Source organism: Nymphalis io, chromosome 13, assembly GCF_905147045.1.
Source record: "Nymphalis io chromosome 13, ilAglIoxx1.1, whole genome shotgun sequence".
Lineage (NCBI taxonomy): Eukaryota > Metazoa > Arthropoda > Insecta > Lepidoptera > Nymphalidae > Nymphalis > Nymphalis io.
In genome coordinates, this window is record NC_065900.1 from 8,022,705 (window position 1) to 8,166,883 (window position 144,179).

The 144,179-nt window shown below is 31.4% G+C and overlaps 10 protein-coding genes across 21 annotated transcripts; 6 read left to right on the forward strand and 4 right to left on the reverse strand.

Annotated features, from left to right (window-relative positions):
- Window positions 1-2,433: 2,433 nt before the first annotated feature.
- On the reverse strand, window positions 2,434-4,010 carry LOC126772909 (protein N-lysine methyltransferase METTL21D-like). The gene is made up of 3 exons (XM_050493508.1): window positions 3,455-4,010; window positions 3,186-3,381; window positions 2,434-2,984 (listed from the first exon to the last, which is right to left on the reverse strand). The coding sequence occupies exons 1-3, from the start codon at window positions 3,709-3,711 to the stop codon at window positions 2,754-2,756; spliced, it is 684 nt and encodes a 227-aa protein (XP_050349465.1). The 5' UTR covers window positions 3,712-4,010; the 3' UTR covers window positions 2,434-2,753.
- Window positions 4,011-4,850: 840 nt separating this feature from the next.
- Window positions 4,851-7,881, forward strand: LOC126772934 (ATPase H(+)-transporting accessory protein 2). The gene is made up of 8 exons (XM_050493543.1): window positions 4,851-4,958; window positions 5,036-5,166; window positions 5,321-5,419; window positions 5,520-5,663; window positions 5,782-5,925; window positions 6,149-6,278; window positions 6,625-6,758; window positions 7,480-7,881. Exons 1-8 carry the CDS (start codon window positions 4,877-4,879, stop codon window positions 7,645-7,647), a joined length of 1,032 nt encoding a protein of 343 aa, XP_050349500.1. The 5' UTR covers window positions 4,851-4,876; the 3' UTR covers window positions 7,648-7,881.
- A 3,054-nt stretch (window positions 7,882-10,935) lies between these two features.
- Window positions 10,936-14,540, forward strand: LOC126772938 (TAF5-like RNA polymerase II p300/CBP-associated factor-associated factor 65 kDa subunit 5L). 2 transcript variants are annotated; one of them, XM_050493547.1, is made up of 12 exons: window positions 10,936-11,135; window positions 11,215-11,369; window positions 11,463-11,837; window positions 11,927-12,071; window positions 12,140-12,215; window positions 12,298-12,436; window positions 12,650-12,832; window positions 13,192-13,344; window positions 13,413-13,560; window positions 13,740-13,908; window positions 14,058-14,289; window positions 14,398-14,540. In XM_050493547.1, exons 1-12 carry the CDS (start codon window positions 11,067-11,069, stop codon window positions 14,507-14,509), a joined length of 1,956 nt encoding a protein of 651 aa, XP_050349504.1. In that variant the 5' UTR covers window positions 10,936-11,066; the 3' UTR covers window positions 14,510-14,540. The 2 variants fall into 2 exon arrangements, with proteins under 2 accessions (XP_050349504.1, XP_050349505.1); XM_050493548.1 differs by having other exon boundaries at window positions 10,940-11,012.
- A 467-nt stretch (window positions 14,541-15,007) lies between these two features.
- On the reverse strand, window positions 15,008-16,572 carry LOC126772902 (DNA polymerase delta subunit 3-like). The gene has a single exon (XM_050493501.1). The coding sequence runs from the start codon at window positions 16,452-16,454 to the stop codon at window positions 15,135-15,137; it is 1,320 nt and encodes a 439-aa protein (XP_050349458.1). The 5' UTR covers window positions 16,455-16,572; the 3' UTR covers window positions 15,008-15,134.
- A 300-nt stretch (window positions 16,573-16,872) lies between these two features.
- Window positions 16,873-21,217, forward strand: LOC126772931 (LIM and senescent cell antigen-like-containing domain protein 2). Of its 6 annotated transcripts, none has more exons than XM_050493533.1 (9): window positions 16,873-17,067; window positions 17,144-17,245; window positions 17,856-17,969; window positions 18,499-18,611; window positions 19,060-19,252; window positions 19,830-19,971; window positions 20,229-20,345; window positions 20,459-20,600; window positions 20,892-21,217. In XM_050493533.1, the coding sequence occupies exons 2-9, from the start codon at window positions 17,238-17,240 to the stop codon at window positions 21,080-21,082; spliced, it is 1,020 nt and encodes a 339-aa protein (XP_050349490.1). In that variant the 5' UTR covers window positions 16,873-17,067; window positions 17,144-17,237; the 3' UTR covers window positions 21,083-21,217. The 6 variants fall into 6 exon arrangements, with proteins under 6 accessions (XP_050349490.1, XP_050349491.1, XP_050349492.1 ...); XM_050493534.1 differs by having other exon boundaries at window positions 17,159-17,245; XM_050493535.1 differs by having other exon boundaries at window positions 17,191-17,245.
- A 1,338-nt stretch (window positions 21,218-22,555) lies between these two features.
- Window positions 22,556-26,127, forward strand: LOC126772917 (isatin hydrolase-like). The gene is made up of 5 exons (XM_050493519.1): window positions 22,556-22,822; window positions 24,964-25,085; window positions 25,321-25,515; window positions 25,688-25,864; window positions 25,938-26,127. The coding sequence occupies exons 1-5, from the start codon at window positions 22,617-22,619 to the stop codon at window positions 26,042-26,044; spliced, it is 807 nt and encodes a 268-aa protein (XP_050349476.1). The 5' UTR covers window positions 22,556-22,616; the 3' UTR covers window positions 26,045-26,127.
- Window positions 26,128-26,129: 2 nt separating this feature from the next.
- Window positions 26,130-37,763, reverse strand: LOC126772916 (RING finger protein 17). 2 transcript variants are annotated; one of them, XM_050493518.1, is made up of 23 exons: window positions 37,716-37,763; window positions 37,390-37,488; window positions 37,025-37,266; window positions 36,809-36,887; window positions 36,598-36,729; window positions 36,364-36,518; window positions 36,210-36,290; window positions 35,615-35,881; window positions 35,455-35,543; window positions 34,652-34,818; window positions 34,171-34,332; window positions 33,602-33,673; window positions 32,336-32,488; window positions 31,645-31,789; window positions 31,030-31,164; window positions 30,207-30,369; window positions 29,997-30,125; window positions 29,817-29,913; window positions 29,231-29,418; window positions 28,926-29,149; window positions 28,063-28,834; window positions 27,666-27,937; window positions 26,130-27,598 (listed from the first exon to the last, which is right to left on the reverse strand). In XM_050493518.1, the coding sequence occupies exons 2-23, from the start codon at window positions 37,445-37,447 to the stop codon at window positions 26,272-26,274; spliced, it is 5,109 nt and encodes a 1,702-aa protein (XP_050349475.1). In that variant the 5' UTR covers window positions 37,448-37,488; window positions 37,716-37,763; the 3' UTR covers window positions 26,130-26,271. The 2 variants fall into 2 exon arrangements, with proteins under 2 accessions (XP_050349475.1, XP_050349474.1); XM_050493517.1 differs by having other exon boundaries at window positions 37,390-37,539; window positions 37,716-37,734.
- Window positions 37,764-38,376: 613 nt separating this feature from the next.
- LOC126772646 (uncharacterized) lies at window positions 38,377-60,370 on the forward strand. 2 transcript variants are annotated; one of them, XM_050493048.1, is made up of 4 exons: window positions 38,377-38,596; window positions 43,595-43,768; window positions 55,728-55,838; window positions 58,049-60,370. In XM_050493048.1, exons 1-4 carry the CDS (start codon window positions 38,521-38,523, stop codon window positions 58,276-58,278), a joined length of 591 nt encoding a protein of 196 aa, XP_050349005.1. In that variant the 5' UTR covers window positions 38,377-38,520; the 3' UTR covers window positions 58,279-60,370. The 2 variants fall into 2 exon arrangements, with proteins under 2 accessions (XP_050349005.1, XP_050349007.1); XM_050493050.1 differs by lacking the exon at window positions 38,377-38,596 and adding an exon at window positions 42,902-43,170.
- Window positions 60,371-65,108: 4,738 nt separating this feature from the next.
- Window positions 65,109-84,925, forward strand: LOC126772640 (uncharacterized). Its single transcript, XM_050493033.1, has 5 exons — window positions 65,109-65,261; window positions 81,247-82,716; window positions 82,793-82,977; window positions 83,071-83,285; window positions 83,647-84,925. The coding sequence occupies exons 1-5, from the start codon at window positions 65,234-65,236 to the stop codon at window positions 83,876-83,878; spliced, it is 2,130 nt and encodes a 709-aa protein (XP_050348990.1). The 5' UTR covers window positions 65,109-65,233; the 3' UTR covers window positions 83,879-84,925.
- Window positions 84,926-84,934: 9 nt separating this feature from the next.
- Window positions 84,935-101,958, reverse strand: LOC126772642 (sex determination protein fruitless). Of its 4 annotated transcripts, none has more exons than XM_050493037.1 (8): window positions 101,811-101,958; window positions 100,824-100,975; window positions 98,686-98,823; window positions 98,500-98,601; window positions 95,047-95,274; window positions 94,631-94,852; window positions 94,211-94,325; window positions 84,935-86,446 (listed from the first exon to the last, which is right to left on the reverse strand). In XM_050493037.1, exons 2-8 carry the CDS (start codon window positions 100,947-100,949, stop codon window positions 86,208-86,210), a joined length of 1,170 nt encoding a protein of 389 aa, XP_050348994.1. In that variant the 5' UTR covers window positions 100,950-100,975; window positions 101,811-101,958; the 3' UTR covers window positions 84,935-86,207. The 4 variants fall into 4 exon arrangements, with proteins under 4 accessions (XP_050348994.1, XP_050348992.1, XP_050348993.1 ...); XM_050493035.1 differs by lacking the exon at window positions 84,935-86,446 and adding an exon at window positions 86,468-90,416; XM_050493036.1 differs by lacking the exons at window positions 84,935-86,446; window positions 101,811-101,958 and adding exons at window positions 86,468-90,416; window positions 101,465-101,714.
- Between the last annotated feature and the right edge of the window lie 42,221 nt (window positions 101,959-144,179).

Consider the following 144,179-nt stretch of genomic DNA (forward strand, 5'->3'; position numbering starts at 1 on the left):
GGCAATAATCACACTCGACAGGAAGAAACCGCGGCTGACTGACACTGCCAGGGATTGCCACGCAGCAGACTCCGTTAGGGTGTGGTGCGCTGTATCCAGAGGTGCGTTGAGGTTGAGACCCTTTTTCTTTTCCGCAACAATTCCCATAAGATATCATACGATACCATGTCAAAAGCCCTAGAAAGATCTGAAAAGCAAGAATAGACAGGTGTTCGTCTTTTAGTATAATATTGCACGGTATCCTTGAGGCTGAGAATTGCAGTATCAAAGCCAAGATGATTACGAAACCCGATTTGTGCATCATATAGCTGTAGTAAAGTATCCAGTCGCATGTCCAACAGGCTATCCAGTATCTTTGCGATGATGGTAGCCAAGGAGATAATTGCATTGGTTAGTAACGTTGCCTGTTTTGTTTTTAATAATAGCCATGATTATTGTCCGCATGATATCACTGGGAAGGTACAAGTGACACATGCATAATGAAAAAAACATAGTGAGCACTTTGGGTAAATGACGACCGGCATGTTGCAAGTGCTTAATGCTAAGACCGTCGTGACCCGGTGACTTTCCTCTAGTCACTTTCTTAATTATGTTTGTGACTTGTCTGGTAGAAAATAGAATCAAATCAGTATCACGACATCATCCGTCATCGAGCACCCGCAATGGTGAGCCTAGTGGAGACCTGGATTTAAAATGATCAGCGAATATGTTAGCGATGTTATCAGGCCGATCAGTGTTCCCAACACTCACAGGAAGTAGTAACAGCCTGTGAATATCCCACTGCTGAGAAGGATTGGAGCTTATTCCACCACGCTGCTCCAATGCGGCTTGGCACATGTGGCAGGATTTCAGTGAAATCAGAAACATGCAGGTTTCCTCGCGATGTTTTCCTTCACCGTATAACACGAGATGAATTATAATCACAAATTAAGAACATGAAAATTCAGTGGTGCTTGCCCTGGGTTTGAAGCCACGATCATCGGTTAAGATTCACGCGTTCATACTACTGGGCCATCTCGGCTTTTTTACAGGAAGGCCAGGCCTAAAATCAAAAATTTCTGCAAGTGTTTGGCATTACGATGTGAGGCCAAAATATCATGCTTAATATGCTCTTGGTGAATCTGACACAACTTAAGTTTACTTTTAGACACTTTTCGTGTAAGGCACATGTCGTTTTAGATCTCACCAGAAGTTGGCTTCTTGTGCCACAACCATGTCTGATACTTAAGCCTGGCCTGCGCGTGAGCATCAAGTAAATGCCTATTCCTCTCCACAACACGGCCAACAGGTGTATTTTTCCGTGTCTCAACTTGACTCTGTTCAGCGGCCTCTGATAAAATATTAACAATGTTGGTATACAAATCATCAAGAATTCGCCTATGTTCATAATGATTACAATGCCTATTACTGCATAGACCAAGTTCCTGTCAGAATTCAATTAGTCTTAATTTACTATTACGCATATTATAGTACTTATTTATTTTTTCACTGTTCCTTGTCTAGGGTAACCCAGATAACTTTATTATGTGATGTTTTATGAACTTTGCACTTAGGATTAATTTCATCTAGACTGCACTCTACAAAAAGCGGAAGGTGATCAGACCAGAATACATCGCTTACTATACCAATATTAGTAACCGTTAGACAAGCGGATTGCCTTACTAAAGGCCACATAGAGAAAATCATGTGACTTGACATTCACCCTCAAAAAAAACACCTGTCTCTCTCTATTTCTTAAAAGATGAGAAGATCTCAAGATCATGCAAAATATACTAAACATTAGATACTTAAATTGCGAAGTATATACTGGATTATATTTGTATTGTATTTTATTATTCTCAACTAACTCTAATGTTTTCGGGTTCACCCAGCAATAGCTATATTGAGATACTTGAACGTTTTCAGACCAAATACTTAATATTTTTACAACAACAACACTGTAACAAATATTTTTACAGCGACTTAAAATTGAAAACAGTAAAAGAAGAAGAAATAGAATATAGTAAAATATATCAGCAACAAATAACGAAACACGGAAAAAACTGTCTCTAAAATGCACTAGAGATGGAACTCTATAATATAAATGACCGAAAAGACTGTTGCCTAACCTACTCTGCTGGCGACTGTACTCGCCGAAAGGCCGATCAGAGCACTTTAAAAGAAACTCGATGCTTATTGATTTTGATAGATTGCCCTGTTGCAAGCGAAAAAAAAGTGGACGGGCATGCACACAGCCCCACCGATTAATATTAGTATGGTTTTGTAGTAAATATTTTTAAATTTATAGATTGTTTTGAATAAACAAATGACATTATAGTGTTTAATTTTTCATGTTACATATAATATTTGTTATTATAAAGTAGCATTGGTTAAATAATACAATATTTTTCAATTAAGCAAACTACATATATTATTTTAATCACTTGTGACTGCTGACTACATTTAGCATATAGCCAAGCCATTGTAGTCTTGTAGATAAGTTCACAGTTCATAAATATAGACAAGTAATTATTTAGTATTAGCTTTATCAATGCCCACACTTGTCGGGCATAATCGTATCAGACAACTGCCTTTTGTAAATATACTTTTAAAAATATTTAATTAGTTTACATAACAAAAGCAAGTCTATCATAGTAGTATATTTTTTTTAGGTTTAGGATTAAATTTAGGAAATAGTTCATATTCTTGTTTTTCTTTTGTACATCTTTTGTGCTCATTCAGATAGGTTACCAAAAATCATAACTGTATAAATATCATTTTTTTATAATTTTTAATAAAAGTATATCTGAACTTCTGTAATTAATGTGTTGCTGTTCTTCTGGTATTTTTTCAATATAGAAAAACTCAGTAAGCTTCTCATAAAATAGATTCCATAGCTTCTTTTGAATATCTGAATCTCTGAGTTCCTGAGTTAAATATATTGTTGGTTTCTTTTTTATCGTGTTATTTAAGCATTGTAAGGTTTCTATAAGAGGGTCGATTGCCTGAAAAGTGTTCAAATATAGTATATGTGTCCTAGATGTGTCAATACTACATGTTAATTCTACAAGCCAATAGCAAATCCAAATTAATAATAGTTAATAAAAAAATAATAATCAAAGCATTCATATTAATATATTATTAAAAAATCTATACAAAACACTACTTTACAAGCAATTGACTAAACAGTTCAATGTTATTATTACATCTTCATAATAAACACAATCAGCTAAAACAATCATGTCAAATTCTTGTTTATGAATTTCGGAATTTTTGTCACCCCACACTAAAGACTCGGCTATTGCATATCCTCCCATACTAACAATTTTCTGTTTATTTTCTGATATATTCAAACGGAGTAAAGGTAGAGCTTCAGGTAAGTCTGTAAGTGTTACTTGAGCCCTAAAAATATAATATTTTGAGACTGAAACATATAAACTTTACATGTTATAAAAAAATAATAAATATTGCTGACCCTAATGTTGCAGCTGTAAGCCCAACTACTCCCAATCCAGACCCCAATTCTAATACCTTTATACCACTCAAAAAGTCAGCTTTATGCTGACACATAGTTTCAAGGTATTTTGCAAGGACAAGGGAAGCATCCCATACAACGCAATTAACGTCACCTTCTAACTTTTGAAATATTTTTAAAGTCTTTAAGCATACTTCTATATCAATTTCTCTCGGAAATAAATCATTTAGTTGAAAACAAGAGGTTCTGTGAGACATTACAGTTTTTCTTTTACGTGAATTTATAAGACCAAATATGTTTTAAAATTATTTTACAACTAATGAGGTGGACAAATTTACGATTTTTAAGTATATTTTAAGTAAACAAAATTCTTTGTTATATATGTCAGTCAGTTGTTATTATTTGATCATTAGATTTTTAAAGAACACGAATGATTCACTTAAAATTATAATACTCTTGATTTTCTTGTTAAATCTAAAGTAAATACACTTAAAACTTGAAAAATAAATGTTTTTCTTATAAATCAAAATGTATTTGATTTAAGACATTAATCCATAATGTGTGATTCTTCACTCAAGCAAACCTGTCAAGCAAATATCACAGAGTTCTAAAATCTTGTAAATTGTAGTAGAGACAAATCACAGAAAGCTTGCAAACATCGTTGTCTCTTGTAGTGTCTATAATTCCAAGTCACTTAAGACCGAATTTAAATATATAATATGGTCAAGTTGAAAGTCTTTTACTTCTCCCGTATAGATAATTCTACAAACTCAAGCAAAAATAATATATTTAATAATTAAGAATTACTGACATAAATATCAAGTATTATTAATACTAATATTTGATATTTATGTTACTAATTTTAATAGTAAAACAAATATAAGTAGGTATTAAATTATTATTAGTTCATCATCATCATCATCATCATATCAGCCGAAAGACGTCCACTGCTAGACAAATATGATTATTAGTTAATAATAATAATTATTAGTAATAGCTTATTTTAAAGAAAAGTGTTTGAAAATCGTATGTACAAGTTTCTGCTCGTTCTGGCTTTACCTACATGTGACGGTAGAGAGGGAGTCGGGTGTTAGTACCCTTTTCCTGTATCCTTAACAATGCATGCAAAACTTTATGATGAATTTCGGTTAACTAGTTAAGACGTGAAAGCGTAACAAATATATAAACAAACTTATTTGACAGTGATAGAAAAAAATGTATAATAATTAATAAAATGTTCATTTTTTTACCTTTATACATTCATAATTAAACAACAAATTAAATATTCTTTACATTAATATTTCAACAAATGTAATAGAATTAAATTACGTTATAGAAATAAACCTCATTAATCTATGATAAGTCTATGATAATATAGACCAAGTAATCAATATAGATTTTTAATGGCAAGACTTTAATCATATGACAGTCAGCCATAAGTTTTCGAACAAAATGGGTGTAACAATGGCTCTATTTTGGATTACCCTGGTAATATCAATAATTGGTAAGTATTTTTTACACCACAATAATTTATATTAGATTTGCAAATTATTAAAAACGTTTGATTTAACTTTTCTATAGGATCTAATGCTGGGGGCGAATTTAGTGTTCTGCATAGCCCGCAATCCTTGAAGTTTGCAGGTTCAAGTAAAACCTTTGAAAGCCTACTGAAGGAAGTATTCTCTGCTTCTCTGGGGCTGTCCGTAGAAGAGGTAAAATAAATATATTTTTAATTTGGTAAAATACGAATAAATTGTTAAATGTGAATTTGTTTGAATGTGAATTTAAATCAATTTAAATTATATCATATCATCTAATGTCTAATTAGAAATTAGTATAATTGTAATATTGATTTGCTCTTAACAGAATTCGGAATGGAATGGACTTTCAATAGTAGATCCTTTCAACACTCCTGAAGCCGTTGTTGAAGTTTACATAGATGGCGTGTCCTCATTGGGAGAAAATGTAAGATTGTTCAAATAAGTTATTCATAAAATGATTTTTATCATGAAGCAATTTTCTATTTAATATAATTTTTACGATCGTTTTTTTTTTTAAATTATAGGCTGGCCTTAAAGGTAAAAATTTTCCTCTGATTGTTGATGAATATGAACCAGACACTTATGATGCTATTGAGCACAGGATTAACCAGAGGTTTACAAATGGTGGCAACAAACTGGTCAAAATCAAATTATCTGAGGCAGATGATGTAAGTAAAGTTTAATGCTCTGGTGCATTCTATATAGAGTATAAAATTATACATTTAGCATTCCATCTTTAAACTGAAAATATGTTTTATAACATAGTTTTCTATTTATTAATTTCAGCTATTATCAGCCTCAAAAATTTTTGGAGAAATCACACCCCAAAAAGTATCAAAACAAACATTGCAGCATTTGAAATATGACAGAAATGAGGAAGATTATCAATTTCTTTATGAACTAGAAGTTTTGAAAGCTTTAACAGTAAAGGTATGTAGTATGCTAAGTAGTAGTTCTTACTTTAGTTTGCTTATAATAAACCTTTTTTATTAACAACTATTATGAATCTTTAATTTTTTTTATTATTTGTATATTATATAATATAATGTCATTGTAAAACTTTGTGTGACGTGTCAATGCTCTATCACTTTTCAAATGTCTACAATAATTGTTACAAAAATGATGTCACTATTTATTTCTATCTTATCTTTAGATCAGATCTGGAGCAATTTCAGCAGACAACATTCTTGATTTCTACAACATAAGGTTCCGTTCTTTACACCCATTGTCCGATTTACATGGTCCTAATTCTCTACAAACTAAAGAAGCGAAAAAACTATTAGGTGAGTCTTACAACATTAAGAGAAAATATTTAAATGTGATAAGTTCTTAATATATACAAAGTTTTATTGCAGAAAAATTATAAACAATTGTTTAATTAATACCAAATAAGTGAGTGCCTCATCAAACAAATGAACACATTTTTTAAACAGCCTATTAGTGTTATATACTCATTTTTATATGTTATTAAGAAAAGTCTATAACCTAAAATCTTTATTTAATCTTTATAACTATACTTGTAAAAGTACTTATATATTTTTATTCAATTACATATGGAACATTTAAATCAGCAAAAAATAACTAGCTTACATAATTGAGTTATAACAGTGAGACTGTCTTCATACACAGGAAAAGCATTGCAGGAGCTGAGTGATGCATTTGTAAAGGCCTATGAAGGATCTGTTCTAGTGACAGCTGTTACTACTGATGTGGCACACACAAGATCTATTAGAGCTGCACCTGAATTCAGAATAGAGGCACAGGTAATTTACTACAATATTTAGATAGATTATAAATATCTCTATGAACATTATTAAATAGCTGAATTTAAACAATATTTTTATTGAATATAACATTTATTACTTATGTTATAGAATGAGAAGAAACTTCTCAGGGACAGCAATAAAACAGTTAGTTTAAAAATTACTTGCAAGATGGAGTATTATTTTTTGTCGTTGTAAACTGTAGATAGTGATTTAGTGGTTATTACATGTATATGGGAAAATCCATTTGTATAAAGACATTTAAGGGTCCGTTCACACAGACCGGCTCGGAGAGGAGAGCAGATTTTTATCACGTTGGAAACAGTGTTTTGAGTGATTGTAGTAAAGTTTATTTTTGCATTTGCACCTTTTTTGTCATTAAAAATGCCTGAACGCGCTTCGTGTGAAGTAATAAAAGGAGCCGACCGGCTCCGCTTGCGTGCTCTTTCTCGCTCGCACCCGCTTTCAGATCTCTTCCAGCCGGTCGATGTGAAATAGTTGGCGGCTCCGCTCCGGCCAATTCCAAGCGTATACGACCCGGTCTGTGTGAAAAGAAAAAAGCAGGCCGATGCTCTCCGAGCCGGTCTGTGTGAACGGACCCTAAAGCTAGCTATGAAAACTTGTTGTAGACTTATTAATACTATTTATTTAGATTAATTAATGAAATAAAAGTATGTTTTATATGTAGGTACTAATATTAAACAATAATTGTAAATTTCAGGATAACTACACAGCTGATTATGCTGCTATTTTCAATATTATGTTGTGGTTCGGAGTGGTGTTTACATTTACACTGGTCGCTATTGTCTATGCTATTATGGACATGGACCCTGGCAGAGATTCCATCATTTACCGCATGACAAGCACTAGAATGAAGAAAGACAACTAAATTATATATCTTTCTATAGTGAAGCCATGTGTTTTCTCTTTGTAGTACCAATATTAAACATTTGAATATGTAAAGGAGTCAAATTTCTTATGCATATTCTGTGGACCTACACCCATTATTGATTAAACGAGATAACCTTAGGTTAAAACTCGGTAACTTATTGTATGAATAAGTGTAATATAGTGTTATGTGAGTTGTAATTTTATGTTCTTGAAATAAAGGTATGTGAAATAATTGTTTTATTGATCATGAATTATTTCGCAATATAAAACAATAATATTTTTTTTGTAAATATAGTATCATAAACCCACAGTTGAAAGACACATTACCTGAATTTGTATGCATTTATCCACAACATTTAAAGTGCAAGGCACTTATATAAAGTAAATAAATAGTCCATTTTTAATTTGAATAGGCTTAGAGGCCACTCCTAACTAAGTTAGAGTTTTCGACTCTGGATTGGATTAGTATTTTTTGTACAAACAAAAGTAAAACTCAATTAAGAAAACATTCTATTCATCGCATTTTTCTGCTAATGAAATTAATAAAACAGGCACAGTAATTTTTTATTTACAAAATACACTTAATACCTAAATTCTATCCAATCAAGTTTAGATTGAAAACAAGGTATGACGATTGCCAGCATAAGAGTGATGCGTGCATCAGAATGACTACTAAGTGATAGATCAGCATACTACCCTACCAGCATTTAATAGGTATACCTACCTATTAAATGAATATAATAACATGTGTGAAAAAATTATGATTATATCATGTAAATGTTTTTTTATAAGCAAATGAATTTGGGCGCTCTCGTATAATTTCTGCTCCGTCAGAGTTTTGACTGTGACGTCACATCGCCGGTTGGTTATTGCGGGCGACATTTTTGCGATACGTGCATTGATAATTTTGTATTTATTTTAACCTTCTTTGTGATTTGACGGCCAAATATGTTACTTTACTAATAATAATATTAGAACGATTATTAATTTATTATTTTATGTTAAAATAAGAGCAGTATTTTCAAGTAGACCTGCACATAATCTACCAAAAATCGATCTTATGATTGCGGATTCTTTCACAAATCACTCGAAATATATTAGTGAACTTATTATTATTGTTTATTTTAATATTTTGTTAATGCAGTTGATCATAACTCTAATCGGCAATAAGTCCGTATTCTTCATTTATTTATATTAGATACTAGTGCTTTCCGCTTTCGATAGAAGATAATATCGATATAGATTACAATTTAATTTTACGTACACAGTTCGGGGCGCGATAGTTACGATATAGAGCCACGGTATATTATTGTAAATTTTCCTCTAATGAAAGTGCAAATAAAATTAACAATCTCGAAGGTGAAGGATGCAAACATACTATGTCATTGGTAGCGCTCATAGCGATGTGAGGCGCCTACTTTTAATGAAATAATCTGTTACTGGAAGAAACCTTTTTTATGTAAAAGGGGGGCAAACAAGCAGAAGGCTTTCCTGATGGGAAGTGATTACCACTGTCTAAGGACAGCAACACCGGAGTTCTTGCAGGTACGTTGTCGGCCTTAAAGGAATGAGTAGGCTTAGGCTTTTCTTGAAGGTTTCTGAGTCATAACGGTTCGGAAAAGTCGCCGGGTAATATGGTTCCGTGGAAATGGCAGGAAATGCTTTAAAAATAGCGCTGTAGTAGTGGATTTCCAGACATCGAGATGGTATGGATGGAATTTAGAATATAGACGCGATGTCCGGTGATTCAGCGCATGGGATTAATCTAGACTAAGTAGTTCCTCAGAGCATCCTCCGTAAAAGATGTGATAGAAGATGCAGAGTGATAATGACATGACATCTCTCCCGCCCAGAGATGCGAGCAGTACTCCATATGGGGCTGAGTTTCCGCCTTTTAGAATTTTAGGCGAGGAGCTGACATGAAGTACTGGCTTACTTTGTTGAGCACACAAAGCTTTTAGAGACTAATGTGGCTTCACCTTCCAATAGACCGCCGAACTTAACGTCCAGATACAGGATTTGGTAGCGAGGCGGTATTCTCAAAATAAGGGGATGGTCATTTTAGAAGTCATCGCGCTAACTTGTTTCGGTTTGGGGTTGAGTTTTACCAAGCATGGTTGGCTCCAATCTCAGGCTTTGGTTAATAAAAACCTGTTATTTCAGACATAAGTTTATACTCATCGACGTGTTCCCGACAAATATTAGCGCGGACAGTATATAAGGCGTCTACAGTGCTGTCGTCTGCCAACATTGAATGATGCTAATTTGCACATGTTATTAAAATACAGAAGAAGCAGAGTAGGTGGCAGCTCTACGTTTAATTATATACTGTAACATGGCGATTCAAAAGTCCCCTTATAAGCCTATGAAAATGACATTTGTATCAAATGTACTATATTAGACTACGTATTTGATTTTCAAAGTAACCTAGTATGGTAAAAATCAATTTCAATGGGTCACAGTCATTAACTTATATCATTGACGATGCGGCGTTGTTTACAAATAATCTTCAAGATTAACAATAAACCTAAGATTAACATTAAAATGTATTTTTCATCGATACAAACTCTTATGACAACACTATCGGTATTCAACGTATCAAGGCCATATTGCGAACATTAATGATGTTTATATTAAACGAATGCCGATAACTAGTCTGTAAAATTAAATGTTTGATCCTAAAACTAAAAACTTATAAATACGACAAATTTCACTACTAAGGTTGAGTACCTTATTAAAATACTCATCACGAAAATATCTGCTTGTTTTTGTTGATAATATATATAGAAAAAGTATTTTTACTAAGTTCTATTTGTTAAATTAGTATGCTATGGTATTGTATATATATATATATAACATACATATACATATATATATGAAAGTGTTTTTTTATACTAACCAAAATAAAAATAAAATCAAGAATAACGCGAAAATTTAGGCGAAATTGTATGGACGAACGAGCAACGTTGGGCGATGTGACGTCACGCGTTGATCGGTCGCTCCGGAAAAGAATTTAAGAACTCGTAACTTTAAAAATTTGTAAAAAATTCATTTATGCAGATATCGTAAAAAATCTTTTGCCAGTATTTTTTATATTTTAAATATGATCTTTTGAGATAATAAAAAAATAAGCTCATCTTCCTAATTGCTTTACTCATTGCTTATAAATCTATTGTAGTTTTAGCCTAAAAAAGTAAAAAAATATTTAAAATATATATACCTATTGTCAACTATTTGACAGTTAACACATTCTTGAAAGTTGACAGATGACATTATTGAGTTTTATTATTTTATGTAGTAAAAAATTGTCACAATATCCAAAGTCGTTAATTATCCCAATATCATGATTGCGTCGATGCGAAAGTAATAACGGAATTTTTGTAATTGAATTTGCAATATTTTTATTTATTTTAATCAATGAAAAGGACTCGAAATGATGCAGTTAAAGCTGCTGTTACTTCCTACTTAGAACGACGGAATTACCCCGTAAATAAAACGATAATAAACCATGACCATATTAATATTTAAAATGTGGTTTAACTTCCTAAATTTGTTATTGTTTCAGGACATCGATTTTTTTAATAACACTAATTCTTCAAGTCGTAGTGCCGAGGAAATGGCTGTAGCGACTATCGTACAAAGTGAAGCGAGTAGAGCAAACTCTATTTTGTTTTCATGCATAAACAACGACCCTGGACATTATGATGTTCAATACACAAGGTGATATTAGTCAGGATAAATTTTAATAGAATAGTATGTAGCATTTTATGTTATGTGCTTTTTATTTCTAACCGTAATTCTTTCTTTTTATAGGCTTGTTAATTTCATTAAAGGTATTAAAACCGAAAATGTGAAAAATGAATTACTTGGTCTATTGACCCCATTGTTATGTCATCTATATCTAGAAATGTTGCGGGGTGGACATGGAGGAGCTGCACAAATGTTCCTAAAAAGGCATTCTGCTTCATTACCACAAAAAGATTTATCTTATCATCAGCCTATTGATGGAAATCTACCCTCAGCACTTTACCGTCCTAATAGCTTGGAGCAGTTATTTAATTCATTACAAAATGGTACTATAGATAATGAAACTCCAGAAAAAGATTATATGAACCAGCTACTGGACGATATTGGTACAGTGTATACATTACAAGAAGTAGAATCTCGTCCGTCTATTGCAGCTTTTAGGTATTTTATTTATTTATATTGATAAGAACACTGACAGTATTTTATGTACTTTAAATGGAGGTAATTAAATTTTATTTGTTTCTGAACAGGTCTTGTAAATATGACATTTACTTATCACAGGATGCACTAAATATGTTGAAAACATATTTAGCCAAACATGGACATGTTTTATTGATACAAGTTTTTCAGACTTGGTTTCACATAGATATAAATAATGAAAATAGAAAAAACCCTGTAAGTTATTATTGCTTATCTTGCAATAATAAAATGTTGACATCACTTATTTTTGTTTTTTATTTTAGGAGGACGATGAAGAACAGACTGATGACGAAAGAAATGTCAATTCTGTAAATTGTGTTGAAAAAGGGAACGATAATGGTAACCTGATTTATCTTTTAAATTTTTTTTAATATTAATAATTATAGGTAAGCTTAAATACACTTCAATTTAATATCTCCAGATATATTTTCAAAATGTAATGGCCATGCAGAATACCAATCTGTGGATAAAGAATTAAGAGAACTGCAGGATGCAATCAAAGGTGTTAGAGAAAATATGGCACCGCTTAAATTGTACAAAATAGCTGCTCCAGATACACAGTAAGGAATATTATATATTAATTAAGTTAATGTATAACTTTACAAAAAAACTTCAAACAAACACATGTGTCCTTTGTCGGATATCCTCAACTCTTAGAACTGTATATCAAACAAATAATCATAAAAAAATATAATCTCTAACTAAAGAAATTGATACAATAAAGACTAACAAATCTCTGGTGTGTATGTATTAATCATGTTTTTTTTATATAGTCTAGTGTGTGCAAAAACTGACCAATACTGTAATGTATTATGTGGAGGATTTGATAATTCGGAATTAAGATTGTGGGATCTTGGTCAAAATAATATTAAGAGAAAGATCAACAGAAACATATCAGAAATTGAATTGGCTTGCTGCATTCCACCTGAACCAGAAACGCCTTTGGATACTACATTGTATGTAACAAGATTTATATAATAATTTAAAAGTAAAAAGGAAAGTAACAGCATATAAATGTCCCTCTGCTGGGCTAAGACCTCCTCTCCCTTAGAAGAGAAGGATTGAAGCTTATTCCACCACAATGCTCCAATGCTGTTTTGTGCATGACGTAAATGTGGTGGACTTTCATCAGACACAGGCATAATACAATTCCATATCAGCATAATATAATTACTAATATTAATTAGGTGTAATAAGATATAAATTTATAAGAAGATTGTACTCTATTAAAATACTAACTAAATGGAATGGATCATGCATTTTAAGCTATATTTCCTTTATTTATAGTATTGTTTTATTGCAACTTTTATTTCAGTCAAATTGGAACAGGATTACCATTAAGAGGGCATTCTGGTCCAGTACAAGCAGTTAGTATACTTTCTAGAGAAGAGTTAGTACTTTCAGCCTCACATGATAATACAATGAGGGCATGGAGATTGTCAGACTATTCATGTGCATCCATATATAGGTAGATTTGTTTTGATTTTAATTTTTTTTTACTTTGAAATAATGTATTAACTGTTTGTGATATTTTAGAGGTCATAATTATCCGATATGGTGCATGGATGTGTCAAAAAATGGATTATTTATAGTAACCGGATCTCATGACAGAACAGCGAAATTATGGTCTTTGGATAGGACATTTCCTATTCGAGTATTTGTGGGACACATGTCTGATGTGACGGTAAATTTATAATTATTACATTTCATGTTTCAAAACCTTTTCAATAAAGTTAAATGTATCATATAGCTAATATCAGTTAGCTAATTGCATCAGTTCGTAAAAAGCCAAATAACTCTCACAATGGGATATAATTCTTTCTTACGCGCACGAATTGGACCATCCATATGTATATATTACAGTGCGTCAAGTTCCACCCGAACGAGGCGTACATGGCGACGGGCGGCGCCGACCGCAGCGTGCGGTTGTGGAGCGTATGCGACGCGCGACTCGTGCGCGTTCTGTGCGGACATCGGGCCGTTGTGCGCGCGCTCGCCTTTTCGCCCGCCGGCACACATCTCGCCAGCGCTGGTAACGTTTGCATTAACACCCAAATTAAGTTCTAGCAAAAAAACTATATTTCTATAATTATTTATACGTACTAATTTCACGGTGTTTAGAAATCTTAATTTCATAGCTCGTATTTTATAAAGTTAATAAAATATCTTGCTATTTTTCAGGTGATGATAAAAAGATAAAAATATGGGATTTAGCTGCATGTACATGTGTACATGAATACAGGGGACACCATGGAAAAGTAACCGCATTAGATTGGTCTGCTGTTGGAAAACCTAGCTTGTCCAACAGAATTTGTACAGACCCCAATGATACCAATGCTGATTATTCCATATTATGTTCTGCTGGCATGGACGGAATAGTCAAAGTTGTGTGGGATACAAATACTAAAAATAAGTAAGTTATGAATGTACATAATATTGAAAACATAATAAAAATATAAATAAAATATTGAATACATTAACAATTGAATTACGAATTTAAAAAATTTTATTTTAATTACAGGCAAGTATCAGGCCAAGATATTTCGAACTCTACATATAATACTAAATGCTCATATTTAGTTGATGTACAAGTGCACCCAGACTGGATGGTAGCAATAGGAACTAAAAGATGATGTATTGATAAATAAATGATCTTTTAACATATTGTTTTTTTTTATTTTATATATATATATATGGAGTAATCGCACAACATTAGTGTTCATGATTGAAAATAAATTAGTATTTGAAAACATGTACCATTTCATGGGTAACATTGAGACACCATAATATTTAAAAAATTAGTCAAATATATCTTTGTTCAGGATTATACTGACCATGTGAATAATCTTTACACCTATACATAGTACTCAAGAATTAATAATAAAATTTGAAGAATTTACTGTTACTAGCCTCAAAGTGTCATGTTTTACTTCATGTGCATAATGCCTGACATTAATTTTTATATGATCACTTATCTGCTTAGTTTTATAATTTTTTCTCAATTGAAGTTTGCCATATATATTGCCATACCTAACAAATCAGACAATTTACACATAAATAAGCTTGGTTTTTTATTATAGACAAACTCTATTTGCTTATGATTTCAAATTTATTTAAAATCTTAAGGAGATACAGGTAATTAATAAGTCATTATAAAATATTTATTTTTCAATATTATTAAGAGAAAATAACAAAATACTCTCAATTTGACAATAGTATACCATAACAATTTCATGATTAAATTAAACTATATAACTTCTACTTTTTCTTGAAAAACTGTGCAAGTGTAGCTTGTTTCCCTTTTTGTGGAGGGGATATTTTCTTCTTAGTTACACCATTTTTCTTCTCTTTCGGTGATAATTCTTTCTTCTCTACTTTCACTTCTTTTAAATTCTGTTTGACATTTTTATCATCCTCATTTTCTGAATAACTTTCATAAATCTCTTCTTTTACGGTGTTCATGTACCCATCCTCGTCAATATAAGTCTTATCCACCACTTTTCTTCTTTTCTTAGGATTAACAATGCCTGATGTTATTTTTATACTGTTAGCAGATGGTGTTGCAGGAATCTCATCATCAGATTCACTTTTAATTTCTTCTTTGACTGCAACGGGGTTGGTCTCCTCATCACTGTCACTATCTGAAACATGCAATACTCTTTTCCTTTTCTTACCATTAGCTGTAGATTTCTTGATTTGAGTAAGAACTTTATTTTTCTTTTCAGATACAGGTTCCTCTTTAACTGATCTTTCTGTCTCATCTTTATGATGATCATCATCTATTTCCATTTTTAGTTTTTGATCTTCAACTTGAATATTTTCTTTTACTATTACTGTCTTTAGTGCGTGTTCAGGTTCTTTAATAGGTTTCTTATTAAGATTGGTATTAGATTTATTGAAAAATCCAGCTATTCCTTTTTGAGTTTTATGGCCATTAATTTTACAATTTTGTTTGTTTTTAATGTTGTCGGTTGGAGAAACCACTTCTGATTTAACTTTAGATTTCAAATTTTCACTGACACTTGAAGCTATCTTATCATCTGATTGACTATTTTTTACCAAATTTTTAGATTCTGTTTTGATTTTCTTTTGAGGAGCTGATTCTATATCGCCAATAGATACTGCATTACTTTTCAAGCCCCCAACTTCATCTGAAGTCATTTTAATGCACTTGCTGTTCTTAATTAAGCCCTCACATAGGTTTAGGTCATCAAATTTATTCAATATTACATAAGCAGCATGGTCAGTGCGTGGAGAACCTTTGCTTACACTATATACATGTTCATAAAATACAGTCTTAAATGATGTTTTTAGGATTTTTAAATCAGCCTCGGTACATACGGTAGTCCGCGCTTTTCTATCATCTGTTATACCTGACACAATATAATTTACGTTAAGCTTGATATTCGGACATTGTTCAGGAATTTTTCTAACAAAAAGGTGTAACAATCTTTTACTGTTATTTATATGAATGCAAAGATCTTTACTCAGTGAAACGTATGAGACGATTTTTTCTTCATCTAGTATCATATCTTTTACCGAATTTAAATTAGTTTCTAAAGATTCTTCTGAATCCATTATTAACGAATGGAAGTTTGTACTTCGGTCCCTTAAAATACTTATTCTTTACTTTTTAACAATTTAACGGCTAGTCGGCTATTACTTTAAGAGATTTTGCTTTAAGCGCACTTTTTAACATGACAAATGACACTGACAAAACAACGGACTAGATTTAGAAAAGACAACATTCGTAAGCGTCCTGTACGGAGTAGTCAGTGAGCCAATGAGTTGATACACTGAATCAAAGTAAAAGTACTATTATTTATAGTTAATTCAGCATTAGCATTTTGATGCCATATTTCTGGATTATTAATAAAAGCGGTAATTAGTAAGCTATAAAGTTGTAAGCACATTATTAAATATTGTCAATTGTTATTAACAATATTTAATTTTTCCTCTGGCAACACTACCCACAACTTATAAGTCTTACGAACGACTCACGCAAAGACTCACGTACAAATCGCAACTCGGAAGATGTCTTCATTTGTACAAGATTAAAACCAAACAAACATAATTATATATTGTTTTTAACCAATTGAAGTAATACAGAAGCATATTACTATTTATTTTTCTGTGTAAGATTGGTTTTAATATCATCCGTGTGAAGTATTAAATAGAATTAACGTTACAAGTGAGTGAAACTTTTTCATAAGGCGAGTCTATTTTTATTGCCATTACATCATTTAGACCTTTAAAAGTGATCTCAGTTGTTTTATTTGCAGTAATTTTCACTTGATCTATTCTTTATCGACAGCAAAGAAAGAAGCACTATTAGTATTTTTTTCAAATTTGAAGGGAAAAATGCCCGGGTAAGAATTAAAACGGGAGTGGTCCTATTTAATGGACTGTTTGCTTCCTACACACGCTTACCTCATTTATAAGACCACATTGCCTCATTACTTAAAACTGGTATTAACTATGATTCATGGATGTCAAACGTTATACCTAATTTATAATGTGTTAACCCTTCAATATAATTTAATACTCTTACTGTAAATGTATCATAAACACATTATAATATACTACTTAATTCATATAAGGTAATTCAAAAGGATGTCATTATTAATCCAGCCGTTAATTATTTTGTTATTGACTTATAACATAAACACTGCAAATACTAATAACTTTATAAAAAATCATAGCAATAAATATCTATCTGTTTTCATCACTGTTGTATGTAAATAATACAGCAAGATAAATATTTTTGGTAATGTTTATTATTCATAATTAATAAAGTATGTCTGTCAACTGCAATAAAAAAAAATTTATCTGACTAATACTTAGAATTTTATTAATCATTCCTGAAAATATATTTCCTCATTTAAATTAATGTAATCTTTATCCTGTGCCACTAATATAGTTATCACTCAATAACATGGTTACTATATGTTATTAATTTGAATTATTCTTATATTTCAGAATTGCAAATATGTCTTTAGATAACATGTTTTGCACCCGCTGTGGGGATGGTTTTGAACCAAATGAGAAAATTGTTAACTCCAATGGTGAACTTTGGCATACAGGTTGTTTTGTGTAAGTAAATATAAATTATTAAGCCATGAGTTACATTGCTGTAAAAAAGACTTTAATTATAAGCACAGACTAAGCTCATTTTAATCAGTGGTTTGTCTGAATTTGAATCTGCAATGTTAGCTTACCATTTACATGTTCGATCCACTGGGGCATCTTGACTTGTACAATATATGCTGTATTTTTTATTTATTTAGAAACTAAATATCTATTAAATTAATTATATTGTTAAACATATAATTTGTTTGTTATCAAACTTACTTTTATTAATGCACTATATTTTACATGTAGTAAGAATGATAAAATTGGAGGGTAAGTCAAAGGATTTTTTTAAATTAGTTTGTACCTTTGAGTGTCGTGTGCAGGTGCTATGTACCCAATGACCTTTTTTTATTTATAAAAAACATTGTGATTGACTGAGTAGTTACTATGTGAAAGTGTATCTAATCAAAAAATAGACTAACTCACTTTCGCATTTATAATATTTGTCAGCATTTTATTCCTATGATTGATTAAAAACTAACAATTGCAGATGCGCGCAATGTTTCCGTGTGTTTCCGGAAGGCGTGTTTTACGAATTTGAAGGACGAAAATATTGCGAACGAGACTTTCAAGTACTATTTGCTCCTTGTTGTGGAAAATGTCGTAAGTACTTACAATTTTGTACTTGGTTTTTATAATTATAATTATGTTGGTAACATATTTATTAAATTTAAGGGGCATTTGCTACCGTCGTTGTCTTAGGCCTATGGTTCGCTGTCTGAGAATACATAACTATATGAAAATTAAATTGTATGATGTATAAAAATTACATTAATATAAAAAACAAGGGAAGTCTGTAAATGATAAAATTATCACAATCAGTGTCATTAGATACTGATGCTTGATTTTGAATTTTTAAATATTGATATGTGAGTTCACAGAACACAACTACTAAAAAAAAGACCACACCATTTGCCATCCCTTTTTGCTGCTAGGCCCAGGCCTTCTTGGCCTTTAGAGTAATCTGCCCCTGATAGAAACTTGTTATGGTGTCCTATTACCTTTTAGTTTTATAGTCAGAACTTAATTTTAATTGTTAATTTTTTTTAAGGTGAATTTGTGATTGGTCGTGTGATTAAGGCTATGAACTCAAACTGGCACCCAGCTTGTTTCCGATGTGAAGAGTGCAACATCGAGCTGGCAGATGCTGGTTTCATAAAGCATGCCGGCCGTGCTCTCTGCCATGCTTGTAATGCTCGTATCAAGGCAGATGGCTTGCAAAATTATATATGCCATAAGTGCCAGTAAGTATACGTTTTTTACTTTATATTACTATAAATATATTAAGTGCAATGTAAGTTGGCTGTACCATAGTCAGTCACTGGTTACATTGTACATAAATAGTCAATACTAACATTATTATTGTTATTATCAATTATGGTTATTTTATTTCTTTTAATACAGTGATTGTTATGATGTGCATTAAGAATGTTATTTAATTGCTTACTGAAACTTAAATTTAGACTTACAAATTTCATATATTTTATGTACAGTTAAACTAAAAATATTTCTATTTCATGTAGAGAGCCTGGTTTCCGAACCATTAGTGCAAATTTGAAGTGACACATGACTATTGACTATTGGTTTATGACTTTACATGAGCGTTTTTCTCATAGAGCCAACTTCAGTTCCTCAACATCGTTTGCTCATATCAATTTTAATCTTCTATTGATAAAAATTTTTGTTAATTCTATAAATATTACTTAATATTACTTAATATTACTTACTTAAGTTACAATGTACTGTACTGTTCAAATTAAAATACTTTAATATACTCTATTTATTTGTAAGTATATTTGATCTGTTATGTTACATTCTTAGCGGCGTAATTGACGGGGAGCCTCTGCGGTACCGCGGTGAGGTGTATCACGGCTATCATTTCTCTTGCGCCACTTGTGGCGTGGAACTCGACCACACCGCACGCGAGGTTAAAAACAGACCTGGATATGCTGCGAATGATGTCGTGAGTCTTTGGTTTGATTGATTTATAATTTTAAAACAAGCATGTACAATTTTCCATGTAACAATGAACCACTTGCTACAATTAGTATAATTTTAATAGCAATTATTTCTGTTTTTAATGTAAACAAGATGCTCCAGCTATGTAAATGAGTGACTGGTGTAGTATTTCTTGAGTAGTCTATAACTATTGAAATAAATATTTCGTTTATTCTAGAACAAAGTATGATTTGAATAACATATTTTTTTTTACTATTTCAGAATAATCTCTTCTGCCTTCGTTGCCATGATAAAATGGGTATCCCTATATGTGGAGCTTGTCGTCGTCCTATAGAAGAGAGAATTGTTACTGCTTTGGGCAAACATTGGCATGTTGAGGTAAACATATCAACATGTGCTTAATGCCTACTTACTTTACCTCATTATTGTAGTGTTCTGTATGGTTGTACTTTTATTAAAACTAAACTAACTAAACTTAATACTTTTTTTAGCATTTCGTGTGCGCCAAATGTGAAAAGCCATTTCATGGCCATCGACACTATGAGAAGAAAGGTTTGGCATATTGTGAACAACATTATCATCAGTTGTTTGGCAATCTTTGCTATGTATGCAACCAAGTTATCGCTGGTGATGGTATGTATATACAAGTTATCAAATATAATGATTTTATTTATATAATTATATGAAACAGAAGCTGAAAAGACTAGGAACTAGAAGATTCATTTGTTAGACATGGGTTGGACAATCAGGATATGTGTCACAGCTAAATAATTGAGTGTATCATATGTATATACGATACTTACTCTATTTGCTCGCGCTAACTTTAGTCATTGTCAGTTGTCACGGTTGAACAAACCGCAGGTGATACCTATAATTAATTATTTTTTTGCTTTTTATTCTCTAACATGCATATTGGTTTTGTAGTATTCACGGCTTTGAACAAGGCCTGGTGCGTGCACCACTTTGCATGTGCCGTGTGCGACACTGCGCTGAGCACGCGTAGCAAGTTCTATGAGTACGATGAGCGCCCAGCTTGCCGCCGCTGTTACGAGCGCCTGCCCGCCGAGCTGCGGCGCCGTTTGCGTCGCGCGCATCACTACACGCTGCGGCGGTGAGCGCACCCATCGCCGCCGACACTACCACCGCCAGCACGAAAACTTAGCGTTATGTCAGTGTTTAATCCAATGGAAATTCGGAACGAGTATTGTTCACCGGATGCCAAATAATAAAAACGCCACTTCACTGCCTTATCTATTTATATTTTTTAAGATATTTCCATTACTAGACCATTTATTTTTTTTCTATTGTATAACTAAGAACTGACATTATTAAAAAGATATAATAGTAATATATTTGATAGAAATTTATATATACTAAATAATTATTATAGATTCATTTTATTTTTATCTAAGCATTATAATATTATTATAAAATAGTTATATACAGTGTAACTTACTAATACTGGAAGTTATACAGTGTAACTTAATAATACTGGTGGTAGGGCTACTGGTGGTAGGGCTTTGTGCAAGCCCGTCTGGGTAGGTACCACCACCCACTCATCAGATATTCTACCGCAAAACAGCAATACTTTATATTGTTGTGTTCCGGTTTGAAGGGTGAGACATAAAATCTTAGTTCCCAAGGTTGGTGGCGCATTGGCTATAAGCAATGGTTGACATTTCTTACAATGCCAATGTCTAAGGGCGTTTGGTGACCACTTACCATCAGGTGGCCCATATGCTCGTCAACCTTCCTATTCTATAAAAAAAGAAAAAATAATAGTAATATGTTATTACCTTATTGAATTATATTTTATTTTTCCATCATTGAAAAAACTCATAAATTAAGTTATAAAAAATGGTAACAAATCAGGTTATATATATTTTATTTATGTTTGGATTTAATGGTCATGACAATATAAATCGCGAAAATTTTAAAGGAGAAATTTAATTTAATACAAACATTCACTAATCGTATCGTCAAATTCTATTCTGTAAAAAATATTATGCTGCTTAATTTCAAAGCAGACTGAAAAGTGTATAAGAATATATATAAAATAGTGTTTCTTGCTTAACTAAAAGTGCCTTATTTATACAAGTGATCTGATTGTTTAAAAAAAATGTATTTTGCCAGCTGCCATATAAAGTTTATTTAATTTAAAGTGTAATTAGACTATTAATATTAAGAAATAAGGTTATTATTTTAACAATTTTAATAACAAATCTAATATAAACAGTGGTGCTTTAATAAATAATTAAGAAAACTAACTGGTGTATTATTTAATTCCAATGATTATTATTACAATTTCTTCACTTGTGTCATATAAAAAATCTGTTTTTTTTTTTTAAGAATTTTGCAAGTTCAACAAGTTTTCATTGCTTTTTTTCTATTATTTAAAATTTATAATTTACATATAATAAAATTTAAAATTTATTTTAATTATACATAAATTGTATGATTAAAATATTTTTTATATATGGCTCAAAACTTTGTGAATATTATTTCTGTCAAAGTTATAAATATTACTCATCCCGATTTATTGAGATATGGCGGAGATGTTAGTACGCTCGTTAGTAAAAAACATTGCGTTTACAAAATTACAAACGGTGATTATATTATTATACTGTTTCTACACCAGTCTTAGGCAATATGGCTTACTTTACTGTCGTGTTTGTCTGTTTGAGTGGGTACTTTTTCGCAACGGTTTTCGCTAATACAAATAATATTTTATTTAACGGAGATTATGAATTTATTGATTTAACTTACCCTTTTGATAAAAATACAATATATTGGCCAGATTCGAAAAGTTTTGAATTTACAAAAAAACTGGGCTCATTTCAAAGTGATGGTAGTTGGTAAGTGTTTTGGATATTTATTTTTATAATTTTTACATGATTGCTTAGTTTGTATACCTACAACGACTTATAATATTAGTATTATTTTAGTTTAAGCTAGTCTTAAAATTAACGTGTATATATGTAATCAGGTTGTAATAGGAATAACGTCAATCATTTTATGTCAGTTGAAGTTAAGAAAAACTAAGTCAGATTCATAACGAAATAATATACTCAACATTTGCTTACAAATATAAACAGATAAAATATTTATATTGGTTAGATACCTACGCATTGTTCAACATAATTGTTATCGTTAGAGTGAGGTCGAGTTCGAGACCACTGCTACTCAAATGATTATCTTTTATGTATATATAATGTTTAGTTTTCATTGCCCAAGATAATTAGGTAGTCGAATTTCTTGATATCTTAAACAAAGACGGGCAAAAACTATTTCACGTCAATTATGCATAATTATCCTCAAAATGAACGAATTAATGATAATGGACGGAGCAACTATGTATATTTGATTTTTTATTAAACAATTGTAAGAAATTATTATTTTCAAACGGATTTTTTTTATTTTACGTTTTTAAAATAATTTTAAGATACATTTAATACTTTTGATTTATAAAAAATTAATATACAAACGTACGACATTTGCCAAGAATGCAAAATACTTTGGAAATAATCATTTTCGGCACATACATGCGTCTATTAGACTACTAGATTACGTAATTTCTATGGTTGTTCTATTAATTCTGAGAAAATATGACAAAACATCTTCAATCAATACTGTTCTAATTACACAATCCCATACAAAAGTTCTCTCTCGTCAATTGTGTTTAAGTAAGTCTAGTTAAAATAAAAGTATAGTAATGTAAATACAACATTAAACGCAATTAATAAAGTCCAAATCTAGACCAAGGTTCGCCACTTAAATAAGGAATGAATGGAGTCGAACTGCACAATATTTTTTGTCTATACCTTCGATCACTCGATTAAAGATCAAGAATAAAGAAAAATGTTGTTCACATTATTTTCACACATATTGCTGACTATGAATCATAGAAGAAAAGTTTAACAACACTAACAAATTCAGTTCATTATAATCCTTAACACTCAAACATAAAGTTTGATTACGATGGCAAAATATTTATTTTTAATTATATTTAAGTCCTTAGTTTTGTCATCAGAGATAGGTTAAAAGAAATAAATTAAAAATGTCTTGAAAATTAAGTCATTTTTATATATCTTAAAAAAATACTTATTCTAAAATGAAACTTAAAATCTTAGAAATCCGATTAAAACATTATATTGACAATTTCGTGCTTATTATATATTTCGTTTTGTTGGCGGTAATTATTTTAAATCGATTTGAAAAAGTTTAGTAAGACTAAAATATATATATATTTCTACTTCTCTTTCTTTTGCGACAATATATACCCATTCTGCATAGCAAAATGGGTCGCTAGGAAATCTACAAACAAAAATAACATAGTCAAATATATAAAAACATACTAACATAAAAAATATATTTAAACAAAAATAATAATACTACTCCATGCATTTCATGTTCAAGAACAGTTGGCGTCTGTTGGTGTAAACATTGGTCCACAATCATAATATTTGCTAATTGATTCATATTTACTATTTATTTCTGTTTTTATTTTGTGAAAAACACTTAGTGATATTAACTTACCGAAAGAAAGATATTCCTTCCAAAATCTTGATGTTGCGGTGGTTATTTACACAATTTTTAAGCGCTTACCGGTAGTCTAGTACATTAGTGATCGAAGCAAAAGATTATAAAACTGTTATTTACTTTTTTATCAATTAGTACAGTAACAACCTGTGAATGCAGTGAAAAACTACTGCTGGGCTAAGGTCTCCTCTCCCTTTTTGAGAAGGTATGGAACTTATTCCACACATGGCAGAATTTCAGTGAAATTAGACACATGCAGGTTTCCTCACGATGTTTTCCTTCACCGTATAGTATGAGATTAATTATAATCACAAACTAAGCACATGAAAATTCAGTGGTGCTTGCCGGGGTTCAAACCCACGATCATCGGTTGAGATTCACGCTTTCTTACCACTAGGCCATCTCGGCTATAATCAATTAGTATGCACTATTTAAATATATTATTATTTGTTACAAGGTATGCATCTAACGACTTTGGAGCAGGCGAGCATGGCGGCACACATATTGATGCACCGTATCATTTCAAAGTAAATGGCAAATATGTCGGAGATATATCTTTGGACAAGTTAATAGTACCACGTTTGTATTTTTTCTTTTTATTTACTAATTGAAAGATGGAGTTGTTGAACTAAGCCGAATTGACGATAAAATATTTTTTAAAATACTTTTAATGCATACTTAATCAGTGATTGCTTAGCACGATTAGATATTTGCTTATCATAATGTATTTCTAAGTGTTTTTATATATTTAGAAATAATAATTAAGCGTTTAAACTTTAGTTTCAATCTATAACTTATTTTTAAATATTTTCAGTTATAATATTAGATGTAAGTTCAAAGGTAAATAACGACTCTAACTTTGTACTGTATAAGCATCATTTGGACTTTATGCTGAACGATAATTTTGGAAAGCCCTGTTTTTTAATATTTAAATTTGGATGGAGCAAGTTTGCTGGTGACAGAACAAAATATTTAGGAGTTACTAAAAACAATACATTAAATTTTCCAGGTAAGTTTACTACTTTATAATCAAATTTCTAAAAAAAGAACTCCTATTCTTTTATAACATATGTATCTGTCTATACATATATATTTACAGTCAGTCATTAGTGCTTCGAGTCACACCAGTGCTTTAAATTGGTAATTTCCTGAACATACAATTAAGGTCTGTAATTTTTTAGGATTAAGCGAGGAAGTGGCGGCATGGATTACATCATCGTACAAAAACGTTGTAGGAATTGGCGTGGACACTGCTTCTGTCGATCCTGGTTCAAGTACTGATGTACCAGTACATAAAATAACTGCTGAAGCTGGCTTGTTTAACGTCGAAAATGTGAAACTAGACCGACCAGTGCCCGGTACGATATTAAATAATAGTAAACTCACTTCATAGATCACGTGTAATAATTTAAACAATATTTTTGTTTGCAGAATACGGTTGTACAGCACTGATTTTGCCAATGAAGATTGCTTTGGGTAGTGGAGCGCCATTGCGTTTAGTGGCTATTTGCCCAAAACAAACTCCTCTTAATTTTTAGCTTAAAGAAATTCAAATTAAGCAATAATATACATTTTGTAAACTATTTTATTCTCAATATTTAATAAAATTTTATCAATTAAAGTTATTCTTAATCATAAATACAATTTTAATTTTTTTAAGAACTTTTATTTAGAAATAGCACTAAAAGTAATAATATGAAAAATAAAACTAACTTCTGTCATTAAATGTAGGATTAAAGATTCGTTTTTAAGAGAAAAAAATAACCTAATCGCATTTTAAATACACATTTTCTTGAATGAGTTTTTTATATACTAACTGTCCATTATCGTTTCTTAATTCAACAGTCGGTATTACGTCTGTTGTGTCAATCAATGTTGCTTTAAATGGTCCCTTTTCCATGAATGTATCTATTAAATATTCATAGAGTATTTTATTTTCTAAATCAGGATTAATTCTTACGCCATGTAAGGTAACAGTTATTGTTGCAGGCGGTAACTTTGTGTATTTTTTGCTAATTTCTCTCACATCTGCTAATGAAATAATTTCTATGTTACCATAATCAACATATTTGACTTTTATACGATTTTTAGCTTCGCTATATTGCAGGATTATTGCTCTATACCATTGACCATCATCAGGAAATAAGGCCAAGCAAGCTTTATTTTCAAAGATACCGTTTAGTGCAGTCATTTTACTACTTTCACTTTGCAATTCTTTGAACATTTCATCGTAAGCCTTGGTAGTTTCGTCATCGTGAATCACGCTCAACTCTAATTTGTTTATTTCATTAAGCACTGTAATATTGCATGTAAACTCAGTTTGCTTGTACGGTAAATAAGACATAAAATTTCTATTTATAAATTGTTTACCATCTTCGGCCATAATACTATTCCAATCTTTCCCTTCTATAGTATTTAGGTTAGCAGAAGTTTGCGAATCGGTGGACTGAGTCTCTAAATCTTCATATTCAACAATATTATCGGGCCCGGAATCAGTTTCGATACTTGTTTCTAACTTTTTACTTTCTTTCGCTGGTGGCGCAAACTTACGAACAACCGCTTTAGAACCGTCCGTATATACCGCCATCTCGAAGTCAACGAGATGATCATTGATCCACAGTTTGTCATACTTTAGCTCTATAGGAATAAGATCACCTATTGGTTCCCCACTGACTTTAACATAGCATTGCTTCTCGACAATTGATTTGTGTATATAATCTAAAGATTGTCTATCCCACCAATTTCCAGCAGGTCGAATACGATTTAGGACACATTTGTGGGCCTGTATGGGAATTTGGTGTAAAACTACGCTTTTCCTTAAGTTTTTAAAACTACAGACTTCTTCGTTGCCGTAGTCAACGTAATGTATTAGACAACTAGAAGCTTCGTCGTTTACTTCTAAGACTCTACCTCTGTAAAAGCGATTGTCTAAAAAGAATAGAGCGATACATGGTTCGCCAACGGTCCATTTAACATATTTCGCCTTGGGATCTGGATTATTGAAACGAACATCGAGTGCTTTACGTATCAAATCCAATGTATCCTGCTGTGCGATATCGTGTAAGTAGATTATACCGTCGTTGTCGATGTATCTGAGAATAAAAAAAATACATAAGTATATTAATTAATAATCTCTAAAATGTAACGAAATCAACTTACGTTGGCATAGCTGTGATTTCATTACTGGGTAACGGTTCAGGAGGTAGCCAGTCTGATATAAAAACAGTGTTTGAATTGTGGTTATCTGCTTCCGTGTTCAGTGCATCGTCGTCGATGGGAGTAGATGAGTTACTGTCTGACTCAGGATTAATTTGAAGAGGTTTCAAAGGCATTGGTTCTATTTGAAGCCAATCATGCACAGACCCCGTAATATTTAGAAAGGATAGCATGTCATCTGCAGTATTTTTGGAAGTTTTATCGCTGTCACTAAGCTGTAGAATAAAAAAAACATATTCCATCAAAAAATATATAATTGTACTTATACAAATAATAATAACTATTAACGTAATTAGTTAGTACAAATAATAATTATTAAAGTAATTAGTTAATGACTAACCTCTTGACTCTTATCTGGTATTCCTAGTCCTTGGTCGATGATCTTTTTATTTAAGCATCTCCACTCAGAAGTATTAGCCTCGAGTGCACCACCTTGGATCGTATGATAGACCCATAATTCCACTGGCATACTTTTGCCTTTAAATTTCCCAAGTTTCGTGATGAAAACTCTTTTGTAAGCTTCGAGTAGTTCTTTTAAATATTCTTTGGTGAGAGACGGCCACTCCTCTCCTACGGCGGGCACGACTCCGCAAAGATGGCACATCACTGCAGCGTCACCTATTGAGGCAAATTCTTGAGGAATTTCTCTTAAACTAGAGATTGGCACAGTTTCGACGTAAGCAAAGTCGGAATAGAACACTTTCGCATTTGCATCAACTATTTCCAGGATGGCTGCGCGACGCCAGGTTTGCGACTGACTGCATACTGTACAACATCTGTCTTCGATCTTCCAATCTCTTTTTTCTTGGGTTTTCTTTTTAGTGTAGTATTTTTGTATATTATCAAATAGCTCAGTGAATATTTTCTGCTGGTGGACGAGCGACACGTAAATAAGAGAAGGTGATTGGTAATTCAATATTTTTACTTCCAATCTTAACGGCCCCTTGTCTTTCGCATCGAGATCCTCCTCGTTTGGTTTCGTCGGTTGTATTTTTAATGTCGTACCGGTATCCTTCTTTATAAGTTCGGGCTTAAGTTTCGGCTCGTCTAATGGACATTTGTTCGTAAAGACTAATTCATCAGTTTCTGTGTTTTTGTTAAACTTATATAATCTGTAAAAATTTAAAATGTGTAAGTATATTCGTACAATATCAGGCATGTAGTATGTTCTAAATTTATTTACACATATATGAGATAAATTACCCAAAAGTGACAGCAAATTTATTTTTAATCATCTGCGTGTTAATGCAAACGATATTTTCTTCATCCGATTTATCATAAAGAGTCACTCCAAGCGAACTTCTGTTTCGACTCTCCTCTACGTGTAGGTCCAAGAGGCGGTCCTCAAATTTTTGCAACAGCGCCACAGAGGCCGGGCTCCACTTCTTATTGAGGGGCGTCACCCCGGCCAGGTGACACTCGGTGGCCTGGAGACGAGAGAGTCGAATATAATATCAACTACGAACCACGTCGGTTAGCGTTACGAGCGAGAGGGGCGAGACACGCACGAGCGCGCGCAGCACGGTGAACTTGGGCAGGATGCGGCGCAGCGCGGTCCAGTGCAGCAGCACCGTGGCGCCCACGTCGGGCAGCAGCGCACGCACGCGCACGCGGCCCGGCAGCTCGCGCACCACTGCGCGCGCCCACGCGCCGCCGCGCACGCCGCACTGCTCCACGTGCGCCACGCACACCATGTCTGCGGCACCACATCGATCGTGAGGGTGACAGTTATGTCATCGGTTTTTCGAACCGCGACCACGAAATCTTTAAGCAAATGGGGAATATATATGGGAAATTATTAAAAAAATTATTATCTCTATTTAATTTATTATATAAAATAATTTATTATATAGATTTTTGTAAAATTTTACAGATTTACTTTTATTGCTCTTTTTAATCTGCGACCTGCGTCAATTTATACCCAGAGCAACCAAATTTAATCACATTGTATTGTCCAATGTTTTTTTGAGAGGTTAATTATTATTATATATTTGCGTTTCGTTTGTATTATTTCACAACATTATTGTAAAAATCTCAGATACTGACCATGAGCGCACTTTTCTATATTATAATATAATATTAATATACCCTTACCCTTTTCAGGTAAGTAAATACTGCCGGTGTTCACACTCAAACTATACTCTTCTTCCAAATCTTCACACAACTTTTCGAAAACGCTCTGAAGATGACGCTAAAATACAAAAATTAAACAATGTAAACGTTTAATAGAATTAAGTTCAAAAAAGAAAAACGAATATAAAAATATTATCTCACCTTCCTAACGAAGAAATTATCCGGGCTTACTACGTGTGTTATGTAAACTTCTTCGACGGCATTATTTTGGAAATTTTTGTTGTTTATAAATATTTTCGGTTTTTCGGTGATTCCCTTGATTTTGGGATACTGGAAAGGAATAAATCATCACATTTTAAAATATTCTGTCTCATGTCATTTAATAAATCAGCGAAGCAATCGAGTGCTCACGGGTAGCTTGTCGGGCAGGCGCGCGCGGCCGTGGAAGGCGAGCGCGTGCGCCAGACTCACGCCGTGCTCGAACGTGCTCACGTCCGCCTGCACGCGCGCCGCGCCGCCCGCCGCGCCGCCCGCCGCCGCCAGCACGCGCCGCACGTGCAGCACCGCCTGCTTGCTGCGGGGTATCTCCGTATCAATACCCACAGTATTGATAAAGACTTAGTGGATAAAAATATTTGAATGATAATAATTTTGCAATGATATATCAGCACAATAACTTGGTACATTATAATGATACGCTGTACTCTCATTAATGAAATACCCTGAAAATAATCGATTTAGTTTCTTAAGTAGCAACAACAAAAAGCAAAGTAACAAATCCATAAATGTTTTACTGTAGGTTAAACTTATTTTACTATTTGCAATTGCACAATAATAATAACGATTGAAATCTCTATATTAATTTTTTTTATCTCATTTTAATGGAATAACTGAAAGCCGATACTTTGCAATTATCTTACTTAGTCCTATTTATATCTATAATTCTTATACAATATACAGACTTCAGGGGGTGAATATCACGGGACGCTAACATTATCATAAGCTCATTTCCTTGATATTTTCTGATTATTGTTATCATATTTAATCTTATTATTTAGCTCGTCTTTTTGTTCTTAATATTTGAATTGTCACTAAGCATTTTTTTCATTTTGAATATAGAATTACCATAATCATACCTGATAGTACTGATTCAGTCTAAGATAGAACAATGTGCTTGCCCAAAAGACGCCGATACAATCTGTAATGTTTAGGAAACAAATGACATTGAACTTACTTGTCAATAATGTTCTGTATGAAGAAAGAGTCATCACTGGTCCAAGACCCGTTGATAGGCTCACAATTGGCGAGAGAACAGCACACAGCAAACGGCGGCGGAAACGCGATTCGAGCAGGCGGTATCAGACGCAACCTTTAAAAATACAGTATGTTTAAAGATAAAAAAGGTAATGCTGTAATGAATATTTATAATCGATTTAAATTCCATTCATTAGAAGAATAAGGACAAACAACTCTGATCTTCAATTGACATGCAATCATAGGAGATCTGGAATTATTAACGGTATTTACTATGAATTCGGAAGAACAAATTACAGTGTTATAAAGTTCATTACATATATTATATTGTTCTAAAGCAGGGCTATTAATTTAAATATAAATCTATGGTTTATTTATATCTACTCCTTCTGAAATATACAGTAATAACTTATATAATAATAATAAATTAATTAAATATTAAATTGTCAAGACACTCAAATATTAAAATCACACATAAAAAAAAATTCTAATTAATTATTTTTTCACCAAAAATATTCAATTTACAATGATGTTTAATATATCAATTACTTAATTTTTATTTATTTTGGAGACTATTAGTTAATCGAGAACTCACTTGTCAATTGAAACGACTTCAGTGCAACCGAAATCTATGCAGAATACGTGAAAGATGGGTTTGTTGACATCTCGTCTGTCGATGCTCATTACCCGACATCTCTGCCATAAGTTATCTGCTTTATTGAACACCAGATAAAATTTGCCTGTACGAAAAAAAAAATCAGCGGTTTTTTACTTTAATTTAAAATTAGATATTTGGAATTAAAAAAAAACAAATAACTTTTCTAATTAATTTTTCAACGGTTATATGATGTAGGTTGTCATGTAAGACAAAAGACATTTTAAAACTTGCAATAATTGGCGTAGAGTTAGGTTAACTATTATAATAGAAATAAAATATCAAAATTTCCATACGGCTGTTAAAAAAACATTATAGTGTCATTGAAAGAAACTATTGCTTCAAAGGGTTTCAATTTTAGAAAATGTGGTTTTTAGAAATTAAAGTATATGAAAGATTTTATTATTTATTTCCTGATCTACAATTTTTATGAGTGTTATCATAAAAATACGTCTACGAAAAAGAAGCAAAAATCAAATACCTTTGACCTTGTATATTTTTTGCTTGGTGGGGATATTTGATATTTCATTTGTAATAGCATATCTAAGACCTACATACATTTTCAGCTCTACGCGAATGATGGTTACTAAAATGTTAATTTCGACAGGAGCAGCAGAGCAGCCGCGGCTACCTTCAGCGACGTGCGCGAGCGAGGGCTGCGGCAGCGACACGGCGTTGCGGAACTCGCGCAGCAGCTCCTCCACGCGGCCCTGCAGGCTGGCGCGCTGCACGAACAGCTGGTGCGGGTCCACGATGTGCGACACGTAGATCAGCTCCTGCGAGCCTGACGGACGTTTGCGATTTTTTTTATAGAATAGGAAGGCGGAGGAGCATATGGGCCACCTGATGGTAAGTAGTCACCAATGCCCATAGACATTGGCATTGTAAGAAATGTTAAACATCGCTTACATCACCAATGTTTAGCAGTTGTGTGGCTGCTAATTATGAGGTCGAATCCGTGGGTTTCTATCAAGAAACCCGCAGTACAGGCCCCGACTTGGGAGCAAGCTAGTGCTTCGGAAAAACGTAGAAACGTAGAGACGGTTTACCGGTTCATCAGATCAATCTATTTAAGATTGGCAGACTTGTGCTCTATAATGTCTCTTGCGCACTTAGCTACTCTCCGTTGCGTATAGACGCTGTGCCCAAAATCGCGCATGTGGACATCAATTATACATAACAAAAATCCGTGCTTATTGCACTATATTAGATATCGGTAGACTTACGTTCCATGAAATTGATTTCGACGTGTTATTCATTTCACTTGTGGAGGCTGACTACTTTTAAAAATAGGTATAAAAGCTATATTTATGAATTAGGTGACATTTCTTTTTTGTAATGTCTAACTGACAAAAGAAACTAATAAACCAATATATATTAAAACTTATATCAGAAGATATGCATCGCGTTTCGGAGATTTTAGTATTTAATAATATATTACCAATATTTTTGTTGCTGTAGTTGCAGTTGCACTTCGCAGTTTAACCCGCTTTTAATTGAGACTATTGATAGGAATGCGTGAATGTGATCAGCGACATACAAACCTCATTTAAATTGGCTGATCGCTTTTAAAAGCCAGTCATTGAAGTATTAGTAAAACAACATAACAAGATTCGTATTAGTATTCTTATTTATTTATTATTCTAGTAGTAACTAAATTATAATTAAAAATAATTTATCATTGCCGTTATCCACTTCTGTTATTGTCAACCATTATTTTCCTATGTTATATTTAACGATCATTACATAGAGTTAATTTAAATGTTGGATATTTTCAATTGATGTCTGTTTCATTGTATTTTGTATTTTGGTTTAAGAATTTTTTTATCCTAGTGTCTAAATCCTTTTGGAAAAATTTGGTTAATTTATATTTTAAATACAAAAGGAGTTTATTTACCTTCTAAAAATGGCTGCATGAGTTGACTGTCAGTATATGCAGTAGCAGCATCCACTTTTGACTTTTGATCATCTAAAAGAAATGCTTTATAACATTCATAAATCTGAATTTTAAATTCCATAAATAATATCTAGCGTCAAATGTTAACATTAAGCATTATATAATCACTGGTTTTATACGTGACATTGGCAGAATATTTTACGCTCAAGTAGCGTAGATACACGCCAGAAAAGGGAGAAAAGAAGAATCAGGTTCTAATTATACACAAGTATTTAGCAGATAGTTTGTGGATAATAAAACCTATCTATGTCATCAGAAAAATTATTATGATCAGAAGAATCACTAAAAATTCACATTATTTTAGCACATCATACATTACAGCAAGGAGTAAGTAAGGAAAAATTTTGAAATCAATTAAAAATATACAAGGTAAAATAATTACAAAATAAGAATGTGTCCTCGAGCCTTGTAAGTTTACTTAGCAACCTCGGAGAGATGTTTCATTCTAACTGAAATATACAATCGCAAGGTTGCAATAATTAAATAATATATTTAAATAATAAACTCACAGGACTGGTAACTCTTGTATGACGTGTCACTTTTAATTGAATTCAAGGAGGTGCTGGAACCACTTTTGCTGCGGTATGTTGGTACTTTCGTGAGAAATGTTGCTGTTTTTGAGTTATCTTTGTCAGTTTTCGGTTGAGTTTGATTAGGAAGCTGTCTTACATCTGGAATCAAGTATTGATGTATTATATTCTTACTGCATACTTATGATATCTAAATATATTGTAATTATATAAAACGGGTCCCTACAAATAGATACAATTCTTATTATAATATAAAAATATTTTTAAAACTTTAAAAATTTGAGTCCATATATTATATTTACTTCATTTAAATTATTTAATTATTAGTTTCTTGATAAATACAGTGAAATATAACATTCAAGTTTGAGTCTATGAAAACAAGGTAAGTATGTAAGTTAGTTATTTTTTAGTCAAAATTCAACAAATCATTTTCACATTTATAATAATGTTTTTTTTTTACCTCTAGTAATCTTCGGTGGATAAACTATTGACACTGGGGCTACCGGTATTACTTCATTATTCTCATTCAACATTTCACTTGTAAGAAGTTCATATTTTGATGTCTCTTTTCCTTCTAACTGTATGTAGTTCTCTATTGATGATAATATTTCTTCATTGAAAGTTAAACTATGAAAAAAATGTTAAATTTGCTTTACATATAGTTTTATTCGAGAATTACTATTTTAAAAATCTCTCTCTTTATCTATCTTACTCCAACATTGGAAAACCTCTAGTATTACTGGCAATTAACATCTAGCTTGTATATACCAGTAAAAAGTGATTTTTATGATTGTGTAAAAACTCAACTGCAGAACTAAAAAGTGGATAACAATTTTTTTAATTAAGTTAATAGGAATGAACCGAGCGATATAATTTATAACTGTATTTTTTGTTATATGGTGGGCACATTTTGTACAAAATTTTTATAAATTATATATCAAAACTTTTCTCAAACCATAAAAAGGGATTGATAATCTACAAGTTCCTGAGAGCAGTGCAAATATACAGAATTCAGAAAAACGTCAAATTACGATTTTGACATATTAATAATATTCTTTATAAGTTATTAATTTCTTCCAAATTGCTTTTTCCAAAAATACAAAGACTATCATATGATATAATTTTTACAGTGAAGCAGCTTGCCATAACAATAAAGTTGTATTAAATAAATAAATTAAAAAAAACATATTTCCTATGTGGTATAGGAAATATGTTTTTTTTTCAATACTTAACCAATATTGTATGATTTTGAAGGTATCTTACTTTAAGGTTCTTTCAGAATCACTTCTGTGTAAATACCAAGGTATTTTGGTAATCTGTCTAGCTTCTTCTAAGATAGCAGGCATGTTTATCTAAAAAGAATTATAATAGTTAATAAGTATATTTATTTGTAAAGTGTAATAAATATATATTTATAGTTTACCTCTTTCAATTTTTTTGGATCCAAAGAATTTATAGTATTTAATGTATTATTTGTTTTTTTAAGGGCATCAGAAATAACATGTTTGGCCTTTATCAGAGAATCTTGCTCACTGAATTTTAACTGTAGCACTTTATTTATAGTTTCGTATTTTTTATTTTGCATAATTAAAGTGAGTTTTGAGAAATGCTGCTCAATATTACTTATTGTTGTTGTGTATTCAGTTGAATTACTTTCATCATTTAGTTTTGTCAGTAAATGTCCAATGTCCTAAAAAATGTTAAATTTTTCATAAAAACCATATATTAAATGTTTCACTTTATAATAAGGTTATTTATTTATTAATGAGTGAGGTTCAAACCTAGATAAGTACCACTGAATGTTTAGATGCTGAATGATAGAAGTCAATGTAAAAAATAGTATGGAAAGTCTCAAGTGTCAAAAAAATATCATACTGAGTAATGTGGTGGATTATTCCACCATTTTGATTCAAGACTTCTCCTTAAAGTCCAGCAATGTAGAGGAAATATTTTTGATAAGTATAAAATAATAGAAATAAGGGTTGGATATGAGTTATTTTCAATAAAGATTTACTTACAACAGCAGTTCTACTTAGTCTTCTTAAAACTTCATCCACTTTAGGGGTAATATTAGTTAACTCAGTCAGAAACTCTTCATTCTGTAATAAAACCATATGTTAAGGTTGATTTTCTAAGTTATTATTAAGATCTGATTTGAATCAATACTCGTACCACTTCTTGTATGGGTACAACATCATGGTTTTTACATGACTTTTTACCTCCCACCATGAAACAGTCCATACAAATAGCTTTCATACAATTTTTACAGTAATAGTCAAGTTGTTTCTCCTGATGTAACATACAATTATTTTTCTGTATATTTCCTTCTAAAATAAAATAATTAATTTGTTTTTATCATATAATCATTACATATATTTGACATACAACTCTCATATTTATGCCTACCTATGTTACGAAGAATATGGTTTCTGAAAATTACAAAGTTCTTATGACTTTTATTAAAGCAATTGTCACAAACTATGATTCCACATTGTTTACACATTTTATGTGTTGGTGCACGACACTCCACACACTCTCCTAAAATAAAATATAGAAATAGAATGTTGTCTTCATATTGATTTTATTATTAAATCTGCCCAAAATATGAAATAGGTACCTTGAGCTGAATTGTTATTTTGTAGAATACCTTTGGTATCTATGTAATATTCATCAGTATTGACTTTTTTTTTTCTTTCCTGTTGCATATAATGTTCATATATAATACACAATTATTTAATGAATAAATTGTATTAAACAGAAAATGCAATTATTTTAGTTTAAACGCAAGACTTATAATGTTTCATAGAAAAAACTAAGATGCCATGTTCATCACCTCGATAGTTTCCAATGTTAACTCGCCAACCATAAATATATTGACAGGAAATAAGTTATACAAAGAAATCTTGTTCTTCATTAATAGAGCCAAATCATTAGTATCCACTTGCATATCCTGGTGGCATACTTTACATTCAATAGGCTCTGCAAATTTCACTATGTTACTAACACAGTTTTCACACATTGTGTGCCCACATGATAGAAATAATGGTATATTAGACTTGGTGTTTGATCCCAAAGCTGAAATCGAAAACATATCTTTGTCACCAAATTTGTTTCATTTTCAATAGTGTTAAGATCTTTGAAACGGATTTTTTGATTGTCACCCAAGCAACAGTAAAAAAGGGTCTAAGGAATGCTTACCTTTTAAAAAATAGCACTGATTACAACTCGGACAGAATTTTTTTATTTTTGTGTCCATCGTAACTTTTGTTTATTGATATGGCAAAGTTATGTGAAGAGCTGTACGTATAAAATAATATTAAATAATTTACAATGTCAGCATAGTTTACTCTGTAGAAAATAAACAAAATGATAAAGTTTAAGTCATTTTAAAAATTATAATCTTGGAAATATTTTTCAATAATGATGTTGAAATGTCAATATTTAGTAATTCAAACACAATAGCGGATATATCCCGACAAAAATAGCTATAATAGTGATATTTCTATGCAAAGACTCATAATTACTCAATCAAAACAATTGAAAAACGTTTGCAGTTTGGAATTTGGATTCCGTGAGTGTCGGCTGTCGAGCCAGTGATGCCAGCTCCTACAGAATGTTTTCCCTAGGATCAACTACGAATTCCCCTAAATATCGATTAAGAACCCCTAAATTTTTTGTTGTACACTCGGTTTGAGAAGTGAATACAAATTAAAAATACATTCAAATAGTATTAATTAGCTGTTGTATTTATAATCTAAGTGATGACAACAATGAAATTAAAGGATTTTTATTTTTCATTTAGTGACCAGAAATCGAATCCTGGGCCTCATACGTATTGTACAAGCATGCTGACTATTTAGCTATTATTTCAATCTCAATATAGTTTTTTGATATTTCAGTTATAGCCACGCTTCGAGTTTATATTTGTTTTAGTTTGTTGGTTGGGCTCGATGCTTAATATAAATTGTATAGTCATGCGCTTTTTTAAGGAAAAAAAAATCTTTAATAATAAATAAATGTACCCCCTAAAAACCCTCTAGACATCGTAGACAGATAAACTAATAAACGATTTACACTTGACACAAAAGAAAGAGAACGAAAATTACGTTACAAATGGTTCAGACAGAGATAGAATTATCAAATCTTTTGTCCCTTATCGCGTAATCAGTTTTATCAAGGTCGGCTACTCAAGTAGCGAGACAAACTTGACAGTTGGTGCACTCATTGTGTTCATTGTTCAATTTTTGCTTATTTTTATGTTAGAAAACGATTCTTATCCAGTGAAAAGACCTTTAATCAAGAAACAATCGTTATATCAAGTCGAAGGTTATGCAATGGTGCATTGTCGTATTATTTCATGTTAAAGCGATCGCAAGAAGAAAATTGCTGGCGTGTGTTTTCCCGCGTAAGTATGACGGTTTTGTCTCTAAATATAGTTTCTCAGTGATGTTTGTTTATGCCATAGCATGACGGAACCTTATATCGCATTAAAATCATGAAGATAATAGGATTTTCAAGATTTTATCATTTATTTTACCTATAATTATTTATCATGTAAGTGCTGCTACCGTCAGCTAAAAAAATGTCCTGATTTTGATAAAAAATTTCGACTCGTCGACAATGTAAACAAATAAATACGGAGTTCAATAATAGCCTTGCTTCGTTATATATACAATTGTTGTTTTAATTTATTCTTTCTCCTATTCATATTTTCCAAATGACAACATCATTTAACATTCTCCTTGAATTTATAATATTATTACATTTCGAGTCGAGAGGTTAACATAGATATATATGTGTTAGCTTGATAAAATAATCATACTGTAATTTCAAATAACTATTGAGCATTTTGTAAAGAATAGCCGTGCCCATTAAAATAAGTCTGCATTATGAAAAGAATTTAATAAGTTATAATTTATATTATTGTCTTATTTACTACAAAACGCGATTTTTGCTTGTTTATTTTTTATATTGTATATTTAAATATTTCGTACTTTTATTATTTAGTAGCTCTGTTTTGACTACCGGTTCCGAAAAATATTATATTATGATTAGTCAGTTGAGAACTAGCAAGAAGCTCGCATTGTTTGTTTTTTTAAAAAGAGGAACGGTAATTTTTGAGTTATGAAACAAATTGTATTATCACTGTGGATAATATTGAGTTATATTAAAATAATAAAACTGTTAAGACGGAGAAGAATGTTTGAATTTTAATACCTTCGAATTTAAGAATGTTTACATATGTAGCAACCATTCTTTATTAATAATTTAATTGAGTGTTTTAGATTTCAACATGAGAAAAATACTAATCCATTACCATATATAGATGCTGAAGTACTGTTGATAACGGAAACAAAAATAAACAATGCAACAGTTTTTGGGTGTAGTTAGAAAACTAAAAAATTTACGCGATAAGGGACCAAAGATTTGATAAATCTATCTCTGAAACATTTATAACGTAATTTTCGTTCTCTTTCTTGTGTAAGTGAGGGAAATTGTCATTGCGACTATTAGTTTCTCTGTCTACGATTTGGATTTTGGTATGTAATGTAGTATCGATTATCGATTTTTGTTGTTGAATAAAAATGTTCTTTGTTTTGTTGGCGGTTTTTATTATGAATCTCCTTTATTATTATTAAAAAAAAAAAACAAAATGCCACTTTGTTTTGCTTAAATACAATTTTGAATGTTTTCGTATCAAATAATAGCGTAAGAATAAGTTATTCTCTTGTTTGTCATCTCAATCATGTCAGTGTGGAGCTGAATAAATATTTAGACACATAGTTTTTTATGATTAAGATTTTATAATAGTTATAAATTCTTTTTTTTAAGATTTTATAATAGTTATAATTTTTTTTAAAGATTTTATAATAGTTATAAATTCTCTTGGATCTTTTGTTCTTGTACAAAATAGTCAGAAATAAAATCGACTGCCCTCGAATTCTTAAGGGAATAAATTTCAATGTGCCTAGGAAAGCATGTCCACCTTATCCAATAAATGTATTAAACCATCATCATTTACTTTCGACCATCTAAAACTAAACTAGGACAAAATGCACCTCTTGTAAGATTGGGTAAAACTTATAATAAATACTTAATGTCATTTGACATATTTGAGGACTCCATTAATTAATACAAAAAAAATCTGGAGTCATTATTAGAATCTTAATTACAAAAAAAAACATGTGTTGAAGGATGTTAGCTTAAGAAATTAATGAAAAAAATTATTTAAAGTTATTATAACTTAAATTTAGAAATTTTTACTATTTATTGTTTTCTGTTGAAATTATTTTGTTATATGTTATTAATGTGATAAATGAAATTAGTGCACTCGTTAATAATAATATTTATAGCTTTATTTTCAATGTCATTAATTATTATTATTTATTTATTTTTAAATCTTTTTTTATAGAAATGTGGTTAGCAATTTTTAGTGTTTTAGTATTATAAAAATATTGTTTATGTTATAATATGTTATAAGTAATACAAAAAAAAAGAATATTGTATCTTAAAATGCATGTTGTGGCTGTCTTGAAAAGTCGCCAATTTTATATTAAGTTTTAATGTGTTTTTATTATATAAGCCGAGATGGCCCAGTGGTAAGAATGCGTGAATCTTAACCGATGGACGTGGGTTCAAACCCGGGCAAGCACCTCTGAATTTACATGTGCTTAATTTCTGATTATAATTCATCTCGTGCTTTTCGGTGAAGGAAAACATCGTGAGGAAACCTGCATGTGTCTAATTTCATCGAAATTCTGCCACATGTGTATTCCACCAACCCGCACTGGATCAGCGTGGTGGAATAAGCTCCAAACCTTCTCCTCAAAAAAAAAGGGAGAGGAGGCCTTAGCTCAGCAGTGGGACATTTACAGGCTGTTACTGAGTGTTTTTATTATTACATGTGTAAGTGTAATGACTGCTGATGGTCCTTAATAAAATAAATAAAATATAACATCAGAATAAAATAGAAGAAAGGATTATACGAATACTCGTCATCAGGCGAAAGTTTTCTGTCGAAAGACGCCGAATAATATATTATATTTATCATAGTAAAACTTGTGAATATTTATTTGGTTGCTGTATGTACAGTGTTATGTATTTTAATAAACTTAATTCATGTATTTCATTTAAGGCAAAAATATTTAATATAAATCTGTAATATTAATATTAATATGTAATATTAAATAAAAATATTTAATATTTTATATAAATCTGGTTATTACATAATTAAGTTATTTGCTCGTGTAATAAAAGTACTTTTTTTAAATCGCTTGCACAAAGATATTGCGTGCATAAAAATATGAAATAAAGCTTCGTGAAATGCTTTTTTAGATTTAAAATTACAGTGCACGAAATTATAAATAAAAAATTACATTGTGGTTGCACTGGAATGCTTTTATTTAGAATGATTATGAGGAATCAATATTAAGAGCATAGATTTTGAGACAATTAGAAAGCAGTAATGCCAATTACTTACTCGTTGTTTGGAATATAGGTACTTAATTAATTAATAAATGAAATAACAATTATTGATAACATAGTGACCACATATTTGACAGAAGGCCGCAAAGAGTATATAATCATTATGATACGGTATGCTGGCTGTACGAGTAGTATACGAATACCAATAAATGTATGTTTATTAAGTACATAACCAAGATTAGAGACTTAGTGAGATAATAATTACATTCATACCGATTTCTTCTACTGTGCAACACTACTACCATATTACATTCGATTTGTTTACGGCTTTTTTTTAAGATAGATAGATATTTACGAGTTTAATAAATTTATTTGTAATTTACAAACCGAAAAAAAAAAAAAAAAGATGGAAAATTAATTATTAAACGACATTACCGTAATAGGCCAACAGTATATGGTCGTCGGCCGCCAAGCGTTGGGTAAATATCGGGTACGATATATAGGGTATTGTTCACTCCTAATACAAGCTTGTATTAACGGGAGGTGAAATTCTTTATCAACTTTAATAGCGTGTGTCGTGTGTGTATGTGTATAGGTAAGTATATTTTATTCTCCATACTTATATTTTTTTGTTTTAATGAATAAGAAATTCCTATTTGTTGTAACATAATATAATGTACATAGTCGGTTAAAGTAGTAGGTAGGGAGTATTTTTGTATAAAAAAACAGTTGATTTCATGAACCTTTACCATTGTTTTATTTAATTAAAATGAGAAAACATCTTATCTATAAATCTTTTATTCCCAAAATTAAAAAGATTATATAGTTGTATTAATAATGTATTATCTAACAACATGTTTTTAATTTAAATAAATAGAAGGAACCACACACAAATATATCAGCAGTATGTATATATAACAAAAAGTGAATACAAGCAAGCGCTTTCATTAAACTTTAATTCACCTAATGCATTTTTGAGCACCTCTCAATAGAAATACCGCCAACAAAAGGAAAGATTCAAGTAGGCAAATTAGTAAATATTTCATCTCATAACGGTATTATTTTGTAACACACATCAAGTACAGACACTTGTACTGATTGGTAAGTATTCAACAAATATTTTTAAGTATTTGCGCATTCTCTAAATAGGAAGATGTCAAACTTTAACACTGAAATAACTTGCTTTTAACACCTAATCTATGAAGTTTAGAGGTCAATTAAATTGTGCTTTTGGTTAGATGTTTCAATGGTAAATACGTGTTGGATGAACATTGCGCGCTTGGCTGTCCCCGAAAGAGCACGCGAGTATCGGTCTCTTGTGTAATCGAAGCCAAGAACGAGTAGTAGCGCGCTTTACCGGATCCACTTTTATGAACATCGTCAATGAGTCATTTGTACCAGTACGGTTCATCTTAAGTTTTGTTGTGATGTAGTGGACTTTCAGTATGTCATAGTGATCTTCGTCATTTATAATCAAATATATTATCAAGATGAATACAAAAAATATTTTTCGTTGTTTAACTTTAGTGTTTTTTTCATTACTTACAGTCGTGGGTGAGATACTTTTTTATAAGAAGCATTTATTTCTTTTGCTTATCATAAAAACTAAAATTGGAAAGAACTTTTAACTAAGAACATGACTTATATTTAACGAATATTTTTTTCATATAAAAAAAAAGACAATTGATAATAAGCAATGATATTACATCACTTTCTACGGGAAATGTACATTTTACTTAATGAGATGTTCGCGATCATTTACTCGTTGCAATCTTCGCATTAATTAATTATACCTGCGTACATCTCACTTCCTATTGAAGTTATCTATGAGAAATGAGATGTTTTTATAGTGCTTAAATTTCTTAATATTTACGAGTTTGTTTACGTACTAGTCTTATATGACTGAGTTTTTTTAATTATTGCGTATAATATATTATGTATAGGATTATACGTATATAACATAAAAAAATGTAAACAGGGGGTGCAAGAGATGGTACAAGAGTAAAGCGCTTGCGCGCCGACAGTACAGCGGTTCGTGAGCCAGCTCAAGCGCTGGACGCACCAGATCCGGAGTCGAATACTGCGCCCGCGCCTACAGCCTTTATTAATCCTTCAGTAAAGGAATATCTTGAATTGGGAATGGCAATACCTGGTAAGATTACTTTCGGACAATAATTAAGATTTAGCTAAACACTAAAAAATTAAATACTTGCACAAACATTTTCCAAACAAAATTGCTTTGAAAAAATATTTTATATTAAAGATTTCGACAAATGTTAGCTCATGTGGATATGGTGGATATAAAGTATCCTTTGAAAACATTTCAAGTGATTTTGCAGGATACATGCAAACTATTTCCTTTTGAAAATGATTTCAATATGAATATTATTAACTTTTTTGCCGTTCATTTTAACATAGTTTCAGATTATGGGCTACATTAAAATGGCCATATAAATTATATTAAATAAAAGATGGTCTTAAATTTTTTGAGTATTTTCAATTAAGTAAAACGCATGTTGTGTTACTAAGCTTATAAAAGTTTGTGCAAGTGATTCTTACTTTAGCATTTAAAACAAAGCATATCAGATAAAAGTATATATGATAGTGTGTATTGGATTGTAAATCTAAAAATATTATAAAAAAATGGAAATATATTATAAAAAAAAATCTAAATAGTTTTAAAAGGTATAAAATATAGTTTTCTATCTATAAATCTAGTTATCTATTAATATATATTAAAAAATATAAAATGAGTGAATGAGACACTGAGTGAAAACTTTAATTTACGAGTTAAGAAATTTAACTTATTTACCAACTAGACTACAGAAACTTTTTTTCGTTTAACGTTTGCCCTTCTCGCCTGTTAAAGGGCCCTTGAACTTGATTATAGGTAGGTACCTGTTGATGCAAGTAAAAATATATCTTGAATCAAGTGTCAGCAAGGTCGACTGGAATACGTTTTGTTTTTCTTCTCATATCAGTATTTCTCGAAAAATTTACATAAATATATCTTCGTATAACCTGGTATATAACACAGAATGAAATGAAAAAAATATGATATAGTTATTTAATTTTAAAATGTTACTGTTAAAATTGTAGCGAACATACATACAATATAAGTCTACAATTTAAAAATTTACAATAACACGTAAAAACAATGTATATAGTGTGAATTATATTAGTGTAAATATAGCTTTATTCCATAAATATTTAAATTATAAAGCATAAAGCTTTATTACTTTTATTTTTCCGCAATAAATATAAAGAACGTTTTGTTCGGTGATGAAAATAAAATTTTGTTAATTAGCGACAATCCAGTTTCGTTAATTATTTATTACTAATTTATATGCGTGTTTGCTTCCTTAATATAATTTTATTTGTAGAATATATCATCATTATTATAGGAAATATATATAATCCTTTATATGTTGACTTTAATTGAATAGTATTGTTCTGTATGTTATGTCTTATATACTTTCGTAAAATAAGTTTCCACTATATATTAATAACCTTTTTGAACAAAAGTAAATACAATTATTATTTATTTAAAAAAAAACAGACGAGTAAATAGGTCACTTGAAAGTAAGTGGTCACCATCAATCATCCTCTAGCACTGCAATAATTAAAAAATACTCTACGTCGCCGACGGTGTAAGGTATTATGTATATTTTGCCTGTAGTTAAACTGGCCCATGCTTTCTTCAAACCAGCAATACAAAGTATTCATGTTTAGCGATTGTCTCGCTAGCTATTAAATTATCTTGAACTCAGGTGGACTTAGACAAAATTTTATTACTAATATATAACTTTTACAAGTCTGATAATTTTATTAAATTATTCCTACAAAAGCGAACCGATTATGTAGTGAATAGATGATGATATAATGAGAAGATCGGCGTGAATTCGTCTATTTAATCGATTACATCATCTCACAGTATGATCTGATCCGATTCCCCGTGAGAAAAAAATGATCTACCTTATAGACTGTACTGCTAAAATTAACACCGCTTATAACACACAGTTGATAACTTCAATTTATCGTTAGATATGCGTAAAATTGGTTACTTTTAAGGAAAATAATAATACGTGGAAATTATTGTATTGGCCATCTACACAAACACACACCCACACACACTCATACACACACATAAACACACACTGTATAAAGATTTTTTTTGTTTCTTTCGACTTTGCTTTTGGTTTGAACAGCCTCTATTAATTATAATTAATCTTGCTCTAATTTTCTGCCAATTCTGTATTTATAAGAAAAGTACCTACGTATTTACAAGCGAAACGTTGAAGCTAAACCAGTTATGTCATAAAATACTCATTGACCTTAACATATAAAGAACATCTTCGTTATTTGCTAAGTTCTCATGACTGAGTCATTTTGCTCTTTATATAGAGTTAATCATTTTAGTAACAATTAGACGTCCACGACTATATATTCCAGTAATATAACAGAGTGTACAAAAAAATCATATTATTCTATAAAATCGAAAGAAAGGTCAGGCAGGTTGTGAAACTGAATCATCGCTCATAGAAATATATAGGTTTTTCTCTTATTTTGATCCCTTATATAGATAAGAACTGTAATAGTACAGTCCGTAAATGGCCTTGAAGATGATTTTCTTTATCATAGAATAAGGGTCTGTTCTTATTCAAGCCACACAACTTTTTTTTTTTTTATAGAATAGTAAGGCGGACGAGCATATGGGACACCTGATGGTAAATGGTCACCAAACGCCCTTAGACAATGGTATTGTAAGAAATGTTAACCATCGCTTACAAGCCAATGCGCCACCAACCTTGGGAACTAAGATGTTATATCCCTTGTGCCTGTAATTACACTGGCTCACTCACCCTTCAAACCGGAACACAACAATAACAAGTACTGCTGTTTTGCGGTAAAATATCTGATGAGTGGGTGGTACCTACTCAGACGAGCTTGCACAAAGCCGTACCATCACTAGTCCTCACTACGCTTTTGACATGATTTAAGTCATGATACCTGGTCCAAATTTAAATCCACTACGTTCGATTAGGATTCGTGTGATCTTACCGCTCTGATATAGTATATCCAAGTACGTAATTGAATTACATTATTAAGCTTATGTCACTCGTATCAACTTTAATTTAGATCAAGCATAAGTGTGTTTTGCTGACATATAATTAATGCATAAATATACAAATATTTCTGCAAATACATTTAAGTAGCATATTATATGTATTGACCTCAATAACCAATTTAATATTTTATAAACAGGTGTCATAAATTATACAGTAACAGCCTGTTAATGTCCCACTGCTGGGCTAAGGCCTCCTCTCCTTTTTGAGGAGAAGGTCATAAATTATGGTATTTATATTTTTTTACTTAATTACTCGTACGTTAGTACGTTACTTATTGGAAACTATTACTACGTTAATGGATTGGTTATGGAATATCTCCCACGGTAATGAAATATCGTAACCTTTATCGCAAAGTTTAAGTTGAGCATATATATTATACTGTATTTAAGAACAAAACACACCTACGGTTCGTTACTACGGTAACGTGCAGTGTGCAGCCTTGCTCTGTCGAGGCTTTGAGTTAAGCTCTTAATTGTGCTAACAATCGTCCATTATGAACGAAATCATTGTGCTCTTTTGGGAACACCATTGTATCTAGTTGTGCAATCTATTATGTTATTAAAAATAGATCAGAGAATATTTATGATATTATACACGCATCACGTATTTTACATAACCTTTATATTATTAATTTAAGTTTTTTTAAATGTTACAAAAATAAATGTTATAATGGCCTTTAATTATACACTTTCCTGTCTAATTGCAATTCACGCCTTCACAACAGACCGGTGATTTGTTTGTCCTGTTAACTCGAATGCTAAACGTTAGTGATACAATAACTTTATCAGTTAAAAATAATTTTTAATATAATTGAGGATTTGATTTAGAAAAAACTAATGGTTCATGACCTATCAATTATTTAGTCAAACGAACTATGATTTGAAATACTTCCGGTATGATATGATGTGATGCTAAATATGTTAGACGTTACTGTTTATTAAAAAATTACAAAACCTTTTTGCCGTTTAATAACAATAAATAAAATTAGTATTAGGTACTTTTAAAATATGTTTACAAATATTATAGGTAAGTAGTATTATTCTATATAGTAGTAGTAGTAGTAGTAGTAGTAGTAGTAATAGTAGTTTACAAATATTATATGTAAGTAGTATTATTCTGTGCTTAATAACAGCAACAAATAAAGCATAAAAAGGTCGTAATAAGTATATTTCATAAGCATTTCAAGTTCATTACAACATTAACGCTGTTTTAAAATGAGTGTTGGAAATGCATCGTGCGCTCTGCTGGTACCTGTAGCTATTTGCGTGTCAAACAGTAGAATGCGATTAAGAAATTGCTGGCTAGTAGTTTATTGGCAATGTTCACAATATGTTAGGGGCGATTATGTGGGTCGTCTATTTGTTAAGTATGATTTGATTGTTGAAAAATGATAATTTGATTCATCGAAGCGTTACTCTACGTGTAGATAGGGTTACAAAACAATTGGGAATTTGTTAACGAATCGGCTTATTACTGCAAATAGAAACTGACAAAACTTTAATTTTTGCTTATTAATGAATACTCCTACATTAAATGAAGTAGAAATTTGATTGATATTCGCAATACAAAATTAAAAATACAAGTAATATAAAAATATTATTTAATAAAAATAACGATCTAATTTCGGCGTGCTCTATCTGAACCGGAGTTGAGATGACAAGACTCGACAAGAGTTACTCAGATAATGCTCTTTTAAGCAAATTGCCCTGACATTCTCGATGAGCTTGAGGTCGGTGCGAAGGCATTCATGCGTAGTCTATCCTGAGTGATTATCGCCTAACGAGTGAAGTAGATTGATACATAATATTATTTCAATTTTACTTCATCATGTATTTTTAATTTAAAACAGTGCCTGTGACATTTTGTTATATAATTTTTTAGTTGACTAGCTATCCAACTCGGCTACGCATACATAATACGTTTACATTGAAGGACAAACAAACACAAATTATTATTTTTTGGGCTAGGGACCTTCATGGGCGTACGCATTAGTAAGAGTTCACCAAATTGTAGTCACAAGTCGATGAATGGTTTTTGTGTAGATTTTATTTTTCCATATAATTTAATTGATGTGTGAAAATAAATATTATTTTTTACATATTTCTAAATTTAGTTCCGTTTGCGGTTGAAATTTTTGGACCTTGGTCTGCTTGACTTGCAGTAATAATTCAAAAAAACTTCTAAATGAAATGACACCCATTCGTATTGCTTCCTGCCTGCCCTAACCGGAAAATCGGCATTGCAATTCAAAGGGGAAATGCTGTTTTCACACAAATTTGCATTCTTGTCACCATTCGACGCTAACAAATTTAGCACATAGCTCTTATTAACCTTTATCTGTATATTAATATCTTATTATTTCATGAAAATAATTCTTATGTAAAGGTTATATATGCTGTTGTTTTTCATATTAAAGTCATTTGTCATGTATGCTTTCTTATTACTTGCTGTGCGATATGTTGGCATTGCGATTTTTCTTGACACTATTTTTATTATTCTCGAATAAAGCTGTCTACCTTGCTGTTCATTGACATTTAACGAGTGTGGCATAATTATTTTCTTTGCTCACTTAACGTTGGGCGTGAAAACAATGGTGATTAAAGTTTAGTTAGTTTGCACTCAATGATATTTCTCGTTTAATGAAGAATGTAACAGTCTGTAAATATAGCACTGCTGAGCTGAGACCTCTACTCCTTGTGAAGGTTTATATTTATACGAATAGAAATAAACAGAATTTTATACAAATCTGTTCTTGTGTACTTTTCGGTGTCGGTGTCTTTATATTTTTTGATTACGCTAACAGGTACAAAATAATTATGTTGAACGTGACATCAGACGTTCATAATTATATGTGTACCGATGTGGGTGAAAACTATTCGCTCCTCGCCTTCTTCTTTTCTTTTGCAGAAATGTTAATAAAGTTTGGACCAATATTTGTTGCTATAATGATTTACTATAAATCATTTTCTATATTACTACACACTATAAGTCATTTAAATTCAATCTATATTTGGTTGATAAAAATAAATCAATTAAAATTGTTAATCTATGCACTTTCTTGGCGAGACAAAATTAAGTAAGAAATAAAAGCATACATTTTCACTTTCATAACAACTTGAGCTATAAAAAGATTTGTTTTAAGTGATAACGCTCTTTCTAAAGGTCTCTAGCGGTCAATTTAGTAATATATTTTAGCGTCTCTAGTACTCCAGTACTGACTAGTATTACTTGCTCAACCAACGTTACGTTTAATAAACAAATGTCGTAGTAAGTAAATCAGTAAAGAAGATGTATTAAACGTATACTACACCATGTGTATAAATATTTATGTGTACATTAGATAGTTCCACACGTTTTACTGTACGGAATTACGCCATAACGTTTATAAACACAAATTGCGTAATTGTAAGTTAACAAGTATTAATAAAGACAATAATAATATAATCTATCTATTTTATCTTAGTAAAAATCTATTGATTTATAAAAACTAAAGCTGTTTCATCGATAAGTATACGAAATCTTTACAAATATAGCGCTTAAGATATACATTTGCTCATTTGAAATCCAGTCAAACTGGCTTTTAGCATTGAAGATGTTTCATACTCGCTAGTGCTATTATTAATTTTAAACTTTTATGTATTTGGTTTTGAAATATATACGTACAAATAAATTTCACATACAGTAAGATGAGTAATTATATTTTGAGGATGACATTGACCTAATATTAGTTTAAAAATTGATAAAATTACTAGATTAGGCAATTGATAGGAAATAAGTAGGTATGTACTACTTTATGAATAAACATATAAATACGTACTAGGTTTTTGTTTCTTCCATTTGTGAGTTTATGGTATATTATTATACTCCTCTGTTTTTTTTAAATAATCTCACAATTCCTCGGTGTCAACCAATTGTTATCATCATATGCTAGTTTAACCCGATTATATATTTTACATTTACTTATTGTAAGTTGACTGTAAGAATAATTTTGTTTAGTAAATTTGCATGATATGAATCTGCGGAGCTTAAGCGTTTGTATCCACTGACAAACTATCTTCCTCGTCGGCGTTTTTAACTTAAGGGGAATCTAGGATTCAAATCGGTATCGATTTATTTACTTTATTACCCAAATTATATGCATATATAAATGTAAGAGTTAAACATTAAGGAGTTAATCACTTAAAATAATAAATTGTGAATAGCAACACATAAGAAAATTTAAAATCCATGGACAAGGGCCACACTGTATGGAGCCGCTATTAAAGATGAAATTGCCACATTATTATATAATATATTCGAATTATTTTAATCGAACGTAATTTAGAGAACTTAGAATATTATTTTGCGTAATGCTTGGCAGTTTGTGTACCAAATGAATTATTTTGCAATAGCGTTCGTATGTATACATGACAAGGTTAGAAGCTGATACTACAGACTAGGTACGGCTTTATCTACACAATGTATTTTTATATCTTTTCTTTTTCTAATTATAAAATATTCTTATTGTTTAAGAAATAGTTGTTTATTACTGAACATTGTTAAGAATTAACATGTCCTTTAATTTTTAACAAATTTATAATCCATTAACTTGATTGAAAAAAATAATATGTATTTTTTAATTTGAGGAAAATGAACTCTAATGTTAAGTAAAGATTAGATCATAATACTCTACGTATTTTGTTAAGCCTGATAGAAATTAAGTATAAAAATATAGTTATACGTAATACGATGTGCAATAAAGATAGTAATACTCAGATTTAAATATATGTTTGTTGAATGTAGTGTCCTTTATTTAGGCTTTGTGCATACCTACCTACCAATCGGGTAGGTAGGTACAACTCATTCATAAAATAGTATAGCAATATGTTATGTTCCGATTTAAATGGCGGTAAACCAGTGTAAGTACCGGCACAACATCACAAGGTTAGTCACGCATTGGGATTTGCCAGTCGGTCTATCTATTTTAAATACAAAAATCAGGTGTTTAAATTGTGATACATCTTAAAAGAAACTTCATTTCAATGTCAATGTTAATAAAAGGTATACATTATCATGTCAACATTTTTGACGCCTCGTCTCAAATTATTACATAAACGTAGTGGGCCTGACCTTGTGTTTGTCAGTACTCGTTATCCAAATATGATAATGTTTTGTTAGGTTATTTCATTTATTATATTCCCGCTCCAATGAATGAATCGGTATTTTGTTACACAGATGTAATTGATTTATATAAGAAAATTATTTTATTATGAACCAAGATTGCCAGACGATATAATCGAAGATTGCTAGTTCAAATCCGGCGACCACCAGAGTTTTCATGTGTATGCTCGCGATTGTAATTCATTACTTGCTTCATTGAAAGAACCTTCGTTTGTCGTGGAATAAGCTTAAAACTCGAATTAGAAGACATTTACTGGCTTTTCATTAGGTATAATTAACTAAATTCAAATAAAAACTAATTATTATCATTGCTTATAGTTAACCTGTTTAACATCCGCATAAAAATACAATACAGTTTATTTTATTAATTTTATATACAAAACACATTTAAATAAAATGACAAATAAATAGATAATTAAAATAATAATTCAGCAAGTTTCACACTTGTCCTACTATATATTACTTTACATGTTTACAGAAGAAGTAATAATGTAATTGCTTAAAAATATAGTTATTAATATATCTATCTAAATCTATTACTCCCAGACATAATAAAAAAATTAATAATATCCAGTGCTATCTTTATTATAACAGAATATAAAAAAAAAACATTTCGGTTCTTTTCTACATAAAGAAACACAAATTAAGGTTAGATTTGTTAGATTATATTTAGATACCTAAGGTTGATTTTGATTATAGAATATACAATAATATTTGAGTTATACTTTGATCGATTTGTCTGAATTTACTGGAAAATCAATAAATTACTTTGTGCTTGTACGTGTGGATTGATTGATATATTTATTTTCGATATAAAAAAATCAAAAACTCTAGATACAATTTCCAACCAAACTACAAACCAATTCAAAATGTTATATAAACTAAATGTAATAAAATATGGGTCCTATGTTATTTACATTTTTTAAAAAGTTTAAAAATGTAAATATCATAAAAATTTAGTTCCTCATTAGTAGTTAAATTGTCTTTATTTTATGGCTGTTTTATTCAAAACAGTTTCTACGTAACTCGTTGGAAAGAACAGACAGATAGATGACTCTAACATATAAAATTGGAAATATTCATAGACAGATTGAGACAACGACATTTAGGACATTTACCATCATAAAATTACAATACTCAATACATATTTCGAAAATGTTAATACGTTACAAAGGTATAGGTGGCAATAATTCGTTCAAAATCACTTAATAATCTTGAATTTGTAACGAAAAAATAATTATGGAAGTATTTAAAGTTTTATTTTATAATTTGACATTTATAAAAGTTAAGCACAGGATGTGTAAATTTTTTTAAATGTGTTCCTAATAGCAGCTCTTTTTGTGTTTTGTAGATCATTTATATTATGTAACGAATATAGAAGATAATTAAAGCGATATGTATAATTTATAAAACATTATAATTGGTAAAATTCCGTTATTATTAGGAAATATCAACTGATTTTAATATTTAATTTTCGATCAGAAGTAGTTACGTCGCCTTTAACAGTTTTATATAAAATAAAAGAGTAATTACATATATTGAATCTATTGACCTTTAATTTTTCGTCTAGAAATATATACTTGTTTATGTTATTTACGATGTTATATAAACATGCTGTTATCTAACATTTGTAATAATATGTCATACACATCGATATAATATACGAATATGAAAAAAGCATTTTGTACGCAAACTTAGGAACTAGTATTCCCACAAGCTTACTAATGATCAAACAAGCGACCTAGCGAGCTGTGTGAACAACTATTAGTTATTGTGCAAGTAATCCTTGTAATTGTATTTTGACTATTGCATAAGATCAAATAAATTAATTTCTCTTAAAACAAGTTCATAATTTCAATGAATTAAAAAAAATAAAAACAAATTGAATCAAATTTATGGAGATATCATTGTTTTTTTAATTTAATATAGGTAGACTGGCAAATGAGCTACCTGATGGTAAGTGGTCACCACGACCTATAAACATTGGTTCTGTCGGAAATATTATCCACAATTTTCACCGTCACGCATTGACGTCCAACCATCAACCTTGGTAACTTAATAATTATGTCCTTTGTGCCTGTAGTTAATCTCACTCACTCTTCAAACCGGAACACAACAATACTAAGTATTGCTGTTATATGGTGGTAGAATTTATGACAAGCGAGTGGTACCAATTTGGTTGGACGGACATGGCTTGAAAAAAAGCAGCGAGTAAAAATTTTAAGTTTTTTTTTTAAATATTACCCTGTTATATATGAGGTACTTGTATTTTGTGCGCTAGTCTCATTTAATCATAAGTCTGCAAGGGTCAAAGGTGAAATAGCTGCAGGCTTGTCATGAATCTAAATACTTGTGGAGACAACTAAAGTTTTTCGATCGTGATTCGATCGAACGAAATGAATTAAGTTTTTAATATATGGAGATTTTATGTCTCAATCCTATCTTCATATCCTTCTTGTTTAATGAATGATGATTTTTACACATTCCGTGTCATTTGGTATTAATATAAACCGAAAAATTGTTATAATTTAAATTCAAATTTATTCAAGTTTTGACTATAAACAAGGTTTAATCATATTTTATCTATTTAATAAAAATATTTATCATCGATTCTGAATGAAGATTCTTCCGAAAGAAAAATGGCAAGGATCTTAGTTGTTTTTTTACCTATCAAATTACATATATTATGAATTTAAGTTGCACATTTACGGACAATTCAAAAACATTAGAATTATATACATAGTTACTAAAAATATGTTGTTACATCGAAGCATATGTTATATTAAAAATATTCAATACTATATCAAGTTGATATAATTAAATATTTTTGGTAAAATCAATCAAAGTTAATTTTCAAGTACTTTTTTCCCTTCTTACCTATCTACAAAAAGCAAAACTACTACTGTGTCCAGTAATTTGATTTGATTGTTGTAACAAATGATCGGGTAGGTAATAATAAAACCTACACATTATAAGTACGTACGTAAGGCCCATTAAATATTGTGACAGATAAAAATATCGGAAGCTTAACGTGTTTGAGGCGACATTATAATGAAAACCAATAGTAATCGATTAGATCGGTGAAAGTGGTTCTGTGGCAAACTTTCCTTAATGTTGAGATAACTACCGCAAGCTGTTATGCAGACGTTCGTCTCCGGGGATACGGTCATCTGAAGTAGACTTAAAAGTGTTTATTTAAAACTACATGTTATAAATGTAATGAATTGTATATTCGATTTATTTTAAAAATATACTATATCTTAAACTTTTGGTTATCCATGCTCAAATATGGTTAGGATTTCGTTATGTCAAATATTTCTATGTCATTACCTAAAATGAAATACACAACACTATTTGTCTTATAACAAATATTGTCGTGTACCTATTTTTACGAAGGCTATGTTAAGATAAATATTTTTTTTATTTAGAGGTCAAACAATTTTAGAATATATGCTAATTTTCTTTTAACGTTAACTAGTAGCGTTACTTCCGATTATATTACCGCAACGTTAAAGAAGGCACTATGTTTTATTTCAAAATTATTGTTATTGAAACAACGTTTTTTTTAATTGTTTAATAATTCTGCTAAATATTAATAATAAAATAATAATTTGATTATGTGTGTATTTGATATATTCAAGTACAATTAAAAATACAATACATAAATATTATGTGCCTCATATGGTTAATAAATTGCTATTATTATAATTATCATACATTATAAAGTATCTCTGCAATAATATATACATTTATAAAGTTTAATAATGTCACTTACCTGAATTAATTGCTATATAGCTTTAATGTGAGTTATGTGTATTCCAGGTAAACCAGGGACAGATTATCCTGTACTAGGGGCCGTTCCTTACACCAACTTCTATTGTGATGACCAAGCCTATCCAGGTTTCTTTGCAGATATGGAAACACGTTGTCAAGGTATGTAATCAGTTTTTTATTTTTTGGTTACTGAATTATTCTCCGTGTTAAAAAGTATGTAAATTATTAAATGATTGAAAACGAATATTAAAGCAGAACCAACGATATATAATTTAAATATATAAATTAGATTTCATAGTTAAATTAGGATGCGCGCCGTTCCTTACCAGTTTGATTTTGTATACATTTTTTATTTTATGAAATAGGTAAGCGGACTAGCAAACTGGCTACATGGTAAATGGTAAGTGGGCACCACCGCCGTTGTTACCAACCGAATTAAATGTAGGAAAATAGTGTTGTTTTCTTAATTTTTAAACAAACCAAGTGACAGTTCACATCTTGTTTCGAGATGTAGATATATATCCATAAACAATTACACAATAAGAAAGAGTTTAAATTAAAAGTTTCGTCAAAAAAATTCTTCCTTCAATTGTTACTAGTCTTCCGAAACTCGTATTTTAATTTTTTATAATATACAAAAACTAAATCTAATGAGTCTGCGATCAAATGATAAATCGTTTCGGGTCAGAACATTAAAAATATATTACAGATTATCCTTGACATATAAATACTACAGAAACAAATGTTTCTTAATAAAAATAATAAAGGATGTGTATCTATCTACCTACTTCGAGCGGTCATCACGGATGTGTTTCAAGTGTATAATTATAATGTACATAATTAAATAAATTTAAAATAAAAATATTTTTTTCTCGACACTGATAACATCATAAGCGCTAACACCGTTTTCTTAAATCTGTATATGTACTCGTAATAAATAAATGAAAGTTTCTTTCTTTGTGTATTATGCGTATCAATATCATGCGATTGAGTTAAAACTTTTTACATCTGTTATTGTTGACAATTGTGTGAAGGTCCTGGCATTGTACCATGAACATACAAATGGTGGCCGAGTTGTATCGAATAATTGCTTACAAAAAGATTAAGAGTCACAAAGCGAGCATGCGCAAAATATATATACGTGCATATCTGGTGATTTAGAATCGTATCTATAAATGGTCATTACTTGGTGTTAAACAGGGCTTTGTGTAGCCCCGTCTGAAAAGTTACCATCATAATATATTCTAGCGCCAAACAGCAATACTTAGAATTGTTTTGTTTCGGTTTGAATGGTGAATGAGTCAATGTAACCACAGGCTCAAGGGACTTAACATCTTAGTTTTCAAGGTCGGTGGCGCATTCAGGATGTAGAGGATGATTAATAGTCCTTACAGTGACAATGTCTGTGGGCGCGGTTGCCCATTTATTAGCAGATGGCCAACTGCCAGTCTATCCTATTTTAAAATATAAAAAAGTGAATACTCTTTTCACTTGTAAATTGATTTAATTTGTAAACGTGGGTCGTGTACCATTGTTTAATGAACTTTTTGTGACCTTGTATCTTTTGAGATGATTAGGATATGTGATGACCTTATAAGCTAAGGTCACGTAATTATTATAAAGAATCATGCGGAAGTATAACGATCGTAAATTGCTAGTTCGATACCGTGAGATCCTTTTAGACCATAAAGTTTAACAAGTAATGGTCACACAGTATGATGTAGTAATTTATTGGGTCATTTGCAACATTCTTTTATACGACAAATAAGCAACAGCAATATTTATGTGCGTTTTAATTGAATAACGTCCATCTTCTTTTAGGAAATCGTAAATGGGTACACATCGTTGCAATAATTACGTCACTTACATACATTTGTCACATTCTCAGATTTTATAAAATTTCCTTACGCTAGCGATTAGTTTATTAAATGCTTAATATTTATAAATAAATATTCTTTAGTTAATTAATAATAGGTGTAGTTTTTTGTCTACGTGTAAAGTTAAGAGAAACATAGAAAAAGAAATTACCCGATTCGTTTGTCATTGAAATATAATAGTAAAAATGGGTATTTGGAAACTTCAACATACCTAATTTTCGTGTTTTAGTATTAAAGAAAATTGAAGTTTAAAAACTCACGGTTCTATTTATAAACATTACTTAGAGCCTGATTAGATAAACAATGCTGTGTCTTATTCTTTCGAATATCAAATTAATAATGACAGAAAGAGCGAAGTCAGTGTTTAAAAACAGAAGCTGCTAAGCAATGTTTATAAGTAAGGCCGTTTATTTCATAGCTTCTGATTTTAATAAACAAATGTAAACATGTTTTTAATTTTTTGTGTAAAGCGTTTATATTTTTCTATTTCAGCATGGCATTACTGTGACATAGACGGTCGCCAAGCATCATTCCTTTGCCCGAATGGTACAGTCTTCTCTCAAGGAGTCGCGTCCTGTGACTGGTGGTTCAACGTGAGATGTTCACTATCGCCTGCGCTGTATCCCCTCAATGCGAGGCTGTACCGACGGAGGAAGAAGCAATCACGACCCAAACCGCATAGGGTCATAGACAAGAAGCTCATTGATGAAATATTTCTTTAAAAATAACGATATAGAACTCAGTAAAATAGATAGAATCGTTTAAGTAATTTCATTTTTCCATTTTATTAAAGCTCCATTCAGTTTTTTTATAAATTATTATATTATAAATGCTGAAGTCATTCTGTCTGTCCGTTTCTTACCTTAACACGAGAAAATTACTGAACCGATCGTCGTAAAATGACAAAGCGATACCCTAGAAATTGGGTAAGGCCATATTAATATATTTGCTGCAAAGTCGCAGATACCGGTTGGCTGACTGATTTAGATTTTTTGCTCTGTTACACGGTTTTCGAAAAACTTTCGGCACTTATGCCAGTCAAGTGATTTTTCAATGAGCAAAAAGTTATCCGTCATTAATTCATAGTCGCTTTATTTCGCGGAAACCAACCTTTTTACTAAGCACAATGATTTTTTTGTGACTGTAACTGTCTTTCTTAAGTTTGTTGTATTTCTCTTTTAAGTTGTTATTGATATTTTACTATCGGAGACAACATGGTAACCAATATCAATTACTCAATACCGAATAAATATGACAACAGACTTTAATTGTCACGTAACTTTTTCAGTACTTAAATGAGAATTATGAACAAACGATGTCATTTACATTTAATTTAGAATAGAAACAAAAACAATAGTATATAAGTATAATACGAAATGAGCATTTAAATAAATCAGTTCTAACGATTCTACATCGAGAATACAACTATGTCGACAACGAATATTAGTGTATTTTAGCTAATTTCTACAAATCTGATTTATTTTTTGTACATTATACAGTTTGTTGTGAAATAAATACATTCTCATTTACTTTAGACATATTAGAATATCGAAGTGTAAATACATTTTCTATTAAAATGACTATAAGATTCATTGAGTTTTAACCCTCCTTACTAAATTAATATACAATAGATACTGAAATATTAGGACTATTCGGTGTGCCAAAAATGTTAATATTTTAGAAATCGTATGACGGAAAAACTATCCAAACCTCATTTTTTTTCACTATTGTCGGAAATTATTTTGTAATAATTTTTCCTATGTACAGTTGGCTACAGATAATTGTGGTCATCCACACATGGCCAAATATAATAAATATAAAAAAATTCTCAAAAGGGGATTTCATTTGGAAAAGATTTTCATAATGCAGGTTTAATTAAAATTTTGAAAATAATATTGTTCTAGTCGGAGTCAAAGCCATTGAATTTAACAAAAAATCAACCTGCCCATTGGTAATGCATTATTTTTGTTTAATGTATTTGTAATTTCATAAAATAACTGTTTATCAAATATAAAAATTATATTGTAATTATAATTTTTGTAAAAATGGTACTTTCGTATCTTTCATTTCTTTGTAGATCGCAAAATAAATTACCTGATATTTATATTATAGTTTTTTGAATCAGAATACAAAAATAACAGTAACAGTAGCAAAGATAAACATATAGTTTAATCTACTAGTATATATAAAAAATAATGTCATCTCTTCAAATACAAGACATAGAGAGTTGGAGGAGACCCTCGTTTTATAATGTAATTAAAAAAAAAAACACGAAATATTCATTTAAAAGGTGACGAGGGCCCTCTTCTTGGATGTTTGATGCCATTACGTTTTTAATTGATGGATACGCTCAACAAAAAAGACAAAAACGGTTTGTTATAGAGTGCTTGCGTGAAATAATGTAAGTTGTGTAACCTACCAAGTCACCAACCGATTTCATTAAATGGCCTTGGCCTTTCGAGCGATTTAGATACACGTGGAAAGAAAAATTTGTACCATTTACCTATTTCAAAATTGATCGTCGCAGGTACCGTCTTTAAAGGCGCTTCTATTTTTAATAACCTTATAACATACAAAAACTATCGGTTACATTTAACCAAATGAAATAGCATAACTGTCTAAATGAAAAGTGTTACGAAAATATAGATAGTGTCATTAAGGTACGCCATGTTTCCCGTATTTTCACTTTATTTAATCTTTCTAATTATCTACAGACATATGCCTTTCGTGTATCTTTCCAGTATTTGATCGAGTTTGGTAATTTAATCTACTTGCATGTTTTTATGTCCAGGCAGCATACAATCAAAATTTTAGGTTTACACTTTTTGTTTGTGTCTTCTTTGTTGTAATTTTTTTGTTGAAATTTTCACTGATGTACTTCCTTCGTGCATTCAGATATTGTATTATTAATTTATATAATAAAATAAAACCGTAATTAATGAACTACTTAAAAAAATATGACATGATAGGTTTTAAATATAGATTAATGAAAAAATATTTTGCTCATATATATATTCAACAATTATTGATTGGAAATTATAATTAAGGAAATTATAATTTCCATTCAATATTTGTTGAATACCCATATACTTTTCAATAAAGTCGGATGTACATGTATGATGATACATGTATTTTTTTAATAAGTTATTTAAACAATTAAAATAAATACAAAGATAAAAAAAATATTACCACATCTACGACATCCTCTTCAAGTCCCTCATCTTATAAATGTTGAATGTTTGTTGTCGTTTGTATTTAGCCCATTTTGTACATTTTTATGTAAATATATTAAATTCAACAAACTCGAGCTGTAAATAGTTTAAGTGAGTGTCATGTTTTATTACATACGACTTCGCCCCGACTTCGTGCGGGTAAAATAAGAAATTTATCCCGTGCATTTTTTAATTAATAAGGTACAAACATTCGCCAAACGATGTATTCATCCGTACAGTTAAGTGCTAAGTGACAGCCTCGTTGGTCTAGTGGCTAGATAAGGCTGTAGAACCCGAGGTTCTGGGTTCAAATCCCAGGGCCAATAAAAAGTTATTGGGGTTTCCTGTCCAATTTTCTCAGTAGCAGCCCGGATTCTGGAAGTTGGAAAGGTGTACATTCCCGTACCTCGGAAAGCACGAAAAGCCTTTGGGCCTAAACTCTTTCTGGTAGTGTCGGATTGCCGCCCCATCCAATTATGAGAGTTAGAGAATAGAGACTGCGCTTGTATTTGCGAGCATACTTCTGCACTATAATATGTCCTGCGCAGTTGATCTGTCTTGAGATTAGCTGCCTTGGGCGAAATCGGTCCGGAGGACATTATTATTATTAAAGTATCTATCTAGTACTAAGTGCATCGCTTTGTGTTTTACTATCTATTTATAATTAGAATTTTGAATATGTATGTTGATGCTGGTTTGCATACACATAGATTAATACATTTAAACATACGAATATGAATAGGTGTACTTTAGTGTTAATTAGAAGTTACAATCGGGTTTACTTTATTTATTAAAATTATATTAGAAATATGACAAATCGATTCTTATTTTAGTGTCTTAAGTTTAAAGCTTGATAAATAAACTTCTATAGACATGCTCGCAAGTGTCTTCGCGACGCTCCTTAAATCATCTGTCAAAGATGCAGAGATATATTTGATAAATAAATTATATTAAAATAGATGAAACTTAAAGATCAGCAGATATAGTATTAAAGTAAAGAATATAAAAGTTTTTTAATTATATATATTATTACTTATAACAGTTTTAGGATTACATCCTGCTTAATGAATTCGCATCAAGAACTTTTTGTCACAAATAAACATCCATCTATATCCTATATTATCTTATATAACGTAAAATATACTTAGCAGCTTATAGTCGTAGTAAAAAAGTTTTTAGAAAACGTTGTTAACTCTCGTACCTCGTAACTCGTTATGTCGTAAAGGTTTTCTGTTGATCGAATAAGTAGTTTTTACGTAAACAACGAATAAATAATATTAGTATATTTTAACAGCATCGCACATGTTTTTAATTCTAAGTTGAAGATTCCCGATTGTCCACTAAGGTAATGTTGAACGTGTGGCCCACCATGTCCATGACGTAAGGTATTATGTCACACATGTTAGTATACAAGAAACAATACATTACATCATTACTTGGATACGGAATAAATTTAGGTCAGTAGGTGTTAATTCCCCAAACGTAACTGCACTTGGCACCTACTTTGTCCAACATCATAATACTGTTTTGCTTTGACTGGTTCTTTTGTAATGTCCATGCAGTTATTACCAATCAAAAAAGAAAGGGTAGGATATTATTACTTTTAATCGTTATTAAATAATAGGAGTTGAAATAGGAATGCTTTAAACAATTTAATTTAAAAAGTTCTTATATCATTGAAACGTCATTTTTTACTTCATATGTATTCGGATTTCAAATTAGTATTACAAGAGCCTTTTGTAACAGCATTTTTTTTATTTGTTAGCTGTAATTGTTCCGTCTTGGTGTGCTATAAAGAGTATTAATATAATTTATATAATTAATAGTTTTTAAATTTTTTAAATTCTTTGAATTGATCAAGAAAATTGCATGTACCTGTATCATTATCAACGTTGATTGATGACTAATAATAAATAAATTAAGAGGAACGTACGCATATATAATTTTATAATCGAATTATTATAAACTGTCTAGTTTCGAAGAATTTTTCTTTTATTAAAAATGAATAATTAAATCGAACAAAATTTTGTTATATTATATTAAATACTTTGTAGGTTTAGGTTGAAATTATAACCTCGGTTGTAATTTAATTATATTAGTTTTAAATTTTTGGTTTATCTTTTTATTGTTAAGGTTACCTATTCCTTAGTTGTAGTTTAATAAAGTTTACATGAAATTGTTTTGTTTTATCCTTATTTATAGTTTAATAAGATTAGAAATGTTGTAATTTTTTTCAATGGTTTCTTTTAAGTACATTTTTTATAAGGTTATCTTTTATTTTTAAGTTTAAGTTATAGATTAAATTAGTACAGTTACGTATTCCTTAGTTGTAGGGTTTATTAAAGTTTGCATTAAAATTTTAGTTTTAATCTTATTTGTATAATTAAATAAAAAGGGTTGTAATTTTTTTCTATTACACGCTGCTTGCTTCACTCATGGGCAACTATCGATATCTAAAGATATCGTTATCATAGCAAATGGAAATATTACACCTAATATTGCTTATAAGGAGACATTACAATAACTCAGTGTTTCGATATATCCTTAATTACTAGAATAATAATAATAATCGTACTCTACTAATATTATAAATACGAACGGTTATCTGGTTTATGAATATTTGTTACTTCTTCACGCCTTATGTGATAAGCGATATTTAATTTATATTTAATTCATTATGAACATACTGAATACTTGCACAAAGCCCTACTGGTGGTAGGGCTTTGTGCAAGCTCGTCTGGGTAGGTACCACCCACTCATCAGATATTCTACCGCAAAACAGCAATACTTGATATTGTTGTGTTCCGGTTTGAAGGGTGAGTGAGCCAGTGTAATTACAGGCACAAGGGACATAAAATCTTAGTTCCCAAGGTTGGTGGCGCATTGGATATGTAAGCGATGGTTGACATTTCTTACAATGCCAATGTCTAAGAGCGTTGGTGACCACTTACCATCAGGTGGCCCATATGCTCGTCCGCCTTCCTATTCTATATAAAAAAAAAACATATTTTGATTTGCGGGCGAAGCGTTTTGAGTTTTTAATAAGATAATATACAACTATAGTACAATGGAATTTATAAAAAACAGAAGTCACAAATCACACATTAATGACCAAATATACTAGTAGACGATATTCATAACGATATTTTTTTTATAATAACTCGTGGCTTTCTTTCTCTATAGATAATTTTTAAACAAGTGTCATATATTCAAAAAAAAAAAAAAATAGTTTCAAAAAAAAAAAAATCATTCAATTAAAGATATCTTTACTTTATTCTTTTATTTTTTGGTTCGATATAACAATGACAATTCATAATCGTGTAGTGTCTGGTATTGTCCTCTAAAGTTAATTTAAGTGTGGGAAAGAGGCACGCTCGTATGAATTAACGCTGTTATTGTACACATGGTCACATATGTTCATGTAAAATACACACACACACACACTACACATTACTTTATGTTACACATTTTCGACTGCTCAATATTAACATAATATTTTTCGTCCTGTATTACAATGCGTGATTTTAAATATTTAGTTTTTCTTTTAATGCTTACGAGATAAAACTATTCGCTAAAGGGCTTTTGAAGTATTTAAGCATAGAAACAACAATAACAACTAAAATATTTAAATAAAGCTGCTAAGAAATATAGTCCTCCACCTAACAATAATGTGAAAGTTCCGTGACTTTCTTCTTTATAATATTAGTCTGATAACTATAATAATGATCTCCAGACCGAATGATCAGGAAGCATTATAATGCATTTCAATATTCGAAATGTCAAGAGGCGATGCTATGATGATCCGACACGAAAAGTGATAATTATGGCGCATGATATATTAACGACTTTACGTGCTTTCAACTTTCTAACTGATAATTTCTTACAGGAAAAACACCGGGTCGCGCTTTTTTTTCACACACACAAAGACCCTGAATTTGTATCCCAGGTCGAGGCTTTTGTATCCCAGGTCGAGGCTTTTGTATCCCAGGTCGAGGCTTTTGTATCCCAGGTCGAGACAAAAGCCTCGACCTGGGATACAAATTCAGGGTCTTTGGATATTATCTGCATAAGGACCGAAGAGTCAGTCACATTAGTATGATAATATGATAGTGACCTACAATATCAATATAATCATTTTTTTTATTTATTTGCTTCGTAGAAGAAAATAAGATTAAGTTTTGTATGCATAGAATTTTATTTTATTACTGAAGTATGTTTAAAGCTGTCAAAGTGAGAAAAAACTTAATGTTCAAGAGCTAGAGGGCATACTCGTACAAATGTGCCGCGTTAAAGTGTTGAATCATTTAAAGTCATTTCTTACGCGAAGCGCGCCACCCGTACGTGAGTTCGTCGCCTTTCGTGTTACGATTTCTTGTTACTTTATTTTCGTAAATAATAAACACGTTCCGAATTAACAGTTTTTGAAAATTTATAGAACATTGAATGTTGGATACAACTTTTTACTATGGAACTCTGGATCCTAATATTATGCGGTAAGTACGGTTTTTTTTTTAATTTAGCTTATTTGGCGTAGGAAAAAAAGGGCTTCACGTTTTGAAATAAAAAAAGAATAATAAAAAAATATATTCAATAAAAATACTTTACCATAATATATAAATACTTTAGAACCAATTATTTTAAAATATAATGTGCAATTTTTCTTCGCTATGACTTTCCACTTCTTGACCTTAGAGCAAAATAAAAAGGCATTTCGAATTAAAACATTCTCAATGCCAATGTTTGCAGTCAAAATAGTTTAAACAAAACAAAGAAAATTATACTATAAGATATGAATAATTTTAAATGTTATTTTTCTGTTATACATTACATTTTAATAATGTACTGATACTTCCGAAGACTAACCTTAGTTACCTTGTAACAATTGTGTTTTTTTTTTTATTATCGCAAAAAAGGTTTTAATTTTTATTGATGTTTTTGTAACGATAGTGATCGATTTCGTAGGCGACTAGAATTTATATAATTAATAAATAGTCATAAGATTTTTCGCTAAACATTTCTTATTTATTTCATGCAATTTTAATTTTAATATTTATGATTAATAAAACAAAAACAACACTATTTCTCACTAACAACATTTCTTAGATAACTTGAAATAAAAATACATATTAAGCATGCAGTACCTATTAACTTTATAAATTCCTCTCTAAACGCAATCAAGTGCTTAAACATGTTATATTACCTTGGTATTTTTAACCCAACTATATTGCTCGTTTATTTATCGTGTTTTTAATATGAGAAATTGAACAGACTTTGCATTTAAACAATAAATGTAACTACAGTTTCGCTCCGAGCGCGTTGAAGTCTATCACACGTGTATCGTTTTAATCGTTAAAACTTATAAATAACTCGACCATTAAATCAATAAATATATATTAACACATATTAAGTATATCTGTGTATTTGTTACATCGACGCAAATTAAATAATTATATTATACAATAACAATCTAGCGATGGATTCCTTTGTTAGTCTCGTCTGTAACGCACCTGACCGGTTATCTTAGGATAAATATTTAAAAATGATTCTCATGTAACATGAGTTACCGAAGATGTTACGTTTGGGCTGGTTAATTATTGCGTTATCTAATTTGTTGAGTTTGTAATTTATTATCAGTGATTATGGCTTATGAAACTCATTTTATTAGAGATATTAAGACGTAATACGCGCTTCATCGCTCACACAAAATATTGACGTAGGTGATGGTTTATGCGAATAAGCAGAATTACATATAACAATTAGTTCATGTAATAATTATTTTTCAATAAAAATTAAAATCAATAATTTTTTTGTCATTTCATGCTTATGTAAATTGGTGGCTGTTTATTTAAAGACATAGTCACTTCCTTTTAGAGCGTAAACAAAAAAAAGTTTTAAATTATACAATGTTTTGGTAGGATTGAACTTGCGACATTGAGTAGCAACGTGGATCTATTATACCGTTGAGGCTTAGACACACATATCATATTACTTTTACATTTTGCAACTCAAATCTGGATATGAAGATAATATTTCATCATACAGCTGTTTCTTCATCCACATATCGATGTTCTCTTATTTTACAAAAATCGTAACAATCTGTGCTCAATGTTAATAATATTATAAAACTATTAATAAAATTAATTAAAAGCAAGGACTTTATATCTTTATAAAATTACTTGTTAATTGTTTTTACAATTAAACATATTAATCTTTAATAAAAAAAAAATAGTATAATAAGGAAATCGTTATAAAGCTAAAAATAATATGCGATTTTAACAATTTTAAATGTCTTCGAGTCTATCCTGTTACTACTAGCAAGTGGGGCAGTATGAATCACAGCACTCGGTTATTGTTAAATCGCTATAATGACAACCCAGACAATACTATGTATTAGGTCGCGTTTATAATTATTCTGATTATGCACGACCTTATAGTTTATTTATGACTCATTAATCAACAAATTACATCTCAGACATTTTACATCAAGATTCAGTTCTTATAGATATGATAAATTACAGCAAAGATAAAATGATCATTAAAACACATATGTTTTAGTTTAGTAGTTGTTCGTGAATATCCCACAGCCAGTCATAAGCTTCCACTCCTATTATGAATATATCTAAAGTATATCCACCACGCTAGTCAACTTTTAATCACACGATTTTTTTGTTTGCATAAGATTTAGTTTTTAGATATATTTTTTTTCATGTAAAGGTTAAATGGGAATGTTATCGTATTAGTTGTGCAGTGCGCTTTCACTGCCCATCTTCCGCCGTCCGTCACTTCTTTATGACCCCGACGACCCATTGATGATCATCGCTTATAGTGAGTGAAATTGAAAATTAATAACTTCGAACATTGAACCGGGATGTTGATTGTATGTTCCGAAGAAACAACTTCGCCTTGATACGGATAATGGAAAAAAAATTAAGCCCCTGCTATAGACAAAATTATTAAAATGAAAGTATAGACTTGATGGCCTTGATTTTATGCGTTTTTTTAAAGATCGATAATTTTAAAGCATTGTGGGTAAACAAGCCAGTACCTATACCGTTGAAACAAAAACATTTTTGTGAATTTAAAATAGTTGAAAACAATAAAAAAATAGTAGAATATAAGATTCTTATTTCATTGTTCTTTTCATCGATATAACAATTATAAGAAGTATAACTCATACAATGTAAATAAAAATAAATCTCATCTCCCACAATAATTAGCAAGTTTTTAAGCTAAGATATTTCTTAACTTTATAAACATTTAAAGAATAACGGACGAACGAACGAGCGATGTTATACATATTGATATTCTCATAAAATAAAATATCGACTTAAATAAATAAGATGATATCTCCTTGCTTTGATGTCGGACAGTAAAAGAAAGTTTAACGTTATAGAATTTTTATTGCGCTCCAACGGCGCCAGCGCATTTGTATTTTCAATCTCCTCTCGCGATACAATTTAAATGTCTATAATTTTGCGTATTCACAATAACTTCCGCGTCTCGCTTTAACGGTTTTGGGTTATGCAATCGTCTCATAGGCTGGGATTGTTATTTTGATTCTCTATTGTTAAATATAAAACAAAGAAATTGTTGTGTAATATATCCAAGCATTTAAGAAAGGTTGTAATAACCATTTAAAGAGAAAATCTAAATATTTACCATTATTTAAATTTCATAGCATTTTCTCTGATTATTTTTACCAACATGGAGTCGGGTAAAATATGTACTATTTCTTAATTAATTACAACATAGTACGACCACGGCGTTATTGGAATACACTTTACAAGTAGTCAATTGCTTCAGCTGTGCCTTTCAACACACCCTTTTACTAGTTAATATTAACAATACGAAAAAAATATATGAGGTATATTTTACATGAAACATTAGGAATTTACAAACAAATATACATGCAATCTTTACTATAAGTAGAGCTTCAATCACTTGAAATTGACTACAATCATCATCGACCATTGAACCTTGTTTCCCTAACGACTGCACCTAAAGGTGGTAAAAGTATGTCGTGTTAACATAGTTTTATACTTAAATCAGTATAACATACAGATTTTTTTATTATTTTACTAATTACATTTCCATTGACACAAGGAAGAGAACTTAAGGTCGCCTACATATAATTTTATTGCAACAAGCTATTTACATTTAATATGTATTTAATTTTCTCATTTAATAATCTTCATATTTTCTTGCTGACTTAAACTATTTTTTCCAAAAACGATAAATGAAAGTTGAATTTCTTTAAGTTATTTCTTTCTGTTAGGTCATTTAAAACATATTTTTGTTAGAACGAATCAGCACACCTACTGTTAGAGAGAATGATTAGTCATATCAGATTAAAAGGAAACAGAATTCTAATTTGTACAAATCCAGGTTGCACTTACATATTTGCTTTAGGCACTTTATTTGGCATATTTCACAACATCCCGTGTTCTAAACCTGATTCGTTAGTCATTTATATATTTTGAAATAATAAATAAAACATTATTTGCCGTAAGGTTTTGTTTATACAGTAGTATATCACAGTAAGGGTATAACTTACCTATTTACGGGTGTTAGTACAAGTTTTATAATTTATACGATCGAAGCTAACATGTGTGTCAAGTGAAGTGACATACTATATAGCAAGATTAAACATATTAATTTCATTTTTATAAAGGGTAATATGTGCGAATCACGCAAGAAAGACACTTAGTCTAAAATAATGTGACTAAAGTATCAACGCGCATGAGTTATTATGGTATAACAGATCTATAACATAATATACTTAAATAAAAATAATTCGTATCCAATATTGTATTTAATAATACTTATATCGAATGAGATTAAAAAAAATATATTTGGTACTTATGTTTTAAGGTATAAATATCAATTTAAAGATCTAATTAATGAAATATGAGACATTTATGGACATACCTTCTCTGACAAGCCAAGTTTGGACATTCTAATTCATATGCAGCCTGCAAAATGAAAATGAATGTGACCTCGGCTACTTTACTGCATACATATGTATGAGATTTTGATTCGCTCTCTTAATGGCAGTTTGGTATTAAAACGGTCGTGAGTAAACCCTGAAAGCCGTTAGATAATGTTGAGTGTTCGCCTTAAATATTAGAAATTTGACTGCCTTGTTGGTCTAGTGGCTATATATAATGACGCAGATCCCGCCCCAGGGGCCGATAAAAAGTTATGGGGTTTTTCTGACGAAAAATTCTTATTAGCAGCCTGCAGTCTGGACGTTGGAACTGTGTTAATATTGTGTTGATAGGAACAATGACAAATATTATGTAAACACGAGAACGAAAGACAAACTTGTTTGACACAAACTTTCCAACTCCGCAAATTCAACACATCTTTCCTTAGGTAACATATGTATTTGCTACTAGATCAACCAATTAATAAGTCTAAAAATATTATAAAATATACATGAATAAATAGGCACAGTACTTGGTATAAAAATAAAAAAGCGTTAGTTAGTTCTCATGTAGGAAGTATAATAATCAATTGTATTTAATTAACCTACCTATGTAATTTGTTCGATGGTTGAATGGAGCCACTCAGTTTCTTTCTCGGTACAATATATATTCCAATGCGGTAGCAACTTAAAGTTTTAAGAATTATTGCAAAAATACAATTCGAAAGAGCTTGTAGGAGTCTACCTTAAAATTTATTAATTTTAAAGTAATTATAATTATTTAATATAGGTAGTAATTAAGTTAATATTTAATAATATTAACTGATTTAATATAGTACTAAAGCAGTTAAATTAATTTAGATTATTTATAGAAATTTCGTTTTAAAAACTTATTATTAGAACCATATTAGATTTTACGTGAACCTAATTATTTTATGATAAAAAATTGCAAGTAATGAAGCGGCGATGTAAACATGGATCACCTTGAACCACTGTTTATCACTGACTTTACATCTTATCGTTACATCGTTCTTGATGAGAAAATTAGCGCTTCTCACGGTATACTAACAATAAGTAAGAGAGATATTTGTGTATTAATGATTTTTAAGGTCGGTAAGGTACAATATTAATTTAATTTCATAGAGTCAAAATGTATCTCTTTTAGTAAAATATATAAAATTATATTTGATTATGATTTTGACTATAGCGGCTATTCTTAACGGAGACAAGCCAAATGTGAGACTCGTGGGAATATAAACCATTGCCAATGTTAAAACTCTTTATTACTACTGAGGAACCACTTCGAGAAATATATATATATATATATAGGCTAGACCAGGGATTTCAACTCAAAAATTTACTTATATATATAAATATAAAAGAACAAATATGGTCTGTAATATATTTCTATCATAATATTAACACGCACTCTCTCTCTTCCTACGTTACATTATAACAGGTTGCACTAGTACTCGCTAATTATTCTTGCATACAGAACTTTTTGCTTGTTGATACGTAAGGCAGTCTTAGTATTTCATGCCGCAATTAAATATGCTGTGAGTGGTGACAGTTTAAACCATGGAGCTATTAACTGTTCGACATCCTAATGATGTCTATTTTTTGTGCTATATATACTTACGGTGCCAGTTCTATTACTGACTACTCTCGTAAGTATAATATGTGGGGTCTCTCTAATCCTTTGGACCAGACTAGTTATTATCGAGTTATGATCTATGTAGGAGATAGTCCAGAAATAGGCGGAGACTTTCCAACTTAATTTTATTAAAAAAATATATTGAAATACTTGTTTAGTAAATATCATGTAATTTTGTGTATATTCACATATATATATATATATATACCGTAACCGTAATAGCCTGTGAATGTCCCACTGCTGGGCTAAAGGCCTCCTCTCCTCGTTTTGAGGAGAAGGTATTGAAGCTTATTCCACCACGCTGCTCCAATTCGGGTTGGTGGTAATAAAATATATATATATATATATATATATATATATATATATATATATATAATCTTATTTTATTAATTTTAACATGCATAAAAAAGGTACAATCTTTAGGATATTCAATTTAATTTAAATTTAACAATGAATCATTTGTGTCTATCATTAAAGTATCTCGGTATGTGTTAATTGTCATGAAATAATCTATTGTAAACAACATCTTAGGTTTATTCCCACGATGCCGTACGTATGCAATGCAACTACAATGTCAACTGTAATACACTTTATATACATTATCTTCGTAGCCACTTTTATATTTGCAAAATTACCTTTAAATATAATTTAAAACATTTGTAAATATATTTGGATAGTCTTAGTTATATAGTTCTTGTTACAGTATACATAATGCTGAAAAAAACATATAGATAAGTATCTACAATCTCGTGTATTTTTTCTTTAAATAACAAATCTCCATACACGTATTATGATAATTATTCTTGTTTAATTAACTATTCTTCTATATATATCTTAATACTCGAATACTTTATACGTATCAATTATAGTGTAGTATATATATAGCCGTCACAGATAATCAGAACTAATCAAAGACTATTCCACACTAGTTAGGCGTATTTCTAACAGTTTTGTCCGTGCGCTTGGCGATCTCGTTATTGTTTTGTTTGAGATTATGTTTTTATTTTTAAATCATGATTGTGTCGCAATTTCAGGGTTACAATTTTAATTTGCCTCCTATTATTTTATTTTTGCGATTTATTTATTTATTAACACATCCTTATACTTTCAAGATTACACTCATTTTCGATACATTTATTATTTAATATATACTTTTGATGTATAGATTAAATAATATTTGAAAGTTTAGCAATTTCCTCTTTCAAGTGAGAATTAACCGGAAGTTATGTGTAATTAGGTATTTTGAGTTTGGAGAAATCTAGAATAACATATTTGTTACGCCGCCGGATGAAAGTTTTACTCATTATCCATAATTTATATCTTACTTATATGTTAAATCAAATACTTAAAACAAAATTGATTTAAACCACTGCAATTATTGTCTAGTAAAGCTATTCTGAATAAAAAATTCGCAACTCACCTCAGGAAAAGGACATGAAATGTAAGAAAATGATTTACAAAATTGCATATCACCGTATGTCAATCAAAATTACGATGTTTGTTCTTAGATTGTTTTAATGAGAACTTATTTCATATTAAGATATTTTGACTTCCACACATTTCTTAGTGAGAACGAGAAATATATTCGATTGGAATTTATTTGTTACTAATAAAATGTGAACGTTATTGTTTCATATTTGCAATGGCAATAAGAAGGAAATACTCATTGGGACAAAAATTAATCTGCTAGTGCGAATATCGTCACGGTGGTTGTTCGATATAAGGTTTTACAGGTATGTTCATCATAGATATCGTTAACTTTAATGCGTTCTGTTTTATTAAAACCCGGTCAAGTGCTAGTTTGACTTGCGTGGTTAAGGCTTAGTACTAATTACGTTATTTTTGTCATTTATTTGCTTTTTATATAATGAGTACTTTTATTTATTAAATATGTATTAAAATAAAACATGATCTCACAGTAAACTATTTCATTGAATATGAAACATTATGATTAAATTTTAGCCCCGAAATCAATTTCCAAACTCAATCATTCATTTGCGTTTTAAATTCGTGATCACCGACCGAACTCTATACGAGGTCCTTGCAATATTTAAACTATTTTAGGTCAGTAAAGGACAGACAGCAGGACAAAATACGAGACAGATTGATCGACAGACACGAAATTATCCTCTAAATGCTTCATTCTACCATCCGATTGTTTGATACATTATCATTTTAACAATACGGCTTATAAACATAACGCAACATATCACATAACATAAATTAAAAGTAGGTGCAACAGTAGACGCTCAATTATTTAATATAAAGTGGATCAGATAAAGGAGAGCGCTGCTGCGGTGACAGTCATCGACCCAGATGCCGGTTGCAACAACGGGCGCGACGACAGCTGGCCGCTCCACCACTCTCCTGTTACGTACGTCCTTACACTCCTTGTAAGCCGTAACTGGAGTACCTTTCGAATTATTTGACTTCTATGTAAAGGGCAAATGTTTGCATTGATTTTAACAAATTATCAGCATTAATGGATATAAAGTTTCTGTTAAATTTAAACCAATCTATTTTTTTTAATCTGTTTCATATTTAAATAAAAAGATATTATGTACGAAATGGATTTTTTTTATTTTATTATTGCAACCAACTAATTTTGGTTTCCAATTTATGTAGGTAATTAGTGTAATTAGCAGTGCTCGTAAAAATTTAATTAATAACGAGTATTCTTATTATCGTTGTATTATTTATATTTTATTAATACAATTAGCAATATAATATATGTTTTATATGATCTTACAATAATTATATTGTAATTTGTGATAGCTGTGTTAAGAATTATAATGAATATGTTAAAAATTACAAAAAGAAATAATTTAAGATCAACTTATATGAAAAAAATAACAGAGTAATGTTAAAAATTAAAAAACATCAGTTTTCAGCAAAGTAGCTCGCGTAAGGTCTCATAGATATATTAATTAGGGGGTGCCTATAACTACTAGACAAGAGTGGAGAGTTAAAGTAATGAAACCACGAGCGGATCTCGCTTAAACCTTATTGGAAGATGACGAATAAGCGCTAATGTTTCGATATTACTTAAAAAAACGTGAAAAAATAACGTTTACTTAGACATATAATGTTAGAGGCCAAATGAAAAATTAAATATTTGAAATTAAATCAAGACAGCGGATTTTTGTATGTGTGTGAAACTGAACATATTTCTTGCATCAAATACTTAACAAAATATTACGCTCTAGTGCTTGGCAGACTAATTATATTTCCATTGTAAAACAAATGAATACCGTAAGATATGCAAACAGTATTTCGATGCTTGATTGCCGTATGTCTCTTTAGCTTAGTTTTTGTATTTGAAAAGGGTATTTAAGAGAATTACGTTTCGACATCAAGGCAATATACGCAGGAAATATGAAGAAAGAATGATGATAAGTCTAATCGTACTCCTCTGAACCTACCAATTAAGTAGTGCCTATTAGGATATAATTAATTGTTGCGATAACTGAATATTTATTAATATTATTGTTGAATATTTATTGTTTCATCAACACGCATTAGAGCCGAGTTAAAGGATATTACTACAACAAAAACGTATGTTTATGGACATTTATATATAAAAGGAAATATCTCGTTTCAGATTTTAAAATACAAAAAAAAAACACATTCGTCCATCTGTATCTGAAAATGTTATAGTCAGTTATCATTACGAAATTATTTCCCTTGGCCCAGTTTGTTATACATGATGCTGCGTTAAGAATGTGGAAAGAAATTTCTTGTTATAAAATATTTTTTAATACTGGCCTAAAAATTGTGAAACAGATGTTATTAAAATGTCGGCAATATTTTTAAGCGGTACTAAAATGTGTTCTTTATTTATCGCCACTTAAATTGTATTGGATAATATTCACAAAAAAATATAACAACTTGTGTATTTACTTTAAGCATAAAATAAACTGAGACTAAGCATTTATATAAATAAAGTAGAAACAAACTTTAATTTCAATAATAGTCAGCATCTAAGCATTGCAATGCATTAAGTTGTGCTCTCGTAGAATAAGATTTTGTATGCAATAGAGGTAGATGTCGGGAATCTGGAATTGAACGAAAACCATTTCACTATAAACAAATGTAAATTAGAGAGAAAGGCTATGAGGTAGACGATTTCGCAAGCTACACGAATACTAATCTTGCAAGATAGATGTTATAAGCTCGGCCATTGATAATTTCAAGGCATATTCCAATTTATTATTATACGTTTCCAAAAGAGACAATATTTTAATGGCATACTTAAAGGCATAAAGTAATTTATACCAATGGTCCATTTCGTGGAAATAATCCAGAATAGGAGAAAAGCTACGGAAAAATATTAACTATACATTGTTTACATTGTATTTGGAATGATTTAGGAATTGTATTTTATTAAATAAATCATATAAATCGATTAATGATTAATTTCATATAGGTTAATATTACAGTAACTATTGATAAGAGTTACTTGTACAGTTTAGTAAATTATAATGTAAACAGATCTTTTTACCTAAAGTTAATATTATCTCATTTTTGTCATTAACCAAGCGTTAAAATACTTATATGACCATTCACTATAAGTTCGTGATAAACTATGCGTTGCTCACTACACAATCTCACCTAATCAGCAAACACGATTTTGTTTATGTAATAACTTTTGGCGTCGGTTTTCTGCCATAGTCGTGCTTTGCTTTCACCTTAATAACATGCTTTCTATGCTTATTCTATGTGACAATTGTTCTGTATTTCCAAATAGTAGTTTAAATATTTTAGTATCTGGTACCACATTGATTAATTAAAAACTAAAATGCATTCAGTTCCAATAAGGTTTTACAGCAATAAAACAAGCAAAGATGCAATACTTTATAAGCATTTGTTATTGACATTTTTAGAAATTGCATTATATCCACTAGGAATTTATTTAAAAAATTGTAATATATTTCGTAGTTTTCTTAAGAATTATTAAATAAGGTATATAGTAAAGTATAATGTATAAATTATTTAAAATCAAATTAAAGCTGTCGCTTAAAGACTCTTTAAGCAGTCAGAATTTTAAATTGCTCATTTGAAATAACTAGATTGTAAACACCTAAGAAAATTATTGTATTATCGATTATTAAACACCATGTCTATATTTTTTATATGTCCATACCATGTCTATATTAAACATATGTATATATGTGTTAAGTGTAGTTTTTTCTTTCTTGCATTTTATTCGACATTTGCAAACAATTGTTTTATTTAACTGCTTCTTAGTTTGGCTTGTCCACCTATAAGCTGCTAACTCTAAGTTTTTAAGCAAAAAATTAACGACGAGGACCTTCAGAATAATTCCACAAACAAGTAGTATAAAACCTTTTAAAATGAAATCTCTATATGAAACATGTATATTTTTATATTGCAGAAAATATGTTGAAAATATTTACTATCTTATATGAATGCGAATGCACTGTTAAACAAGACGTATGCGTAATAAGTAGGTAAGTACTAGACAGTGCGTGAGCTCGCAAGCCGTGACCGACAAGCTGGGCCGATGTACCAAGTTATCTCGAGTATTACTCGATGCACCGTGCTTCTTAGTTACGACGTTCGGTCACACGGATCTTACTGGTAGCTATTACTAGGTACATTACGAAACTCCTCGATTTAGCATTGTTTTGATTGGACATTCAATATTGACTTTCGAAATATATATGATATGGCATCGAAGTAAATTGTTTTAAAACGAATGCTGATCATTGTTTATTTCTAGGGTAATACTTAAGCTTCTAATTATGTAGCTTTCTTATATTTGAAAATTGTATAGGTACTGTTTTGTATAGTTCACAGAACATATCGATCTTAACCAAAAACTACACGTTCGATTCTACAGAAATCACATAAATTTTTCACGTGCTTAATTTCTATTTATACCTCTTGATCGGCATTAAAGAAACACATTGTGAAAACTTCTATGTATCAGCGGAACTAGGAGATATGTGCATTATATACCAATCAATCCTATTTAGGCGTCTCATCTTATTAAATTAAGATATTCGATGTTATGATATTTTGATAAGAAATTAAAGGACGATCACTTTTAATGTAATAAGAAATCTGATGAAGCATACCTACATTATAAGCGTTAGATACACTTATAAAGTGCACAAAAATTTAACATAAAGAGTATATGTTTATAGCGATGCGTAAGTATATATTGCTAATCGACATAATACCTTATAATAGTGAAATGTGTGTTTTAACCTCCATGGTTCTTTAAATGTGTAATAAGATACTTTATTAATATACTCTTTTTATAAATAAAAATATAAAGAGAACTCTATAGCTATCAAATAAGTATTCATAATTCTTACTGACTATGCAAAAACACTTTTTCTCCTTAAAATAAGAAGTAGATATTAAATAAGAATATTCATCGTAAAACGATAAGACTTATTAAAAATAGAATAGGAAGTTGTAATTATTTGATATAGGTACGTTGAATGTTAATTTCGTTCAGATATTCCATTATATATTATTGACCAACAAATTGAAAGTAAGTTTTTTAATACCTGCGACCCTTCAAATACTGTTCGATTTGTTCGTGCTATTATAATTTATCTTTGTAATAATATATTAAACGTCCTCGACAATTTGCGATACTTCGTGACTTATTGAAAGACAAGCAATAAGATATAGGTTTGTTTTGTTGTCTATGATATTCTACTAAATACAACGCTCAGATTTTAATGCTCAATACTCTTATTTATTTCATAACTACATTATCTGACAAAACGTGAAATATATTATTTATGTATGTTATATGTTACCTGTTTAAATTAAAAAAATTAAGCCACATTGTAAACTATCAAAATGAACCATTTTAATTAAATTATATATAAATGATAAAACTAAACAAATCTAATGTTTTTATTTTCTTTATAATATAGGTAGGCGAACGGGCAGATGCTCTTCCAATGCGCCACCCACCTTAAGACCTAGATGTTATGAGCCTTGTGGCTGTAGTTACATTGGTTCTCTCCCTTCTGGTTGGAAGGGTGAAAACCCTTCCAACCAGAACACAACAATACTACGTTGTACTGTTTGGCGGTTGAATATGTGATGGTGGTAACTATCCAGACGGGTTTGCACAAAGCCCTGCTATAATGTGAATTATAGCTATGCTATCAAAGTTGTATGTACAATAAACTCTTTACAATTTTACTGTGTCATATTATACCTACATAGGAACTAACTTATCTATTACTAATATAAAATTACACAATATTTAAACATGACATAAAATGTAATTTAAGATCCGTCAATATAAGTAACTTATTGTAGTAATGTTAAATTAAATTTAAAAAAGAAATAAGATCTGATACTATTATGATTGATATGCTTTGTATGACCGACAATTTTTATTATAAAATAACATTCGTTGGACCTTGGATGACGCGATTAAAGAACAAATGTTTTAATTCCGCCATTCACAAAATTACCGGCATATAGTTTCAATAGTACCAGTCCCGGATTTATGCCTAGACTTATGAAGCACCGGCCTAGGGACACCCGAGTCAAAATTTCAAAGTGCCTAGGGATCTAGGTCCGGGCCTGGATAGTGTTTTATGTCAAAAGAAGAAATATTAAGCAATCTTCCTTAATTCCATATATTAGAGTTGAGATAAACATTTTAACTATATTCCATGGCTGCACGTACTAAGAAAGTTGAGGTTTTTTTTAAAGTAAAGTAAATTAAAAACCTGTCCATCTGAATGTCTCGTTGCTTGGCTAAGGCCTCCTCTGAGTTTGAGGAGAAGGTTTGGAGCTTATTCCACCACGCTGCTTCAAAGCGGTTTGGTGAATTGAATTTTAATGAAATTAGATACAAGCAGGTGTATTGAATTAATAAGCACCATTGACTTATAATATTATAAATATTATTTATTTTTTATTTCTCTAAACACGTAATACTTGGTTTCATTTCATTTCTATTATTGAATGGTCATATGGCATGGTCATGATATATTCAAGAAATATGGCACCAAAGTCATAATTTAGTTGTGTGTAATTATTCATAAAATACATAGTAATCATTCATAACATAGTAAAGTAGACAAATTATTTTGGTTCTAAAAATTTGTACACATTTTCTCAAGCTATTTATCTTCAATGTAGGTACCCACTGCGTGTTATTTAGGTACATAATTCTTAAAGGTTAAATAAAGTTTACTTTTAACGTTTATATCTTGGACTTTATATTAGCCTAGTCGTGATGAGGGGTCAAAAGATCATTTGTTCGATTGAAGCTAAATAACAAATGAAAATGTCAATATAGATAAATAAACCGGTAACATAGACCGATATACTTACTTAAGGTTTTATTACCGCAATAATTTGTGTAATACATGATTTATTTGTAAATGTTGCCTGTTATTTACCTAATTATAAAATGTAAGCAGAAAATCGGCAAAACTAGAAACTGAATATTGTTGCAGCTGAAAATATCAGACTGTCTATTTAAAATGCGGTTCAGTATTTTTTTAATGTTTCAAAAATAATTCTATGACGAATAATCATATGATAAATAATCATGTAACTTATGTAAAGTATTACGTATATGGAATATGGATTTTTATATACCTACATCGCATTAAGTTGGAGCGAAACTTATTAGTGTTTTTTAATAATAATAATCTTTCAGCTACTACGTTCATGTTTCCATTGGGATAATTGTTGTTGTAGAGATACGTTTATGTTTTCACTGGTGGTAGGGCTTTGTGCAAGCTCGTCTGGGTAGGTACCACCCACTCATCAGATATTCTACCGCAAAACAGCAATACTTGATATTTTTGTGTTCCGGTTTGAAGGGTGAGTGAGCCAGTGTAATTACAGGCACAAGGGACATAAAATCTTAGTTCCCAAGGTTGGTGGCGCATTGGCTATAAGCGATGGTTGACATTTCTTACAATGCCAATGTCTAAGGGCGTTTGGTGACCACTTACCATCAGGTGGCCCATATGCTCGTCCACCTTCCTATTCTATAAAAAAAAAAACATAATCCTAACAAAGGATGTAGGTATCTATTACCTTTGTGAATATAACATAATATATGATAGTGATTTTATAGAAACTGCAGGAAAGGAAAACATTATTCACATTTCCGTTATTCATTCTACACGGACACTATAAATGTCTTTGTTTTGATTACCTATTCTAAGTGCAATTCAGTCTCTTGGTTATATTATATCCACGATGTGGATCTAATACTTCTTCAAGGCTTTGAGTGTTAAGAAAAAAAAACACTACTTCCATTCTATTTTAAAATAAGTGGAACATTGTTATTGAAATTTTAGCTTTATTATATTGTATTAGGGTACTATGGCCAACTATAGATTAGGATTTGGGATGAAAAAATGGGTACCAGTTATTCTACAGCCAAAGAGCAATGTAAATAACGATTTTCCGGCCGCGTGTTATGGTTTGATACCCTATGTCCTTTTCAGTACCCCTGATAACATATATGCAAAATTACATGATGGTCGAATGAATAAGTCTGACGTGAAGAAGACATAAACAAACAAACTTACTTTCGCATTTATAATATTAATTAGATTTTTGAGATTAGATTATAAAAATACTTACTAGATTAAGCAACTTATAACGGAAACAGCAATACAAAGTAGTTGTAGTAGTTTGGCAGCGCATTCCCTGTGTAAGAAGTAGTTTATACTTTTTTGGTTCCTCCAGTGCCAGTGTTGCGCGAAGATGAGCGAAGGCGACAACTTACTACTTGGAGCCCTATTTGCTTGTCAGCCTTCCAAAAATGAATAATAAATTAAGAAGTTTATAATATTTCTTATACTAAAAAAAACTTGAATTTAGTTACATATTGGAAATTAATGTTAATAAAATAATCTTTTTTCAGTGATACCAACAATTGTAACAACAATAACAATCTCGCCAAATGGAAATAGTCCAGAAACGAAAATGATTGGTGGAATGATAGCCGATACACACAAAAGGAACACGGAAACTATTATTAGGAATGAAGCACCTCAAAAAAATAATATTAAGCCGAATATTTTTTTAAAAGCCAATTCTTCAAAATTAGCAATAAATGAGAGATATAGGAGGCTTATTCCTTATATGACGTTTTATTATGCTAACGATTTAGTAACGCCTACTACAGAAACATATAATAAAAATAATGTTGAAGTTGAGCAAGCGAAAATCGTTGAAGCTGGAACCATCACACCGAATGAACGTCAACCAAAAATAATTTACACGAAACAAAGACACAACAGTAACATTCCTAGATATCAAGGGAATCGTCTAACTCAATTTAATATAGCATCATCGAATCCAACTAAATTATTTTATAAAGACTCTTTAGGACCTTTTCATTATCAAAATCCACCTAAGATGAGTCATGCTCATAATCCTCATTTGTTGGAACATAATGTTTATGATAATAGAGACATTACATATGATCGATTTATTCCGAAACAAATTAAGGCACCAAGTACTCCTTTCAAGGCTCCAACGAGAAATCCATACTTAAGCTTATATCAGAATGATGATTACCTTCCAAATGTACAATATTTCTCATCTGATGAAGGGGGATCTCCCACATATAAGTTAATTCCTTATGAACAAACTCCTCCTGTTAAAACTCCTAATATTGTTTCAACGAAACAACAATACAGCTTTCCGGCATTAACCCAAAAAGAATCAATTTATATAAAACCAAGACCATCTCTTCATCCGCAGCCTTTTTACACTAGTCAACAAGTACATGCAAGAAAACCACCTACGACTATATCTGAAATATATTATGAAAGAAGACCACAGGTGACTAAGTTGGTTGAACCAGTTATAGAAAGTGGGTTTAGACCTATAGTGAATTCGGTGTCGACAACCGAAACTCCTATATATACATCAACTCAACAAGACTCATCAGCGTTTCATCATTTAAAAAATGAGAAACAACAAGAATTTCATGGCGATGAAACTATACAAATTGCTCCTGAAGATAGTACGACCCAACCACAATATGTAATTGAACAATCTCAATATAAACAGACACAAAACTCCGTAACTCTAGCAGAACTTTTAAATTCATTACAAATAAACAAATCAATCCCAAAACCAATTACAAGAGAAAACATCAGTGCTTCAATAAGAACATTGTTACAAGTGCTGAATACTTTAAAAGCTAATAACAAACCAAACGAAATGGAACCAGTCGTAGTCAGTTCACCAAAACCTTTTGAGAATTCTGAAAAATCCGTAAAAATAAAGCCTAGTATTATTTCATCTACGACGTCAGCACCACAAGACTTATATGAAGAACCCTATCTTGCTCCTATAGACGTTCCTTCACAACATTTAGATGGTAATATAAAATAAAAAGTATTCAATTACATACACTTAGCATTAAATATATTAATTTTACAGTATAATTATTACAGATTACCCGACTGGTGGGGCAAGTACACAACGATTCCCACTACCTGTGACGTCTGACGAAGAAGGTGGCACTCCGGGTCGACCTGGTATTGATTACCCAATTTTAACACTGATTCCACCAACTAAATTTGATTGCAAAACGCAGAGATATAAAGGTTTCTTTGCCGATACTGAAACAAGATGTCAAGTAAGTGGAAATATTTTGCTTTTGAAGACAAAAAAGTTTTTAATAATAGTTTTTTATCTTTCTATATTAACATACTTCAAAATCTATTTTCAGGTATGGCATTATTGTGATTTAAACGGCGGTCAAGCTTCATTCCTATGTCCAAACGGCACAATATTCTCACAAGCAGCTTTAACTTGTGACTGGTGGTTTAATGTCAAATGTGCTTCCACTACACAGCTGTATGTTCTCAATGAAAGCCTATACAAGTACATTTTGCCTCATTCACCTAAATTTCCAGAAGACTACAGTGGTCCATTAGTTGACAAGTGAGTAAAAAAAGAAGTTTAGGTTTTATGTCATACATATTTTGGTATCCAGTAAAATAACAGAGACAATCTATATTCTCAGCGTTACCTGCCTTTAATGGCGATAGTTGTATTGTCGATTCCCGTCCAGATTGTTGGCTTAGTTCACGAGCTACGTAGTATATGAGCTTATCAGTTACTTGGCAATCGAATACATATTACACGAGCGCATATAGACATACAAAGGAATACAAATTTATTATTTATAATATGTTTTTTATAATTTATTAATCATAAAAAACAGATATATTTTTTGACTTTTGAATATATAATTTAAGCTACTTGAACATATCAAAGATATTGTTTAACAATATTCTTTCAGATATCTTACATTAAAATTCAAAGAAATGGAAGAGCAGTTCAAAAAGAATAAGAACAAAAAAATAGCATCAGATAAAAATGATAACGAGGATCAGCCCACTTCGAATGAATCAACAGAAAATAGCTCTGCTGAAGAAAATGTCGGAATTGATAAAACTTTGGTAAGCCAAGCTGACGTCATTGTAGAATCATCTGGTAATAGTGGCAATGTTCAAAGATTACAAGATGACTAAAACTTATTGAGGCTAAGATATATTACTAAAAATGTTTACTATTATTGATAAAATGTATGTAAAACTGCGTCTCTACAAATGTAAAATTGGCAACTTTTGTGTCATCAAAAGCAACACGCAAAAGTTGGTGATAAGTTTCTTTTACAATAAGTTTAAGTTGGTAACGTGTATAATTAGTAGTGATTTTCGGAAGAATTACAAACACAGAAATTGCCAATTACTCCAGTCTTGGATTATTACTTTACTTCACATTGATTTTTACTTTATAGTTTAAGAAAAGTCCCTGTGATACAGTTTTTAATATACTGTTCTTAGACGATAAGTATTTATAAAGTTGATGTTATTCACTAATTACTACATATTTTATGGTTGTGAACTTCAACGCATAGACGCAAGACGTAGGTGATGCTTAAATAGGTATATTATTTTAGTTAAGGAATTAAAATTACCATAAATCGCCATGTTTAATTCATAGTAAACACGAAATATTGTCTGTAATATCGCATTAGTATTATATCTATTTTTTTAATACTTACCATACTGGTTATGAACAATTTGAGAATTCAGAGTGTATTGAGTATCTAGTTGTGTATTGAGTAACAAGTGTTAGTTTTATAAACACAATTCATGATAATTATATTTATTATATATTCATGTAAACAAGCTTCTAGTTTCCTAGTTTTAGTTTGAAGATCAATAAAATAAGCGATTTTTCGCGTTACACAACATGTTTCTTTGTAATAAGACATATTGTTTTAGAACAAAAGTGATTGAGTAGTGTGTCTCTTATTATAAGGTTAAGCTTTTTGTATTAATTCGTGTCCCCACTTAATAGAATACGGGCAACAATGAGTTCATGTATAATAATTAAATTTTACTTTTACTTACCATAATTTTGTGATAATACTCACCAATGTGCAATTTTTGAAGAGTAATCCTAATTAAACATTAGTGATTTTGTATCGTGTGCCTATTTTTAGAATAAATTATTTAATTTTTAACCATACTTTTATTATTTCATAAGAACCATGAATAAGAATAAAAGTCTAATTCAGTATTTACATTTAATAAAATTATTTACAACATTAATGCAGTAACGTTATCATTTATGTTTCACTAACATTTACGAATATAATATAATATTATGCCATTATCAGAATTACTTAAAAAAAGAACAAATAAGGTCAGTATTGAGATCATAAACAAGACATTGCAGAATTATCAATTTTTTGTACGCATTTTGTTAAAAATTATCAATAGATGTTGTCGTACGACGAGTTTCTTATTCGTTATTACGCCTTTAAATAGAAGTTATTTATATAGGATTATATATTGAATATCATAAACTTGGAGATTCAGAAATTGTCAATATTTACAGAATGAAAATGACATATAATTTTAAGCACGATAATTTACACAAATGTCAACTATACATACATACCTATTCAAACGACATTGGACCATTATAAGCTAGTACCTAAACACTTAATATAATGCAATTTTCAATGCTAATATTTATACAAAAATATAATTTAGGAGTAAAATAATATACTTAGAATTGTTTTATTGGCTCGATACGAACAAATGTTTAGCGTATTTCAATTTTGAACACGATTTTAGAGCCGAGATTAAATATTAAAGTTAAGCTAATTTAGATGTACAATATATATTATTTATTTACAGACCATGTTTCCTCAATCCTATCCGCAATCACAAGTTGTTGCCAATTCAGTCTTACACGTTACCTTTCCACCATCTTATATTTAATATACAAAATATTATGCAGATATTATTTTTTTAAATTGGATGTGCTTTGTGCCAAAAGATATAAAGATAAACAGTTTATTAAATCATTTCAATATATTTGTAATACGTGATCGGTAAACATATAAAGAATAGTTACCAGCGTTAAACTAGTCATATGCATACAGTAATTATTTATTAACTTTACTTACTCTTAATAAGAGTTTAGGTCTTATTCTATTCACAGACATTTAATACTGAATATTTTTATGCGACATTGAATAAACAGGTAAGAGCATCGGGCAAAATTTTAAAATCACCGTTTCATCAACGGCGTAAATGACGCTCACACTTCATCCAAAATATCTACCCACGATAATTTTACCCTGTTAGTGACAACATTTACCATACACAATACATAAAGAACAATAAATAATGCACGAAAACGTGCGATAAATTATTATCTACGTACACGAAGATAAATGTAAATGGCGTCAATATAATGACAAAACTACCTATAACAAGAAACAAAGTCGGCGTCGGGTCGGCGGACGCCAGCGCGGGGTCGGGGGCGTTCGTGCGGCGTCTAGTGCTTGAGCAGCAGCGCGGCGTGCTTGAGGCGCAAGTGCGAGCGCAGCGTGTCGATGCGGCTGTAGGTGGCGGGGCAGTACGGACACAGCGAGCGCTGCGCCGTGTGCGAGTGGAAGTGGTGCCAGCGGTTGGACACCTCCTTGCCGCACGACTTGCAGCGCCACAGCGCCGCGCTCTCGGCTGCCGCCACGAACATGCTGTGGTACGAGTACTGCGGCGCCGCATGCGCGCGCTCTGCAACGACACCCGCCGCGCGTCACTCGTCTGCACTCCACTACCCCACTAGCCCCACCCGACCGCCAATAATTTGCAATGCGATGTTTTTAAAATTTCTCTCGTAACCATAAAGTTAATCGAGAGCTTTATTCAGTTAAAATTTTATTAAGGAACTTAATTTAAATTGAATTAGTTTCAATAACCGTCTGAGTAAAAAAGCACATTGATCGCTTTGCAATATTATGTGGACGGCACCGAAAATTTTCTAACACTGAACATCTATAATGTTGCCACACTTAGGATATTTACGAAATGCATATGCTAAACTTACTGTAACATTTAACGGTCCACGGATCTCAACAATACTTTCAGTTGCACTATGCCATCCACTGTCATGCACCATGAATGTAATTTCGATGATAGTGTGGGTTTTCAACTAGAAGCATTGCTGTGTACGTACACATAGACTGCGAGTGTTCAGGCTGCATGAAGGCCGTGCATTCGTACTTAAACGGTACATAACATTTGCAAATGGGGTGGAGCGTGTAAAACGCACAACTGAAACTACACGGATTGTAACATACCACAATTTAATGTAAAAATTAGTAATAAATACAACAGATAAATGCAGGAGTTTGCAACATGTTAAAATTGCATTACATAACATCAAACAATGTGAAATAAAAATTGCATTAACTGCTTGCATAAAACAAAATTATTTAAATTAAACTTTTAACGGAGGCATCAAACCAAGACATTAATTAATATAATCATAAACAACATATCGTTCATAAAATTTCATGTAAAAATATAACAAGACTGATAAACAGCTGTTAAGGTACACGATTTGACACCCCCGACCCTATTAGTATTAACTATTGTGATATACGACACTATAACAAATTGGCTAATGTTACAAAGAAGAAACAAAATAAAACATAACTAGACCATTGCTATCCTGAAAATAACCATAGAGCTCATCCTGCACTCCATTGATTCCAAATGATAAAATCACATTCGTGACGTAATAGGTAAATTTTAATAATATACAATAAATTGGAATATTCATTTCAGGCCAAATAAGTGACTAGGTCCTCAAGACCTCATTTTTATAAGACTAAATTTAGTAATTCGTTAACCTTATGTGTAAATTCCATATGGCATAAAGTTAGCTTTCATTAAGTTCAATTACGTGGTCACCGTATAATTATTATTAAGTTGCACACTTTCTGAAAGCTGAAAAGAGATCAAAGGGAGATATTTTCTGAGCCAAATGATGTGATACTCCAAAATATTTTGGCCAGACACTATCATAGTATCCTAACCTAAAATATCTAAAATAAGATTCTATGTTACTAGTTGATTTGCTATAGCAAATTCAATTTTTTAAAAATTGGTCTCGATTGATAATAATTTACAAAAATGCGTTCAAGTTTAGATGAAGCGATTCCTAAACTCCACTGGTTCCTACTGGGCAATGGAACCCGTACCGGATACCGGATAGCTATGATCTATTCAACAATAGACTTTAACTTGCGCGATAATAAATTAATAAACAGTACATAACTATTACGATTGGCAGAGGTAAACAAGCTAAATATTAATATTACCAGCTATAAAACCTGTACATTGCCGTAACCCAAACTTCGTTTCGCTATGTAGAAGTTGAAATTAGCACTTTACTTATGTAAATACAAATTGGTAGTTACTCTCTTTCAAAGACATTAATTATTTTAAAATATCCTTTAGTTTGGTTACGTTATTAAATAACTAGTAATATTGCACTGAGTATGAAATGTCATCAAATAATAAGCGCCCACATTATTGAACGGTCGATATAAAAATCTTTAATATACTTAAAATTAAATATAAATCTTTGTGGAAGAAACGTTTGGTAGTATAAGATTTATCAGTAGAGGAACAAAGGAGCTTAGTGCTTACATTTCAAGTGGGCCCCTATATTCAATAGACAAAATGTATAATCTAGGTACGAGTTATGACTATTTTTAAAAAATTGCACAAGTGAATTGCATGTTCACAGCTACTAAACAGCACTAATGCCACAATAAAAAATATGTGAAACGATCACGGTCACTATTTGGATGCGGTCATTTCTTACCGTCAACAAACATTCAATTGTTTTTGGTAGAAATAAGATCTGATTTATACAATCGGCGACTTAACAATCTAGATACATTAGTAAATTTCAAGAGGTCCGAAAAAATTAAGATAAAAATCTCGAGTGATACTGTAATCTCTAAGTGTGTATCTATACGCCGAGACGTATGCTTAGTACCCGTTGAACACAGATGCGACCTCAGCCGGATGCTAGACGCCTTACGTTAATGCAAAGTAACTAATCATTAAAACATTAATATTACAATAGGAGTCGAATCGTAGCGTGTTAACACTCTTGGTTCTAGCACCATTCCATTTTATCACATTTCAGTTACCGTACCACTCTAAGTGTTTAGCTAAAAATGTAACAATCTTAAATCTTAAATTGAAAAATACATACATAAACGCTAGGCTAGTCCCAATTGTAGAATGCCAATATTAGTTACTAAATGCGCAACCTCGAATCGTTCCTCCCTACCTTAGAGTAATTGAAAGAGGTCTTGGACCTCCAGCACCGATCACGACTTACCGAAACTAAACCTACCAACGATAAAATAATAAAACATGTTAACATTGCAAGTATTATTACTTCTAGTCGACAACTCAACTCAACTCGATAAACGAAATCAATGTTACTATATCATGAATAAAAACAAACAACACTAATAAATCATATTACATAGTTATATAAATATAAAATTATATTAAATCAGACAATAGAATATATCTAAGTATAAAAAAAAACAATCTCCGTAAATAGATCAACTAGTCTAGTATAAAAATCTTTTCGTATGTTTCCTTAGGCGCTATCCGTTAATACATCACAAATCCTTAATAATTATCCATCTTGCAAAGGCCTCATAGAGTTACAAATGCATCTACACTGAGATTCAGTCAATATTTATATGTCGTTGACCAACGACAGATCACAATCTCTTGCCAGTCCTTATCGATCCATTCTGTTGTCGTTCCGCACCAATCATAGGATAATAATATAACATAAATATAATTAGCTACAGGAAACTCATAATTTCCTATCTAATGAATAAATATAACAAGACAATGTGGGCCCGCCCGAGGGCAACCGTTAATAGCCAGCATCACTTCGCGGTCGCACCGCTACTCGACATAGTGTATATTTAAATAGCTTAAGATTTCTATCGATACAATATAAAAAATAATATGGTAATAAAATTAACATCATATTATTGCTTTTGCCCGTTCCCGTATAGCGATTGGTATAGAAAAAAATTTGCTTACCTACTCATACAATATACGCTTCGAGTCGTCGTAACGGCGACGTCGACTCGAAGGTATACCCCGTAACGGAATAGTCTACATAGTACTTCCTTACGCGGAATCATATACAAGGTCACACTGGGGCAAGTCAAATGCACAACCGAGACAATACTAAAACGAGTGTTAAGAACTCAATTTAAGGCCCGCTTAAGTAATAGCACTTCAGCTTAATCCTAAATAGGAAAACGTTCGGAGGCGAGAGAGCTGGCTGGGCGCGCTCACAGAGCGTCGAGGCCGAGCCAGTACATGGACAATCAGTCGAAGCCGGCGTCCAGGTGCACGTTGTTGGCGAACAGCGGCGCGTGCGGCGCGTGCGGCGGCGCGCCGGCCGCGGACTCGAACTTGCGCGTGTCGGGGTTGTACGCGGGGTGCTTGAACTTGCAGTGCGTGCGCAGGTTGTCCGAGCGCGTGTACGTGGCGCGGCACAGCGGGCACTCGAACCGCCCCGGGAAGTGCACGTGATAGTGGTTGCGGATGTGCGTCACCACCTTCCCGCACAGCTTGCAGCGGTGCAGGTTGAGCGCGCCCGCCACGCGCTCGAACGTCAGCCGCATGTGCCAGCCCTTCGAGCCTGCAACCAGCGAGCCGTCACTCCTGCGCTCACATCCCCGCCCTACTCTACTCGGCCCAGTGTCGCCTTCGGGTGGCTTTAGTCGGGCCGTCTCTTTAAAATGGCGTATTCTACGCGTCTTACAATAGTGATTTGAATTTTTGACATCGTTTTATGAATAGGCCATTTTACAGAAAAGTCCTTCTTTGATTCAGGTTTTTTTTTTAACAGCTATATTCGGATAGCTTCTGTAATATCTTTTGGAATGTGTGAGTTTTTGATTATAACATTTTTTAAGTAGTCCGATTTAAACAGTAGAATTTGAATTAAATATTTTTTTAAACCATAACGTTTTGTTATAAGAATGTGAGTTACTAATTTATAATTAATAGCGGCGACCGAATATTATCCAAGTTCCACTGTTTTCTCAAAAAACTTTGTAACATATTAGCACTATTGAAAAAGCTTTGATACAAATTTGTTAATGCTATGCTATTTATGCTTTTCCTAGCACTATCAAAAGCGTTTAGTAAAGTATTTAGTTAAAAATTATTGTAACCAAAATAATTTCGAGTAATTATAGTTTTAATAAGAGATCCATGCATAAATGAATCAATGATTGAAGAAATGGTGTTTGTTATTTGTCAGTGTTAATACATTTGCACGTGATATCGTTTATTACTGTCACCAAGGCTGTATACAGAATGCAGTAGTTTGAGATATAGGTCTACCATAAATAAAGAAAGCATGGAAGGAGGATGAAAATGAAAAGAAAAGAGGTTAAAAATAAAGGAATATATTTGCAACGAACACACAGTAACGATAGACTTACATACAAAATTAAGTATAATTCGAATTAATGAAAATAAATTATTTTTAAAAATTACGTTTCCTAAAATACATAAGCAAAGATCAGTCTTGTACACACCTGACATGTAGTTTCCTTAAAATTACAAAAGGAACAGTAAGAGATCATAAACGTGGTTTGGTGTGTATAATTATTATGGACCGGATTTCATTTCATGAACATAATGATAAAACACATTTACAGTATAAAATGTTAAACCCGTATTCGTATACCTTAAATAAAAAAAAACAAATGATATCCGGCCTATTTACATTAAAAGTAGTACACAAAAATACTGTAGTACATAATCAAATATTAGTAACAATTTTTAAAACATTTACCTCAAAAAAATCCTAAAATATTTTCTCTTGTCAAGACTAACGATAAGAATTAAAAACTGAATATCAATTTCAAACGGAATAACGAATTTTCATTAATTTGATTAATTTTTAGGTTGTTTCGATTATATAACTTTCTTGCTGACTACACTTTGAATGTAGAAATCGGGTTCTTAATTTATCACCTATCATATAAATTGGAACGATGTTATCTGTGGCAAGGATTCTTTGTATAATAATAGTATACAGTTAACGAAAACTAATAAATAAGTTAAAAGTATAGTATATTTTACCTACTTGATTATTATTTGTTTATTTTTTTTTGTCAAATCAAATGTATAAACTATAATTAATTAATACTATTAACATTAAAAAAACTGATACGACTTTTTAATACTGATGTTATTATTTATTTTACTTTGATAATAATTACTAGTTGATTTCTTTTACCTAGACATTGATCTATAATAGTTGCAGTGATATTTTTCCATTTCATATGATATTAAAATCCCATGAAAATGAATATACTCATTATTATAAAGATAAAGAGATGATGGATGAAGTTCCGAAGAACGGGTTGAATAATAATATAAAAAAATATAAAATAAAAATGAGTATTGTTTTATAATAGCAATGAGTACAAAATTTATACCTAGATGTAACAATTGTGAGACAATTGAACAAGTTAAGTATTTCATATTAAGAACACATTGATGACTCTTGATCGAGAAAATAAATATTTTATTGTGTTAATGTTAAATAAAAATAAACACACCACACCTTAATTCTAATTAATACTTATTAGTGTTTAGGTAACTGTTAGAATTATTGAGTAAGCGCACTTTGTTAGTTAGTATTATTTATGCATATATAGTTTAGTTCATTAAGAACCCAAGTCATACTAAAATCGTATAAAATAGTACTATCAAACAAAAGAATGCCTTTATTGTCCTTGATAATTATCTAGCCCAAAAACTTTTCCTAACAACGTTAGCAAATTTAAAAGATTAAAATCATTTTCTTCTAATTCTAATTTCGAGACCAAACAATGAATACAGAGATAATGTGAATACATACATTTTCTAGAACTTAAAAATGTATATTATATGAAAAAAATGTCTGCAATGTTAAGATTGCATTACGAGAAATTTTTGGTTTGTCTAGAAGTAATTTTAAATTTTCTATCTATGAGAATTAACTAACATTTCGTTTGTATATTGGAAAGATTGTTTGAGCCTAAGACGGAACAATGTTTCATTCTTAAATGCCTTTTCAAATTGTCAGCTCGCGTTAAAATTATTGGACATAAAGGGCACTTATGCTGTTCTGGATTGTGGGATTTCATGTGTTTCTTAATATTGCTAACATTTTTACCGCATATTTTACAGGGCATTGAGGCATTGTATGGTTTATGATTAAGAGATATTTTAAAAGTTTTTACTATGTTTTCAATATTTGCTATATTGTGACCAAATTGTTCCTGGGGTATATCGTTTTCGTCGGCATATTTTTCACCTGTAAGATACGTAACTGCTTGACTGGTAATATTTTCAATTCGACATGCTAGTTTTCAAACGTAACGAAATTTTTTAAGTTGACAAACAACTAAATACCACTAGCACACTCCGACTTAACGCTCTGTGACCTCTACACCCAATTTTACATGCCAACATTTTTACATAACTAAACGCTTATACATATTTCGTAAGTATTATTTACAATACCCACGTCCCACCGGGGGCGCCAAATCATATCATTTGATAAACCATTTCACACCGATTTCTTCATAAAATAGAAAATTTATCGTAAAGTAAGCATTAAAGGAAAAGAAAGTAAAAAGCGTTTAATGTATGATCAGTGCAAATTAGTCGAAATTATAAAGCCACATTACATATCATGCCGAGGTCGTATGCGCATGCATGAAGATGAGCTACTCTCATAATTATCTAGGAATGCTTAATCCGGGATTCATATGAGAATATATTAAACATTCCTTTATAATTATAAAACATTAAGCAAATAAAAATAAACAAATTAAATAAGCATTGAGAGGAGCCCTCCATCCATGTGAATCAAAACAAATTAAAAATGTCAAAAATTGTCCCGTTTGTATATTAAGGAAGTTGTTAAAAATATATATTTAGCGCAAATGAGTTAAGTGCTACTGTGACACGTGACATTACCGTAAGACAGCCATAAATAATATTTTAATCGAAATAACGGGATAACGGGCTGAACTCAATTTAAAAAAACACGCAATTTTATATCACATTTTATTACGATCACCAACGAAGACATACATATAATCATTCGATATCAATTTTTTATATATTTATATTAAATTAAATAATAATTTTATTGTTTTAAGTAGATTTAGGTTTTTAAAATATAAATATTTTATTCAAAGATTAATATTATCTAATAAAATAAAAGATTCTATAATATGTACCACGAAAATTATAAATATTTTAGTTAAATAGACTTCAAGTTAGTTTTAGCTTATCTATTTTTAGTACATTTTTTAAAAATTAAATGACAATTAAACCTTACAAGTCACACGTTCTGTTAAAAATCATTATTTAGCTATCGTTTCTTTGGTGATCGTAATTTTTAAAGGCATAAGGACTCACCATCTATGGTGTCTGTCTGGTCCGGGTGTGGTTGCATTATGGGCTCGCTATCGTTGCAATCGTTGCTCATTGAATGTTGCGTCAACATAGAAGCCATTTCATTGACTCCCATACTCTGAAAATGTCACAATAATTTATTTATATTTTGTACACTTCTCATTTCAAATTTTTACAATGAAATTTCACGATCAAATATTGGTTTATATATATTTTTTCCTATAGTTACTGTAAAAAAGGTATTCTTTAATTACATACATATACAAATAAATGGTTTATATTACCGATCAAATGAAATGAAATATAATTAACATAAAAGATAAATATTACAAAACAAATAATTTTTAGTTTCGCATTTCAAATGTTAGACTGGGTTGCATTTCGGTATCCCATCGGCCGTCGCGAGAGGCGCGGGAGACTGACCGGCAGGTGCGTCTGGTCGTAGGTCGCGTGGTGCGGCGGGTGTGCGGCGAGCGGCGCGTGCGGCGTGTGCGGCGCGGCGTAGGGCGAGTCCGGTTCCTGCTTCACGAGCGGCGTGTGCGCGGGCGAGCGCGTGGCGCGGCCCAGGTGCGCCGGCGGCGGCGTCGACGGCTCCGAGCCCGACCCCGTCGACCCGCCCTTGCCCGTGTTGGCCTTCACATGTCCCTGTCATGCGACGTTCGACTTATAATAACGGCGATAAAAAAAAATCATATCTTGCGCGCGATTCGATCTTCTTACGATTTGCATTGTTAAAAACCTACAGTGACATATATAATATGACCGATAGATTTGCCTATGATATCGTGTTTCCTTATACACTTGAAGATTTTTTTTATCGATGTAAATAGTCTCGATACCTCGTAGTGCCGATAGGGCAGCTCTATATCCTCTCGGGGCACCGTCGAGTTCTTCCTGCGTCGCTTTTCCGGCGGCACGGCGTGGTGCGGCGCGTGCGGCGCGTGTGCGGGCGGCTGCGGCAGCGGCGTGAGCGCGGCCGGCGCGTGCGCCGCGGGCGGGGTTGCGAAAGACTCGCCACGCGACGACAAGTTTTCTGCGCTCACGGACGGCGTCGATCGCTCCTCTGACTGTTGAGGGTTAATTGTAGGGATTTCGTGTATTTTTTTTACTTAGATAACCAGGTCAAACCAACCAATCTATTAATTTCTATAAAACGGTATATATAATAATGTCAATTTATCTTAATTACATTAATAGAAATTTAAATGTTTTAGTAACATAAGATTGGCTATATTTCTAAACTTATATTAATATTGTCATATCATAAGATTTCCAGAATAGCTAAGTAAGTCACTCGAAACTTCACAAATTAATCTCAAGAAATGTTTACACAGTATGTATTGTATGGATTCGGGAACCAACGCGTTCCCGAAAGAGGTTATTTATGCTATAACAATAATGGTGAAATTATCTGGACGTTGTACATTTTTTAATGTATAATTTGCGAACAAAATTGGTATTTTATCATTTAAATAGATTATATTGACGTCGATATATTAAAAGCAAATTATGTTAAAAAGGTAGTAGTAGTAACAGCCTGTTAATGTCCCACTGCTGGGCTAAGGCCTCCTCTCCCTTTTGAGGAGAAGGTTAAAAAGGTACTCGTGATAAAAAACACAAAAAAATAAAATAAAGAAAAATACTATTAAACGATAATTATTTTATATTTCAAACAAAAGCAAAAACGAAAAAAAAAAATTGCCCACTAAACTTCAATTTAACATGTAATAATATATAGAGAATCGTAAAATATTAAGTAATCTTAGTATTTTAAGGCAAAATGTTTATTACATCGGTTCTTAAATAACGCATATTATAAACTAGTACTTAATTATTTATTAGCTTTTCAAGAATATTACAGTAATCAAAAGTAGGCTTCGAACTGACTAAGTAATGAGAAGCACGATACGAAAGTAAGAAATTTAGCGAATCAAATGTTAGAGAATTGTGTGACAGTTGCTTATTTAAACCTGTTTTGAATAAAACGAGTTCGTAGTAAAGATGCACGTAATATATTTTTGCGCATGCGCATCTAATTTAAGGAAATATCAAAAGATGTATCATATCAGATGTATTTTTTGTTCGAGATCTACCTTCATACTTGTTAATTATTAGATATTTCATTCGACGTCGAAGTATTTTAATTGTACGTTTTTTTTACAATACTTTTCTAGTTATATATTTGCATATACATAAGTTTATTAAATAAGCATTTACCTTGAATCAGAAACAAAATAAGTTCTTATAAATCTTAAAATCATCAGTTGGCATTAACTACAACTGTACCATTAGGCAATAAATTCGTATATAAAGGGTCAATGCGCGTTCACCAAAATTTCAAGGCCGGCGCACCGTACCTACTGTTTCTACGCAATGTACCAGACTTGTCTGTCTGGCTCGATCTATAGTCTATTACGTCCGCATATTGATGCCATTATCATCCTCGAGCTTCAAACCTAACGCATATTCTATTAAAATTTCGCAATCATAATACTCTCAAATTAATATATTTTGTAACGGACTTTATAGCCAAATTTATTTGAATATTATATTTGTTCAAACGGTGTTTCAAAAATTTTCAAACAACAAAAATGCGATGACTTAATTTATAATTTCGAAATTCTAAGATATTTTTTGCTCTTGTATAAACAATAAATTAATTAAAAATATATATAACCGAATAGTTACATAAATAGGGCTTAAGTATTTTATTGTAAAATTTGGGAAGTATTTGTAAAAATAGGAATTTCACAATTTATACTTATGATTTTTTTTTGCAATAATGTTCCTAATATCTCTTGATGATCTTACGAAGTCACACAAACAGGTCTAAGTGAAACGGTCTTTTAAATGACGATAACATTGTGATTATGTATATCAGATGAATTAATTCAAAGTTTTAAATAGAATTTATTTAGGATTTCCAAATTTTTTTTTAAATTTCTAACAAATTTACAACTTGCAAAGACAAAGATTAGAAATTTAATGTATGGGTACATTTGTTATATTCATCCGGTTATTATGGACTAGCTGTACGTGGTTTAGAAAAACGTTCTGGCGTCCTGTACCTTTTAAAACTGTATTTTTCCTGTACTTTTTAAATTTATTTTATATACCTAACAATATAGCAATATGGTAACGGTTTTGGCAGTTTCTGACCTAGAACTTTTATATTTAAGGTAAAGCAAGGTTTTGATGGTAAAGTATAACATAAAATGTATATAGTTGACTAAAATAACAGTACAAATTCAGTTCGATCGTATTATTTTTCATCAAACAAAATAAACAAGTATTGCGTGTGTTTGAAATTCGACTAATATTTTTTTGCACATTAATGGCATGATACTTTTCGAAAATAAACATTTATTACTATTTTTTAAAAGGTTATACATATATTAATTTAATAAATTGTTTAATGATCGTTTAAATTAATTGATAAAGACAAGTATTCCGAAATATTACAATAAGTAACTATAAAGACGATACGTGGGGCGCGAGATCTATTAGCACTCGGTATATACGCTGACAGACTAAGAGCGGAGACATCACTGAGCCCTATAACTATTGCTTTAAAAGATTCGTATATGTCAATATATTTAAAAAAATAACACTGTTTGAAGTCAGGACGAGTAGTTAGTACGGTATAAATAGCTACGTGTAAATTATAGGGTCATCGATCACACTTGCTAAAAATTGACTCTATTTAAAACTCGACAGCTGTAATGAAATAAAACTCCCGTTTTTAAGCGACTTACACACCGCACAGATACCTACTGCATTTAAACATGCAATGCGAAATTTCCTACACGCAAGAATGCTAGGTACAGTTTTTTCAACACACTATTTCGAGTTATTTTCGGAACAAGGCACAAAATTAGGACATGTATAATCTATCTACGAACGAGATAGCAACGATATAAGAGCTAAGAAATAAGATCATGAATCTAAATAGTGTATACATGCAAATTTGTAAACTATATCTTGCTCTGATAGGTTTGAAATTCCTAACATCCGCCGCCCTGACTCTGTCCGCTTTTATATCCATAAACATGTCAAGATAGTATTATAGATATTGAACATAAAATAAATTTGCCCTAATCATAATATATTTATTTGAAAAAAAAATTATTTCGATTCAACATAAAAGTCAGTTCATATTTAAGAATAACAACAAAATGTGTAAATAACCTTAGTGTGTGATAAGAATGCTATTTAAAAATATTATTTGAATTATGGTAAATGATGAGTAAAAACTATTTTTTTTAACAGCACAATATAAATATTCAGCTTACCTTAGGATTCAATGTATTGTTTTCTGTCAAACCTCTAACTTGTAAACTTTCAGCAGTCTTTAGGAACATCGGTAGCATATTTTGGCCAACATTCACCTCTCCCTAAAATTAATTAAATATAAATAGCATATTGTTTTAATTGACACATACTATTTTAAATGAAATTCTAGGAAATGCTCTACTTACCTTATACATGAAATCTAACAGAGACTTTATCTCTGAAAACCGCACATCTTTTAGGAATATTATCGGATGTGGGTGATTATTTTGTAGGAAAATACTTTCAAAATATGGGGAACAAGCAGAGAGTATTGTCTGATGTGCCTAAAACAATAAAAGAAACATATATGTTATAATAAAGCCCAACTTTGCCAATTTGCCATGTTTAATAAAACAAAAGAAATGCAGATCTATTTGAAGGTCTTTTCTGTTAAAATCACAATATGAATACAGTCTATAGCTAAATTTTTGTAGAACTATTCTTATTTTAATAAGGTTAAACATAGTCATCTTTTCATGGCCTAGGTATTGCACAACTTCAATAGTTTTAAATGGCTGTCATACTTATGACCGCACTGTTGAGCTAGTAAATTATTCTTGCCTTTATAAATTTTTAAAGTAGTGTTACTTACTTAATAATGAAAAATAATAAATGAATAGCTTACAATATATTCTACAACATATCACTTTATTTATACTAAATGTGAGGCCATTCACACAAGATAATACATTAATTTGGTTTTCTAAACCCTAAAACCTGCGAAACAAGTGTCATAAAATTTAGAAAGTTAAAAACTTGCAGCTTCTCTGCAGACTCCTCTACCTAAACTATTCACTGTCGACCTACAAAGTAAATTGCATTTTATTAGCATAAACTTTCATAGATTTTTTTGAAGTTTAGAAACTATATGACTAAATTCCAAATTATTGTCTCAGATTGGTAAAAAATATTTAAATGTATTTTGTATTTCAACATAAGCATTATTGAGCATGCATTGGTGTGACACGTCCATTGACTGTTATGATAAAATTAAAACTGGCAAAATATTTTTAATACAAAGATTTCACCTACAAGAGATTTTTATGTAGTTTCTCAAATATATTAAATATACAACTACATTCATTAAAAATATTAGGCATTATATTTTATGTACAGAAATTTGTTTTCTGTTATTTTTAATAGATATTGTTTCAAAAAACAATATTTTAAATTACAATCATTCTCTAAACAAATTAATTTAATCATAAAATGATTCTGTGAATTTTTAAAAACTATATATAAATAATGTTAGAAAAGTAGCTACTTACTATTCCAAAAATATTAATTTCTGAAGTCTTTTTTGTTAGTCTTAATTATAAATAAATAGTTAAAATCAGTAAAATAGATATGTGAGCTACCTAACTAACCTAACTTAAAAATTTTATGCAACAATGTATCATCATTTTAGTAAGGACCTTGTGAAATTAGCAAATATTTAAATCTGCATTGTGGCCTACCTTGGTTAAGTATCTCATCAAGTGTTTTAAACAACTGGTATGAAACTATGTTAAAATATATTAAATATTTTTAAAACAAAACCATTTTTAGGTTTTGGTAAAATTACTTTAATATCTAGTTAAAATTATTGATAGAAGAGTTTTTTCGGTTCAATTTTAATTGTAAGGACAATTTATATTAATTAATTGAAACATTTGAAACAGTAAAATTATTAGTTATAATATTATTAGAACTTGGTCTAAAAAATTATTATTATAGTGATTATGTTCTGGAAATATTGTTAGATGTTGATTGCTTGAACAAGTTAAGCTTTATGAATTAATTATGAAAATATTTTATTTGATATTAAACAAATTATTGTTTTTAAGATGTGCCTACATATGATTCATAGATTATTATGACAAGATGCATAAACATACAGAATTTTGAATAACTATAACATGGTAAATCATATAAGTCATGAGTGTTTACATTGTATGCACTTTGTTATGACATAACAATAAACATTGCACTAATATGTCTGTATTGAATAAACAAATTTTTAAGATTAAACTTTTTGTTAAAAATTGTACGATTTGGGTTAAATAAATTATTTAAAAAATAAAATATGAAGTCTTTGATGAATGTTCTAACTATACTAATAAAATAAAAAACTATATTACTATCATTATTATTTTACACTATATAATTTGTTAACAAAAACAACCATGTAAAACTCTTTATTTTTTTTACCGAATCATAAGTATTTCTTCTGATAAATGAAATCATTTAAAACTTCTTCAATATTTTTTATTGCAATATAAGATAATAAAGATAAGATTATTACCTTGACTGTTTCCCCATCGCAAGCAAGTGTGACATCGCAAAGTGCTTCTCTTTGTAGTAGGCTTGCAAGCACATCTGTTAGGTTGTTTGGGTGGTTGTTCCAGCGCAAACAAAATTGCTGGTCCATTGTTGGTGCTAGTGTCAGTGACCGTGCTGCAAATAAATAAATAAGCCATAACAAATAGATTTACTTATTAAAATTAAGTAAAATTTTACTGCTAACATTAATTCGCAATTTTGCAGTGATCTGAATCTAGAAGTAGAGCTAGAATTTAAATGATGCTTGAAAACGTACTTGCTGTCTAAGAAAAGACGAAAATAATAAGACACGTGCGCTGGTTACCAAATTTACATTAAAATCATTAAGTATGTGCAAAAAATTGGCGGCCATAGGCCCTAGATAGTAGAACGGAGAGATAAGTGACATCAGCGGTTCGAATTAATAGGGGCCGCGGGCAGCAAGCTTACTGTACTCCACATTGACAGTTAGACCGAGCGCCGACACATATCTACTTGTTGCATGCTCCAAACGAGACCCATACATTATGTAATTTAACTCCAGAAAGCAGACGGCGGGGCCACCGACCCTACGGGATGCTAAAACCACTAGTCGTCTATAAAACGAGTTTAGTAAAGTAGTACCGCTGGCCAAAAAAATCGCAACATGCTGACACCGTTATAATCGCCAAGCTGGATGTGCCAGTTGCTAATTTCCAACGTTCGGTTTCAGGAATTTGATAATGCACCATTACTGCCGTTGCCACTAATCACTCCGCGTGCCTGTAAATTCACGACCGAAGGACAAACGGGATTTCTAAACGCGTAGTTGTTTCAACTTTAGACTATTCGTAGCGCCATTTGCCGATCCCGTATCTCAGAATCTTAAAATTATTAATCAACAACGAAATTTTCTCTAACACACAATTAATTCACCATCACAAATCAAAAACAACTAAAAGACACACCAAGTCAATAATTCCTAACTCACCATTTGCAAAATTTTTGCCATCACAAACGCCACCCGACCCCTACCTTGCACTGTCTTTTTGACCACACACACATCTCGATTTCCGTGTTCACTCACGGCACCTCACGGCCTTCGGAATATCTTTCACATCATAATCGGCCAGTATTCGCAACGCGAACTTCATACGTTTCTAAACGACGCGCTAAATTCAAATTTTGCAATACAATTTTTATTGTTAACTTTACAAATTTATTTATATGCAGAATCTAACTTCACCAATTGATATATAATAATTAAAATACAATTATTTTAATAATAATAAGATTTGATTATAATTTGTTACATACTGTAGATCTTTATTTTTTAATGTATTGAAGAGGTTATGACACGAATAGCTAGTATTTTAAAAATCAAAACAATAATATGATGAAGAAAAAGTTTAAAGCCAATTTCGCAATTTGTTTAAACGATATTGAATACGTTTAATGATAGATATTTAATTATAACACTGTAATAGTCAGGTTTATTAACATTGGCCTTGACATTTTTGTTATCACAAATTTGCACATCCTCCTATCTCCTGGTAGCGCCATCTGTAAGAATGTTCGTTTGTTATCATTTGCAATCTTGATACTGAATACTTCGAATAGATGGCGCTGTATCTAGCCATGCGAAATAGTTGTTTGTCAGAGGACAGCGACCTTCTTAGTTCCTAGTTCTAATGATTGTATGTTTGTTGCTGTTATTAATTGAGCGTGATATAAACCTAAATTGACTTTGTGTATGTGAGCGTTCTATTAATATTTATCGTATGAACATTTAATTTTTATATTAAAAGTATATTAACGCAACTCTACTGAATTGAAATTTACATTGGTATGGTAGCAGTATCTACTTTTTGCCTCCTATTTCCAACAAAATGTCTATCGAACAGGCGTTAATATGTTGCACGTGGGATTTATATAAGTATTACATTCAGATTATATCTCATTACATTTGTTACTAAGTGCTTAATAATGATATAAATACTATATGAGTATTTACTTAAATTCAGTATCATTATGATTAGGAAGGCGTTTATATATTTATTACATAATTTACAAAATATCTTAAAAAATATATTGAACTAATGTTTAGTAGATTCAGCGCCTAGATAGATCGCACGCTCACAATCGATGGTTCATTGAACTTGAGAATCAATCGTAAATCTGTTTTATTTTTGTTCCATTATAAAATAATTTAAAAATAGTCAAGATGATGATGTAAATAAAATAATAATATTATTTATTCTTATGTAATAATAACTAGGTATATTGTAAATATTTATTGAAAGAAAATGTGGTAGATAGCGAAGTGTGTGCTACTTACCTAATAAGTATGTTATAGGTTATAAGCAACCTAAAGCCTTAAATGTTAATAAACTGTGAATTACTTACAATAAAATTACTTAAGTTAACTTATGAGCGTAAAAGAGCTTAGAAGTGAAGATGCATAATTAGTAATTATTTTTAAGCACAAAGTATAAAACATAATAGGTTTTTTTATTGGTCGTCCATTAATATAGTATAAGGTGTATCTATAAATAAAAAAACTTTCTAAAATTTCTAAACTAACCTCGCAACACCTCGTTTTTGTTTGAAACACTATTAATCGGTGTATTTCTTACATGTAGGTTTGTCTCTTTTTTATTAATTGTGTTAAGATTATCATTATAACTATTTTTTTATTATCAACTACCTAATACTTTGCTTTATGGTCTTTTATTAGTTATGGTCATTAAGCTTTAAGACGTAAATTGAAATATAATTAGTAATAGATAGTTTTGTAACCTTCAGAGGGCTTTATATCGACGAAGATCATTTATTTATATTTTTATAGCACTTAACTATTTTTTAATTAAGATAATTTATTCTTTCACTGTTTTAGTCTTTCTTTATTTATAATGTACATTTATTTGTAATGGCTACGTTACATATGTATTTTAATTGAATTTGTAGGTACTTCTACCTAATTATATATAAAAATTTCTATAAGTAGGTACCTTTTTTCGCTACTGTCATTCTGTAGTGCTACTGTTGCCGGGTGCATAATTATCATTGTTTTGCTTGTTAGCCAGTGCACTTTTTATATGGCCAATCTGCGTTATCCCATACCTCTGATCTAAATTGATTCTTACATTGAATATCTTTCAACGGTTCTTATTTATAAAATAACTAGTTTATTTGGTAAATAATTTCTTGTGCAATCTTTGCCTTGCCTTTTTAAATGGTGTATGTCTGTGTATTGTTTAATACACGAATATGTATAATATTCTTGCATCAACACTATGAAATATCATGTTTGGAACTAGTGTCAAGCCTTTCTTTTATTGGTAGATCGGTTTCAAAGTCTACATACAGTAGTGTACTTAGCAAAAGTTGAATAAATGAAATTACTAATATTGATAGAGTACTTTCATGTTAAGCCAATTTCGATCATTATTTCGGTTATATAACATAAATAACCAAGTTGCATTTTAGAATGACAATTCTTTCATCTGTGTCTTTAATTAAAATTAGTAACGCATGTGTTCGATACCCTGCCCATTGTTTTTAACTTACAAACAATATATCTGCACATACATATGCGTCCGGGCCTTGGTTATATCTGGTTTCTTATTTTGTGTTAAATGTTTGCTCCAGTTTAAAAATTAAAAAAACTATTATATCGCACTCAAGTACATTGGCGAACCTATACATTTATGTTACTTAGATTTTAAATCCCATTCTATTATAGGAACTAAATAGAATAAACAGTAAACTACAATTACATACCTTGCCCATTTTGGGCGTAATTCGACCAATTTTGTGTACATATCTAAAGCATAGAACCTTTCTAATGGTATGTTTCTTTTCTTTCCTTTTATGAAATAATATAACCAAATCATGAATGACAATTTTTGATGTGCACGAAGATATTTAAATACTTATTAACATACCTATACTATTTACAGTTTCTCTCGGTATCTATTACATTTCGTGGTAGTTTTATTTTTTATATTGCAATTTCTATACGATGCTTCAAAAGTACTTTTAAGTCAACATCATCAATCATCAGTATTTTAATTTATATATTATTATTTTAATTTATATTTATATTAAAATACATTAATAATTAAGTAACTACTAATTAAGTACATCAGTTACAGAATTATCTTGTACACACTTGCTTAGCGGTTGATTAGTTAAACACTGATTTCTGTCCGTCATAACATATTTCACATTCGATAAAAGAAGACACGGCATTTTTTAACTAATCATCCGCTAAACAACGTTTATTAGTAAGGTCGTCATAATCCATATTTAAAGAAACTAGTACAAAATAAAAATATGAAATGATGCCATGATAACTACCCAATGAATTGCATTCTAAACAAATTGTTAATAAAAATTAATTGTTTATTCGACCCAAAAGCCATATGTAAATTGTAAAACGTTCGGGATTTTAATTGTCAATCAACTACCCTCGTTTATAAGATATAAAAGATAGTAATGTATGCAATCATGTTCATTACTGGGATGATGAGAGTGGCTGTCCGTGTCACTCGGTAATGTAATGCAGTGCAAATGAGTCAATCTCCACGGGGCCGGGTGGCCACACAGAACCATTAGGAAATCGATTCGTTCTCAACCCCATCGACATCTAGCCTCCGCTATTTCGATTGTTCCCTCAATGGGGAACGGTTTAAATTAATAATTAAATCGCCGTCCAACTAAATCTGTCTCTGAGTACTGCGGTTTAATATATAGATTAAAAATATCATCGAGGTATCTAGACACACTGAATTTGCCACAATTTGAATTAGTCGTTCTCCTCATTGCAAAACACCTGAAATCTAATAATGACGTGAGCCGTGAGCGGAAAAGTCGACCGCTGTCGCTGGTGCACTTAGTTTTCCAATCTAAACAATAGAAATTCAACGGGTGCACGGCCCGCGGGACACTGATCTATCTCTATGTAAATTATGCGGGAAATAACAACGACTTGTGTTCATCACGGCGTCAGGGCACGTGGCATAGATGAGACGAGCAACATAACATTATTATTATTTTTTAATTTTTATTATATTTGAGATCTACTTATACGCTATGAATCTTTTTGGCACTATTGAAGAAATCCTGTGAGACAATTGCTAAGATATTCTATTTATATTCTTCAATCGATCATATACAATTTAGCCTGGTGTGATTGTGAAATTAACAAAATGTAGTCCAGAAAAGCTTAATCGAAATGTTCCTGTAAAGCTTATTTTTTATCTAGGTACATATGTAACGTTCCCAGTTACATTTGTACCTAGATAAAAAATAAATCTGGATCGATCCTATATTAATTAAATTAAATTTTTATTTCAGTATTTAAGATAAAATATAAGATACAACTTACCGTATTGTTATACAAGGAGTCATGTATAATTCGCAGATGCAATGCACGCACAGCACACTGAGAGTAGACTCCGCAAATACATCATTACACTTCGTTTTCATATTCATCTTCCGAGCTTCATATAAATTCAGTTTTGCAAAATTAAGATATGATTTCGCTTTGCAGTAAATAGATATTGGACTCTGTGGTATCTACATATTGTGTATGTGTTTGTTTGTGTTTTTGACCATGAAATATTATTTTATAATGAAATAATATGAAATAATTAATACATATTAAATGATTTAACGACAAATGTAGTGTTCGTATCTTTTGTACCGTGCCGGTAAGAATCGTTAGTGTTTCATTCCTAAAATGTTTAAAAAATTAAATTCTTGATAATTGTGAAACCCACAAATGAGAATGTAGTCTGACTCGATGCCAAGAAATAACGAAAGTTGAGTCATTTGCCAAATCGTCTATTTGGACTATTGTCTAAGGAATCTAATAATGTAACTCCTGAATTACCAAATACGATGGCAGGAAGTAATAACTTTAATGGTAATCGTTCAAGAAAAGAGAAACTCGAATGATTATACTATTGATTATAAATTTAATCTAATTTTATACTTTGTATTTATTTCATATCTTTACAGTGTTGTTTGTTTATTTATATTTTTGTATGTTTTGAAATTGGTGGGGTTTTAATAGTGTCGGTATAGTTAGTAGTTTAAGAGTTCGCATTGCAGGCAGACAGGATAGACGAATTCCTGCAAAAAGAAATGGCAATGAGTATTTTTTTATTAAAAACAAAATAATGAACGTCTCTAAACGGACTGTATTTTTTGTAACTCTTTTTAATTTTTTAACTATATTGCAAAATATAATGATTGAAAAACTTTCCAAAACTTGAATACAAATTTCCAAAAAAAATTGTAGTTTTTCCCTTAACTTTTCAAAAATTATTCTTGCCACTAATCCTCTGTCATCAGTCATATTAATCTATATATATTTAGTTATGAGTGCTCGACAGATATAAGTAGTTTATGTATAAATAAATATAATAAAAAAAATATAATAAAAATAACTAATAACTTATTTTATTATTTATTATTGTTCGTACTTTATCGACAACTAATTAAAAAATGTACAAATTTCATTGCAAAACTAAAGTCAAAAACAAAAGTCAAAATGGGTAATTTATATTGTTAAGAGAAAGACTTGTTTCTTCCAGTCTCATATGAATTGTTCATGTGGACACTGGGAAATAAGTCTATCACTGCGTGCTAGAACTAAGGTTCAATATTGCGGTGCAGTTTTTCAGTTAGCCAGCATATTATAAAATGTGTGAATTTGAAATTCCTTGCAATTGACTTGAAAATTATACGTCTTAAAAACAAATTTAAACGTTTTATCCTGAATCATATTTTGTTTCTTTAGATTGTGTGTATTAAATTTTAATATACCTACATATGTTAATTTAGTTATATTTTTATTGGATAACTAACAGAGTTAAACGAATATTATTTGGCCGTCATTTGGTTTAACAAATTTTTTTTTGTGTACTGACCTTAATCAAAAAGAGATAAATTGAAGTAACACCTTATTTTAAATAATCATAAATATATTTCTCAAGCTTAATTTTAATTACCTATAAATTTTCCAAAATATTATTTTAAGTTTGTACATTTACCTAATTAATACTTGTGAATTCATTTGCCATTTCTATGTATATGAATAAAGGGAAAAAATCGGTATGTTACCTGTTTTTGTTTTTTATAAATTTATAATATGATTGATTTAAGAATTCATTACGAACCAACACTAGTCCGTTATAAGAAAAACGAAAAAAAAAACAATATACAGTATGCTCTTTTCATTTGGTATAACGTATTAAAAATAGATTGGATTTGAATGAAAAATGCTAACTATAGTTTATTTATGTGTTATGAAGTGCTTGTAAAGACGATGAATTAATAAGATGTTTATATGCTCATTTTGTGCTGTAGTTTGTTACAGCTAAGTGCAATAACGGGCAAGTTTTAACGAGAACTGAACTGTTTTATTATCTCAGCGCATTAAATGTGGTCTAACAGTATAGTCGCACTTCATGTAACACCGACATGAATTAATTACGTGAGTTTGTGTGGAAAGATAAAATTATTTCTGTGATTGTATCCCATTGCGGGGAATCATTAAGATTTGTATTCTGAATTCAAACCTTGATTATAAACTGTCATAGATAAAAATTAACATTTAAGTTAATTTTTCATTCAATTAGCTTAATACAAAATAGTAGTATGTTTCGATATGCATAATAGAAATCGTATCGAAAAGAGATAAGGGTATAAATTAAATTGAAAGAGTTGTGGAAAGTATAAAATAAAAAAAAATACTCAAATAATAGGCATAAAAATAAAAAAGTTGGATAACAGTAATTCAATTTTAGGTTTAGCGTTTTTCATTTGCACAAACAAGTATGCTAAAAACGTTATCTTCCTAACTTTTGGTTAACATTAAAGTAATTAAAATTCCTAAAAAATTAGGCTGAATAGAATAAAAGTACATTTATAAAATCCTGTAACATTGGAGTTATAACATGGTAATGGGAAGTTGCGTAATGTAAAATGTTCTCAGTTTTATCATGTTTATATTACGTAAAAAAGTTTTAGCTGATTTAGAAAAAGCAGTGCCGTGATTTCGTTCTAGACTATGGATATAGAGTTGATGTTTTTTACTGTTATCTGTGCACCCTTTTATTTCCGGTAAAAAGTATTCTTTATTAACCTAGGAAATACGCGGTCAACGATCCAGTGATGCATGGTTATAAAGGTAAATAATATAAAAATAGTGGCTGTATTTAAAAATACATACTTTGGTAGCGATAGTAATACTCGTAATAATTATTTCAAGATATTTTATACTAATATCATCCTCAAATTTATAAATTACTGAATCTAATCTCAACATACAGATTGATAAAATATAATTGTTGTTTTTGATAAGCCATTGTAATAAAAACTTTTATAAATATAAGTTAGAAATATGTATCTGGCCACTAAAAAATAATACCATTTCAAATAATTAATTTTGAGATACTTTTATTACTATATCTTTGTTATGTTTAATAATATTTTAAAATGAATACAATAAGCTTCGATAATGTGGTCATTAAAGTAAATCTTCAGAAATATTTTATTATAATGTCTAATACGAACATTTGTCTATTTGTTTAAGTTAACTTTTCGTTATTATACTTAACCTCTCTTTGTCTTACGATGAAGTAGTCGTATGTATGAAGATATTATGCAAGTGGACCTTTTAGTCGAATGGACATAGTCCAAATATCCTTCGGCATTCGTGCAATTTTTTATAACGACTGTCTTTTTTATTTTATTTTTGTATTATATTATACATAGTTTTCAGATTTGGTATCTTAAATGTAAGTAGCTATCATGGGTAAAAAGATATACTAAGGAAATACAAGCAATCTTTAAATGTGTATAATAAGTTTTGCCTTTATGATTATTAAGATATTAACACATATTAATTTGAATAGTACAAGCAAAATCACGTAGACACTGATATTAAGTTTATGCAATTATGTAAATGAAATGAAACACATTTGTCTCTACGTTCACTTATGTATAAATATTTAATAAAACAAATTACACTATTGTTTTTCATTTACAGTTGTTATTTACCTTTGTTTATTTTATTATCTGACAGTTTACAAATGAGGGAATTCGTTTAATTATCGTCAAGCATTCGAAGCGTTGTTCAGAATGAATAAAAATCGTCAACAAAGCCGAACTCAGAACTCCAGTCGTTATATTGTGTGAACAAGCCCTACTACTACTACTACCCTAAACTTAGTACGTAAGGGGAATACATCAAATAGTTACATTGAACTGCTTGATAATAATTAATAATGCGGAAAGAGGTTAATTATTAAGTTTATGTGTATTAAAACGAAGTACAAACATTTTAATTAAAATATCATTAATTATTAATTTCAATTGAAAAGTTATATTTATATGATTATATTACTTTTAACGAAACCCATTAAAATTGCAGGCAAAATGATTGATGATATTTTCGTAGAGATTCCGATACAAATACTTTCCGTATAGCTCTACATATAAAATGTAATGTACTGTTACAATAAGATTACTAGCGTGTGTAATCCCCACAGCGTGTCCAACAGCATATAAAGCATTCTCGCTCAATGCAAGCTTGGAAGCTTCGGCCCACTTGCCACTGCGTCGCACTCCCCACTAACATAGAACAACGCAGACATAAGTATTGTAATCGACTTCATATGTCAAATTAAAGTAATTACTCAATTGTAGTTTTAATTCCTACTTTTTAAGGAATATAAGGAAATCTTTTTTCTTTATTTTATTCCTATCGTTGTTCCATAAGAAATAAATTGTAAATATAGTTAATTAGAGATTTATTGATACTTCTCTAGAAGGTTTCGTGAGAGTGCTCTTAAAATAGATTGTTATGTATGTTGTGGCCCTCATATTGTTAATTCTTTTTAATAAATTTATCTGGTTTTTCTATTTTATATATTAACTATGAATAAGGTTAATTCATGTTTTATAGCTCAATGATAATATTTATATATTATTATCAAGATTCAGTTTGATACAGTAAATCCGTATCGTTAAAATAACTTAGGCCTCACGATTACACCAATTATTCAAGCAGATGAACCATCTATTATTGCAAGTTACATGATTTAACAACTTTTATGCCTACCTACCTGATTCAGTAATATGAATTCTTTTAATGGTGGATTCGTTTCGCGGAAACACTACTGGGCTGTTACTGTTATGGACTGTACTGATGATATTAATTGCTTTAACGCAAATATTTCTCTCAGTAATCTATTATACTTTGTTAGAAGCAACTCGGCACCGACTATTAACTAATCAAGTACTACTAATATTGTTATACAAAGGAACAGAAACGCTAACCAGCTAGATACGTATATATTTAATTGTCCAAGTTAAATACAGCGTTTAATTTGTCGTGTCTGAAGTCTATGCAACTTTAAATTATTTACTGACGTATGCTTTACACTTAATTTGACAGCAGATGTGTCGACTGAGCAATTATATCATTAAAATCCTTTTCATTATTCACGTTCTTTCGAGATTTTCAATTAACAAATAATTTGATTAATATTGCTTAATATTGATACATACATACATACATACATACGGGTAAGAAAAAAAAACCGATAATGTTATGATAAATGATTATAAAACTGATACCTTATTAATATTATGTTAAAATTAGTTATACCAAACTAAATATTACAAAACACTTATAATTTCTTTGTGTCTGGCATACCTGCTGGAATTTTTTAGTTATTACTAAAAAGTACTTGATTCAGTGAGTAAGTATAGCTTAATCCGACAAGAGGTGTAAACCCAAATAAACAACTTTGACACCGATACCTTGGGTCAACGATATCAATTGACGCGATAAATTGGTCGAGATCTTGAATAATCTTTGATATTCACTATGGATTCGCGAAAAAATTGCGTTTTCAATGTCCGCGAAGTAGTAATCTGAATTCCGAAAGTTAAATTAATATGGTTATAACTGATTAAGTGGAATAGTGTTGTATTATAAATTAAGTTGTGTTATTCAAGAACTGTTTATAGTACTTAATAAGACAAAACAATTAGAAAATCGCATGCAATTTGTAAATCTACGGTTTGTTTATCTTTACTCCTGCTCCGATTGAAATAGGGTATAATTCCATAGGTAATTCTGAATATTTATAGCTCGTTCGTTTATTAAAAAAAAGTAAGATATTATTGTAATCTTAATTTTTTTTCCTTTTTTATATCTAACTCTTGTTTTAAAAATATAAAAATACGATATAGCAGACAATCCTTGCATGTGTTTAAACAAAAATAAAAAAAATAAGATATTACCGTCAGGTAGGGACACTCAGGAAAGTAATTTTTACTTGTTAATTTCAAGAATTTTAAAATATATGGTGTAACTTGGTGAATAGTGTGTTATTGCATTCTTTAATTAATTTTGTTTTGTGTACATGTTTTGATTGTGATTATTGATGATTATTAGGATTTTTGTAAGCTGAGGAAGGTGTAATTTTTAATGGCATATAGGTAATATTTTTTTCTGGTCAGATTAAACGCTAACTGGTAGAGATTAGTTCAGACATTAAGTCTGGCTTTTGTTCCAACTGTATACTGTTGGACATTAAAAAAAGATAAATATTTTAGGAATAAATATTAAGTAGTTTAATATATAGGAAATTCCAATAATCTTATGCATATTCAAAAATGATTGCCAGAGGTGTTATTATATTGTTAGATAACATCAAGAATTCGCAGTTTGAAGCAATATATGTGAATTAGTCCACTTACCTTTTGTAGTTAAATTCATTCGTTCCTCTTCAACGCTTTCAAACAATCAGTGTCGATTTAGGTTGTCGGCGAGCTTATTAATTTTGATATGCCGGCTAATTATCCTGTGAATATGCGGAGTACTTATTCAAGTGTCATGAATTAGATTATATTATTATACCGCATGTGGTATGTATTTAAAGTTAAAGGATAAGTACCACTTGCTTATGTTATGATATATCTCAGTTACCTCGATTATTATGGGTAACCAAATGATGAGGTTAATAATTAGAAGAGCTGAACATTAATTAATTAAACAGTGCAATACTTTATACCATTAATTAAAAATATCCTGACACGATAAATTAACAACGACAACGATTCTGAAAGACAAGGTAATATTGATGAAGCAGACCACGTGATTTTCTACGTGACGTAACTCATATTCGAGGATTAAATTTAGTTTACCATGTTTGCATACTTTGAACGGTGATTGGATAATATTACTACCACTATAAAAATTGGTTAATTTATAAAAAGTTTCCGTACGTTTTCTTGATGTTTTCTGTGTAGTTTATCTGGAACAAAAAAATATAATAATAGATATATAATATTAATATATAACTTAAGTAACAAATTATGTAATCTGGAATTAATATAATCTTTTTTAAATGAAAATTAGCATATGCCCGCGAACTTGTTGCCTTACTTTTTGATTTATTTACTCATTACTTATTGTCCTTTAAATAGATGGTGAAATTTTGTTTATTATTTTTTTACAGTAACAAGTTATAAAACAAGCAATGAAATTTATTGCGGGAATTGATTGAAATGAAAACATTAAAAAATCAGTGTCATCAATAAAATCAATAATAAAATATGAGTGCCTGTGAATATCCCATTGCTGGGCTAAGACCTCCTCTTCCTTTAAGGAGAAGGTATGGAGCTTTTTCCGCCACGCTGTTCTAATGCGGGTTGGTGGATACACATGTGGCATAATTTCAATGAAATTTGATACGTGCAGGTTTCCTCTCGATGTTATTGGTAATTACATCAAATGAATTCTTAATAATAATATAATAATTGCTTTTTCTTAATAAGGGTTCTCGGGTACATGATTTAACTTCTTATTATTAATGTTTAAAAACTTTATGATTGCTGTTTGTGTTATAATTTTTCTAATTATAAATCAGTTACTTTTAAACTATCTAGGTATATATTACAAATTGACTAAATGAATAAGAATATTCTTTTTCATTGTTTATTTTATTAGTATTTAAAACAGGTAGAGTTAAAAAAGAAAATCCTACATCTGAAGTAGGTAGTAGTACATCATATGAAACTCGCAATGTAAAGCATCTGACCTTTTCATACGGAATGAAGCATGCGTGAAGGGCACTTTCTTTAACCAAAGATAAAAAAGCCGCCATGGTGAATATGTTATTAAGAAAGTTGTTAAACTGAAACAACACTGCATCGTTATCTGCAGGAGGTCAGAAATATATGAACGTAATATTTTTGAATCTCATCAACTTGAGTGAGGCAATGTTTACGTAGAAAATTGTGCGAGTTAAATTTTATAAAAATATACATTCAAATTTATAAATCGAAGTTGATATTTGTTTGTGAATTAGTATTTTCATTTAATAAGAATTTGCCTAAATTTGAAATTTTACTATATTTGAGTAAGACTCATTTAAATCAATTGCAGTAAATTCTTTTGGAAGATTTTGATCTATTGTATTTATATATTATTTAAGGTTTTGATCTTATTTTGAAGATTTATATTTTGGAGCATTTATAATAAAACAGCAGCGAATCATTAATGCATTCTATACAAGTCGTTAAAGGTGGTTTGAGGCCGCTAACATTACTTAGGCTGACTTAAGGATTAGAGGTTCATCACATTAATTAACTACTAAATTAAAATTCATAATAAAAATATTTTTATAGTATAAATGATAACCTAATATATATATAATCAATTATATCTGTACTTTCGTACATGAGTTGTATTAAAATTGGATATAGAATTAGAGAGCGATGAAAAGCGACTTAAATTCACTTGCTCGCTGGGTCGCGTACTCAACGCACGTCCGTGTCTCGCGCCACACAAGCTATCGTAAAAGTCAGGGAGACTCAACTATTTATTTTAATATGTTTCATCGTTTGTGTTGTCGTCATTTTTAATTTAACGATAGCACAAATAGTATATACCATGCCATTAACTTTTCTTGCGCTGCAATTACAGAATTTGATTGGTTGAAGGATTGGAAACATTAAATTGTTCTTCAAGTTTCTTCATTGGTAAAAGAGCATCATAGTCATCATCTGTCCACGAAGCAAAATATATCACTTAGGTTAATAATCTATCCAATAGATCCACGAGTACTTGCTTAATATTACCACATAATTACAACCACTCTTCATTTTAAAAGAAGACTTAAAAGTCATATCATGGGATATTAAAACATAATATAAAAAGTATGTGCATACATATACTATTAATCAAGGAATGTAAGTTATTTTCACATACATCAAAATAGGGCTAATATGACTGACATAAAAGAAATCTGATGAAATGAATAGATTATTTTAGAGGTACATTAGAACTTATCTACACTTTAATAAATTTAAAGCGGTTGCAGTCTATATGTAAACAAAGTGGCCCATCGGTTAATTACCCCTGTAGTTTGCTCGATTATTTACTTTTTTTAAACATTATTTCGCCTATTTCACTTGTAAGTTTTTTGTAATTTCACCGTAACAACCTTATTCATATAGTGTTACGGTATATTTTTGTAAATAGTATAAATACGTTAACGTTCATTTTACTGTGTACTTAATCGGTTCTGTATTTTTATTTTTGTGATACACCTGCCCATTTCCGTATCGGTACACAATTAAAACTTTAAAAAATAAATAAATTTTAAGTTATACTTCGGCTAACATTGTTTATTAGGCAAAAGTATTTTATTTCTACAATACTATTTACAATAAGTAGATTATAATTAACTATTTTTCATTATAATTTAAAATTGTTATTCCGTACCGTACCGTAACAGCCTGTGAATGTCCCACTGCTGGGCTAAAGGCCTCCTCTCCTCTTTTTGAGGAGAAGGTTTGGAGCTTATTCCACCACGCTGCTCCAATGCGGGTTGGTAGAATTCGCATGTGGCAGAACTTCAGTGAAATTAGACACATGCAGGTTTCCTCACGATGTTTTCCTTCACCGTAAAGCACGAGATGAATTATAATCACAAATTAAGCACATGAAAATTCAGTGGTGCTTGCCCGGGTTTGAACCAACGATCATCGGTTAAGATTCACGCGTTCTTACCATAGGGCCATCTCGGCTTGTTATTCACTGCAGCAATAACATTAAAATATTTGTTGTAATTTTAATTTTTATGAATAATTTATTTAATCGAATAGTTATCAGGAATCAATTTTATAAAAAATTTATATAGATAGTATGGATATAACTATTTAGTCAGACGAATGAAATGCATTTTATATCCATTACTTGCAATATAATTGTAACATTTATCAACTTACATTTGCTATTACATTAATATTTACTTAGCTCATGATTTTGAAATAAATATTTGTATATAACATTATTATACATATTATATTATATTTAGATTGATAGCCCTGAACATTAACATTATTAATATATATATTTTCCATAAATACGTCTTCCCAGCTTCTAAGTTTAATTAGTTACCGATACTTTAAGCAAACAGCTTTAGTTACTAAAATCAGCGAATTTTAAAAGTCACTCGATTTATGTTATTTAACATGAAATTCGTCTAATGATATATGTTAATAGTAATAATTTAAGAGATATTACTTAGAAGATATACTTATATAAATGACCAAATTAACAACATTAAGTTGTTTGATGGACATTACAACGCATTACGTCGCGATCGTAAATATGCTCTAATTGGGTAATCGCATGGTGGTGGCAAGGCTATCGTAAAATCATCAGTACAGCAGTGCCGTTCTGTAAGAACTCACTTCATGACTCAGTCGTGATATGTTGACAACGAACTTATGGTGATATACTATTTTGATGCGTGTATTTTTGAAATGTTACAACTTTTATGGTCAATGTCGTCGCATTTTGTGAATTACTGACATTCCACGACCGATGTTTGCGGCGAGTCTGGAGTATTGAAATATAAACTGAAAAAAGGAGCTACCATAAACTTACATATATTTAAACTTTCACCTACAATGAGCAGCACAATTGTAGTGATTATTTGCTCATATAAGTTATTATAAAAAACGTATTGCAACGAATAAATTAGATTGTCGAAGTCCCTTCTATCCCATCTACCATTAATATTATGCCATGCATAAAATTTTTACATACCGAATTTCAAATAATTCTTATATTTTGTTTATCTTTTAACAAGCCAATAATGACGCAATACATCGCTTATGTACTACAGCCATCACGTGCAAAATTCTGGCAAAAGCGCATTTTTAAGCTCATTTAGCTGGAGCTGAGGAATTACTGACCAACAACAGTATTCTTTTTCATAAGTATTCCTCATATGGTTTAGAAAGGTTGTTCTTTTCATTCCTTTTTTGTATATTTTTCAATAATTATACTATACATATACATATACATTGATTACAGATTAAATTCTCCAAGATCTTCTTTAGGACTATTATTTTATCTTTTAGACGGCGTGTTTTTGCTTTAAATTTGTAATGTGTATTTTGTTCTTTTTATTTTAATTTTGTATTTTATAAAAATCTCTGTACATAAAATAAATTATTATTATTATATATTTAATATTCGTTGCCTTACATAACATGGCATAAGCTACATTTACATACATTTAGTGTTCGAATTGTTGATTATTTCATATAAAACAGAAGACATTTATTATATAAAAAATCAAAATCGTGTACACATAAAATGTTGTCTAGAATTATTTAAAAAAAAGAATCGAAAGAGTATGTCTATATTTTTGTACTGACAAAGTGTTTACAAAATTTCATGATGATCAGTTGACTTGTTAAGCCGTGAAAACAGAACAAATTGACAAACCTACTTTCGCATTTATAATAACAGCTTAGATAAAATATTTCTACCCTCTATAATGATAATAATTCATTAAATTAAATGATTTAATTTGCTTTCGGTGAATATGAATATTTAATAATTAGAATTAATATAATCTGATGAGCCGCAGGTTATTTCCATGTCTATTACATTATCTGATGAGTTTGAGCAAATGGATTATTACATTATCTGTTCAATACCATTTATTCAAAAGATATATTTTTTAAATAATTAAAGAAAAACGTCTTGATTTAAAGGTTTTATTTAATACCTATGTGTCGCAGATTCACCTGCGTTAAATTTGGATAATCCATGTAATTTTATCTGTGTATAGTATGTACTTCTTATTAAATAAATACAAGTATATACTGCTTATATAAATCAATTTAATTTATAACCTTCCTCAAGATATGGTATACGATTATATGAGATTTTATCAAATCTGATTGAGAATTTCTGAGAAGAAAGTAATACCTATATTTCTTTGAATTTGAAACTTTTAAAGAGCTGTAATAGAAGGAAAGCATAGATATATATTTTTAATATTTTTATCTATGTTATCATAATATTTTACCTATACAAAGACAGAACAATTTTAAAAACGCCTTTAGTAAATTAAAAAATGGCCGTCTCTACATAATTTAAAGTTTGACACAAGAATCTTGAAGTCAAATTACTTTTTAAAATATATCCAGGGGATATACACATATGTTAGCAAAGTCAATTTTAGCAAAATTTCCATGACAATATGAACAGATTTTACAACGTCCCTTGGCAATGTTCATCAGGAGGGGGGTTAATTTGTGAACTTGGCCTGGTTACGTTATTATAGTAAATAGTGCCAAGAATATGTACTTTTGTAATGTTATTGAGAAGTGATTTAGTTATAGTGTTTAAGATAAGTTTTAAGTAGTGTTATACATAGTATTAATTGTTATTTATTACAAGTAAAGTAAATTTATTTGTATGTTTTAAAAGCAGTTGTATAAAAATAGCATTCTCTTCGAAATGCCTAGAAGGCATTTCACACATTTATTTATTCTATAAATGATGTAATTTATGCAAATCGCTGACATCAATATAATTTCGCTATAGATTTTTGGTATTTAAAAATCATGAATAAATATTTTTTATGTAAAACTAAAATATTTAGTAAATATTTCAGATTTTAATGCACCAAATTGTAATTTTAAATAAATTACAATATTTGACAAACATGTATGAAAAGCGCCATACACTACGTGGACAACTACGAGAAGAACTTTGTTGTCAAGTGTGAATGTTGAATAACAAGAGTCCATGATGGCCATCCGTGGCCTTCTTTTGACTACAGAAGAGAGACGGCACTATGCGCACCTCCCCTCATTGCCATGGCCAGAAGCCAAGTAGGACTTAGGAAGTTCTCGGTACTCGAGCCATTCTCAAATCAAAGGAAAAGAAAAAAAATTTAGGGCCGAGGTGCCTTAGGAGCCGAGGCGGCTCAGTTGAAATATTTTCATACCCTCGCAAGTACCTCTGAAGTTTTAAGTTGAATTGTGATGAACAAAATGAAAGTTTTACCGGTAACAATAGGAACGAACTGCTTAGAATATAAAAATAAATATGTAGTTTGTGAAGGGATAGATAATTTTGGTGCATCGCGCGGTGGTAGTAGCCGGAAGTTTTCTTCATTAACTGTTTGAGCAACCACAGCAAGAAATACATCAAGTACTGAAAATAATCTGTATATTTAACTTATCTGGTTGAGTCTGAAGGTTTGTTTTATATTAATTTAGATAACTAATTCATTCAAATCTTTTCGAAGTATTTTCTAAACATGAGATGAGATGTGTTTTTTATATATTATTTTGTTATTTTTATCATATAACTTAAAATGTTAGACGCCGAATTGAATCCAAAATTAGTATTTGATACCGACTACGACTTTTGGGGTTCAATTTGGACAGCAGCCAATACACGCCTATACACTTATTAATCGATGGCTATTCTTTTTTGTTCCCTTACAAAGCTCTGTAATTAAACGTTGGGTGCATTCATGTAAAAGCAGTGCTTGAATGTATTCAACATTACGAACCCACTGTTGAAATATCACACGGACAATATATATTTTTACGTTCTATGTTATTATACAACATTCCTTTGATGTACTGTTTATGCACATGATTTTAAAATTGCTTATTTGTGTCTGTGATTAGGTTTAAGTGCTTTTATCCACATAAGGTATTATTGAAGCTAATATCACATCTTATAAAAGCAAATACACGCGACAATGCGAACATTTTTTTTTAAATAAATTTCTAGAAAGTTTGTGTCAAATGAAATTATTCTGTTTTAATATGAAAACATAGATACGATAAATTAGTCTTGGGTGTAGTTTATCCGAAGTGGTTCGTTACGCGAAATCGCAATCGAAGCCGCGACAAAGGTGTTTTCAATGAAATTAGCCGATCGCGTTGACCACAGATACCTATAGGTACGTGTCTCCCCACGTTCCCCTTTATTGTTACATCTGTTTGCCTACATTAACTGACTCGTACGCTCTACCCGATTTAATACTATAATCAAGATTTGCATGTCACAGAACACAAGGTATTGGCGAAAGCGTCACGGCTGGGGGACAAATTGTATTGTATATACGTGATATCAATATTCGCACACCTGAATAACACAATTTTCGTTGTATTAGTATGGAAATCGTCGTCGATTCCGCTGTAGGTAATTGATAATAGATGCGCTGTGACCGTACCGTCAACGTCTGTAATACAATAGTGTATTGTGCAAAGTAGTTTATGAGTACAAGTTTCATTAAAGTCTTTCTCTTTGTAAGACTCCGTTTCTTATTTCTTAATACATTATTCTAAACGGGGACTTATCTTGCCTTTTAGAGAAAATAATTATTTATCTTGAACAGATAGAATAAAAAATACTCTATTTTCTATAAAGCATGATATACCTAAGATGGCGCAGTGGTTAAACTACGTGAATCTTAAGCGAATATTGCGGGTGTATGCCTTGTCAAGCCATTTTCATATGTTTAATTTGTGTTTATTACTTTTAAGTTTTCGCACATATTCTTTTTCTCGTCGGCGGTGAATTAAAATATCGTGAGAAAATTCACATTGCAGCACCGTGGTGGAATAAGCTCCAACCTTAAGAGGAGAGAAACCCTTTGCCCAGCCACTGGAATTCAACATACTGTAACTTCCTTTACTTTAAACATATAATGGTAAAGAGTTTTATGTTAATTTGCCTGAACAAAATAATTAATGTAGGTTCTAAAATTATTGCTAACGAATAAGAAAAAAATATTATGCATTGACATTAAAATAAAGTACAGTACATATAAGTAAAAATATACCACATATGGCTTATATTTTCTTAGTACCTAATTAATATTAATTTTAATTGAAGACTTAACTTTATTAATAATGAGTTAACAGTGGTAAAAAGAAAAATATTTATATATTATTAAATTTGGAAAAGAAATAAATCTTTTTATTTTTTAAACCGAGTATCTTTTAGAACGCGTTTTATGAATTCATCTGTGAATCAAAAAAGGCGGCAATCTCGAGGAGCCAGAGTTCATTCCATCACTTAGGTCGGCGCTAAGTTGCGCGCTTCAAAATTTAAATTCGTATTTACTTTATTTGTAAATCTGTAAATTAAATTTGGTATTCAGCTAAGATTTAGATGTCGTTGTAAAATTTAGTTTGCTTGATTTACGATGGATATCATTTTTTTAAACAAACATAGAATATGTTTAAATTAACTTCATTTAGAAATATTATGCCTATAAAGCTTAAAGAAAATATTTCTTTTTAATCAACCACAATTCAATATAAAATAAATGCTACTAGAGTAATTGGAACATAATATTCAAATATGATAACAATCGAGACGGCCTAGTGGTTAGAACGCGTGAATCTTAACCGATGATCGTGGGTTCAAACCCGGGTAAGCACCACTGAATTTTCATGTGCTTAATTTGTGATTATAATTCATGTCGAGCTTGACGGTGAAGGAAAACACCGTGAGGAAACCTACATGTGTCTAATTTTATTGAAATTATGTCACATGTGTATTTTACCAACCCAAGGTTTTCTCCTCAAAAAGGGAGAGGAGGCCTTAGCCCAGCAGTGGGACATTAACAGGCTGTTACTGTATTGAAATATGTATGACATTCACTACAATTTAATAGTTATTAGATTTAACTTTACCTAAGAAAAACATATATTGGTAAAAAATAATCTTTTTTTAATATAACACTAGACGTTATCATATTGTTTTAAAATTATTCGTGACGTAACCATTACGAGAAATCTTTACTAAGTATATCGTGGAAGCTAGCCAGCAAAATTCACGTTACATACATAGTTTGTAACAAGCTTACGAAGCAAAATACAAATCTATATATAAAACTATATAGGCTTACTGGCGCCGTCTGATTCAAGTTTTCTATAGGTGTAATGATATAAGATGTCCATAATCCACCTGCTCGCGATTAATAACAAAACTATATTTTAACATATTTAGATTTCTCTAACATTACTGGTGGTAGGGCTTTGTGCAAGCTCGTCTGGGTAGGTACCACCCACTTATCAGATATTCTACCGCAAAACAGCAATACTTGATATTGTTGTGTTCCGGTTTTAAGGGTGAATGAGCCAGTGAAATTACAGGCACAAGGGACATAAAATATTAGTTCCCAAGGTTGGTGGCGCATTGGCTATAAGCGATGGTTGACATTTCTTACAATGCCAATGTCTAAGGGCGTTTGGTGACCACTTACCATCAGGTGGCCCATATGCTCGTCCACCTTCCTATTATATAAAGCTATGAAAAAAAACAATTTCACTAATTTTCACTTATTAATATTTCCACGATTTCCTTGAAGCATGCATTCAATACTTTCCTATTCCTGTATTTTGTATGTTATCCTGGTTGTAGAACATAATTATAATAGTTTATAATACTGGTATGTTTATCCAAAAAGGTTACTCTATTCAAGTAAGGCCTATAGTCTAACAATGGCTAAACTTCCAGTTACACAGTTTACACAACTATAAATAGGTTTGAATTGTCCAAGCAAACTCTGCTTCGTAAGCTAGTTGCGACGAATTTTTTCTAGAACTTGTTGTTTTCTTCTATAAAGTTATCGTAATTATAAGGTAAGTATTTTCAATATAGATTGTAGTTTATGTTTAAAACAATAAATAACTTTATTACTTAATTTATTGAAGTAGTAAGATTATTATTGTTTTAAGATTGTTCGTAACCTGATGGTAAGTGGTCACCAAACGCCCTTAGACATTGGCATTGTAATTTGCCCAAAAGCAACCGAGTTCTACACAAATAACAATGTTTTAGATATTAAATATATTTATATAGTACTTATAAAATATATTTCTAAATAAATCAAACCCTTATTGTATACTACTATTTCCTATGTTACAAACATATTATTTATTAACTTTGTATTCAATTTCTCCATTCTGTCTCACCTTCATAGTTATCACAGTTTTAATGCGATCTCAAACTTTGCCCGTATATTCAAACGATAAATATTTTTCTATGTACATATGTGCATTGTATGTTGTAAAATAAATAGTAGTAGTATAAATAGTAGTAAAAATTATAAAATAGTTTTCAAATTTTAAGCTTGATTACGTAAAAAAGGTTGTGTAATTAATTGTTTGATTATTTTTATTCGATATTTTATCATTTAAATATTATCTTGGAGAATACAATGGTGCTATTTTTTAATTTGACTGTTGCTGTGTAAGTCGACTGAGTTAAATTATAATAATACTCTCCCGACCGATTTCGGCCACGGCAACCGCTTCAACTCCCTGCATGGTGTCATTCATGTGCTCGCATGTGGCTATGTGGCTAATATGCATTTGGACATACTTAAATTAGGTACATATATTAAATATGTTAGACTAGTTCAGACAACCTCATGTGTCAAAGACGCTACATTACCTCGACAAAAGTATAACATATCTGACTTATAAATGACGAAACCTTTATTGTGATTCCTAATTGAAAAAAATACTAAATAAATATACATTAATAACACCAGAAGATGCAGGGTCTTTTCGAGAAGGTTTTAGTATGTTATATGATTATTTATCACATAAAAGCAGCGCTTTGCAGTTTTTTACTTGAAATTTAGACCATTGAAGTTACAATTATAAATTTCATGTTCTTGTTTATTTAAAATAAGTAATCGTTTTCTTTACCTACTTTTAAGTAAATCTATTTTTAACTATTCATATATCATACGTATTTATGTAACCTTAAATATATTTCACCTTTTAATGTTTTCTTTAATTTGACAATAGAATGATAACATATTTTAAAATATTGAAAGAAACAATTTCTGTTGCAACTGTAATAATTATCTGATTTATATTTATATGTTAATTAAAAACTGCGGGTTTTTAAGGTAAAATTAAAATTGCCGTCACGTGCTCCTAGTTTGTTCGAGTGTCCACATGGACTTTCAGGCTGGTACTTAATCAGCCACAATTTCGACTCGAGATCTTACATAATCCCTCGGTTTCAGTTGCTATCGTACTTTAGGCTTTGTGCCAAAGAGAATGTTGTAAAAAGCAAAACTCAATGCAATCAAAAAAATAAGATGTATTAAAGTTTTTTTTAAATTTATAAGTATAATTTTTTGACGATTTTTATTTACAACAATATCAATAAGTTCTGGCGGTCAACAATATTACTTTATGTTGCATATTTCATTATGAACCTTAAGAGATTTACGCTACTTAAGTAACGTTAAAGTTAATTTATTCAAATTATAACAATGCCTCGCATTGCTTAATGATATATTTTAATATTTTAACTCATCTCTTATTAAATACTTTGAATTATGAACATCTTCAAAAATGATAAACTTAATTAAGGAACATGCGTGTTATCAATTTTACAACGAGGATATTTATTTTGTAACAATGGAACAAATTGACCGGATGCCCGGAGCGATGAAACAATAGCTCAATCATGAATCCAGTTTGTCATATAACGAACAGAAAACAATTACATTATCACAAATCAAAAACTAGCTTAGGATTTTATACAAATTATTAATAAACACATTGTTTCCCGATGCTTTCATGCTAAACCATCTATTTAGACATCACGTACCGATTCCCATAGGAATATACAAGTACTCAACGACTCGTGCTGTTTCCTAATTATTTTTATTCATGTTTTAGGTCGACGAATAATTATTGCATGATTGTTACTTCTTTAAGTTGATATCTATATTAATTAATTATTATTTTCAGTCGAGTTAAGCAAAGGTTCATCAAAACTTTAACCCTTTTTTTCCTTGGGGAAATCCTTACGGATACCCTCCATCTCAAAGATGATGGATGTCGGACTTCTTCCGACTAAAACCACCACGGTGTTCCTTCTCTCCGAAAATGAAAAGGCTGCGGGTAAGCTCGCGCATTCGTCCGCGGCGTTTGTATCGTAACCCTAATTTAATGCACTCCTCAGACTACATGCCAGAAACGTGCTGTCCAACCTCGAGGTCTTTTACTCACAGGCAACGGTTTCCCCGTGTCCGTTGCCCAAAGGTCCACATTTAAGGGGGCAGATAGTTGGCGTTATCTCACCGTCTGCGCCCTGCTCTCCTGCGGCGCATTGGGGCTATCACGTCTTCGTTCTCTCTTTCTCGCTCTGCTACTGGGTTGGTATATTGTGGATACCACATTTCTGGTGCTCAATGCATCGATAAAAACTTTAACCCTTAATCAACAGTGTCGTCCTACTTACTTTAAAAACTTTGTAATAATTAAGAGAAAAAGACGCGATCCTGCTAGGCCTGTGAATAACGTAACCTAGTTAGCATTAATGGTACGGAGGTCAGTAAGTTGTTGCTTTGAATTCGTAAGTAGAATAATATTTAGGTCAAGCAAATAGACCTTAGCCCTGAGGAAGTTTTAAGATATTATGAAATGCTTTGAATCATAACAATAATAACGGCTGGTTACCAATTAAGATTGAACATGTCATTGAATGATACATGTTTAATGTAGAAATAGCATTGTCGTCACTATCAGAGGTTGCAGGACCCAATATAGTCTAATATTGTCAGTAGTTAGCTTTTGTTTGTTTATTACGTTACAGTTTCAAAAATTAAGAAATGTTTTTTTTAGTTCAGAATTAATTTTAGATCATTTAGATTGTGATGTTTGATCTGTTTTATTTTTTATTCATTCATTGCAGAGGAGTAGTATTAAGTCGATTATCACAAATAATTGATTAAATTTATTAACTTGAAATATAGAGATTATTTTGTATTACAGTTTACTGGTAAGCGGAAGTTTTTTTTTATATTAAGTATAGGTAGGCGGACGAGCATATGGGCCACCTGATAATAAGTTGTCACCAACGCCCATAGACATTGGTATTGTAAGAAATGTTAACCATCGCTTACATCGTCAATGCACCACCAACCTTGGAAACTAAGATATTATGTCCCTTGTGCCTGTAATTACACTGGCTCACTCACCCTTCAAACCGGAACACAACAATACCAAGTACTGCTGATTTGCGGTAGAATATCTGATGAGTAGGTGGTACCTACCCAGACGAGCTTGCACAAAGCCCTACTACCACCAGTGAAAACCTAGCTAAACCATATTTATGGCAAACATTGTTAAATTGATGTTTGCACTTCCATAAAGATTTCTGGCATAGTAGTAGCTATACCAGAAATGTTTATGCTAGTTCAAATAATAACTGTATCTACAAAGTTTTATCTTAATCCAATGAATGATGTGTGAACGCACGGAATACCAACAAAAAAGCGGTGTTTTTTATTTTTAACAGTTATTCGAAAATAAACTGGATTTAAAATACTTCTTATTCATAATTTCTGAAAAGAGCAGTAAGTTATACACAGTATGTTAACTGACTTGCAAGGCAAAAAAGTTCACTTTTAGTCAGTAGCCGCAACTAACAGTGATTTAAGAGATAAGTTTTAGTATGTGCGCTAACGTTTTATGACAATTTACATTAAGTTGTCTTTGAATTTAATATATAAAATCTGAGTATCGATTTTAATACATTGATTCTTATTATATTTATTAAGTTAAATGCAATAATTTGTCAACTAAAAATATGAATATTTTCGCCCTTTTAAATTGCACATGAAGTATGTAAAACAGATATAAGTGTAATTCAACTACATTTATAATAGATATCAAAAACATACCATTTTCAATGTATATATAACACATATATACAAATGATATATATAATATACAAAATAATACTCTGTTCTTTATTGCAAGTTAAGTAATTTACACGATTTTGTTTAAAATGTAATTATAGTAAAATGTTAATAAATGGTAATGTAAAATTAAAGTAAAACAAATGCATATATATATATATATATATATATAATAAATAATATAATAGAAAAGTTTCAAGAAATGTATATATATATATATACATTGCTTGAAACTTTTCTATCTAAATGTATATACAACTCCCTGCATACTGTATTTTCTTTTGTTAATATTTTAAGTGACAATTGATAAACGAATAATATCACGGCCCTGTTGATGGAATAAGTTAACCGTTATAATTGTTATACATTCTCAGTCAAATAAACAGCCTTTGGAAACTTACCTTATTTCGAAGTAATTCTATTTTTACTGTCTAATAATTCTATTGTAATACATAATACAACAAATATTACAACAAGTCAATAATGCTATTGGTCAATCTGCAGCAGAAAAAGCTCTCCTTGTTAGTTGAAAAAACAATCTCCTTAGGAAGTCTTTAACCCAGAAATGGTAATTTTGTACTATATTAAATATAGAAAAAAAAGCGTGCCTAATAATAATAAAATATTATTCATTCACTATTAGTTTAGACGTGCCTTTGCATTGAAATTTTATTTTTGTCATTTAGTAAATATTTCAAAACTAGTCTTGCGTAACTTGGTTTAAAGCTTTTTATAACCGCGTATTACCTTTACAACATCGACTAACGAACAGAATTTCTCATTTAAAAAAAGCTGTAATGTTTTATTCACTATATGCGTTGAACAGGCCACTTGGCGGGGTTTCAAGAAATCAGTGAGGGTTCTCACTTTCTAACCCCTGTGAACTTATCAACGATGAAATTATATATAATGGAATAATTCAATATCATCTAACTTAATGGTAATATTTTTATAGATAGACGTCTGACACCGTGGCAAGGACCCATTTTCCTCTTCTCCCCTTTTTTTTCCTTTTTTTTATTGGTTTTTGATATGATGATGATATTTTGAGTCACACAATTGAATTAAAATCTGTTTAAATTTTAAATAAACCAAAATTTCTAGCGTTATAACTCGCATCTAAATAACTCCGATGTAAGAATACAAACCGCGTACGACGAGAATACGACTTACATTATTATTGAAATTAAAGATATAAAAGTAATGATTAATAGAAAATATTTAATAATGTCTGCTTAGTAGCCCGCTTAATAGAAACTTTATATTATTTATATTTGCATGTACAAATTTAGGTTTTTTGGGAAATCGTCAAATAAATATACGATATATTGTCGAGTCTACGTGTGCCTCTACAGATCCCACAATGGTGACTTGGAGACAAGCCGATTATTCGACCATCTTAGTCGGGTGGCAGATGCTGCGCAAAAGCAGTTTCCTAACGCGGAATTGGTGTTTTTGGGGGATTTTAATGCTCACCATGAATCATGGTTGAAATCCCTCAAAACTGACCATGCTGGAAGAACTGCTCATGCTTTTGCTCTCACACACGACTTGACCCAACTGGTTGATCAACCCACCAGGATCCCAGACATTGATGGGCAAGCGCCTTCTCTACTGGATCTTCTGCTGACTTCTCACCCGGTGGAATATCAGGTTGTGGTTCAAGCTCCACTTGGTTCTTCGGATCACGGCCTTATATCTACCAAAGTGCCACAGGCCAAGCTGCCGCTATCAGCGGTATGCAAACGTCGCGTTTGGCACTATAAGTCGGCAGATTGGGACGGTATGCGCGATTACTATGCGTCAGTCCCTTGGAAGGAACGTTGCTTCAGTGGGAATGACCCGACAGCTAGTGCCGCTGCTGTTGCTGATGAGATCATGTTAGGAATGGAATACTACATTCCTAGCTCAGATCTCATCAATAGGGGAACGCGTAACCGTTGGTTCACGCGTGAATGTGCCGACGCTGTATCATCTAAGCAGGCGGCATATCGCGCGTGGATCAACGGCTGCATTAGCGGGGCATCTAACATTGATCACTGAAAGCTAACTACAATAAAAATTCCAAGTCCTGTAGGAAGGCATACACGAGAGCGGATGCACAGCGCATTGTACAGATTGGTCATGACCTTATTTCGCATCCTAGGGGCTCCCGTAGCTTCTGGCGTCTGACCAAGTCTGTGCAAAACAATTTCTGCCAACCTTCGCTGCCACCGCTCAGAAATCCGGACGGATCGCTAGCTCACAGTCCGCAGGAGAAAGCCGACCTCCTGGCTAAACTCTTTGCCGACAACTCTGTGATCGATGATTGTAGTGCGCAGCCACCAACAATACCTTCGTGTAGCCACACGATGCCTGACATCAAAATCAGGCAACGTGATGTGCGTGCGGAGCTGCAATCACTCGATATACGGAAAGCTAGCGGTCCCGATGGAATACCAGCCATTGTGCTGAAGAAGTGCGCGGTGGAGCTGTCTCCTGTGTTAACGCGCCTGTTCCAACTTTCTCTCTCTTCGGGATGTGTGCCGGAGGCTTGGAGAAGAGCTAATGTGCAAGCGGTTCCCAAAAAAGGGGATCGGTCTGACCCGGCAAATTATCGGCCAATAGCTATCACCTCAGTACTTTGTAAGGTGATGGAACGGATTTTAAACAACCGACTGATCCATTACCTAGAAGATCACTGTCTGATTAATGATCGTCAGTACGGGTTTCGACCAAAACGGTCCACAGGTGATCTTCTAGCGTACGTAACGCACCTCTGGGGTGAAGCTATCGACAAGCATGGAGAATCGTTGGCTGTCAGCCTCGATATCTCCAAGGCTTTCGACAGGGTCTGGCACAGAAGTCTTCTCTCCAAGCTACCGGCATATGGTCTGCCTGCTCAGCTATGCACCTGGATTGCCAGCTTCCTACACAAGCGTAGCCTTCGTGTTTTAGTAGATGGTTGCGCTTCACAATTCTATGTAGTGAATGCTGGCGTCCCCCAGGGATCTGTGCTATCTCCCACACTCTTTCTTTTGCATATCAATGATATGCTCTCTCTTGGGAACATACATTGCTATGCAGATGATAGTACAGTGCATGGTGGATACCACGGACGCGCAGTGGCTGGGCGGGCGGAAACTGAGGAGAGGCGGGAGAATCTTGTTATTGAACTCGATAGGACATTAGAGCTCATCGCCAAATGGGGTTCTGATAATCTTGTTGAGTTTAATGCCAAGAAAACACAGGTGTGCGCTCTCACAGCGATAAAGTCACCAATTTACCCTCATCCCTCCCTCTGTGGCAAACCGCTGATGATACAAAGCAAAATCGCCATGCTGGGGATGGACGTTCGCTGCGACCTTAGTCCAAGGGATTACATCGAGGCTATTATAAAAACAGCTTCACGAAAACTCGGAGTTCTGAACAAGGTGCGGCGTTTTTTCACGCCACAACAACTGTGCCTGTTATACAAAACACAGGTACGGTCTTGCGTTGAATATTGCTCGCACCTTTGGGATGGCTCCGCTACGTACCTAATGGAGGCCTTGGACCGGTTGCAGCGACGTGCAGTACGCATTATTGGCGACGTAAAGGTCACAAACACCCTTGAACCTTTACAATTGCGTCGCGAGATAGCAGCACTGAGCGCTTTCTATCGTCTGTATTACGGCGAGTGCTCTGAGGAATTATTCTCTCTAATTCCTGCTTCCCCCTTCCTTCTTAAGTCCACGCGAGCTGGTTCTCGATGTCACCGCCTAACTGTGACATCAATTCCATCGCGCACAAAGAAATTTGGCAACTCCTTTCTTTGTCGCACTACCAAAAAATGGAATTCCTTACCAGATCACGTGTTCCTCTCATCTTACAACCCGGGCTCCTTCAAACGAGGCGTGAAGAGGCATCTTGCGGGCCGGCAAGGCGGGGACGACTAGTACAGAACATTCTTCCCGACTGTACTGGCCGTCGTCGCGTTTGGACTCTACTACCACTTACCATCAGGTGGAGTAGAGTCAATTGCCATCCCGGGGCATATAAAAAAAAAATACGAGTGTAAAACAAATGATATGATGGACTTGATGGTGGATTAGATTTTAGATTTAGGTTAGTAGTAAATATTTTGTATTTCTATATTAAAAATATAAAAGTGAGTTTGAATTTTCATAAAAAATTCGCCCACGATGCCAGGGGTACATAAAAAGACATAGCCCAATACCTGCCCCACCCTCACACGCGAGCCAAGCGGAAATAAGTATTTTTAATAAAAAAATAAGCTCTTAGTGTTCCACGGCTAGGCAAGTTACTTCTCTTAGGAAGAATTGGAGCTTGTTTTATAACACTGTTCCATATATAGCGCAATTACATCATTTGCGTGTAGGTTTCCTTAAGATGTTTTCCTTAACTCCACAGTGCGATAAATAAAATATATATAGCATCTTTGACAGATGATTTAAGCAGCATCGCGAAGGCACTTGCTCTCATGACTGAAGAGACCAATGCCAAAGAGGATCCTTCGGCCGCACTCCCGACAAGTGTACGCGCCTCCAGATAGGCGGGGGCTTGAAGCCCGTTCATGACGCCTAGTGCGTTTTTTCATTTAGTAATTCAAACCAGGCATCGTCATGCTTTGATTGACCTTCGTGAATAAGGTGTCGCCACTTGGCACGGTCCTCAGCCAGTTCCTCCCATCGATTGCTAGGGATGTTAAACGCAACCATATCATGCTTAGCGCAATCTTTGTAACGAAGCATAGGCCGCCCAACAGACCTTTTCGCATCCGCAACCTCTCACAGTAGTATTTGCCTTGGCAGACGAGTCTGCTCCATTCGATGTACGTGTCCCAGCCACCGTAACCGTTTTTTTTTGAGAATGGCCGTGATGCTAGGCAGCTGTGCCTCGCCTAGAACAGACTCGTTTGTCACGCGATCCTGCCATGTGATGCCCAGAATGTTCCGAAGACAGCGCAAGTGAAATGTGTTTAGTCGGCGTTCTTGTTTTGCGTACGTTGTCCACGTTTCTGCTCCATACAAGAGTGTGTTTAGGACACATGATTGGTAAACAAGCATTTTCATTTTTACCGTAAGGTGTCTGTTATCCCAAGCCCTTGTACAGAGCCTCCCGAACGTAGAGGCTGCTTTGCCGATGCGGAAGTCGATCTCTGCATCAAGCGAGAGATTGCTCGACAAATGCGACCCAAGGTAGCAAAATTTGTTAACCACCTGTAAAGGTGCGCCGTTAAGCAAGATGACTGGTTGCTCTAAACATCCTTGCGCTAAAATAACGGTGTTCTTACAGTTTATGAACATTGAAAAGAGGTCAGATGCTCTGGCAAATTTGTCCATTAGACTCTGGAGTTGAGCTTGGTCATGAGCAACGAAGGCAGCGTCGTCGGCGAAGAGGAGACTATCTACAAAAAGGTCCTCCCTGTGGCGTTTGGACTTGAGCATTGAGATGTTGTACAGCCTACCATCGGTTCGCGTGTGTAAGTGGACGTCTTGCTGTTCATCTCCAAAAGCAACCTTCAGAAGCACCGAGAAGAATATTCCGAACAAGGTGGGAGCCAGTGCACAACCTTGACGAACACCACGGCGTACGTCGAATGGCGTGGATGTGTTGCCATTCTGCAGGACGGTGACTTCCATACCTTCGTGGAACGATTGTACTATCCTTAAGAGTTTTGGGGGGCATCCAATTCTGACAAGAACCGAGTACAACCCCTCTCTACTCACGGAGTCCAAAGCCTTGTTTAGGTCTACGAATGCAATGACTGGGGGGTATATTGCTCCCTACACTTTTCTTGTAGCTGTCTGAGTGAAAATATCATGTCGACAGTTGACCTTTGGGACCTAAAACCACATTGTGCCTCAGGGTATACACGGTCGGCGAACCTTTGTAGTTTGCCTAAAATGGCCCTAGCAAAGGCTTACCGACGATGCTAAGAAGAGATATTCCGCGGTAACAGTTGCAGTCGCCGCGATCGCCTTTGCCTTTACAAAGAGTGACGACGTTAGCATCTCGCATATCCTGAGGGGCATAGTTTTCTTCCCAGCACTTAGCCAGGTGGTTATGAAGGATGGGCAAGAGGCACTCAAGTTTGACGACTTCTGTGACAACATCATCTTTTCCAGGACTCTTTCCGCATTTGAGCTTCTTGACGGCCAGATGAAGTTCCTCTACGGTGGGTGCAACGTCTAGCTCGTGCCAAGCTGCCAGATTAGGGACAAGCTCCACTGCTTCTGGCTGAATATCCACTGGGCACGAGTAGAGCCCCTTGTAGTATTCTACCTATCTTGCCATCTGACGGGTGCTGTCTGTTATAACAGAACCGTCGGTTTCCTTGGGAGGTGCCGTCTTTTTTGGAGTAGGTCCAAGAGCTCTTTTGATGCCCGCGTACACCCCGCCAATATCCCCCACGTTTGCGCACGCTTGGATGCTTTGGCAAAGCTCTGTCCAATACGCATTTACAAAGAAGTAGTGATTCCAACCAGCTATCGGACAGATAACTGGTAGATCCACCCTCTGGACTAAAATAAAATATATTATAAGCAAAATTAAGCACATGAAGCCTCAGTGGTGCTTTCTCGGATTTGAATTAGCGATCTTTCGCTTGAGTGCCAAACATTCTATCCGCTGGGCCTTTTAGATTAGATAAGTGATATGTATTTATAATATTTTGGTATAATTTAAAATAATACATTGAACAAACATCATATTAAAATATTTAATCGATAAGCTGACGTTAAGTCAAGATAACAATTAATCAAACTACACAATTTCTCAAATAAATAATAATAATATCCTGGGTAATTATTCACACACGGCCATCTGATCTCAAATTAAGCAGAGCTTCTACTATGAAAATCAGACTACTGATATACTACATATAATACTTTCTTTTGTAAATACATACTCAAGACAAACAGACATGTTTATGCACATAAATGTCTGTCCTGGGTGGGAATCGAACCCACAACCTTCAGTGTGAAAGGCTGAAAGTATCTACCAACCACATCAACCAGCGTTTTTTATTTTTATTAATATAAAAAAAAATTTGAAATTAAAGCACCTGCATTGAGCCTATATGATTTCCTTTCTTTACCATTACCATACCATTTTTAGTTTGTGAATGACAAAAAGCTAAGCCTTGGTATTTAAAATTCTCTATAATATCTAAAATATACAAGTTATTAATTACTTAATTGGCAACCCTATCGAACAGACACCCAATGTTAACTAGACAAGCTCTTTTAAACTGCTACTCAACATACGACGAAGTACATGCAACTTACATAACAGAGAAAATTATTTACATATTGTAATGTTACTGCACTATTGTCTATCAAGTTAACAAGGAAATACATTTGACTACTCCAAGAACGGAGGTAAAATAAACTATAATTAAATAAGTTTTATATTAAGCTTAATTTTTCATATTTTAAGGAATAATCTTCAATATTTAAAAAAATAAATGTGGGATTTGAAAAAAATTAGCTTTTTTCATGATGAATAAAAAACCTCTTCGCTAAGGCAACTCTTCCTGCTGGAGTTAGTTTGATAGTTTATTTATTCATGTAGTTAAATGAGGATCGGTTATACTGTCTACTACTCCAGTGTTATTAAGCAAAATTAAAAAAAATATAGTGAAATAACTTTCAAGCTTTGAATGAAATTATAACATAAGCTCATTCGTACGAGCAACGGGGCGTATTAAGTATTCAACTCCACCGTGTGACAATGAGAAGTCTTTCGCAAATACAGAGCGATATCGATACTAACAAGTCACCCTTTTATAAGTCCGCCCGTCTCGATAAATTCCATATAAGTAAATAACAAGGTAGATTATTTGTTAGTTAGTCTTTTTAGTTTTAATTTTTATATAGTTTAAGAAAACATGTTTATGTGCTTAATTTGTGTTTTTTTAATTCAGTTTGTGCTTGGCGCCGAAGGAAACGCCGCGAAGAAACGTGGATGTAATGGATTTTATTCTGGAACAACGGGTCAAAATAAGGCGACAGGAGGCCTTCGCCCAACCATGGGAAATTAATGGTCTTTTATTTTTAAAACACACGGGACTTAAACTTTACATTTTCGTCAAATTCATTTGAGGCTTATTTATTATAGCCTACGAGGAAAGAGCCATAATATATATGTATATGTACATTTGTATAGAAATGTGCAGGATGAACTTTGCTGCTGCTGTGTCATCAAATTTATTATTCCGTTTCGATAATATACCTAAAAATAAAATAATAAAACAAACATAAAACTGAAACTTTATAAGTAATGGCAATTGGCAATGCTGTAAAGTGTAGACTGTAGAGCTATCGTAGACATCAAGAGGTTACGAATGCGCGTAGCGGGATTTATACGACTAATTTTATGTACGTGTAGTTTTAGCGTATTGTCACATATATCATAGTATCGTTGGTGTTGTTGAGGTTGTTTATGGCAATTTCAAGGATTTTTTGTTAATCGTGATCGGAGAGCAATTTATTAATTTTCCTTCTATTCAGTTTATACGTGTATTCATGCCATAGAAGCGAAATTAAAAATAATGGCGAAATTGACATTAAAAAAACTCTTGTCTCTGTTTCCTTTTCAAACAATGCTGTTTTTATTATATATTAACATTTAACATTTAACTAACAACACAGTGGATCATTTACGTTAATTAATGTACAGTTAATTTCATATAAATCATACAAACTATCCCAAATTGCGTTTAACAGCATCAGCTTATGTAACGGTAAAATGCGTATTTCATTTCATAAAACTATAAAAGCTCTCACTGCATAGGATTTTCCGCAATGTATTCGTTTAAGTCTGCATGTATTTAAAAGAGAGAGAGAAAATGATTTAATATTGTATTAAATTAATGTATTAAAAGTTTATAGACAAACCAGCTTTATATAAGCTTATTCGCTGTAACCGCTGGTTCATGGCCACTTCAGAAGAGCCTTGATTGCAGTTCGTTTACACATTTATGCACACTAGGAGAGGGCTACGCACACTGCTACGGTTAATATGACACGTGGAACATGATATTGAAAATCACGTAAAAGTTCATACACGTAACATAGGAATAACATTACGTAACTTTATGTCACTATGAGAAATTCACACGTTTTTGCAAAACGTTAATAGGAATGAAATCAATATATGTAATCTGATTTATGAAATTAATTTAAAACTGATTTTTAAATACATTTCTTATATTTTTAAAATAACAACATGTAGGCACCTATTTAAAATATATACATATAATTGTTGGTTCATGATGTACATACGTGACATGCTCTATAAACACAAATAAGTCTTCCAACATCCTACGGATAAAAGATAATTTCCATTTAAATAAATCCTTATAGAGCTTAGAATATTAAAGGAATACGCTATATAAATAATAATATAAATAGTATAGTTAGAATTAATTCATTAACAAATGGTCGTTTGTACTCTTAGTATTAATCAATTTCCGCTTCAAAGTTTTTCATATACAAGATCGCTTACACCGCCGAGAGAGGCATACCAGGACAGTAGTAACGGAAAGAGGTCGTCGGGCTTACACGTGGCGCACTCACACATTGAAATTTTGCAAATGTGGGCGTATCGTGCATACAGTTCACAATTACAAACGTGCTAGACTGGAAAACGCATTTAGCCGGAAAAGATGAAACAGATCGATGCATTTTATAAAGTTTTTTGATTTATTTTAATATTATTTAGTTAAAACTATATCCTTAATTTAAGAAGTCATTTTGTTCATATTTTGTTTTAATAAACATAAAATAAAACTATTATATCAGTGAACGAAATTACTTCTTAAGATATCGGTAAACTTTTAATATACCTCACTGATTCGAGTTTGAGTTCAGTCCGATTTTAAATGAAATGAAAACACCTGAGTGAAGGTCTTGACTTCTTTCTAAAGCTAAAGCGTAGTTAACGACTTTCTACTGCGTTTCTGGTTTTATTAAGCAATGTAAGCTGACGGAACGAAACGTGACGCTTAATTAGTAATTGGATTTGAAAATTTCTGTACAGTTTTAACTTTTATAAATTTCCTGTTTACATCTTAATTTATACATGTCTGTTTAGACGATAAATAGTAATAGGGTCATAAGGTGACCTCATTCCTATTCAAGTACAATAAAAAAATAAAAACTAGAATTTAATTTAAATTAATTATTATAAAATGCTATAAAGTATTGTTATATGGTGATCTGATAAGGATAATCAAACGAAATCGTTACAGAAAATTATCGTATGGCCAGTGGGATAAATTTCGTTTGCAGTTATATAAAAGACCTTTGCATTCACATTATAATTTTTCATCCGCGTGTTGAAAATTGCGTTTACCCATTCAGACTTCATTAATTGCCAGACACATGACGAATTGTATAGAAGTTGTTTTTATTAGCTAGGAGTAATCCGATAACACTTAAACTTGAAAAACATAATTGATTGTGTTATATATTGATTGTTCTCAACTTTGGATACTTTGTAATACGAATGCGTGTCATGCCTGCATTTGAATTCTCCTCGGTTCACTTTTTGGCATAGGCTTCCTAAGTTGTGGATGTCGTTTTAAAATGGACACGTGCGGAACCAAATAGAAATATTGAAGGCGTATCCCGAATCGAATGAAACCCTTCAAAACACTTATCACGTTCGGCTTTCAAACGATGATTCCACTCATTGCATCCAATACTTCACAGACTATAGCGAATAGCAAAAGTCTTAAATATACAATATACACACCATATAATTTATATACTACAGCTTCTTTTCAAATAAAAAAAAACACATTCTGCTGTTCAAATGTTGAACGCAAATTTTGCAATTGTGACGAACTACATGCGCAACAAAATTAACAAGTTACAGTTAACAAGCCCCAGTGTTTGTGTAAACTCCACTAACTAGCTGCTTTTTACGTCTATATGAATAGACCTGATGTGCCTCAAACATATCTCCCATCTGCAACTTTAACATAATTATAAAAAATATATAATAGAGAATCAATTTCTATTCCATGTAAAGTCATTTACAAAAGAAATATCTGTTTTGCCTGTTTTGTGGCGTTCATGCACTCACGTGTGTCGTCTCGTGAAAACCTGCAAAGCTAATAAAAAACAGGTTTTATTAGCTTTGCAGGTTTTCACGAATAACTGTTTTTATATATTATATCATATCATATCAACAGCCAATCATTGTCCACTGCTGCACAAAGGCCTCTCCCAAGGTGCGCCAATGCTCCCTGTCCGCCTTCCGCATCCAGTCGGTGCCCGCCACTTTCTTAAGGTCATCGGTCCACCTGGCTGGAGGGCGCCCTACGCTGCGTTTGCCGATCCTCGGTCTCCACTCTAGGACTTGTCTGCTCCAACGGCCATCGGTCCTACGACATATGTGACCAGCCCACTGCCACTTCAGCCTACTAATTTTGCAAGCTATGTCGGTGACTCCGGTTCTTTTCCTGATAATCTTATTTCTGATCTTATCCTTCAAAGATACTCCGAGCATAGCTCGCTCCATAGCGCGCTGAGCGACTTTGAGTTTGTGGACTAGTCCCGCAGTTAGTGTCCACGTTTCGGCACCGTATGTCACGGCAGGTAAGACGCGTTTTATTTATTATATTAGATGTTACTAAAAAATAAGATATGAAAATGTAAAATATTAAATTTATCAATTAAAAAGTTAAAGGCTATTATTTTATTTTATTTTATTTTATTTTATTTATATTCGCCGGGAGGGCAAATGACTCTACTCCACCTGATGGTAAGTGGTAGTAGAGTCCAAACGCGACGACGGCCAGTACAGACGGGAAAAACGTTCTGCACTAGCCACCTTCGCCTTGCCGGCCCGCAAGATGCCTCTTCACGCCTCGTTTGAAGGAACCCGGGTTGTAAGAGGAGGGGAACACGTGAGCTGGTAAGGAATTCCATTTTTTGGAAGTACGACAAAGAAAGAAGTTGCCAAATTTCTTTGTTCGCAGTGGAATTGATGTCACAGTTAGGCGGTGACATCGAGAACCAGCTCGCGTGGACTTAAGAAGGAAGGGGGAAGCAGGAATTAGAGATAAAACAATATAAATAAAAAAAAATATAAAGATTAATTATTTAACCTCTATAATAGCATTGTTTTGTATTGAAAGAACCTACGTAAATCCTAGTTTGCTTAGTACTTCTCTGTGTTTCAAAACATAAAATGTCTTTAGCATTTTGTAACATTTTATTGGTCGTAATTGAAATTTATTATTGAGATTTCAGAAAATGGTCACATTTCTAAATAAAATTGAATTAAATATATTATATATTTATCTTATATGGAAATAAATGTTATCATTTCTGCTTAATCTAATACGCAATCAAAATTTTATATTTTTTAAGGTTATTCAATTACATAACTAAGTTTTGCAACCACAGTTTTAAGTTCGGTAAAAATCTTAAGAAAAAAAATAACGTAATGCTTTCGTAACTATTTGTGCTTCATTAAAACATATTACGTAATGTATGATATTATATGTTTAATTTAAGATAAAAAAATGGATTTTCAAATCTAAGAACTTTTTTCAATCTCAATGTGAAGGATAAAAAACAATTGACCCATATATATTATCACAAACAAACAAACTTCGATTTAAAATTTATTGGGTGATACTTTGCGATACGATAAACAATGTCAAAAATATATAAAAACACATTTAATAACATAAATTCAGTCTTTATAAGTTACGCAATGTTAACAAATATAATTTGTTTATATTGATCTAAATTTAAAATTAGACTCATACAAGACTAATAATCATATTTTTAATATCTAATATATTATAGGTATAAATAAAACAGTTGAATATATAACCTAAGCAGATTTGTTAATATAATTAAATTGTTAAGGTTATTTAAAAGAATTTTAACTACGCGATTGGAAGACTGTTGATTGCGATGTAGTTATATTTTTTGTAGTATGTTCATTATTGGCGAACCGAAATTTTATCCGGTTCATAAGGCGTATATTAGTTTGTCCCTTACTGGATTGCGTTTATTTTATCGGACTGACACTGACTTTTCCATTTTCAATAGATTATGTATAAACTAAAACAGATGTATATATATATTATATACGGAATGTTAATTGTTTCACGAACATTTGTATATATAACTTATTCAAAGGCGCGCAAGGGGTTAAGCGTTATAGTTTATAGTTAGTAGAGTTCATGGGATTTTTGCTTGCGTTTTAACAATGGCGGAAATAGACCAGTGGTAAAAACAAGTGAATCTTAATCGAATATATGCAAAAAAGTAATCAAATAATATTTTAAAATATTTTTACTAGTGTTCGCCAGCGAGACGTTATAATTGGTATAAAAAAAGTATCAAATTATCTGAAAATCGGTTAAGTTGTCTAGCCGTGGACACATTAACAGACAGACAAAGTTACTTTACTTTTATAATATTAGTATAGGTATAGATAATATAAATATAAATTACAAAAAATAGGATTTATTTTATACAAGTAAAATTGTATATAATTACAAAAACATTCGTATTTTTACAGGGCAGGTGGTTGGTACAACACAATGTGATGAATCATATACAAAGTGTGATCGCGTAGACTGATAGCGTACACATCAGTATTGATTGTAATACAGAACCGATGTGATATAAATCGGCATTCAGGTATAGTCGGCACTATTGAAGATTAAAGTATATTTCTTTTCATTTTTTTCAATTTTAGTATATTAAAAGAATAGTCATTATTTAAAACGAAGTTTTAGTATCGTTGCTTTGTGCATTTATAATATGATAGTCATTGATATTATCCCGCAATATATATTACACAGCGTGATGGATATAGTCATCAACCTTCGTTTCATACAGCATAATTTCTGTCACACGAAACATGAACAGTTTGGTATTTATTACGAGCTGTTAATGCAATGTTATTTTTGTAATTAATATAGAAAAAACGATAAAATTAAAGAAAAAATATAGGTTTCTTTGGAAACCGTTTTTAAATTTAAAATAGAAAAAATTGCCAAATAGGTTTCCTGATGGTAAATGGCCATAGAAATTGGCAATGTACGGAATATTAACCTTACATCGTTAATGCGTCATCAACCTTGGCAACTAAGATCTTGTGCCTGTGGTCACTTACTCATTCACCCTTCAAACTGGAACACACCAAAACTAAGAAATGCTGTTTGGCGTTAGAAAAATGTTGAGAGGGTGGTACCTACCCAGACCGGTTTGCAAAAGACCCTGCCACTACAAAAAATAAAAAACCTAGTTTATAAAAATGCACATGTGTATATATATAACGTGTATTCATTATTATCTTTATGGACATTAAGTTTTATTTATTTTGTTAATGATTAAATATAAATATTTATTATCTGCGTGCTCACATCACTGTCGCTTTCACCGATATTTATCATAAGATCTACTCTAATTATCTAAATCGCGTTCTCTTTTTCGACATTTGATTGGGTGCTTGTGAGCATGGGTAGGTATATGATTTTTCTGCTTGAATTTTAATTTACTAGTGGCTACGTAGGCTATGTTTAAGCTATAATTTTGTAATATGATCATAAGTAATGAAAAAAAAACAAATTCTCTTTTGAATTCATTTATGGCCAATCAGCTACGTAGCCATACTTAATTTCCGAAGGAATGATAATGTTAACCGCTGTGTACGTCAACAATAATACGGTATACTTCTGATGAAAATGAATAAAGATAACTTAAAAAAATGTAATTAATATTCATTTTTTCTGACGATAGAATATCTAAAATGTAGAAATGAATGTAGATGAAAAGTTGTAAAACAGTTATGACTGGTATTGGATCTATGAGCTTTGAAATAATAAAATATGAACTGGCCATCGATGTAGCAGCAATCCGCAAAACGGTACGTTTGTACTCTGTAATAAATAGGGTTTTTAAGAGAATATAGTCCACTTTGTTACTTATGGAAGACCAATATTTAGATTAAATGAAGATAGACCAAGAGTACACCATGGACGAAGATGATGATTGTAGACCGGGCGAAAAACCACTCGCCCGAGATCACTCAGATTGCGAACTGTGAGGTCGTCTAATCCTATATATATATCTTGGAGATTTAATATCGAATAATGGCAGATGCGGTCAAGCGACGTATGTCAATTACGAGCTGCAATGGAGAGGCTGAAGAAAATATGGAGGAAACATTACCAAAGCAACCAAGATCCGGCTCGTACAAACGCTTGTTTTCCTCATAATTCTATTTGCCGCGTAGATGTGGACTTTGCGGCAGGTCAAAAAAAAGAAGATCGATGCTCTGGAGATGTTGTGCTGGAGACGAATGCTAAGAGTGTCGTGGACCGAATTTCGCACCAATATCTCCATTCTTCAAGAACTCGGCATCAAACAGCGTCTTTCGGCGCTGGTTCGAAAGCGCATACTTACTATTTTTGGACACGTTTGTGTCATTCAAGGCAAGGTGGATGGCACCAGACCGCGTGGTGGACCCATGCTATGGACCGACCAAATAAAAACAACTGTTGGCGGTCCTTTGCATCAATGCACGAGGCTTACCACTAACAGGGACATATGGCGAAGGCTCGTGAGGCGAATAATGCATAATACTTCATGGTGACCACGACCGCTCTGACAAGAGTGTCACGACGAAGAAGAAGAAGAAGAAGACAGTATGGAAGCGATGTTAAATGCATGTCGGTTTTCTCTATATCTATTTATTAATATCCATATGTTACCAACAATTGCTCTCGTGTTTTAGACACATCAATTAGTGTGGGGAGGAGAGAATAGAAGAAGGGAGAAAGAAAGAAGACAAAAATGAGAAAAGCCTAAAGAAGCTTATTGTAACGAGCAACACCGAGCAATTACATAGCCAGACAGGCAAGCGATTTCTAAATTCTTTTTTTTTTTTTTTTATATGTCCGGGATGGCAAATGACTCTACTCCACCTGATGGTAAGTGGTAGTAGAGTCCAAACGCGACGACGGCCAGTACAGTCGGGAAGAATGAAGAATTCTTGCTAGGACCGACATTAACTGATGGACGCAAATCATTCATATGAGCCTGCACCGCCAGGACGACGATCTTAAGTAATGAGGGAACGACTGAAGAGAATTGTATAATTTTATTTAAAGAAAATATTCCTAACACATTAAAATAAAGATCATTTTTAGGGCAGTTTTATAGCAAATTATTTAGCCTAGTTTGAATCTTAAAGTTGGAAATTCTGCAGTGCTAATGGCAACAGGCTTCAGCGGTATAAAAGTGAGGTCGATTCTTAAACAGGCCTTATGATATTTAATTAAATTTAATTTTCTTTTATTACTGCTGGATTAATGAAATGTAAAAATACATAAAAAATTGCTAGAAAATAATGCAATTTATGTTAACGTGTACCATATATGTTTTCATTCTTTATGATAATTTATTTGATATCGTTAGAATTAATGATATGTAAATACGTCAACTGCGTTTACAGCATAGTTCATTAAGCTTCAAAGCCCCTTTAATAATAAGGTTACGTGCAGTGATATCGCAATATTATTGATATCATGTTATTCATTTCTTTTTTCTTGTAATTTATAAGCAAATAATATTTTATAATAATTATTAATAATTTACAATAAAAACGTATTACATCATATTTATATTTTTAAGCAGATATAACGAAGGAGTTAATTTTTGTATTTTTTTTAAATAAATAGAAAATGAAAATATAAATTGGTACATGCAATAATGCGGTAAAAAATAATAATAATAATGTTATAAAATAAAAATCCTACACGTAAAGAAAGTTCCGCTTATAATATTGAAATGAAGGTTGCTTCTTTTTTTTAAATATATTATAAGAATGTTTACATTATTTAATTATGTTTGTAAAGTCCCGCTAAGTATAGCGCAATAGCAATTTAATGAATGTCAACACAGATGTTAGGGCTTTTTGCAAGTCCGTCAGGTAGGTAACACCCACACATCATTTTTCTAGCGACAAACATCAATACTTTATTTAGGTATGATCCAGTTAGAAGAGAGTGTGAACAAGTGTAATTACATGTACAAGGCATGATACCTTGATAGGCGGAGCTTACTATCCCATTTGTCCCATGATGGTCCCATTTACTCGTCAGCATCTAACCATTTACTACATTAGTAAATTATAAGCTCTCCCAACAATGTCAAGAAATAGAAATTTGAAATGCATTGATTTTATTATATTAGAGTGATACCCATATTATGAGATTATTCTCA

Excerpts from the sequence above, each read along its gene's own strand:
- LOC126772642 (XM_050493035.1), bottom strand. The coding sequence starts at position 100,949 with ATGGACCAGCAATTTTGTTTGCGCTGGAACAACCACCCAAACAACCTA. Across the intron at positions 98,602-98,685 it reads TGTTAGATTTCATGTATAAG|GGAGAGGTGAATGTTGGCCA; the intron begins GTAAGTAGAGCA and ends AATTAATTTTAG. Across the intron at positions 94,853-95,046 it reads TGCCCTATCGGCACTACGAG|GGACATGTGAAGGCCAACAC; the intron begins GTATCGAGACTA and ends GTCGCATGACAG.
- LOC126772909 (XM_050493508.1), bottom strand. The coding sequence starts at position 3,711 with ATGTCTCACAGAACCTCTTGTTTTCAACTAAATGATTTATTTCCGAGA. Across the intron at positions 3,382-3,454 it reads CTTACAGCTGCAACATTAGG|GGCTCAAGTAACACTTACAG; the intron begins GTCAGCAATATT and ends TTATATTTTTAG. Across the intron at positions 2,985-3,185 it reads ATTGTGTTTATTATGAAGAT|GCAATCGACCCTCTTATAGA; the intron begins GTAATAATAACA and ends AACACTTTTCAG.
- LOC126772938 (XM_050493547.1), top strand. The coding sequence starts at position 11,067 with ATGAAAAGGACTCGAAATGATGCAGTTAAAGCTGCTGTTACTTCCTAC. Across the intron at positions 11,370-11,462 it reads TATGATGTTCAATACACAAG|GCTTGTTAATTTCATTAAAG; the intron begins GTGATATTAGTC and ends TTCTTTTTATAG. Across the intron at positions 12,833-13,191 it reads ACGCCTTTGGATACTACATT|TCAAATTGGAACAGGATTAC; the intron begins GTATGTAACAAG and ends CTTTTATTTCAG.
- LOC126772934 (XM_050493543.1), top strand. The coding sequence starts at position 4,877 with ATGACAGTCAGCCATAAGTTTTCGAACAAAATGGGTGTAACAATGGCT. Across the intron at positions 5,926-6,148 it reads TGAAAGCTTTAACAGTAAAG|ATCAGATCTGGAGCAATTTC; the intron begins GTATGTAGTATG and ends TCTTATCTTTAG. Across the intron at positions 6,279-6,624 it reads AGAAGCGAAAAAACTATTAG|GAAAAGCATTGCAGGAGCTG; the intron begins GTGAGTCTTACA and ends CTTCATACACAG.
- LOC126772646 (XM_050493048.1), top strand. The coding sequence starts at position 38,521 with ATGCAATGGTGCATTGTCGTATTATTTCATGTTAAAGCGATCGCAAGA. Across the intron at positions 38,597-43,594 it reads GCTGGCGTGTGTTTTCCCGC|GGGGTGCAAGAGATGGTACA; the intron begins GTAAGTATGACG and ends AAATGTAAACAG. Across the intron at positions 55,839-58,048 it reads TATGGAAACACGTTGTCAAG|CATGGCATTACTGTGACATA; the intron begins GTATGTAATCAG and ends TTTCTATTTCAG.
- LOC126772917 (XM_050493519.1), top strand. The coding sequence starts at position 22,617 with ATGGCTTACTTTACTGTCGTGTTTGTCTGTTTGAGTGGGTACTTTTTC. Across the intron at positions 25,516-25,687 it reads CAATACATTAAATTTTCCAG|GATTAAGCGAGGAAGTGGCG; the intron begins GTAAGTTTACTA and ends GTAATTTTTTAG. Across the intron at positions 25,865-25,937 it reads ACTAGACCGACCAGTGCCCG|AATACGGTTGTACAGCACTG; the intron begins GTACGATATTAA and ends TTTTGTTTGCAG.
- LOC126772931 (XM_050493533.1), top strand. Across the intron at positions 19,253-19,829 it reads TATATATGCCATAAGTGCCA|CGGCGTAATTGACGGGGAGC; the intron begins GTAAGTATACGT and ends TTACATTCTTAG. Across the intron at positions 19,972-20,228 it reads GATATGCTGCGAATGATGTC|AATAATCTCTTCTGCCTTCG; the intron begins GTGAGTCTTTGG and ends TTACTATTTCAG.
- LOC126772916 (XM_050493518.1), bottom strand. The coding sequence starts at position 37,447 with ATGGACACAAAAATAAAAAAATTCTGTCCGAGTTGTAATCAGTGCTAT. Across the intron at positions 34,819-35,454 it reads GATTCTGAAAGAACCTTAAA|TTTAACTTTCAATGAAGAAA; the intron begins GTAAGATACCTT and ends TTTTTTTCATAG. Across the intron at positions 32,489-33,601 it reads CATGCAGCCATTTTTAGAAG|GCTCGCAGGAGCTGATCTAC; the intron begins GTAAATAAACTC and ends AACGTCCGTCAG.
- LOC126772902 (XM_050493501.1), bottom strand. The coding sequence starts at position 16,454 with ATGGATTCAGAAGAATCTTTAGAAACTAATTTAAATTCGGTAAAAGAT.
- LOC126772640 (XM_050493033.1), top strand. The coding sequence starts at position 65,234 with ATGGAACTCTGGATCCTAATATTATGCG. Across the intron at positions 82,978-83,070 it reads ATACTGAAACAAGATGTCAA|GTATGGCATTATTGTGATTT; the intron begins GTAAGTGGAAAT and ends ATCTATTTTCAG. Across the intron at positions 83,286-83,646 it reads AGTGGTCCATTAGTTGACAA|ATATCTTACATTAAAATTCA; the intron begins GTGAGTAAAAAA and ends ATATTCTTTCAG.